Source organism: Balaenoptera borealis (genome assembly GCF_965194805.1).
Source record: "Balaenoptera borealis genome assembly, chromosome: 10".
NCBI lineage: Eukaryota > Metazoa > Chordata > Mammalia > Artiodactyla > Balaenopteridae > Balaenoptera > Balaenoptera borealis.
The window spans coordinates 71838711-71976771 of NC_138874.1; the positions used below are offsets into that span (position 1 = coordinate 71838711).

The 138061-nt window shown below is 49.7% G+C and overlaps 4 protein-coding genes across 7 annotated transcripts; 3 read left to right on the forward strand and 1 right to left on the reverse strand.

Annotated features, from left to right (window-relative positions):
• Window positions 1-2988: 2988 nt before the first annotated feature.
• Window positions 2989-4575, forward strand: SLC18A3 (solute carrier family 18 member A3; the record flags this gene model as incomplete). Its single annotated transcript, XM_082406664.1, has 1 exon — window positions 2989-4575. One exon carries the CDS (start codon window positions 2989-2991, stop codon window positions 4573-4575), a length of 1587 nt encoding a protein of 528 aa, XP_082262790.1.
• Window positions 4576-8932: 4357 nt separating this feature from the next.
• On the forward strand, window positions 8933-56059 carry CHAT (choline O-acetyltransferase). The gene is made up of 14 exons (XM_082407914.1): window positions 8933-9015; window positions 11936-12127; window positions 12904-13022; window positions 14555-14608; window positions 18175-18355; window positions 20253-20430; window positions 37183-37352; window positions 41546-41646; window positions 42524-42652; window positions 45548-45670; window positions 48635-48776; window positions 48932-48994; window positions 53901-54038; window positions 55774-56059. Exons 1-14 carry the CDS (start codon window positions 8950-8952, stop codon window positions 56041-56043), a joined length of 1926 nt encoding a protein of 641 aa, XP_082264040.1. The 5' UTR covers window positions 8933-8949; the 3' UTR covers window positions 56044-56059.
• A 9386-nt stretch (window positions 56060-65445) lies between these two features.
• On the forward strand, window positions 65446-91396 carry LOC309636033 (UPF0728 protein C10orf53 homolog; the record flags this gene model as incomplete). Its single annotated transcript, XM_082408036.1, is given in 4 exon segments — window positions 65446-65475; window positions 65479-65542; window positions 73898-74017; window positions 87407-91396. Coding segments are annotated over 4 exon segments (360 nt in total). The 3' UTR covers window positions 87553-91396.
• A 2976-nt stretch (window positions 91397-94372) lies between these two features.
• Window positions 94373-121586, reverse strand: OGDHL (oxoglutarate dehydrogenase L). 4 transcript variants are annotated; one of them, XM_082408033.1, is made up of 24 exons: window positions 121486-121586; window positions 119172-119244; window positions 117752-117956; window positions 115802-115972; window positions 112063-112165; window positions 111518-111633; window positions 111217-111371; window positions 110352-110498; window positions 108530-108620; window positions 105906-106085; window positions 105633-105761; window positions 104565-104744; window positions 104137-104289; window positions 103463-103565; window positions 102796-102924; window positions 101583-101733; window positions 100398-100525; window positions 99266-99444; window positions 97773-97844; window positions 97535-97660; window positions 97357-97429; window positions 95830-95993; window positions 95492-95646; window positions 94373-95052 (listed from the first exon to the last, which is right to left on the reverse strand). In XM_082408033.1, the coding sequence occupies exons 3-24, from the start codon at window positions 117953-117955 to the stop codon at window positions 94929-94931; spliced, it is 3033 nt and encodes a 1010-aa protein (XP_082264159.1). In that variant the 5' UTR covers window position 117956; window positions 119172-119244; window positions 121486-121586; the 3' UTR covers window positions 94373-94928. The 4 variants fall into 4 exon arrangements, with proteins under 4 accessions (XP_082264159.1, XP_082264158.1, XP_082264160.1 ...); XM_082408032.1 differs by having other exon boundaries at window positions 111217-111389; XM_082408034.1 differs by lacking the exon at window positions 105633-105761 and having other exon boundaries at window positions 111217-111389.
• Between the last annotated feature and the right edge of the window lie 16475 nt (window positions 121587-138061).

Below are 138061 nucleotides of genomic sequence, written 5' to 3' on the forward strand. Positions count from 1 at the left end.
GTGCTTAATAAATGAACCTGTTTCTTACCATAGGGGAACAGAGGACTGGAGAATTGGGCATGAGCCCAGAGATAACTTGCCTTCATGCTCAGGAACAGCCATGAATTCTGTGGACCAGAGAGCTGGAAGAAGGAATCTGCATCTTGAAGGCCCTGGGAAAGTTTCTCTTCTCTAAGATTCCACTGTTCTTTAGCCACGAGACAGAAAACTTCTGCCTTAAATTCCAACCCCCCTTTTTCAAATCAGATACGGCAAACAACATATGCATAAATAATAATTGCTCAGTAGGTTGGAAGACTGTCCCTTTAAAAGCCTCATAATGGGAGAGTCAGAAGGGACCAGAGGTCTCAAACTCAAAAGACCAGAGAGCGAGGCAGGTGATGTAAATTTGCGAAGCCAGCTGGAGAAAGACTGCAATGAGCTGGAGAGGGTGTGTACTGACTAACGGCCTTCAAATAAAATTTAAAATAATTTTCTCACCCAACAGAGCCCTTCTACAGCACCCATTTCCTATTGAGGGCTGCAGCGAGTTAGGAGTCCCCTAACCCCTTACTGAACAGAGACCAAGGTTGGAGCCCAGAGAGAGGCTGTGACTTGCCCAAGGTCATCCAGAGCCAGGCCTGTCCCCATACTGGAACTTCTTCCCTCCCTCAGACAGAGGACAGTTTGGCCACTTCAGAGCAGGTGTTGGCAACTCCTTAAGTGAAAGAGTTTCTTCTCCTTCCCTGAGGTGTCTGGGTGGGTGGAGAGACTGGGCAATGGGTGGCAAGTCTGCTACCTCTCACCCTGGCGTGCTGGTCTCCATCACCTCATCCGACAGCTATCTCAGGGACAGAAGCCAACTTTCCAATGCCTTCTGGGCCTCTCACCAGCCAAGACAGAGCCTGGAATCATAATGCCTGCTTAACCAGAGGGGCTAGCCAGGAAGCCAGGGTACCCCTGAAACTTTTATCTGCTCTTTACAAGACCCACAACTGTAAAATGAAGATAAAACAACACATCTTACAGATGATAAAAATAACCACAGCAGCCACTTACATTGCTCTTACTGTGTGCCAGGCACCCTAAGCAGTGGGTACTATTATATATTTTACAGATAAAGAAACTGAGGGATAGAGAGGCGAAGTGATTCCCCCCCTTCCTCCCAGGCGCCCTAACTAGTAGGTGGCAGAGCCAGGAGCCATCTCAGTCCTCTGCCTCTAAAGCCCAAGTTCTTTCCACTGTATCAGGATGCCTCCTTCGGGGTGGGGAGCACCGTAAGGGAAGAAGCCGTATCTAATGGTAGTTTGCTTTTGAGGCCAGAAGGATGGGAAGAATCCTCTCTGACTCCGGAAGAAAGAGACAAACTGTAATCTCAACAGCACGAATCTCCCAGCCTCCACTGCCTCAGAGCCTCTCTCCGGCCAGTCCGCAGACCAGAACATGGACTCGATGTGCCATCCATGGTCAACGCTGGGGACACATTAGGCCCAGCGCAAAGCCAGGGCGGCTCACCTTGTCTTCTGAGAACGGGGCGTCTCAGCGGGTGTGGCCCTCTTAAGGTGAGCCCCCCTTGAGCCTCTGCTGAGAGCAAAGCTGCTGGATCCCGCCCAGAAAATGGTTTCGGCACCCACGCGGGGTCTCTTACAGATCCAGGCGTAGACCCCTGCCACATCACTCCCTGAGCCCACCCGGGACTTGGAGGCAGCTCTGGAGATTGGAGGTGGGGGTGGGGGTGGGAAGGGGGCGGGACCTCTCGGAGCGGAGGGAGGGCTTGGTGTAGTGCGAAGACTGCCTGGGAGGAGTTAGAATGGGGAGGGAGTGAGGAGGCGGGAAGGGAGAAGAGGCGGAGCTGCCGGACCCGGACAGTTAAAACGGAAAGGGGGCGCACTGGTTAGGAGAAGGAGGTGGGGAAAGCGGTAGGGTGGCCGGGGCAGAGCTGATATTGGGGGCCCTGGGTGGGGACGAAGCGACTTCTCCCCTCAATCCCCAGATGCTCACAGTCAGGAGTTCTCTGCTGTGACATTCTCCCGAAGGGCCGGTCGGTCGGAACCCAGTCCAGCAGTCTGCGCCTCCCCTCCCCGGCGTGGAAGGGGCCAGGGGGCGGGGCCAGAGAAAGGGTTGAGGGATCTGTCGTCGGCGCCCCTCCAGTCACTGCTCCACATTCCAGCTGCGAGAACAGATGGACGTAGCCGCGGCTCACCTCGGGGACTCCTTACCCGCTGCGCGCTGAGATCCAGGCTAAGGCGGAGATCTGGAGCCCCTAGCGCCCCTCTCTCTCGCGGGGCCGGGGGAAAGCGGCCGCTGTGTGCCCCCTTCCGCGGGGAGAAGAGCGGGCGCGGACCCCACGAGTCCTAGAACTGCGGGGGCGGAGAACCCGCTTGTCGCGCGGCGCACCCATCCTCAGGGGCTTGGCCGGTACTCTTTCGCACCGAGACCCCTTTCTGGGGCTTCCAGCCTTGGCGCATCTGGGGAGAGGACCCCCTCCCGGCAGCGCCCCGCCCCCAGCCCCCGCCCCGCCGACGTCGCATTAGCATGAGCGACGCAAGTGGCCCGGGCACCACTCGGGGGCCGAGACTCGCCGCGTCACAGCCCCGAGTGTAAAAGAAAAAAAGAGTAGGCGGCGGCGGAGGAGGCAAGAGCCGACGCGAGGGGAGGGGAGAGCGGCGGGGCGAGCGAGCCGGCGGGCTGGCGGCAGCAGCATGCCCCTCGGCCTGCTCAGGCGGCCTCTCAGCGCTGCGGGGGTAGCTCCCGGCGCGCCCGAGCCTCAGAGCGCTCAGTCTCCGGCCCCGGCGCCTTGGCACGGCCGCCTTTCCTGACCGCCCCTGAGCCCAGCGGCGGCGGGTCCCGAGCTCTGTTCCGGACAGCGGCGGCGCCTCGCCGGACAGGGTCCTTGCCTTTCCCGGCGAGCAGGGTCCCCCGAAGTTCCGCGCCCTGGTCTCTACACTGCAGGGCGCGCGCGCCCGGCCCCGGCCGAAGCGTCCTCGGAAGAGCGGCGGGGTGCGGGTGATGGAACCCGAGGCGCCGGCGGGTCAGGCCCCGGCGGCAGCCAGCAAGCTGTCGGAGGCGGTGGGCGCGGCTCTGCAAGATCCCCGGCGGCAGCGGCGCCTGGTGCTGGTCATCGTGTGCGTGGCGCTGTTCCTGGACAACATGCTGTACATGGTCATCGTGCCCATCGTGCCCTACTACGTGCACTCGGCCAGCGAGAAGCCCACCCTGACTTCCAAAGTGTGTGTGACCACCCTGCCGCCGCCCACTCCGGCCAATGCCAGTGCCGACACGGTCAACACCTCGGAGTCCTCGACGGCCGCGATGCCGGCCAGGTCTACCGCGCAGCCCCAATACCCCACCGACAACGAGGACGTGAAGATCGGGGTGCTGTTTGCCTCCAAGGCCATCCTGCAGCTGCTGGTGAACCCCCTGAGCGGGACCTTCATCGACCGCATGAGCTATGACTTGCCGCTGCTTATGGGTCTGGGCGTACTGTTCGCCTCTACAGTGATGTTTGCCTTCGCGGAGGACTACGCGACGCTCTTCGCCGCGCGCAGCCTGCAGGGTCTCGGCTCGGCCTTCGCGGACACGTCTGGCATTGCCATGATCGCCGACAAGTATCCTGAGGAGCCGGAGCGCAGTCGTGCCCTGGGCTTGGCGCTGGCTTTCATCAGCTTCGGAAGCCTAGTGGCGCCGCCCTTCGGGGGGTTCCTCCACAAGTTCGTGGGCAAGACCGCGCCCTTTCTGGTGCTCGCCATGGTTTCGCTGCTCGACGCCCTGTTGCTGCTGGTGGTGGTCAAGCCCTTCTCCGCCGCGGCGCGGGCGCGGGCCAACCTGCCAGTGGGCACGCCTATCCACCGCCTCATGCTGGACCCCTACATCGCCGTGGTGGCAGGCGCGCTCACCACCTGCAACATCCCCCTCGCCTTTCTCGAGCCCACCATCGCCACGTGGATGGAGCACACGATGGCGGCGTCCGAGTGGGACGCAGGCATAGCCTGGCTGCCGGCCTTCGTGCCGCACGTGCTAGGCGTGTACCTCACAGTGCGACTGGCAGCGCGCTACCCCCACCTGCAGTGGCTGTACGGCGCCTTCGGGCTGGCAGTGATAGGCGCCAGCTCGTGCTTGGTGCCCGCCTGCCGCTCCTTCGCACCACTAGTGCTCTCGCTCTGCGGCCTCTGCTTCGGCATTGCGCTGGTGGACACGGCGCTGCTGCCCACGCTCGCCTTTCTTGTGGACGTGCGCCACGTCTCGGTCTATGGCAGCGTCTACGCCATTGCCGATATATCCTATTGCGTGGCCTATGCGCTCGGGCCCATAGTGGCGGGCCACATCGTGCACTCGCTTGGCTTTGAGCAGCTTAGCCTTGTTATGGGCCTGGCCAACCTGCTGTATGCGCCCGTCCTGCTGCTGCTGCGCAACGTGGGCCGCCTGAAGCGCTCCCGCTCCGAGCGCGATGTGCTGCTGGATGAGCCACCGCAGGGTCTATACGATGCTGTGCGCCTGCGGGAGCGCCCTCTGTCCGACCGGGAAGGCGCGCCTCGCAGCCCGTCAGGCCCCTTTGACGCATGCGAGGACGACTACGACTACTACACCCGCAGCTAGCAGCCCCGCTTCTCCTCCAGGTCACCCACCCACTCCCCACCCCACTCCCACCCCCGGGTCAAGGTGGCTGCTCTGTGAGCACACTGGCCAGCTCAGGCTCAGGTCCCGCCTTCTCCAGCGAGTACCCCAGCCCCTCCTCTGTCTTGATTTCCCCTGCCCGAGTCCCCTCTCTATGACCCTTTCTGTGTCCTCCTCCCTTTCCTCCAATGGGGCGTGGAGCACCGAGGCACGTGAACTGATGTGCTCCTGGCAAAGACGAAGAGGCGCGCGGGTCGCCACCTCGGGGCTCCCCTATGTAGAGCCGTGCCTCTGTTTGTCCTTCCTTCCGTTCCTCCCAGTGCCAACTTGGCCCGCTGCGCCGCGGTGCCTCCGGGCCGAATCAATAAACTATATCTGTACGAGACCGAGTCTCTTTACTGATGGGGTGGGCGGCCAGGCAAGGGGCCAGGGCAGAATGGGAGGGTGAGCTGGGTCTAACCCAAATCCAGGTCTCAGTCCAGCGGGCACGCAGGAAGCCTGTTGCTCTTTTGCTACCTGGAAAAGGAGATACGAAAGAAGCAAACTCAACAAGGATCTCACCCACGAACACCCTGGTGCCTAGGCCGGCCTCAGCCCGCGACAGCCCCTCCCTCACCCAGGCCTAGCGCAGAGCCCCAGGGCGCCGCCCGGGGGAGCCTGAGGACCCGCTCCCTCCGGGTGCGTTGGTCCCGCCCCTTGAGGACACACCCTGAGTCTAAGACAGAGCTCTTAGGCGCCCAAGCTTCCCTTTCCTTCGAGCCTGGCAACCTGTCCCGTCCAGTCTCCGAAAGGGAATAAGGGTGGAACTGTTATGGGCAGCTGAAAAAAAACCGGCCGCATCTTTAAGGGCTTGATTTCTCTAGACGCGTGTGTGTGATGTGTGTGTGTTCGTTAGACCGCTGGACTCTATCCTACGAGGAGTGGAGGAACAGTTGTCGATGTGTCCGCTGTGTCCCAGCTATGCGGGCTTGAGTCAGGGCTGGAGAGAATGATAGTGTGAGAGCTGATACCAACCCCACCCTACCCGGTCCTGAGTGCAAGCAAGTGCCCAGGGCTGTCAGAGAAGTCTCCCCACCTTGAGTGGGGGTCCCCAGAATCCCAGACCAGCGTGTGTGCACCACTCCCAGTCCTGCAACCTGCGGCCTCCTGAGGGCTGCAGAGTCCTCGGATTCCGGCATGGAGAGGTCGCCGTGTTGGGGTACGCCTGTGTATTAGACAACGTCTGTGGGGGTCTGTACTGCTGGTGTGTGCACATCTGTTCTGACTCTGTGTGTCCGGCTGTGTGTGTGTCTGTCTGAGCAGGGTCTCTCTTTGTGAGTGTCTGTGTGTGTTCGTGTGTAAGGATCTATATGGGGTGGGGGGGGAATGCATTGTCTGGGAGGAATGTCTGCCTCTGGCTGTGTGTCACTAAGCATCCCCAGGTCTGTATCCTGCATATTCCCCGTAGTGCCAGCCGGGATGAGTGGGAATAGAAAAGGACCTGCAGTGATCGACAAACAGGTTGTTTTTATTTATTATTATTATTATTATATTGTAAAAGGAGTTGTAATAAGGTTTGAGCCTGCCCTAGACAGTGGGGAGGGCACAGATTTATCCAGACCCAACCCTCCCCAGGGTTCTGCAGAGGCAGCCACGGCTAGGATAAAGGGGTTAGGGGAGCGCAGGGACTGGGGAAGGCTGAGCTGAGGGCGATGGGCACGGGCGGGGCCACGTTTTGCACCCCCCATCTCGGGCCTGGATTCCGCTGCCTTTTCGAGAGATCGTCCGGGAAGCCGTCAGAACACGGGATGGGGGCCGGGAGGTAGGATCCCGGAAGGCGGCGGAGTGGTGGGGCGGGGCAGGGGTGGGGGAGACAAAGGATGGAGTGGGTGAGAGGTAGGGGTGGGGCTGTGGGGAGGGAGGAAAAGGGAGAAAGGGGAGGGAGGAGGAACAGGAGGAAAGAGGGGAGGCGACTGGCGCGGCCGGCTCGCTCGCAGCCAGTCGCGAGGCCTGGGGACCCGGCGACGTCGGAGGCTCTGCCACCGACTGAGGCGGTGGCCCCCACCCCCGCACTGCTGACGCGCCCCCGAATCCCTTCCGGCTCACATTCTAGCCCCTAGTTCTGCTGGGTGCGGTGCAGCGGCGGCCGAGGCAGCAGAGACGAGGAGAGCAGGTGAGTAGGGCTGGTCTGGCGGAGCACAGCGCGGGGAGCCGGGAGCGGAGGGAGGCTCCGTCCAGGGACCGCGCCGGGGCCGGGAGGCCCCAGAGCCCGCGGAGTCCTCCGAGTCCCGAAGGGCAGCGGCCGTCGGGGGACGGCCAGGAGAGTGAGGGATTCTGTGGTTCTGGTGTTTCTCCACCCAGGGTGGGGGCAGGGGGACGGGGAGCTGGATGGTGCGAAGTTGGGGGAAAGGGCTTGGACAGCCTTGACTGTCAGCTTCGCGGCTTCACGTGTGTGTCCACACTTCTGAACCCCCATCTGCTAAGTGCCAAGGTCTGCACTTCCCGTGCCCAGTTGGAGGGTCTGCAGGTCTCACTCCAACCCCCTGAAGTGCTGGCATGCACCTGCCTCTCTCCGACTCTCTCACGGAGGCGGGAGATGTGGTGCAGGCATGGGCGCAAGTGGCAGATATAAGCCGGGTGGCAGGGAGCCCCTGGAGCACGCGGGCAGCCTGTGGTGCCCGGGCTGAGCTGGGCTTCGGCTTCCAGGGCAAAGCAGAGACCCCTCCAGGCAGGCTTCAGAAGCCAGGCTGGTGGGAGTGTGGAGTGGAGGGCACCAAACTGACGTAGAAAGATACCGACACAAATACACCCTTTAGGCGCCAGCCCACGGGCCAGTGAGGAAGAGCAGCTGGCCGGCAGGAACAAGGCCCTCCCATTTGGCACCCATGAAACCATCCTACTTCAATCTCCTGTGCCTCTGCAAGACATGGGGTCTCTGAGTCTTGACTAGTATCTTCCTGCTATGGTCTGGCTGGGGGCCAGAGCAAGAGGAGGCATTGTCTGCATTGTCTATAGGGCCCTTACCACCTTGCCCTTGCCCTACTCGCCCCCTCAAAACTCCCGTGGCGCTGGGATCGACTCTCATCTGGATGCCGTTGCTTCTGCTTTGCAGTGGGTAGTGGCAGCCCCTATGCTACAGGGTGCTCACCGGTCTGGGGATCACCTAGTCCCGAGTGCTGTGGCACAGTGTCCGCAAGGACTCTACATTCTCTGCCCAGTGCTACCAGGCAACCCCAGGCTCCTCCACCCCTGGGCCGGGATTATCTATCTTTCTGGATGCTGTGTCTTAGGGTCAACTGTGCCTTGCACCCAACCCCCCTCTCCCACTGTGTCTGCCTGGGGGTAAAATGGGCTAAGTCTTAGCTTTAGGCTCTTGGGAGAGAATAGGGGATGGATGAGTGGACACCAAGGGTGGGTGCTTATGCTTATGTAGGATTATGCTTAGGGATAGAGGTTGGGCCCTGAGGGTAGAGGTTGGGCCCCACTAGCCTTAAAAACTGGCTTTTGCCCCTCTTGGCCTGGCTCACTTCTACTGTACCTTCAGAATTAATCCACCTCCTTACAGGCCTATTCAGGGGGCCCCTAGGGGCCTGGGCTGCCTAACTTCCCTGTACCATCTCCCTCAGCATTCTCATGCCACCTACACTGGGAGCCAGCCGACCAGAGACTGCCTAAGTCACAGCCCATCCAGCAGGGTCCTCCCTGCCTTGGCCACGGGCCAGTCTCCAATAAGCCTAGAGTGTCTCCTGGAGCCCAGAGCCTTAGAGGACCTTGTATTCATTCATGTGCGCATGCATTCCTTGTACTCAGCTACCCAACACTGATTTTACTCCATGCCAGGCACAGGGCTAAGGCCCAGAGGTGAAGCACTGAACACGGCAGGTGTAGTCTTGCCCTGGAGAAGCTCACAGTCTAGTGGGAAAGAGAGATTTTAATCTGCAAAGCACATATCTATCGGGTCCCAGGCAGGAACAACGCAAGTGCTCTGCCAGTGACCCCTCATGGATCTGGAATGAGCAAGCCCAGCCCTGCTCTCTCCCACGCTGCTCTGGGGTGGCCAGTTGAGGCTGGATGACAGCAGTTTTGTGGAGCAGGTGCCAACTGGCGACTCATTTCAGGCCCCACCCTCTCCTATTTGGAGTCAGAGAGGACACTGTGGTCAGTGTGTGCACTGGTCTGGAGGTCAGGAGTTTGGGACCAGGCCCACAGGGAGGGCTGTGAACACTGCTGCCCAGCTCTGGCCTCCTCACAGGGCAGGGGCAGGGTGCCAGGCTGTGGGAAGTGAAGGGTCCGGTCTAGGTGGCTGTTGTATTGATGCCTCTCTGCTTCTTGGTCCCCAGGTCCACACCTCTGCTTCCCCAATCAGGAGTCACCAAGATGCCCATCCTCGAAAAAACGCCCCCTAAGACAGCAGCAAAAAGTCCCAGCAGTGACGAGGAGCCTGTAAGTGACGTTTGGATCCCTCTCTCCCCACTCACAAACTCTTGCTTCCAGAACAGTCCTGAGTGGGACTGACCCCCAACTCTTGCCTGACCCCTAGCTCTGTGCTCTCCTGGGCAGGAGACCCAGGCTGCAGCCCTGCCCTAAGTTTGCTGGGGAGCCCGGGGAGGCCTGGAGGGGTGGGAGTGGCATCAGAGAATACTGAGGGGATGCTGACAGCCACACTTCCTAACCTCCAAGGCCAGGGAGAGCCCTTGACCTGAGCCAGGCACTCTCTTTTCTCTCAGGGCCTCCCCTCTCTCCAAGTTCCACCTCCAGTGGCTGTGAGCCCAGTGGAACTGCCTTAGGATGAGGCTGAATTCCCTACTCTAAGCCTTGTCACATCCCAGCGCCAGCTGCTGTCAGCCCTGGAGCCTTAGGCGCCGTCTTCCCCACTGGTCTGAGACAATGCCACCCTTCCCTGGGCAGGCATCCTCCCTCCCCACCATACTCAACCCACAATCCAGAGTGATACAGTGACACATCTGATCTTCAGGCTGTTGCACACGGCGCTTCCTGTCTTCTTGACACCTCCTTACCCCAACCCTAACCCCAGGGCTTCATTTGAAAATCTGATCAGGATTTTCTGGCTTCTCCTCGTGAAGTTGCTCACCACATTGTCCAGAAAAACAACCTGACAAACACCTCTGTTGTTGCCTCTGGTCCGTGGCATGTCCCTCACTTTGGACTGTGGCTGCCTTGAGAGCAGGCTCTGTATCTCCATTGCCCCTGAGTCCAGCCCAGAAATGCGAGCCCCGGCTCACGTAAATTGCCCAGAAATGTTTATTGATCTAAGACCCCAGGGCCCAAAGACCCTCATTTGTACAAGTCCCTGCCTCTGTACCCAGGCAAGGCCAGAAGCCCACGAGAGTCTGGGAAGAGCCCCAGGGGGCTGAGACATCTGAGCAGAGATTTCCTGCTTCACTCCTCCTTACCCATCACTGATTCCCCATGACCCAGGCTGAGTCACTGTCAGAGCTCCGAAGAAGGGTAGCCTGTTTCTAGCAGGGGCTCCAGCCAGATCTGCTGGCACTCTTGGCCAAGCCACCAGCTGGACTGCGCTTTCTGTAGATGTTTCCCCACTCACCCACCACACAGACCCCCAAGACCCCAAGAGAAGGAAGAGGGAACTAGAGCAGCTTGGTGGGGAGGCTGGACCTGGCTCTCTGGGAGTGGGCTGAGCAACCTGGAATGCTGCCCGGACCCGTCCTCAAGGGTTCCCCAGGGCAGGAGCAGTCCATAGTTGGCACTGACACCCTCCTCCCTCCCCCTAGGGCAGTGAACTCTAGAGACAGGCTCAGACAGGCAGAGCCCCTTCCCTCATCAGCGCATGCGCTCCGGCTCACTCACGCTTGGGGTCCGCCTGTCCAGAGCTCCCGGGGGTGGGGATGGGGGCTCGCTTCAGTCCCTGCAGCAGCGGGAGCAGAGCACAGGTAAGCATTCAATGGACCCCCTTCATTCCACAGCCTGGCTGGGGTGGAAATTCACTGACCCCACCACCCCACAGAGGAGAAACCCCTGAAAAGAAGGCAGCCCACCATCTTCCAGCTTTGTAAAGTTTAAGCAGTAGTATGAAAAGTCCTGGTTTCCGATTGTGACCAGCTGAGTGAGGAAGAAGGAAAAGGATGGATGGAAAAGGGAGCAAGGGAGAGAACAACCAAGGAGGAAGGAGCAGAAGGGCTGTCGGTGGTGGGGAGCAGAGACTGATTTCAGGTCCTGGCTCTGCCATCGAATGGCTGGATGACTTTGGACTAGTCTCTTCACCTGCTGGTCCTCAGTTTCCTCATCTGAAAATGGGACAAAAATTCCTTCCCAGGCTAAGCCGTAACACTGGTGAACACACACAAGATCCCAGGGTGACAGAGCTCGTAAACTGAGAAGCCCAGATCAGGAGGACATGGGTGGGGAGTTCTACTTAGATTCTTGAGACACTTTAGGGGCCCCCAGGTATTATGGGTTTTCTCTTAGGAATCCATCTGGAGGGATAAGGATAGTAATATCATAACATTTTATGATGTGCCTATTTGGGGCCAGTTGTTTCTCTTATTTAATTCTCTCTGTGCCTCTCTCACATAGGAATTGTTATTTATGGCCTATGAAGGAGGAAGCTGAGGCTTGGAGAGATTAAGAGTGGAAAAACTTCCAATGCATTCCCCCCTACCTGCGCCCCATACCCACATGCAGCTAAATGCCCCTCCCTGTGTTTCATAACTGGGAGGGATTTAATAAGGAGCCCAGTGCATGAGTCACCTTCCCAGGAAATATCATGCAGAATTCTGGTCATTAGGGCAAGCAGTGAACTATACCTCACACCACCTTTCAACTGTCCAAATGTCTCCATTAGAGTCACACCCTTTGGATCCGGAGATCAATTGGATTGTGGAGCCCCAGCTGGGAACAAGTCCTAAATTAAGAGTGGCCAGCAGTCAATATCAATAACAGGACCATTTCATCTTACACTCATTCTTCATGGTTTATAAGCACTTTCATATTCGTGATCTCTTTGACCTTATGAGAGATAGAGGTTATTACTTCTGTTTTACAGGGTAGGAAACTGAGGCACAGAGGTAGGGGTGATTTGCTCAAGATCACACAGATGGTCAGCAGCAGGGTCGGGGCATGAACCCATGTCTGTCTGGTGTCAGCATCAAGGTCTTTTCCTCTGCACTTTGTCCCCTCCTAGAGGCCAGGCTGGGGTGTGGGAGAAAGCTAACAGGAGCTTCCTAAGTTCACAATTCTGCTGAGCTGAGCCCTGGCAACAGGTGAGTCCCAGGATAGGGAACAAAGATGGGGCAGATGGAAATAGACACAGGGGATCAATTTGGGGACAGGCATGGGCCACACATGAGAAGAGGAACCAAAGCCTGTGAACCTTCTCTTCCAGGGGCTTCCCAAACTCCCCGTGCCCCCGCTGCAGCAGACCCTGGCCACCTACCTGCGGTGCATGCAGCACCTGGTGCCTGAGGAGCAATTCAGGAGGAGCCAGGCCATCGTGCAGCGGTTTGGGGCTCCTGGTGGCCTCGGTGAGACCCTGCAGCAGAAGCTCCTGGAACGGCAGGAGAAGACAGCCAGCTGGGTAAGAGCTGCTGGGAGGGGGCAAGCAAGGAACCCATGGGGCAGGGGGCAGAAAGCAGTCATGGAGACAGAGGGATTTGGATAAGGGGCAGGTAGGTGACAAAGATGGGGCAGATGGAGGGACAGGCATGGGGGAGACAACAGAGGGATAGTAAGGAGCAAGGGTGAAGGACAGACAAGATTGGGATGGGAGATAGGGATGGGGACAGAGAGGGGACAGATGGGGATAGAGATGGGATGATGGAGAGAGACAGGGTACAGAGATGGAGGACAGATGGGGGTAAGGATGGAGGACAGACAGGGACAGAGATGGGGGCAGATGGGGATAAGGATGGAGGACAGACAGGGACAGAGATGGGGGCAGATGGGGGACAGAAATGGGGAGGCAGATGAGTAACAGGGATGGGAGCAGCAGAGGATAGCGTGAGGTCAGGGAAGCAGAGAGAGGTGAAAGGCAGGAATGAGACACTCATGAGAATGGGCAGGGGACATGGATGAAGCAGTAAACAACCAGGATGAACACTGGGATGGAAGAAAGGAGATAGTATGGGACAAAGCTGAAGGACAGGTGTGGTAGACGGGGAGCACACAGGCCCTAGCCCATAAGTGGGGCTCAGCGTATGCTTGTGGAATGAATGAATGAATGAAAAAAGTACATGATCTAGTGAAGGGTCCCCATTTTCCCTTGGGGCTGCCAGGATGGGACTGGTGCGCTCCACAGGCGAGATGCGTGTGGCCATTGCGGGTAATGGCACCCTTCCCCACCCTCCCTGGCAGGTGTCTGAGTACTGGCTGAATGACATGTATCTCAATAACCGACTGGCCCTGCCTGTCAACTCCAGCCCAGCTGTGATCTTTGCCCGGCAGCACTTCCAAGATACCAATGACCAGCTAAGGTGAGGCCACCGTGCTCCTGGGCTCACAGCTTGGGAGTCTGCCTGGAGGAGGGGGCCTGGCACCAGCACCAGGAAGGAGAGGTTGAAACTCGTGCCTCGGCTGAGCTTTCTGAGGCCGAATGGCCCTGAGACAGTGGCATCCAGGCCATGGTGTCAGAAGGAGGTTAGGCAAGCGGCACGTGGGTAACAAACACAGGGTCTTCCTCAGAATGTATCTATTTGGGGTGGGGTGGGGAGGTCACGGGCCCCCAGGTGTCCCCATGGCAGTCTGGGCCTGGTTGAGGCCCTGGGAGGAAGCCTGTAGCCTCTGATCCTGCCAGCGCTTGAGGCTGGGGCTTCTTACTGGGACCCACGGCCCCAGGCTATCTCAGAGGGCCCCTGCTGCCCTGCAGCCCCCAGCTCTGGACAGAGGCTCTGAGGGAGTGGAAGTGGTTTCTTCCCGCCAGCCACCGCCAGAGTCTCTGCCATCTGCTGCAATTTCAGAGCTCACTGAGCCCCTGGAACGGCCTCTGGGCCCACTGATGACAAGGGAGGGGCCGTTTACACAAGGGTCAGGTCGGGAGGAAGGGTCTCCCTGCCGGAGTCTCTCAGAGCCAAACCCAGGTCTCTGGCCTCAAGACCCAAATGTGGCACAGCATGGGGACAGTTCAGAGGGAGGAAAAAAAAAAACAAGAGGCAGGGCCCACCTCGGCCTCTGAGCAGGGCTCAACTATGCTGGAAGACCCCCGCCCCCCTCCTTCTTCACCAAGACCAGCCCGACCAACCTGCTGGCCGGGGGCAGTCTTCCCCCTTCCCCTGCAGCCAGGCCTTCCCTGGGCAGAAGGAAGTGTGTGGATGGATGAACAACTTCTGGAAACAGTTCTCAAAATTGCATCGAAGGGGACGTTTCCCTCCTGATGCAATTAAGCCAGGCTCATCATCCATGGGCTATTAAGATGACAGGGTCCCGTGGTAAGGTTGTCTGGTGCCTTTTTTCCCCACGCCAGCACCCACTTTCCTTTTCCTTAGCATTAAGGGGACCAAATGACTGACTTTTCCCAGGAGACTGGATTTCCCAGAACCCCGGGGTTTTGGCCCAGTCCAGCCCCAGCACAGGCCTTCACCTGGAAGAACCCCATCCCTGACTGTCCAACCTCCTCTTGCCTGCTCTGTGGCCTCTCTTGGCTTCCTCTCCCTCCTCCTCCTCTTCCTCTTCATTCACCTTCCAGTTTCCTCTCCTCCCCCCCTGTTCTCTCCTCAGGACCATTTTTAATCCAAAGTTTGTGAAGTACTGACAGCATGGGGGTAGGGGCAGGGCAGCAGTAACCCCACCTGATTAGTGTACCATCAAGGCCAGACATCTGGTGGGTGGTCCATGAGTCTGGGAGAGACAGAGAGGAGGTGGGAGGGAGGGGGAGAGGGAGGTGGAGAGAGAAGAAGTAAGAAGGAATGAAGGAAGAAGGGAGGGAGGGAGGAAGGGATTTGAAGGATGGAGGGAGGGAGGGAGCCCGGGCCCTGGAGAGGAGAAACTAAGGCCTCATCTCTCTCTGCAGGTTTGCAGCCAACCTCATCTCTGGTGTGCTCAGCTACAAGGCCCTGCTGGACAGGTAGGACGGAGCCCAGCCTGAGAAGGGTAGTACCCTGTTCTGGCACAGTCTGTTGACCCATCTGTCTCCCTACCACACTAGCCAAGGAGCTCCCAGAGGGCAGGGAACTTGCCTTTTTCCAGCTCTGTGTTCTGGGCTCCCATCACAGAGCAAACAACCCCCCTGAACTTCCTGAGCATCAGAATGACTTTTAACCCAGCTGGCCCAGCCATTAATGGTTACTTTGCCCGCGGTAAGCACGATCCCTCCATGATCTCTTTAAAATGCCCCCCTCCCTGCATACGTCTTATATACACACATGCCATGATTCAGTGTGTCAGGAATATAGAGAGCATATCAAAAGGTGGGGAAGGAAAAGTTGTTGGAGCGCGGTGATGGTGAGTTCAGCCTTGTTACTCACTACCTGAAAGGAATGGGCTCCCCACTCTGAGCCTGTTTCCTCAACCCCATCAAGCTTGAGAAATGGGTGAGCTGACTCAGTGGACCCAAAGGTGTCCTGACAGATGGAGAGAGCTGCATAAGCACAGTGGGTCATCACTGATTTTAGGAGGAAAGTCCCTTTTCCAGCCAAGCACCAGGTGCCCAGGAGCAGCAGGGAGAGTGAGAGGGCATGGGGGACCCCGTGAGAGGGCCTCAGAGTCCCCAGAGGCAGGTAATATAAGGGAATCAGATGCTGGAAAGAAAGAAGTGTCCAAAGCAGTGTCCATTGCACAGACGAGGAAGCTGAGGCTCAGAGAGGTTAAGGGCCTTGTCTGTGGTCACACAGCCAGGAGGTGGCAGGGTGAGGAAGGCACAGGGACAAACTTCACTTACTTTTTAACTTGATCCAACCCAGTCTTACCCAGACTTGGGGGGGAGGCTTAGACCTGCAGCCCCTCCAGGGTAGGGTTGTTTCCTCTGGAGAGGAGGGGGCAGGCTCCCAGACCCAAAGTGCAGCGTAGCTCAGGGCTTGGGCCCTGGGGTCAGCAGACCTGAGTCTGAATTCTGACACCCACACCACAGGACGTGTCGATCTTGAGTGAGTAATCACTCCTAGCTATAGACCCCTGTCTGTCAAATGGAAATAATAATAGTAGCCGCCTCTTGGGGCTTCTGTGACTGTCCTATAAGATGACGCCTTCAAAGCTTTCAGCACTAAGTTAGGCACACAGCAGGCTCTCCATGCATTTCTGAACCAAACACTCCTGGACTTCTGTCTGCTCACTCCTCACCGTACCATGCCCTCGCTGGGTCACCAGACCTTCCGGCTACTGTTACTTGTGGTGCTTTTTTGGTGTCTGTCTTCCTCGCTGGGAGAGCTCTGCTGTCCCCCAGAACTCAGTGCTGCTGACACTCCGACTCTCTGATTTCAGAGAGCTTCATCCCTTACCTTGTCCAGCTGGACAGCAGAGGAGGAAGGGCACCACCCACGACCTTGTACGCTTCCATCGCTGACAGCCTAGACACCAGACCCCCACGTGTGTGTGCACGCGCTTGTGTGCATGCATGTGGGCACACTCACACAGACATGCATACCCATACACATCCACGTGAAGGTTCCCATGTGTGATCACCGTAAACGTCACAAGGCTGGAAATTTATGCCATTGCCCAAGCGCCTGTTTTAGACGCTTCATTTACTCATTTATTCATTTGCTCACTTTGCAAATTGATGTTGGGAAGGCGAAGGGAAATAAGGCCGCATCCCTGTCTTCAGAAGGTTCTCAGACCGTTTGGCAAGACAGACACATCAACAGCACAAAATACAGCTGTGTCGGTCCCCATGAGCCCCACACTCCATTATCCGACCCCCTGACGTCCCCACCAGGGTGCCTCCCGGTCATTGCAAGCCGAGTCATCCCCAGTGGGCCTTTGGGGTCCCTCCCCACACCCCAGCTGGACCCTCACCTTGTCCTGCCGTCTCAGTAAACACACCACACACCCTCGGTGGCGAATCCAGGACCCTAGAAGTCACCTGAGGTGTCTTTCTCCCTTGCCTGCTCCTCTAGTCCAAGTGCAGGTGCATCACTCTCCCTCCAGAACCCATTCCCATGCCTCCCTTCCCCTCCTCCCACCACCCTCCCCAGGCCCATCACCTTCCCAGCAGCCCACAGCCTCCTTCCTGGTTCTTCCTTTGACCCACTTCCACCCATTCTCCACACAGAACCAGGGTCATTACAAAAGCAAAACAGATCAAATCCTGCCCCTGAAAGCTCTCGCCTTCTGGGGCTTTCACTGCCCCAAGAATGAAATGGTACCACCTTTCCACTGCCAAGGAGACTCACAAGTCTCCCCACCTCTCTGGCCATCTCTTTACTCAGTTTCAATGCACTGGCTTCCTTTCACCTTGGACGAGTGTTCCTCAAATGATCTATGGTGAAGGACCAATATATTCTTTTAATTTAGTAAAGGGTTTGTAAAACACCGCAGAAGTGAATTAGCAGAAAAATGGCCCAAAGGTACAAAATAAGACACCATTTGTTTTATCGTTAGATTCAACACACACAAACGTCCTCTGTCAACCTGTTACAAGTTTCTGAAAGCTCCTTCTGGAGGCCCACGCTCACCCTGTCGTGAGCTGGTCATTACAGTTCAGTCCGACACCCACACTTGGAGCAGGAGGGCCCTGGGACACCCCACCCAGCACACCTCCTGCCTGCTTCTTACCCTCAGGGCTCAGCTCACAGGTCTGGTCCACAGTGAGGCTCCCTGGCCTCCCTGAGGTCCCTGGTCGCTCCTTCTGCCCCACCAGTCACTGTCTCATCATCCTGTCTCACTACCTGCTTGCTGTCTTTGCCCCACTACATACCCCAGACCTGCGCCCCATTAGAACCGGAAACTCAGGTCTTGTTTGCAGCTATATGCCCAGATCCTGGTGCCTGGCCCCAGAGAGTGCTCAGTCACATTTGTTGGCTGAAAGGATGGAAGGAAGGTAGGAGGAAGGAGGGAAGGAAGAAAGGAAAGAAGGAAGGAAGGGAAGGAGGGAGGGGAGAAAGAGACAGAAAGAGAGAGAAGAAAAAGGAGGAAGAGGAAGAGGAGGGGAAGGCGGAAGGTGGGGAGAGGAGGAGACAGAAGGAGGAAAGACGGAAAGAGAGAAAGTGAGACAGAAGGAGGAGGAGGAGGAAGTGGAGGAGGAGAAAAAAGGAAGGAAGAAAGTACACAAGACACGCTGAGACCACAGGAGAAAGAGAACTTTCCACCCTGAACTCAGAGGAGGTTTCTAGAAGAGGTGATGAAGGAGTAGCCTCTAAAAAGAGTAGAGGGAGTTTTCTAAATACATTAGTTGAGAGCAGGAGTGAGGGTGAAAGCGTGCCAAGCAGAGCAGCAGAAGCAAAGGCCCAGAGGGCTGAAATGGCCAGATCCGCGCCTGCGCACACGTAGTGCATGAGGTCGGGGTGAGGGAGACTAACGGAGGCCGGAGCACACCCCGAGGGGCTCCACGGGGCGCTCCACTACTTTAGAAAGTGGCAAATCGAGCTCTTTGACAGCCATCGTCGTGCAGTTTGGTGTTTCTGCCCTGCTTTGCCTAATCAGGTTACAGTAGAATCAACTCTGATTCCCTGCCTCCCTTCCCTCCCGCCCCTCCAGCCACTCCATCCCCACTGACTGTGCCAAGGGCCAGCTGTCAGGGCAGCCGCTCTGTATGAAGCAATACTACGGGCTCTTCTCCTCCTACCGGCTCCCCGGCCACACCCAAGACACGCTGGTGGCCCAGAAGAGCAGCGTCATGCCGGAGCCTGAGCACGTCATCGTGGCCTGCTGCAACCAGGTAGGCGGCCCCTGGCTGCTGCAGCCTCTCAGGCTTGGGGAGGGGTGCACGTGTGCTCATGCATTCCTGCTTCTCCGAGGGTGTTCAACCCCCTCCCAGAGTCACGCGGTGAGCTGGGGCAGGGTGGCCCCAAAGTGGGGTCTCTTGATTCCTGGTCAGTCCCATTTCTCTCCGCTGGTTGGATTTTAAGAACGAGGAGAGTCATCAATTGAGAATGCCTTCAGTGGGTTCCCATTTCAGTCCTGACCACCCAGGTCAGGTTCAAAGAGCCGCCTGGATGGACTGAGAGTCGCTAATGAGACCCAGCCTGTCCTTAGCCCTTCCACATGCAGTCACCCAGGCCGTGGCCTTCCTGGAGACCACATACAGACAGACGGACAGCTTACAGACTGACTGTCAGGACCTCCATGTCCAGACTGTGGGCTTGGCACTTCCGTTCATCCCATCTGATCCTACGATGACCCTGCCAAGGGGGCCTTGGAATCTCCATTTGACAGATGAGGAAACGAGACTCAGGTTAAGTGGCTTGTCCAAGGGTGAGAAGTCCTCCTAGGTCTGCCAGTGTCACAAGCCCACAAGGTCCTCAAACTGGGTTCCAGGGAACAAAAAAGAGTCCATGGGGGCCCAGGGGACGGGCCAGGCGTGAGGACTTCTGACACCAGACAGTATAGTCTATATATTGAGGCTCCACATAAATATTCCATCTGACTAAAAGCTGTTTTGTTTTCTGTCAAAACCCAAGTTTGACACCCACCCTGGGGACTCCCCTGATATTTGTTCTACAGTGTTTTATTCTTGGGCTCATCTGACATTTTCAGTCTAAGCCGGGAGCCCTAAGTCTGCCATTGGAGGATGGCTGGTCCCAGGTTCGAAGCCCACCTGACACCTGGCCGGCCACAAAACAAGGACCTTTCTCCATCTTCCTTCAAAAGTCAAACCCAGAATTTCCCAGCCCCCATGCACCCTAGGGTCCATCCCTTCCAGAAGCGCTCTCAGGCTCCCACCCTGAGCCAGGCCACCTGTATGCCGTTCAGCGTGTGGGACCAGGCGCTCACATCAACCAGCTGACAAGCGTTCTTGACCTGGGGCTCGGAATAAAACCCTTTACAATGCCCGAGGCTCTAGCTTCAAAACTGCTGAACGACAGCTCACAAGCCTTACACACAGAGCACACGCAGGTGCACATGTATATGTGTACACGTACGCGTAGAGCATTTTGTGTGTTGTTTTTCCATTTTAATCTTCCTCTGCATATTATTTGCTGACTTGCTTTTTTTCTCCACTCACCAGTGTGTTTGAGATCTATCCCTGTAGCTGTACCTAGAGCTAGTTCATTCCTTTTAACTGCTGGATAGACATGCACTGGACGAGTACACCACAATTTACTTAACCATTCCCCTACTGGAGAACATTTGGGCTCTCTGTACCGCTTTGCTATTGCAAACAGGCTGATATGCACATTCCTTTATATGTCTTTCCGGGCACAAGAGTATACATTTCTCTAAGCCTTAGGCTAGAGTATGTATTTGTAAGAGCAACTGCTGAATCATAGGGTGTGCACATTTTCAGTTTTGATTGACACAGCCCTCCAACAGCAGTTGTATCCATTTCTACTCAATTCCCCACAAACATAATGGTTTTATGTAATCTAGGAACTACAGAAACAAGCTTTCTTTAGTAAGTTTAATCTGACCTTCTTTGATTTGGGGCAGTTTGGAGGCCAGCACAGTCGGCAGTGTTGGGCTGGTCCCTACATTATGACTCTTCAGAACCATCACATACCTTGGGAACCATGGGCCCGAGCATCCCCGCCCTGCTCCCGTGTGGAGGCTCAGGGAGGGCCTGACGCCTTGGGCTGGCCGCCCTGAGTGACATCTTTGACCTGTTTCCCCCACAGTTCTTTGTCTTGGATGTTGTGATTAATTTCCGCCGTCTCAGTGAGGGGGATCTGTTCACTCAGTTGAGAAAGATAGTCAGAATGGCTTCCAACGAGGATGAACGCTTACCTCCAATCGGCCTGCTGACGTCAGACGGGAGGAGCGAGTGGGCTGAGGCCAGGACGGTCCTCGTGAAAGGTTAGCAGCAGTGCCCAGCGCGTCTCCACGCTCATCTCATCCTCACGCCCATCGGCTCCCCTCCCTCCAGGGTTGGGCGCCATGCCTCATCCCCATTTGCCATAGCATGGGGAGCTCAGGCCTCCCTCCAACCCAGGACCGATGGCATGTCCTACTGTCAGCCGCGGTGCCTTGAAACTGAAGGCACCTTTTGTACCCTTGTAATTCATCTGACAATGTGCTAGCTTTCTGGGTGAGGCTGACTAGCCCTGGAATCTGAGGATGTCCAGGAATATGGAGGGAGGGAAGGTTATGAGCTGGATGAAGGCCAGCTGCAATGAAGCAGTTGTGTTTTACTGGTGGGCAGGGATGGTACTCATTTCAAGAGTCTGAGTCACTGGGAGAGCTGTCAGGTGGGGACTTGGGATGGAGCCCACCTCTGGGAGGGTGGTTGGCTACCTCCTTCCTGTGATTTCATGGTCCCGGAACTCTTCATCTTCAAGCTGACCTTATCCTTCAGGCTGCTGCTCTTATGAAAGTTTCTGAGCGTTCCCATAAGAAATCCAGGAAGAGCCTTAAAATTTTCAAATCATCCTTCTGGAAACTACTTTTCAAACCCAAAGCGAGCCCTATTCTCAGAAACTGGATGGAGAGCTTTCCTTTCTTGCTTACATTGGAGATTCCCAGATGAGGGGTGACACTTCTGTGAGCCTCTGTCTGCCCCTCAGGTTTTGATGCAGCCAGGTGACCATTCAGACCCCCTGAGTGTCTGTAAGCTGAGGACCTGGGATAGGCCTAGGGAGTGTAAGGGACAGAGAGGATGAACCCCTGGCCCTGAGCAGCCCCTTCGATAGGAATCGGGGAAGGGATGGCAGATGAGGGAGCAGATTTAAGTACATAGTAATGCAGTGTCTACCCATGTAAGGCAGTAGAGCCAGCAGGTGCCAAATAAATGCTCCAGGACTTCGGAGAGGGGAGGGAGCCCTTCTAATTGGGAGGCTTTTGAAAGGCTTTGTAGGAAGAGGTGGGAATTGAGCAAAGCCCTGTGACATGAGTGAGAGGGGCAGGAAGGAGGGACAGTGTCCAGGCAAGCAGACCAACTGCAGTACCATGAGGAGAGCAGTCTGGCCGGAAAAGGTGGCCATGCTAAATGTACTGAGAGAATGAGAAGGTGGTGGGGCTTGGATGTATGGCCACAGGCACTTCCCTCTCCCTAGAAAGTTCTTCCCCCAGGGCTGGCTGGCTCCTTGCACCATCCCAAACTCAGCTCAGGTGCCCCACCCTAGACCCTCCTTGAGCATCCCCCAGCTCTCCCCAGCACACTCTGTCCCCTTGTCCTGTTTTCTCATCTTGATTGCATTTCTCACCCTCTGAAGTCAGCTTTTTATTTGTTTGATTCATGCTGATTATCTGTCCTGCCCCACCCTCCAAGTCTATAAGGTCCAGGAGAACAGGGCCCTTACCTGGTTTAACTTCTGAATCTGCTGTCCCCAACACAGTTGGTCCCCAATTATATTTGTTAAATAAAAGAATGAAGGACTACTAAGGATACTGGGTCCCAGACATTTCCCACTTACCAATGAATTATTCTTTCATTCGATTCTTGGGCACCTACAAGTGCTTGGTCTTAAATCAGAGGCTGCATGGGTGACAGGGAGGTGTAAGAGTTGACCCTGTTCTCACCGACCTCACTGCCAAGTGGGGGAATTAATAACTTATGATTTGAAAGTGAGTTGATTCCCTCAGCAGACCATGGTGTAATCAAATCCCACTCTTCTCACCTCCAGGGAAAGAGACAGGCATCAAAAGAATCGCCTCTGCTTCCAGTACGGTTCCCACTTTATTAGCAGGCCAGGCCCAAGCCATCTCTCTGCAGTACTGACTGGGACTGCCTTGGGGTCTGAGTGCTTGGGTGCGCTAATCGGAATTAATTTGTTAATGGCACTTGATCTGGCTTTCTGAATGGAAGTGCTGTTTCTAAAGGAAGCACGGCAGAAAGGAGGGGGCACATACATGCCTTCCCTTTGGAAATCTAATTAATCCAGTTAGCACTGACTGTGTCATCTGCACAGCGGGAAGCCAATCTTTCACAGAACTCTCCTCTCTGGAGTGCCCCTTCCCACGGAAGGAGAACAGGGAAACCACTTAGGATACAATTTTGGTGTAAAAATGAAAGATTAAGGCAGCTTGGGCTAGAGTGGAGGGTGAAGATGGAAAGACATGGATGGGGTCTAGATAAGTTTCAAACTAGAAGTGACAATAAGGAAAAGAGGAATGAGCAAGAGTCCTAGGTTTTTGATGTGAGCAACTGAGTAGATGGTGGTACCATTCACTGAGATGAGAACCAGGTGAGGGAAGTGGCAACAGAATGGAGAAGTCCTTTCCAAGTATGTTAGGGTTGAGACGCCTTGAGTCAAGTTAGATCTATGTGTCTGGTGCTCAAGGGAGAGGTCGGTACAGAGATATAAATTTGAGAGCCATCAGCACAGAAGTGATATTTAAAGTCACGGACTTGGATGAGATCATCTGGAAACGGAAGAATGGGGCCTTGGAGGTCAGGTAGAGAAAGATGCAAAGGGGATTGCAAAAGAGCAGCCTGTGAAGTCAAGAGGAAACCAGGAGATGAGTCACGAAAATCCAAGAGGGAAGGAGAGAGCCGCTGACCACGTGGGATGTTGCTGAGAGTTCGCGGAAGAACAGGACAGAGAGGACACCTGGGCTTAGCAACCCTAAGTCATCCGTGACCTTCACCAAAGTCAGACTAGAGTACTAGGAAGGGTGAATGGTTGTATGCTGATGGAAGCCATCCAATAGCAAGAGGGAATTGTTGATGAGACGGTCACTGAGTAGAATCTCAAAGGGTAGATGGTTCTTTTCAGACACTTTGGTACTAGAAAGAGCAGAAAAATGGGAGTGGTGGGAAGAGGATGGGGCTCAAGGGCAGTGTTTTTAGTAGGAGAGGCAAGTGCATGGAAGTAATCCAGGAAGTGAAATTGTTAATGAGGAGAGAAGGGACAAATGGAGGGGTGGAATTCTTGCAAAAGCAAAAGGAAATGGAACCCAGAGAATCAGAGGCCTTTGACTGGTACAAGGAAAACAGAATCTGGGCCCGAGGTCCACAGGGATGTGGCTGTGGTGGCAGGAATAAGAGGAGGTTCCTGACTAGAGGCTTCTGGCCTCAGATCCGCAGAACCACGGCTATGCACCGAGAGAGGCGAGGGTGGGATGCTGGAGGCAGAAGAGAATACATGAAATAGCCTCTTGCAAAGTGGGGAAGACAGCCTACTCAGGAAACTTGCTAAGATTCATGGACTGTGTCGAGCTCGTATTTGAGGGCTTGGGGTCATACATTTCAGAAGAAATTAATTAGCATTGTTTTGCATTTCCCCCCTCCCCATAGCGTTCAGGTCCTGAGGTGCAGGCAAGGAGAAGGTGGGTTGCTGGATTCAGCCAAGGTTGGTGAGCATAACAGTGGGAGTGGGGGGCAGGTGTGGCAGGGGAATGACTATAATGTTGGAATCTGAACTGAGTAAGGAGATTCGTTAATCTGCTCAGGCTGCCATAACAACGTACGACACACTGGGGGGCTTAGACAACAGCCATTTATCTTCCCCTACTTTTGGAGGCTAGAAGTCCAAGATCAAGGTGTCAACAGAGTTGGTTTCTTCTGAGGCCTCTCTCCTTGGCTCATGGATGGCCGTCTTCTCCCTGTGTCTTCACATCGTCTTCCCTCTGTGTGTGTGGATGTCTGTGTTCTCATCTCCTCTTCTTATAAGGACACCAGTCATGTTGGATTAGGGCCCCACCCCAGTGACCTCATTTTAATTTAATTACCTCTGTAAAGATCCCCATCTCCAAATACGGTCCCATTCTGAGGTACAGGGACTTCAACTTGGGAATTCTGGGGGGACATAGTTCAGCCCATCACAGGAGGGAAGTGAAAGACAGGGGTGGGAGATAGAGAGTTGAAATAGGCAGTGGGACCCAAGGGTTTTGGGGGTGTCAGTGAGGTGAGACGTGTTGCAGTGGGAGGTGAGAGAGTGTGAAGCAGGAGTCAAGAGTGTGGTCAGGGTGCGGCACGATTGAACTAGGCTTCAGAGGGGGTTGGCTCCTGATAGAGGTACATCCCCAGATGTGATGGTGGGAGTGGGTACAGAGGTTAGACTGTCAAAAGTGAGAGGTCGAGGGGCTGAGAGAGGAGTATGCCAGCCAGGTCACACACACGGGGACGTCCAAGCTACTGGAAGGATGGCCAGAGTGGTGATGGGGAGGAAGAAGATGAGCCAGGAACCCAGGTCATGATGGTCTGACACTGTGAAGAAGTCAGTGGAGCCCAGCAGCAAGGAGGAGGATGTGATGGGAGGGATGAAAGCCGACAGCTGCAGCTCCAAAGGGAAAGGGAGGAGGAGGAGTCATTTAGGAGCAGGAACAGAGAAGGGGAAGCCCCCTACCAATCTGGCCCCCTGGTGAGTGTGAGGAGACACAACAGTCTCTTAGGAGGTGGTTCAGGGAAGCGGGCCTTCAGGGGATGCCACCCTCCAGTTGAGGCAGAAGGTGAATAGAACACTTTCAGAAGAGGTTAACAACACAAGGGAATAGCCAGTCAGTCACCGTGAAGAGTCCAGGAAGGAGGAGAGGGGGAGGGGGGAGGGCTGTGTCCACACAGGGGACACTGGAACAGCAGGGGATGAGAGTGCCAGGGAAAGACCCAGGGATGGTGGTCATTGTTGCAAATGATGCTCCCAAAGCCCTAACCTCGGGGAAGCCTCTCTCCTGGTTCCAGGAGCAGCTGCTGGCTGTGGTTGTGAAGCTTGGGGGTCTTTCTGGCTCACAGTAAAACCACAGTTAATTCTGTGAAATGGGTTGAGCTTTCCGGGGTATCTCAGCTGAAATCCCAAGGGCTCCACCTCCCTTCCTGGGACCCAGGCAGAGACCCAGTCCATGGGCACTGGGCCCAGGCTGGCACTGTCCAGCAGGAGGCTTTAGCCATGCTGAGCTCTGCTTGTCCTGATGGAGGCCTGGACCAAGGAGCCTGAACTCAGACAAAATCCACCCCTGAATTCTCACAGGATCAGCTGAGACCCAGAGGGGCAGTTGATTTCATCAATCCACTCTCTTTCCAGAGATGGTCCCTTGATCCCCCAACCAGGATGGCTACCTCTGTGAACCCACAGGCTGCCCAGCCCCTGACCCTCTGCCATGACATCAAGAGGGTGGAGCTCATGGAGGTCCAGTAACTGCCAGTGGGGCACAGCCCACATGGAGTGCCCTCCGGGGAGGCCAAGGGCTACAAGACCTGCTGGGACCATTACTGCCCCTGAGGCCTGCCATCTTGCTGGGGAGACCAGAATAAGCAGAATCGTTAGGGCAAGAGTGGACAGGATAAAACCAAAGGAGGGTCTCCATCAGGAGTCCTGCGGGAGTTTGGAGGCCTCACCCCTCTGCATGTCATAGCCCAGGAGGGTTTCCTGTGTCAAGTGGGACTAGAGGTAAACCCACGTGGGTTGAGGTCGGTGGGACTGGGTCTAGCTGACAATATCAGGATCATCTAGAGAGCTCCTAAAAAAACCCCAAAAAACCCAGATTCCTGGGTGCTGGTGATTTTCCAGTGGGACTGGAGAGAGGCCAAGGGATTTGTATTCTTAAAGCACCCACAGGTGTAGCCCAGGTTGGGACCCACTTATTCATATATCAGCGGCTACTGTGCATGGAGGTTCCCCTTGGTGCTGGGCCCTGTCCTGGGCGCTTTCTGTCCCTTGTTGCCATCAGTCTTCATAATAGCCTGTGAGGTGAGAAGTTCATCCCCACAGAGCAGAGGAGGCTGTGTCTCCCACAGTTCGAGGGAGTCCCCACCCTTACAGGTGGTGGGCGGTGGAGCCAGGACTGAATAGGGAACATCTGTCTCCCCAGCCTGAGATCTGCGGGGCCGGGTGGGCAGGGGTGGGATTCAGGCCTCAGGAGGGCCGTGCACATCCTCTCAGGACCTCCCTCCCCGCCCAACGCGAAGCTATGGCCTTCCCGAACCCAGGAGGAGCCAACACCGTTATCCTGGTCTGGAAATTTAATTAGACATCCCGCCCTGAGTCTGGAAGACTACAGCGCTTGTCAATTTGTAGGAAAAGGATAGCCAGCTCGGAGACACCTCCACCCCACTCACCCACCGCAGCCCGCTGGCTTGCATGGGTGCTGCCGTGGAGAACCTGCGAGCAGACTTCGGAGGCATATGCCTCCGTTTACACAGTCCCGTAAATATTTATCCCCAGCAGCCAATTAGAGCTGAGCCACTGCTTTCAAGGAGGGAACTGACAGAAGGTAGCTGTGTCTGCAGAAGGCCTCCTCGGTCATGGTTTACAAGAACCCCTCGGGATGGGGCATTTTGCTCTTTAAATATTGTCATCCAGAGATAGGCAAGTCTGCTGATTTGAAAAACAATTGCACGTTAGCAATAACAGCATGTCTGATTTAACTGGCCCAGAAATACCTCCTGGTCTCTTGAGGCCGAATGCTGTTTCTTGGGGCCAACCCCTCCCTCCCACAGTGGAAGCATGAAGGCTTTTATGGATGAGACCATCCAGGCAGGCAGAGGCATGTGGTCCAAGGCAAGAGGCCTGGGCTTGACCTGTGCCTCACTGCTGTCCCCTGGAGCCTGGCTTCCTAGGCCAGGATGTGGAAATAGCAGCCCCACCCGTGGATAGGACCAAGGGGATGCAAAGCTGGTGGCCTGGTGCCCGGCACACAGAGGGTGATCACTAAGGGATAACTCTTATTAGATTGGGGAAAACACTCTGGGGATGTTTTGCCCAAGCCCACAACCTCTCTGGAAAAATCCGGTGAACTGAAAATGGACACCTGTTGATGGGCACTGCCCTTGCAGTCAGTGACAGTGGCCCATGGCCTCAGACTGAATGGCCTATAGTCCTTGTGTGGAGCCCTAACCCTTATTGACTCTGGGGTGCTCTTTTGCCTCCTCCAGGCTCCCCACATACCACATGCTCTGTGTGCACACACTCCAGGCACCTGTGCTCTTTCATTTCTCACTGGGTGCCATCTCTCTGGCCCTCACTGTCCATTTCATGAGCAGCACTATGATATTTGGTTACAAGGCAGCTAAGGGGTTTTGGGGTTTTTTTGTATCTCCTGACCTTCTCCACTCACCACCCCTCCCCTATATTCTGGAAGTATGATAGCTCTTTAAATCTGCCTTTGTGGGAAAGGTGGCTAGAACCCAGAGGAAAGAAATTCTTGGTTCCTGACTTTTTTAAAAAAATTAAATTAAACTTATTTGGAAATAATTGCACGTGCATTTGTAAGAAATAAACTCGCCTGTACCATTTTCCCCCCGAATGGTAACATCTTGCAAATCTTACAATATCACAACCAGGACATTGACATTGATACAGTCAAGATACAGAACATTTCCATCCCCACAAGGATCCCTCTGTTCCCTTTATAGCCACACCCACCTCCCTTCCAGCCCCATCCCTCCTTAACCCCTAGCAACCACTAATCTATCCTTCATTTCTATGATGTTGTTTCAAGAATGTCATATAAATGGAGTCATGCAGTATGTAACCTTCTGATATTGGCTTTTTCACTCAGTATAATTCTCTGGAGATTCATCCAAGTTATTGCATGTGTGAATAGTTCATACTGCATTCCACAGTATGGATATATCACAATGAGTGATATAACCATTGAAGGATATTTGAGTTTTTTCTACTTTTTGGCTATTACAAATAAAGCTACTATGAACATATATGTATAGGTTTTTGTGTGATCATAAGTTTTCATTTCAGAAAAAAATGTTCAGGAATGAAATTGCTACATCATATGATATTTGCATGCTTAATTTTTCAAGAAACTGCTAAAATGTTTTTCAGAGTGACTGTACCATTTTACATTCCCATCAGCAACGTATAAGTGATCCAGTTTCTCTGCATCCTTACCAGCATTTGGGATTGTCACTATTTTTTTTTTTTTTTTACCCTTCTGATAGGTGTGTAGTGATCTTACTATAGTTGTAATTTACATTTCTCTTATGACTTATGATGTTGAATATCTTTTCATGGCTAATTTCCCTCTATAGCTCATCTTTTGGGAAATATCATTTCATGTCTTCTGCTCATTTTCTAATTGGATTGTTTGGGGTTCAGGTTTTGGGTTTTGGGGTTTTCTTTTTACTGTGAGTTCTGAGAATTGTTTCTATATTCTTTACTAGCCTTTTATTGGATATGTGGCTTTATATTTTCTCCCAATATGTAGCTTATCTTTTCATCTTCTTAACAGGGTGTTTCACTAAGGAAATGTTTTTAGTTTTGATGAAATCCAATTTATCAATTTTTCCTTTTATGGATCATACATTTGGCATCAACTCTAAGAATTCTTTGCCTAGCCCGAGATCCCAAAGATGAATTTCTCCTATTTTTTTCTAAAAGTTTTATAATATTGTACATTTAAGTTGACAATCCATTTTGTATTAATTTTTTTATAAGATATGAGATTAAAAAAATATTTTTTTATTTGGGTATAGTTGTTTTACAATTCTGTGTTAGTTTCTCCTATACAGCGAAGTAGAGCTCCCTGTGCTGTACAGCAGGTTCTTATTAGTTATCTATTTTATACATATTAGTGTATATATGTCAATCCCAATCTCCCAGTTTATCCCCCCCGCCCTGCTTTCCCCCCTTGGTGTCCACACGTTTGTTCGCTACATCTGTGTCTCTATTTCTGCCTTGCAAACCAGTTCATCTGTACCATTTTTCTAGATTCCACACATATGCATTAATATACGAGATTTTTATCCAAGCTTTTTAGAGGAGGGGTGCCTATGAGTGTCCAATTACTCCAGTAATATTTGTTGAAAAGGCCATTCTTCCTCCACTGAATTACTTTTGCACCTTGGTCAAAATCAATTGGACATATTTGTGTTAGTCTATTTTGGGGTTTTCTGTTCACTTCCATTGATCTATGTGTTCATCTCTCTGCCAATACCACACATTCTTGGCTATGTAACTATGTGATAAGTCTTTAAATTGGATACACTGACTCCTCCAACTTTATTGTTTTTTAAAATTGTTTTAGCTATTCTAGTTCCTTTGCCTTTTCACATAGATTTTAGAATAATCTTGTCTATATCTACAAAAAGTCTTGCTGGGATTTTGATGGGAGCTGTGTTAAGCTTGTATATCAATTTGGGGAGAATTGGCATCTTCACCCTGTTGAGTGTTCCAATGCGTGAACACGGTATGTCTCTCCATTTACTTAGATCTTTGATTTTTTGCGTTAGTGTTTTGTAGTTTCAGTATACAAGTCCTGTATGGTTTTGTTAGATTTACACTGGAGTACTTCATTTGTTTTGCATGATTTAAATCACATTGTATTTTTAATTTTGGTGTTCCTGCCTTGTCACTGGTATGCAGAAATACAATTGATTTTTGTATGTTTATCTTGTACCTTATGAACTTCTAACTCACTTATTAGTTCTACGTGGGTTTTTTTTTGTAGATTCCTTATAATTTTCTACATAGATAAATCATGTCATATGAAAATAGGCAGTTGTTTTTTCTTTCTTGTATGTTTCTTTTTTATTCCCTTTTCTTGCCTTTTTGTGCTGACCAGAACTTCCAGTACTATGTTGAATAGCAGTGGTAAGAATGGGTATTCTTTCTTGTTCCTCATCTTAGGGGCAAAGCATGCAGTCTTTTCACCCTTAAGTATGATGTTAGCTATAGGATTTTTTTGTAGATGCTGTTTATGAAGTTGAGGAAATTCCCTTCTATTCCTAGTTTTCTGAGATTTTATCATGACAAGATGTTGAATTTTGTCACTTACACTTCATCCATTGATATAATCATGTGATTTTTCTGTAGTCTGTTAATACAGTGGATTACATCAATTGATTTTCAAATATTGAACCAAGTTTGCATCCCTGGAATAAGCCCCACTTAGTCACAGTGTATAGTTCTTTTTATATGTTGCTTAATTCTATTTGCTGATATATCGTTAACTATCTTTGTCTCTATATTCATGAGGGTTATTTGTCTTGTAGTTGATTGTTTTTTTCGTGTGTTTAGGGGTGGTGGCGGTGGTGGTATACTGTTTTATCTGGTTTTGGTGTCAGGGTAACATTGGGAAGTGTTCCCACCTCTTATATTATCTGGAAGAAATTGTGTAGATTGGAGTTAATTCTTCCCTAACTGCTTGGTAGAATTCTCTAGAACCATCTGGGCTTGGAGATTTTGGTGGGAAGGGGAAAGTTTAAACTTACAAATTCAATTTCCTTAATAATTACAGGGTCTCCAAATTATCTGTTTCATATTTGGTGCATTGTGGTAGTTTATACTTTTTAAGGGATTGGTCCATTTCATCTAAGTTGTCAAATTTATGTCTGTAGAGTTGTTCATAGTATTTCTGAAAAGTTATCTTTTTGATATCTGCAAGATCCATAGTGATGTGCCTGTTTAATCCCTGATATTGTGTCTTTTATCTCTTTTGTTTTTCTTCATTAGTCTTGCTAGAGATTTGATTGATTTTTGAAAAGAAACAGCTTTCTTTTCATTGATTTTCTTTCTTTTTTTCCCCTGTTTTCAATATCATTGATTTCTGCTCTTTGTTATGTCTTTCCTCCTCCTTGTTTTCGGTTTATTTTGCTTTTTTTCCCTAAGTTTTTGAGGTGAGAACTTATATTATTCATTTGAGACTTTTCCTCTTTTCTGATGTCAGCATTTGTGCTATACATTTCCCTCTCAACAAAGCTTTAGCTGTGTCTCACAAATTTTGATATGGTGTATTTTTATTTTCATTTATTTCTATGCTTTTTTAAAAAATTTCCTTTAAGATTTCCTCTTTGACCCGTGGATTATTTGGAAGAGTGTTGTTTAGTTTCCAAATGTTTGGAACGTTTATTTTTCTACTGTTTTTAAAAATCTTGATTCCAGTGGTCAGAGAACACATTTTGTATGATTTCAATTATTTTCAATTAGTTGAGGGTGTTTTATGGCCTAGGATATGGTCTACTGTGGCATATATATTCCATGGGCACTTGAAGAGAATGTGCACTCTGCTGTTGTTGGGTGAAGTGTTCTATCAATAGATCCTGTTGATTGATGGTGTTGTTAAGTTCTTTTATATCCTTGCTGACTTTCTGTAGCTGTTCTGTCAAGTATCAAGAGAGGGGTGTTGAAGTCTCCAATACACTTGTGGATTTGTCAATTTTTCCTTCAGTTCTGTTAGTTTTTGCTTCACATATTTTGAGGTATGTTTGGTAGATACACATTTAGGATTGCTATGTCTTCTTGGTAGACTGACCCTTTTTTTTTATGTAATATCCCTCAACATCTCTTGTAATTTTCTTTGCTCCGAAGTTTACTTAATCTGATATTAATATAGCCACTCCTGCTTTCTTTTCATTAATATTTGCTGGATGTGTCCTTTTCCATTTCCTTTCACCCAACCTATATCATTATATTTGATGTGAGTTTCTTGTAGATAGAATATAGCTTGGACATACTTTTGTCGGCCTCCTCATAGCTTCTAGGGGCTGGGAGTATAAAGATCACCCCATAAGCCATAGAGTAGAGAAGAATTTGACAGGTGTGATGGCAGACTTCCCTCCCAAAAGGAGCTATGATTCCTTTATCTGGGGAGGAAAGATGCTCAGATGTGATTGACAGATATTTAGAAGCTCTAAGTGTCTGAGAAGGAACCCAGTGCCTCCATCTCCCAGACTATCTATTCCCAGGGAATAGATCCCAGAGGGCTGTGCGTCTGTCTGTGTATGTGCGTGTGCACAGGTGGGTGTGTTGGGGAGCAGCACCTGAGGGGTCTGCAGCCCTCTAGAGGCAGAGGTGCTGTGTTCATTTTATCTTTGCTCACCTTAGTCACAGTCTGGATGCTTTCAACCTCTAACAGAAGCTCCAGGGCCCTTCAAGGCCTCATGGCCTCTGGAATTTCTGCATCGCCAAAGCTGTCAACTCCCCAGGCATGGGTGGCAGCTCCTCCTATTACTCAACTCCGACTTCTGCCTATTAAGCAGGGGCTCCTTGAGGAAGATTGATTTACCACATTAAGCGAGCCTCCGTGTGCTCGATGAGGATGTCACAAGACAAATGGCTCCTGCCGTGTGCCTCCAGCCCACTGCCCCGTGTTTCCATTACGTTTGGGCCAGAGTCATAGTGGATGAGTTTGGGTGTAGTTCATTTTCTGCCTTACACGATAAACTTGTCAGCATTTGACCGATCAGCTGCTTGTATGCAGGGAGTTCATTTGCAAGGCGACCTGGCATCCCAGCTCTGCTGTCCTGCTCCCATTTCACTCTGTCTAATGAGCTAGGACCCAGTTCCTCTTGGCTGGTGCTGCGCTCCGGGGCCCTGCTCAACCTGCACGCAGTGGTGATAGTTCAGCCCCTCCTCAGGGGTCCCTCTCTCCTGCCTGGAGGTGGCTGCGGCACTGATGCCCAGGGAGCTGTCCTTTTTCGCTGCCAGCCTCCGGTCACCCGGCTGGGAAGGAGTGTGCCAGACTCCCACTCTTCTGCACAGAGGCTGCATCAGACCTGCTCCCCAGCCTCCGAGATGGACAGGCCTGCCGTGGGCTTCCTGGGGAGCTGCAGCCTGCCCACTCCACACTGGCCTTGGGGCTGTTTCATAGGCAAATACCAAGCCTGGGCTCTCAGAGCTCACTGAGACATGGGCCAACGTGTGTAACATCGGGGCTGCCCATGGTCCCCAGGCCCAGGCCCACCCCAAGCGGCTAGGCATCACTGACAAGCTCCACCCACAAACCTGGGTGTCTACTGCCTAGCCTCAGAGCCTTTTCCAGCACTGTTATCTCCCTTCCTCTCCACCTATTTGAATCAGACCCAGGCCTAGCCAAGGCCTCCCATGCTTTGAAGTCCCCAGCCACCCTGATCCCAAAGGACCCCCAGAATAGCACACAGTGCACGGCCAGGCACCATGGCCATCGGCAGGGACTCCTACAGGAGCAGAGGGGGGCAGGGTGGGAAGCTTTGCAGAGAGTGAGGAATCCCTTTCCTGTCTCCATCTCTCCCCCGTCCCTTCCATCCCATGATGCTCCATGCCCCAAAGGTAGTAATTTCCTGACTTTCAAGGGGCTGGCTGAGCTCCTCTGAGCTCCCTCTCTGAGCTGTGCCCACAGATCTCAGCCTCACCTATCCATGCACACTCAAGTCCATTGCCAGCCATGGACACTTTCCTGTGCCCACCTGGGCTGGGGACCCAGGCCCTGCTCTCTGTGAGCTCAAAGGCGTGGGAAGAGGGGGCCAGATCGGGGCTCCTGGAGCTGGACTGTCGGTGACAGGGGTTTGGGGCGCGACAGGGTCACGCACTGTAGGGTCATGCACAGTGCGGTAGGAGGTGGCAGTTATTGAGGTGGCTGGTCCAGCACTGGGCTCAGGTTCCGTGTGAGGCCGGCCTGGTGGAGAGAGCAGAGGGTCCTCATTGGCCCTGAGCAGGCAGCCGAGCTGGCTTCTTCCCGGTGTGAGGCGTCCTGGAGGGCAGGGGCTCTCTGGGCTGCTCCCACCCACACCGGGCGCAGGGTCAGTACCATGAGAGGGTTAGGGAGTTTGGGAGGATTTGACGAGTAGAGCTTTGATAGGCAGAGAAGGAGAAGGGCCCTCATCCAGGGGGCAGCCTGCGTGACGGTGAGGGGATGAATGTGCGCAGGTGACCGGGAGTGACAGGAGGCTCCTGTGAGGTCCATGCAGGGATTCAGGGAAGGCGACCCGGAGGGGCAGCAGATGCGAGCAGTGGAGCTCAGGAGCCATGTTGAGAAGTTTGGATCCTTCCCTGTGGGCCGTAGAAGTTGTTTCTGGTTGAAGAGGGTGACGTGGTGACTGTATCACACTTAAGGAAGGGGGGAGGGGAGTTCTTCACCCCCCAGCCCACCCCCACCACAATGGTGTCTCATTTGCCGTTCGGTCCCCAGGGCATGGCCCAAAACCTTGAAGTGGATCAGATGAGGCAGGAAAGTCCAAGAGGCCACGTGGAAGGTGATGAGTCATCCTGGACCCATAGGAGTCAGGAGGGATCCTGAGCTCCCAGTGCCCCCCAAATCCATATTCTAGACAGGAAGCGGGCAAGGAAGGGCCGAGGATGGGCTGGCTTGCTGGTTAGCCTCGTTCCCAGAGTAGAAGGTCTCCTCTGAGAGACATCTCCTTCCCCCAGGATTTGCAAGAGGAGGGAGGAAGGGGATAGTGGGGACTGCAGACTCCTGTCACTCGAGGACGTGTGTGGGCCCCTCTCATGAACCTGGAGAAATCACCCTGGCACTGCACAGGCGGGGACTGCACAGGTGGCCTTAGCATCTGTGTGCCCAGTAGGTGTTGAAGAGACCCAGGGGAGGGTCTCAGGGATTGCCTCACTCGAGGCTGCCTATGCCAGGAAGGGAAACAGCCCAGAGAGCCTGGGGTGAGGCCAAGAGGAGGGAGGAGCAGACAGGACTTTCTCAATGGCCGTTCCAGGCCCCTAACTGGACAGAGGAAAGGATGGGCAGAGTCCGGCTGTGGTCCTCACTGGCAGCGTCAGCTGTGTAATCAGCCTCCCACTGACCGGGGAAGGTGCTGCTGTGCCTAGCTCAACCCATGGGCAGGACCTGGCTGGTGAACAGCGCAGGGAGACCTGAGCCTGAGGGTGTGGAAGCCGTACCTGCTCCCACACATTCCTTGGACTTCAGGAAGGCAGAATCCAGACGACTATGACACACGATGGGTATATTTCTTGGCTTCAGGCTCTGGAAGGAAAGAAGGCTCCAGAGCTGGGGACTACGGTGGGGGTGAGGGCTCTGAAAAGAGAAGTTCTGATTCAGCAGTCCCTGGGGTTCCAGGGGGAGGGGCAGGAGGGGAGAGGAGCTTGTGGCTGCAGAAGCAGAGGGCTGCGTGTCCAGGCTCAGAATCGAGGGGCGCAGAGCTGACTGCAGGAAAGAGCAGGGCCAGCACCCAGGGCCAGGGCCGCCCAAGGGTCTGCGTCAATGCTGAGACAGGAGGGAGCTGGGAGGGGGCTCGACTGCCTTCTTGGAGGGATCTTCAGCCCCCAGAGTGTTTCTCTCTGACACAGAGAATAGCATTCTGGACAGGGATCTTGTACTTAAATACCTGCAGGGACAAGAGGGTTAAATAAATGAGAGAGGACTGGGGCAAACCAAGGGTGCAGCTTCTCAGCTCCAGGTAATTCCTGCAGTGTGAAGATGTGAATCCAGTGTAACCAGACTGTATAAGTTAGTATTAGATTTGGCCACATGTGACTGAAAACCCAAAATAATAGTGGCTTAAAAAAAATAGAGATTTCTCTCTCTCTTTCTCTCTCTCTCACGTATACCAGAACTGAGCCCTCCAGAGCTGATAGGTGGCTAGGATTCTTCCATCTCACCCCGAGGTTGTGGCCCACAGCCTTCTGGCCCAAAACGGAGGCTAGAGCTCTGGCCATCACACCTGTGTTCCAGGCAGCAGGATGGAGGAAGGTGGAAAGAAGGGCAAAGAGCATGTACTAGTTGTATTTAAGGAGGTTTCTTCGAAGCTGTCATAGAGTGTTTCTAGATTTTGTTGGCAGAATTGAACACATGATTTCCCCCAGCTGTAAGAGAAGCCAGGAAATGTAGCTGTAGTTCTGCTCGTCCCTGTGCCAAGTTAAAAACCAGGTGTTCGATGACTAAAGGGGGTATGGATATTGGAATATGCCACATAATGCCCCTTTGCTTCCAAATAACAGGCACTCCATCTTCTCATGCATAGAACACACTGGGGCTGGGGGAAGGGTGTAACCCTGCACCTCATCCAGCTCAGAGGTCAGGAGGTCTGGGTGATGTGCAGCCCTCGTCATCGGGTCCTGATGCCCACACACCCTGTGTGGGATGGTGGAGAAAGAATACTGTCACCACAGTAAAGACTCCTGATTGGGAGAAGGGATACACAGCAGCACACAGTCAGGTCCCACTGGGCAGGCTTTGTGAATCTTCCTGTGCCTATTGGAGGAAGCTGCCTGGGGCAGCCCATCTGGCCGGCCCAGCTCTATTCCGGGAGGAACACCATACCCAGTGTCCCCCATGGAGAAGTCAGACTCCCTTGGTGACGTGTCTCCTGCACAACTCAGTGACTTTTAGATGAGTTCTATGTGCCTGAGACTGCCCCAATGATCTCATCTGGATATAGGTTAAGGGGCAACCAGGCCCTTCCACTTACCCTCTGCGTGGAAACAACAGCTGGGGTGATGGTGGTGGGAGGGGGCTGGGAGAGCAACACCCTCACTCCCTTACTTCCGATTTTCATGTGAAATTGACTAATTAAAATTTTTTGGCAACTGATGTTTGAAAATCATAGTTCAGGACAAATGAACTTGCTTATGTGCCAGATGTGGCCCGCAGGTGTGAGTGGAGGGTGCCATTGGATGGGGGAATTGGAGCTCCTTCTCTGGCACAGGCTGGCCTGAGGGTCTAACGTTTACGGGGAAGGTCCCACACCACCCCTTTTCATCCCGGCAGGCAGGACCAGTGACCACACATCTGGGGGCAGACCTGGCTACAGCTGAAGGGCAGGACTCTTGCAGGGACCCTGAGGGTGAGCTGGTCCCTGGGGTTAGCACAGAAGCTCAGGACAGTCAGGCTGACTTCCCGGCCCACCCCCTGGGGTGGTGGGGGACTCAGGCCTGGCTCAAGATCTGGGTGTCCATACGTGTGTCCGCCTGTGGCATGTGGGGCTCTGCAGAGGGGACCCCAGGCCCGGGGCAGGGCAGGTGCTAAGTAAGGCCGTGCTTGCCTGCCCTGCAGACTCCACCAACAGGGACTCTCTGGATATGATCGAGCGCTGCATCTGCCTGGTGTGCCTGGATGCCCCGGGAGGCATGGAGCTCAGCGACACCAACAGGGCACTCCAGCTCCTCCACGGCGGAGGCTGCAGCAAGAATGGGGCCAACCGCTGGTACGACAAGTCCCTGCAGGTAAGCCTCCCCCTGGCAGGGCCAGTGGCCGGAGCCGCCTCACGCTCACATCCAGCAGGCTCTCTTGCTGGCCTCTGCTGCCCAGGAGGCTGCATCTGGGGCCGAGGGAGCGGAGGAGATGTGCCATTGGTGTCAGGCCCTGGACTGGCCAGAACTCTTCTCAGGAGCAAGTGGCCAAACCCAGCTCCAACCCCCTAACCTTCCTGCAACCCAGCCTAGGGGGCCTCTGGGTCAGACCTGGGGCTCATTCCCCATCTCCCATCACACACTGTAAGGTGGGGGCATACCAGGGGCTCCCATCAAACAAATCCTCAACACGTTCAGCAAGAAGGCACATGAAAAGATGCTCAACACCACCAATTATTAGAGAAATGCAAATCAATACTACAACAAGGTATCACCTCACACCAGTCAGAATGGCCATCAACAAAAAATCTACAAACAATAAATGCTAGAGAGGGTGTGGAGAAAAGGGAACCCTCTTGCACTGTTGGTGGGAATGCAAATTGATACAGTCACTATGAAGAACAGTATGGAGGCTCCTTAAAAAACTAAAAATAGAGCTGCCTTATGATCTAGCAATCCCACTACTGGGCATATACCCTGAGAAAACCACAATTCAAAAAGACACATGCACCCCAATGTTCATTGCAGCACTATTTACAATAGCCAGGACATGGAAGCAACCTAAATGCCCATCAACAGATGAATGGATAAAGAAGATGTGATACATATATACTAAGGTGTCAGGCCATGGACCAGTGTCGGGCTGCGGTCTGTTAAGAATCGGGCTGGGCTTCCCTGGTGGCGCAGCGGTTGAGAATCTGCCTGCCAATGCAGGGGACACGGGTTCGAGCCCTGGTCTGGGAAGATCCCACATGCCACGGAGCAACTGGGCCCGTGAGCCACAACTACTGAGCCTGCGTGTCTGGAGCCTGTGCTCCGCAACAAGAGAGGCCGCAATAGTGAGAGGCCCGCGCACCGCGATAAAGAGTGGCCCCCACTTGCCACAACTAGAGAAAGCTCTCGCACAGAAACGAAGACCCAACACAGCCAAAAATAAATAAATTAATTAATTAAAAAAAAAAAAAGAATCGGGCTGCACAGCAGGAGGCGAGCAGCAGGGGAGCGAGCAAAGCTTCATCTGCCGCTCCCCATCGCTCCCATTACTGCCTGAACCATCCCCCTCTCCCCCAGTCCATGGAAAAATTGTCTTCCACGAAACCAGTCCCAAAAAGGTTGGGGACCGCTGATATATACAATGGAATATTACTCAGCCATAAAAAGAAACGAAATTGGGTCATTTGTACAGACGTGGATAGACCTAGAGACTGTCGTACAAAGTGAAGTAAGTCAGAAAGAAAAAAACAAATATCGTGTATTAATGCATATATGTGGAATCTAGAAAAATGGTACAGATGGACCTATCTGCAAAGCAGAAATAGAGACACAGACGTAGAGAACAAACATATGGACACCAAGGGAGGGAAAGGGAGGGTGGGATGAATTGGGAGATTGGGACTGACATATATACACTACTATGTATAAAACAGATAACTAATGAGAACCTACTGTACAGCACAGGAAACTCTACTCCGTGCTCTGTGGTGACCTAAATGGGAAGGAAATTCAAAAAAAGAGGGGCTATAGGTATACACGTAGCTGATTCTCTTCTCTGTACAGCAGGAACTAACACAATATTGTAAAGCAACTATACTCCAATTTAAAAAAAAAAAGAATCATGTCTGATGCCTGAAGATGTCAGCTTTTCTGAATTTCCGTCACCCTGGCCTGGCCATTTCAATACACCTCCCTTCATCCTTGAGGAGTAGGGTAGCCCAGCATCTCCACAGAAGAAAAGTCATAAAATGAAACAAAACCATTCATATATATACTTTTTGAATTTATTTTTATTTTTGGCCATGTTGGGTCTTCGTTGCTGTGTGTGGGCTTTTCTCTAGTTGCAGCGAGCAGGGGCTACTCTTCGTTGCAGTGCGCGGGCTTCTCATTGCGGTGGCTTCACTTGTTGCGGAGCACGGGCTCTAGGCGCACAGGCTTCAGTAGCTGTGGCACATGGGATCAGTAGTTGTGGCTCATGGGCTCTAGAGCGCATGCTCAGTAGTTGTGACGCACGGGCTTAGTTGCTCTGCGGCATGTGGGATCTTCCCGGACCAGGGCTCGAACCTGTGTCCCCTGCATCGGCAGGCAGATTCTTAACCACTGCGCCACCAAGGAAGTCCCTGTTCATATATTTTTCATTCACATGACATCAGCCCAGAAACAAGACATTCACTTTGGCCTGGAGAAAAATACTCACACAGATGAGGATGAAGATTGGGCCATTCATTCCCGTCCCCCATTCTTTTACCCCAGCACGCCGATCCTGAATCTAATCTTATTTGTAAAGCCCCCGCACTTTCACAGTGACCATATTAAGTAGCACGCAACCATCTTTACGTTTTGATTTAGCATCACTCACACTGGTAAGCATTTCTAGGCCGCCTCTCGTTTTTCTCCCTCTCTGTCCCCTACATTCTGCAGGTTATCCTTTTTATTGGTTTGCATATTGATTCTATTTCTGCTGAGTTCTCTCCCTGCTGCGCTGGCTATTTAGCCTCCACCAGTGGTGCTAATGGCTTGTAATCTTTCATGGAGCAGCTGTGGGATTGAAATGATACAATGGATGTACAGGACCTGAAACATAGTAAGCCTTGGTAGTGGTTTTTAAAAGGTAACATTTTCCTCCCTTTCTTTTAGCGACAGGGACACAAAAGCACTAATGTGTGAGTGGGCACAGCCCTCCCCTCCTGCCTCACGTGGATGACCGTGCCCACCTCTGGGCTCTTTTGCAGGCAGGACAGATTATCAGGGGAGCTGGAAAAGCCAGACAGGCTCCATGAACGTGAACTGAAAAGTTCAAGAGCAAGTCTCAGAACAGAAAGGCAGGGGACACAAAGGGAGAGAGAAAAGAGCCTGCAAGGGATGAATCTTGAGAGAAACTCTGTGGGAAGTGTGTTTGCTTGAAGAATGGGAGAAAAAATTCGGGCAGCTATGAGATTGGAGGAGACAGGGAGACAGCTCAGAGGTGTGCTGTGCCACAGTTCCCTGGAAGGTCTCATAAAGATTTCAGCAGCTTGTTTATTTGTTTGCTTGTTGGTTTGTTTGCTTATGGATGACAGGCTAGTACCTCTTGAGTGTGATGCTGTGCTGAGGTGGACCTCAAGGCAGCCCCACTTTATTCGGGTTATGCTTTAAGAATCAGATTTCCTTCTTCTCACTATTTTCTCCTAGTCCTTTTGTACATACTGAGTATGTCCCTTTTCCAAGTCAACTAAATCCAGCCTTTGTATAGTCATAAAAATCATAAGTAATCTTCACAGTTCCCGTGGGCCTTTCATATGCCTTCTCTCTAAGCCTCACATCGATCCGGTGAACTGGGCCTTATTGGATCCATTTTAAATGAGAGCAAACTGAAGCCAGAGAGTTGAAGTGTCTTGTCAAAGCTCTCCCAGCTGGCAGGCGGCAACCGCAGAACTGGAATCAGGGTCCCTGACTTGAAGCCCAGGCAGCAGTTAATGGGGCATCTTTCGTACACCTTTCTTTCACTCCCATCAAGGGATATTTTATTTCTCCCTAGGAATCTGCACACCATCCAAAATGGATCATTATCTTTCATTACTCATGTAACAAAATTATTAAGCACCTACTATGGGGCGATCCTGGGAATAATATCAGTGGTGGCCAAACACACAGGGTCCATCAGACACATAATCACACAAAGCAGACCAGGATGGTGGCCCTGATGTGTACCGTGAAGGGGAAACAGGGCTAACAGGAGCCGAAGGAGCTTGCCCAGGACCTGAGGAGGGTGTGCACCGCCTCGGAGTGAGCTCTTAGGAATCGCTGGGCTACTTGAGCCGGGGAGCTTTGGGCTCCACCTTCACTGCCTGGGGCATTTCTGGGAAGGAGGTCACACAGTTTAGAGCTGTCTTGAGGCTCCCATACTGTCAGGCCATGGCAATTGCATGCCGCGTTCTTTTCAGGAAGTGATGTGCTTTGGTGTCCCTAGAGGAGAGTTTCCCCCTGAGAGGTGGGGGCAGAGGGAGAATGCAGGGTTCCTGACCTGGGGCCCAGGGGCTGGTTTGAAATATTGACTGTCCCAGAGGTCCACTCACTTCTCTTTCCTATTGCAGTTTGTGGTGGGACGAGACGGCACGTGTGGCGTGGTGTGCGAACACTCCCCATTCGACGGCATCGTCCTGGTGCAGTGCACGGAGCATCTGCTCAAGCACATGTGAGTCTGGGAGCAGAGCCCCTCCCGAGCAGCCAGAGGAGGCAAAGCCAGACTGCCAAGCAGCCGCCAAGCTAAATGTGGGCGGCCGCTGGGGGGCCACGCGAGTCTGGAAAGTGTCTTAGCAAAAGATGAATTTGAAAACCAACCTGAACAAGGCATCATATGCTTTATCGGTCATGGACAGAAGGGGCAGACTGAGCAACAGGTTAGGGGCAGTTAGGGCAAGGCTTGGCCAAGAATTCTCAGCTTTAAAGGAACATCTGCTTTGGTCCAGGGAAGTCCAGGTCGATGTCTTGCTTGTCCAGAGTCAGGGCTAAGCCTGCTGTTGACCCAGCACAGAGGGGAGGTCTCTGAGCTGCACCTCTTTCCTTTCCCTTGGCCTGGGTCTCTCTCTCCAACTCCCATCCTGGACAGACTGAGTACTTCTGTGTCCCTTAAACACACCAGGTTCCTTCCTCCATTCACAATTTTGTTCATTCTCTCCTTCTAGGATCTTCTCCCTGAATCTATAAGTTCTTCCATGATTTAGGAACTCTTCAGGATCACTGAAAACCCAAACCTGCCCTCGTAAACAGAACAACACAATTTGCTTGTTCCATTTGTCCCCGAGTGTTTTTTAAGAGTTAGTGGTGTAGCATGGTCAAATGGAAAACGTGGAAAGAAATACTGGGCTTTGGAGTCAGGTGGAACCGGATGGAATCCTAGCTCTGCCACTCACTAATTTAGGTGGCCTCTCTGAGCTTCAGTCTGTTCAGCTCTTTCATGGTTTGGGGGGCAAATCAAACTCCACCAGCTAAGATGACTGCAGCACAAAGAAACAAGCTGCCCGCAGCCCCCCAGCTTGCGGGCCACAGGAGGTCACCCCTTTGTCCTGCAGGGTGAAGACCAGCAAGAAGATGGTCCGAGCCGACTCGGTCAGCGAGCTCCCAGCACCCAGGAGACTGAGGTGGAAATGTTCCCCGGAAATTCAAGGCCTCTTAGCCTCCTCAGCAGAAAAACTTCAACAGTAAGGAGAATCCCAGGTCTTTGGGGGTGATGCTCCGGGGGTCATCCTACAACGCCCCCGCCCCACCAGCTGCCAAGGCACCCTGGAAGCTTCCAAAGACCCCAGCCCCTCTGCCTCCTCTCACCTGCCTCTGCCCACCCCCTCATGGAAATGTAAGCAAACTAAAGGGGAGTTATAACTCTTGGGGAAATAACCTTGCTGAAGAATCCATCATTTCCATAAAATGCAAACGTGGAGCTATTTTTTTCTGCAGGTTTCACCTGACTGAGCAGAGTCAAGGCGGGGAAATCATCCTCTGCTTTCAGGGGAGTCATAAACAACTGGTTTGAATAGGTCATTTGAATCCAAGCTATTTCAATTTGCTTGAATTTACACTGCAACTTGACAAGGGGCTTTTTTCCCAAGGGCCATGCTGGCCCTAACGGGACCTAGGCAGGAGGGCCAGGGATGGATGTGAACCCTCGCTGACAGTGGCAAGGTGTGCTGGGAGCCACGGGATGGCAACTAGATCTGGACTTTGGTCGTTCATTCCCTCATTCAATAAGTGAGCATGAGTACATTGATTCATTCTTTCATTCATTCATTCATCAAACATGTGTAGAGCTCTGGTGTGTACCAGGCCTCTGGTAGGGCTCTGGGGACACAGAGAGCAATGTGCCACGGGGCCTGCCCTCCATACTTTAGTGGAGGAAGTAGACCCCCAACACAAAAATATCAGATGCAATAAGCGCCAAAACCAGAGAGAGGCATTCGAACCTGAACACACAGAGGACACGGGAGCTGGGTTCTGCCAGGATGTTGAGCGAGGGCTTTACAGAGTTGGGCCTTGAAGGATGACTAGGAGTTCGTGGTACCAGCAGCTGGGGGAGAGATAGGTTCATAAGAGATCAGGCTGGTTTGGAGGCCGGCAAGTGAGAGAATGGCCAGAGTTGGGGCAATAAAGGGAAGTCAGGGTCACATTGTGAAGAGCTTCATGTCCTTATGGGGGCTGGAAGCCGTCCTGCAGCAGTGAGGAGCCCCTGGAGGATTTTTTTTTTTTTTTTTTTTGGCTGTGCTGGGTCTTCATTTCTGTGCGAGGGCTTTCTGTAGTTGCGGCAAGCGGGGGCCACTCTTCATCGCGGTGCGCGGGCCTCTCACTATCGCGGCTTCTCTTGTTGCGGAGCACAGGCTCCAGACGCGCATGCTCAGTAGTCGTGGCTCACGGGCCCAGCCGCTCCGCGGCATGTGTGATCTTCCCAGACCAGGGCTCGAACCCGTGTCCCCTGCATTGGCAGGAAGACTCTCAACCACTGCGCCACCAGGGAAGACCCCCCCCCCCGAAGGATTTTGTGTATGGGGTTTCGGGGAGCCAGCGAGGAGACTGTGGGAATAGCACAGGTGAGCAGGACAGAACGTGGCCAGGGTCAGAGGCCGAGGGCTGGGGAGGATGAGTCCACAGCGAGCTGCTGGGGAGGTTGAATGGCTTTCCACGGGGAGGAGGAGAGGCCTCAGGTGTTCATCTGTAAAGCGGTGCTCGTATCTCAACCCTACAGGGCTGTTCTTGGGACACACAGGCTGCTAGAAGAGTGAACTGGTGGGCTGGTGAGCCCTGGGCCGAGGAAGGAGCCCGTTTACTTTCAGGGATTCAAGCAGGTGTCACGCGGTCCCGAGACCCCCAGCTTCCCTTTCTGGAGGACCAGAAAAGCCAAGAGAGGCATGTGGGTGGGGAAGCAGGAGGAGCTGAGGGGGGTCTTGAGCTGCCGTGGAAGGCAGGTAAGATCTGATGGCCAGGGCTTGGACAAGAGGTTCCCAGGTGTCTGTGGTGACAGTAAGCTCAGCCTGTTGGGGGACGGTGGGTCAACAGGCCCGACTGAGCAGTGAGTTCCCGTGAGCACTGGGCCCTCTCCGAGTCCTGATGGGTCCCCGGAGCCTGGCATGGCCCACCGAGAGCTGAGCTCACATGGCTGGAGAAATAATTCAAGGCAAGGCAGGCAGGGAACAGCAAATCCTGAGGGAGTGTGGGAGGGGGGTCAGGGCTGCCCACCCAGGGCTCTGCGTGCGCACACACACACCCGCGGCTGGTGGACGGGTGGTGAGGACCTTGCTGGACGTCGCTTCAGGCAGCAGTCAGCCCGGACCCCAGACTCACTGTGAAGGAGGAGACTGGTCAATATGTGAGGGTGGGCGTGGGGGGAGACCAGCGCTGAAAGGTCTCACTGTGGACTCAGGGACTCTTCCTGCTGCTCTGACAACGATTCGTGAGCAGCAAAGACCTACGCATGTCCGGGGAGGCTCAGCAGCACCTTCTGGGTAAAATGGGTTTTCAGTCACCAGCAAAGCCCAGATGAGCAGCTCTTGCTGTGGTGACCATGACCGGCGGCCAGGCTCCAGACCTTTCTTCCATAGCACAACAGGGACGAGTCTCAGCGAGGAGATGCTGCTTGCAGCCATCAGAGAAACGGGCTTTTCCCTGGACATAGGGGATTTGCAGGTCTGGCAGGATGGCCGGGATGCCAAAAGAGTCCATAGGGATGCTGGACACACCTTCCCAAACAGATCAGATGCATGGCCTCTTTCAGGCCTTCTTCTGTGGGCAATGAATTTTTAGGACTTGTAGGCAGTGTTCTCCCTGCCCGTGCAAGTGTCCCTCGTGCTTCCGTGTCCTTCCTTGCAGCCAGGCCCACCTCCCCTACCCCCAGAGCAGGGCCACTGCCCAGCCAAGCCTCAGCTTTAGCTCAGAGTCACCCTGCTTGGCGTGCCTTCTGCCACTTCCAAACGTCAAGGCCTGTCTCTGACAGTGCACTGGATATCTAGCGTGCTGGGACGTAGACCAGGATGGAGAAACTTCATTAGACCCTGTGGTGAGTGCATTCTATTTTGCATGTGATGAATGCATCTTTTCTTTTTCTTCCACAGAATAGTAAAGAATCTCGACTTCATCGTTTATCAATTTGACGACTATGGGAAAACATTCATTAAGCAGCAGAAGTGCAGCCCCGATGCCTTTATTCAGGTGGCCCTCCAGCTGGCCTTCTATAGGTAAGCACAGCCTGCCAAGGTGGGCTGACTGACAAGCTACTCTAGAGCCTAGAAGCATCTTGGAGGGAGAGATGACTTTCTGTGGGCCTAGAGGATGGCGGTATGATCAGGGCAAGCTGCATGGAAGGAGGTGTCACCTAACTGGGTTTCAAAGCATGAGTCCAACCTCAGAAATGAAAAGAAGGATATTGCAGTCAAGAAGCTGGCGAGCGATGGCCCAGGGGCACAGAGCTCACAGGGAAGGAACGCAGAACTCACAAGGGCCAGGCAGGGGATGAGGACATCAGGTGGGGAGGCTGCTTCTCCTCCTGATCTCACCCAGCCCACCTGGGTCCCTGTATTATTGTGACCTGTTCCTCTCCACGTTTCCTGGCCTTGATAAGGAAACGGAACTAGCATCTCCACCCTGCCCGCCCCGGCAAGGGGGTCAAGTCAAAGATTTGGGGCTTGATTTGTCTCTGTCTCTCATTCCCCTCATCCCCATGTCAATTCTCCTCCAAATGTCTACCCTCCATCCTCTTCCCTTCACCTCCACTGCCATCGGCCCCTTCCAAGCCCCCATCATCTAGTGCTTGGTCAACTGTAGCATGCCCTGGTGGGGGGGGGGGTCTCTGCTTCCACTCTTGTCCCCTATAATCCTGTCTTCATGAAGCATGAACTTTGAAATATGCAAATCAGTCTTTATCACCTACCATGTTTCCCTTCACGCTTAGAACAAAGTCCAGCTCCCTGAAAGGCTCCCTGTGAACCAGCCTTCCCTGGGGCCCTGCCCCCAAGCTCTCTTCTGCCTCCAGATCTTTGCTCTGGCTCTGCCTCTGCCCACCCACCTGTCACCACTGCTCTTCACATATCAGCTCCTTCCCACCGCTCAGGTCTCAGCCCAGGTGTCAGCCCTCAGAGGCCACCTCGGGGCCCCTTGCCACCCAGTTCTCTGTCACAGCATATTGTGCTCTTTTTCCTTCATGGCAGTCGTTATTCATGTGGGCTCCCTTGTTCATTGATTTGCTGACTTTGTTTTCTAGACTGTCTCCCCCAGGCATGATGTTCTGGGTATCTTGCACGCCTGGGACAGAGTAGGCATCAGGGATTGTCACAGACATGAGAAGACACTGCAGGAGTTTTAGCCCAGGGTGGCACAGTGAGGTGTGTGGTTTAGACAGATCTCTATAATGGTAGCTGTGTGTTGGGGAAGGGATGCAGCGTAGGGAGGTAAGGGTTGAAGGCAGGGTTGGGAGCCTAACTGGTCTTTTATAGGAGGCGAAAAGTAAAATGCAAAATAGATCTTCCTCAAGACAGGGCTGGTCCCTGTTGGTTTCAGCATTCCAGAAGCAACAGCTCAGAAACTGGCACGGGCAGTAAATAGCACTATGCCCCCACCAGAACCTGCTTTCGGTTTGCAACCAGGGGAGGCATAAAGCGACCTTGGAGAAAGCCAGGGCAAGGAGGTGTCACTAATGAGCAGGCAGCATCCCAGAGCCCAGTGTCCCACGCAGGGGGCTGTGACCCATGAGGAAGGGAGTGCAGCCACTCTGTCATCTGTCAGGCTGACGTCACCCCACACGAGGATGGGCTCATCGCCAGGACATGGAGACCTCGCCGGCAGGACCCGGCCTCTGGAACTGCAATCAATGCCGTTCTGATACTCAGATGGCATCTGGCTAAAATGGGCCACGAGGTCAGTGTCCTGCTGGTGCCATAATTGGGGACACTGCTGCACTGGTACCCCCCTGGCAAGCACTTCAGAGCTTCAGATCCAAAGCCCAGAGGGGCTGGTGGACACTGCATAGAGCCTCCCAACTCCACCCTCCAGGGATCTTTGTTGTCACTGGACATGGCCAGGAATAGATGTGGCCAGAGGCTCCCGGGCTCATTGAATAGGCAAAATATGACCTGCTGCCCATGGAATGCATTCTTCAGAGTTTCAGCTATAACAAAAAAGATATTTTTTAATCTGCTCCTAGATTCAGCAGAAATCTGGAAGCTACCTAAATTGGGGTTGATCAGCGACCAGCCAGTGATGGCATCTACTTTTGTGCTCGGCATGGCATTTGCCCTCAGGGGCTAGAGAGATACAGGAAATGAGCTCCCTGCCAGAGTCTTGGAGAAATGAGACATAAGTGTACAGAAAATGCCATTTGCTTGGCAAGCCATATGGTGCCAAGCACTGTGCCAAATCAGACTCGGCCTTCCCTCCTCCTGGAGCTCACCCAGGGTGGGAGAGACATGCCCCGAGGAGGCCAAGATACAGGGCCCCAACTTGCTGTGTGACTTCGGGGTGTCACTGCCCGTCTCTGAGTTCTATGTCTTTCCCCTCCCTGACCCCAACACCAACAACTTTCCTGACTGGTGAGAAGGGCATGTGCCAGCCTGGTGTGCAAGGGGAAAAGACTTGCTCTGGCTGGTGGGGACAGCAGCCACTGCTCTTCTGGTCACAGACGTGAGGGAAGAGAGGCACAGCCCTTGTGCCCATGGGTCTGTTTGGAAGCCCTGCTGCCCCTGGACGGTGAGCCTCTGCAGTGGCTGACACCCACGGCCACTAAGGCCCCCTCCCTGCCTCGATCCATAGGTCATGCTTGAATTGTTTTTAAATAAAACAGGATTCCCTCAAGAGTGCGAATGATGAATTAGTCCATGCTGTGCTATTAATCAAACACTCATTGGATCTCACAGAAAACTCTAGGTTTCCCACCAGACTGGGACTTTTAAAAAACTACCAGTCACGTCTTCCTTATTTTATATCCACACAGTATCACCCACGCAGGAAAGTGTGCTCAGCATTTCATATCCGAGGCTCCCCGACATTCATCTTTGGGGAATCTCCTCCAGAATTCTATTAGCGTTAAAATGAAATACTGTGCAGAGCGAAGGCAGGATTGTAAAAGTAAGGGCAGCCGAGGCTATTTCAGCGTTTATGACTCCCTGAGAAGGCAGCACCGTCTGCCATTCCTCCTGCATCCCGTGCAGGCTCCACAGGAGACTCGTGCCCACCTACGAGAGCGCGTCCATCCGTCGGTTCCGCGAGGGACGGGTGGACAACATTCGATCAGCCACTCTGGAGGCGCTGCGTTTTGTGAAAACCATCACTGACCGCACGGCCACCGTGCCGGTAAGTTCTGCTGGCCCGAGGAGTCTCAGGGGGGACCAGTGAGGCGGCTGTGGACCGCCTGTCCTCTCGGCCCCGAGACAACCAGCTCCTTTAGCTTGTCTGCCACTGAGCAGCCTCTTAAAGCCCCATGCGCTGTGTCTCTGGTCCATTTACAGGATTCAGAGAAGCTACTGCTCCTGAAGGAGGCCATCCGAGCCCAGACCGAGTACACAGTCATGGTGAGTGACCTCGCCTCAGCTCAGGACTGTGGGCTGTGCCCAGACCTGGGGCCTCGGCATGGGCTCTGGGTGACAGCCGGGCCACCACCTGTGCAGCGACTTGGTGAGGGCACCTCACCTCTCAGGGCCTCCTCTTTCTTATTTTTAGAACCCGGGTAACACACCACTCCTGGTTTTTACACGGATTTTACAAGAATACAGTGAATGGGCTTTGAAACAACAACAACAACAATAATAATAGCACCAACATGTATAGCACTTTACAATTTATACAAGAGAGTCAGATGTGTGGTGGTTTGCACACTTGGCACAATCTCAGTTGAGGCGGTATTTATTCCCACTCAGGACTAGTTTTGTCTTCTTATTCTCCATGTATTTATTTATACTGCCTGTGAATAAAAAAAAAATATTTGCTGAAAGTTAATGGTGAAATCGAAATTGTAAGGGAAATGTTTCCCTAGTTTAGGGAAATAATATATTTTCTAGCACTGCAAAGCCATCATTTGCATACAAACAGAGAATAAGCTACTGCTTGGGCTGGTGATCAATGTATTAATTGCAAATCATTCTGATACAGTCTTTGAAGGATCATATAATCCATGAAAAGGAGTTGACTGATTTCACTCTATATACTTGAAAGCAAGCACAACACGTATCTGGGTTTTAGAAATAGCCAATATAGGCTTTTCTGTAATTCAGTTGCTAGGTCCCTGATTCATCGGAATAGCTAAGTGTTTGTTCTGTTTGGGGAAAATCAAGCTCGCTGTCATGTATTCAGTGGGTATCCTTTGTTTTCCTGCTTTATGCCAGGCAAGGCCCTGGGTACTAGGAAATAAAAAATGAAGCCCTGTGCTTGGGGAGTGTACCGTGTAGTTGGGAGAAGAGGCCTTACATGCTTCAGGAAGTAGCAGAGAACATGGAGGAGCAAGCTCCTTCTTCTGCTTGGGAGAGCCAGGAAGACTTTTCAGAGGAAGTGGTGCTTAATATGAGACTTGAAGCATGAAGAAGTGCTTGTCAGGTGGGTATAGAAGGGAAGGATGGCCCCAGAAGGGAACAGCATGTGCAAAGGCAAAGAGTCTTGAGAGAATAAGACATATTGGAGGAAAAGCAAGTAGTTCCATGTGTGCAGCTTGCAAAGGACAGAAAAGCAGGAAAGCTCATGATGCTGGATTTACCTGTCACAAAGCTTACCCTGGTGACAAGGTAGAAGGACTAGTTGGAGCGTGGGCTGGTCTGCCAAGAGACAGAATTAGGGACCTATATAATGTTTAGGGGGAGCTGGTAAAAGGACTGACGTAGAGCAGGGGCAGGGGGTGTTGAAGAGGAAGACACAAACTTCTGATCAAACATGGTGAACTGAACACAAGGGTTTACTGTCACTCCCTCTAAAACCCTCAAAAACATCAGCAAAGGGGTGTTTTTTTAAGCCATAAATACACTAGAGCAAAGAGAATGGGAAAGGAGATGACAACAAAGTTTCAGAGCTGGAAAGTAGAACAGATGGCATCTGACTTAGCAGACCAGAGAAAGCTGAAACCCAAGTGAACAGTGAGGGAGACCCAGGAGCCCAGTGAAGTGCACTGCAGAACCTCAGAACGGCTCAGGTGTTGGAGGCTCCACCAGAAGTAGGAGTGCATGTGGAGCTGAAAAGAAGAGGATTCGCTGATGATCTATATGAGAAGCAGTTAGCCCCTCAGTTCCTCCTTTGACCTTAGTGTTGTCCAATTTCCTTGGTATGAAAAAAAAAAAGAGTCTGAGAGGAAAAAAAATCAAATACAAAGATCAGGAATAAAAACGTAATTGGGCTTAACATCACTGGAAGGTGGAAGATAGTGAAACAATGCCTTCAAATTCTGAGGGAAAATGATTTTTAATGCATATTCTATACCCAGCTAAACTATCAAATTTGAAGCTAGAATAAAGACATTTTATACAGATAAGGTCTTAAAATTTTTACTTATTAAGCTCTCTTTCTTGTAAAACTATTGGAGGATATAGACCACTAATGTAAGAGAATAAAGCACAAAAAGGGAAGTCATAAGCTCAAACATCAGAAGATTCAACACAAGAAAGAAGTAGAGAAAGAGGATGAGAGTAAAGGGAGATCCCAAGTTGACAGCTGTTCAGCAGACCCAGAGAACAATCAGTCCACAGAGAAGCAAGAAGTGAAAGGAGAAATTAAATTGATAAATTATCTGATACATTTTAATGTATTAAGGGAAGTTTTACACTTCCAGCTAAGGGTTTAGGAATCAATTAGTTACAGATACATAGAAAGGTAAGCAAGTGGGAAAATCATAATTTAATTACTTACAAATTGTCATTTCTAGGGAAAACAAAAAACTGAATAAGAAAGGAAATCTAATCCTAATACACTACAGGACTCAACTGTGAATACCTGCATAATTATAACCATGTAAACACTGAATATTGATCAAGCAACAAGGAGTCCAAATGTAACTCTATTTGGGAGCATAGGCGAGTAGAAGTGTATTTGGGGAGTGGGGATATAAAAGAGCCAAAGTTTCATCTTCTATAATAAGAAAACTGAAAAATGCAGTAACGGCAGTCTCAGCATGTTGTTTAGAACTAAGAAAGTCAGTCACAAAAAGGGTTCCAAGTGATTGCTTCTGTGGAGTGGGACTCAGTGCTGGCAAAGCGACATAAGCCTTTGGCTTACTTGGGGTTTTTTTTTTAACTATAAATATACAACTTTGATAATGATTTAAATTTTTATGAAAAATTTAGAAAAATATCCTCCAAAGCATTGCCATAGGCTTCTGTTATTTTAACTATTTTAAGTTGGTGAAAACGACTAAGTAAAAGAGACAAGGGATGGAAAGAGGAGAGCTATAAAGATGCTTTGTGGGTAAATCTGGTACCTGGTTGGCCGTGCAGGGTAAGGGACAGAGGGAGGAAGCCAGGAAACCTCCAGATATCTGGCAAGTATATTTGGTAGTGGTAGTGGAGAAAGGAAATTCCAGGGAAAGGAGCAAATGTGATTCAGACTCGCTATCACATACTCTCACAGCACCTTATGCTTTTCCTTCCTAGCATTTACTCAGTTTTTGATCACAAGCTTATTTGTATGGTTGGTTAACATCTGTCTCCCATCACACCTAAGCCTCCGTGAGGCTGAGTCTGTGACTGCTTTGTTCTCTAGCAGCTGCTCAGGCACATAGTAGGTACTCAATTAAGATCCCTTGAATGAACGAAAGACTGAATGCTGAGTCATTTTACTCATTACTACTCATGGCTGTGATCCAAACAACCTGTTAAATCAACCCCAGTTGCTACAGTGACTTCAGAGATGGTGAAAACAGGGGTGGATTGGCTGCTGCACAGAGTAGCTGCTTTGATAGATCTACACAAATCAGTCATTAAACAGAGGCAACCAGAGAAATTTAAAGTGCATCTACTTCATAGCTGGTCTGTCTCACAGTTCTTCCCCTCTGTCCTAATGGGGCACGTCTAAAGTGAGCGGTGGTTGTAGAACAAGTCTTTTCAGCCCATAATTAGGTGCATTTGGAGAGACTGGGGCCTCTGAGTCATCTTTATGCATTCATTCTCAACTGAAAGAAAACAGCTGTCAAATTCCAAAACGTGACTTGTAAACCTAAACAAAGTTCATTGTGATGGGAGGTTTCCTCCTATGTGGGGCGTTAACAGCTAAGTGGCCATCTTACGTAACCGTGAAACCCCCGAGAGTTACTCACAATTACCCTGATGTTGATCCAGAGGTTAATACGAGAGGCCAGATGTGGCCCCCATGTCTCCATCAGCCCCCCAAATTGCCCCAAATAAGCATGTAATCCAAGCAAAACCCATGTGCATGCTACACATGCAGCCTCCAGTGGGGAATATGAAGAACGAGTGCCCTGGCCTCACTGCCTCACTTCCAGCCACACCACCACCACCCCTGGGCTCCTCCTACATAGAAATTCTCTTACCACTGCTTCCACTGCTATTCTCTTACCCCCCCCTTTTTTCAAAAGATTTTTTTGATATGGACCATTTTTAGTCTTTATTGAATTAGTTACAATATTGCTTCTGTTTTATGTTTTGGTTTTTTGGCCACGAGGCATGTGCGATCTTAGCTCCCCGACCAGGGATTGAACCCGCACCCCCTGCATTGGAAGGCAAAGTCTTAACCACTGGACCGCCAGGAAAGTCCCTCTCTTATCCTTTGATAAGAGTTCAAATACCTGTGACAAAAAGAAAAACCCTTTCTTCATCCAAAAACCCTTGAAAATATGAGCTGAGCCTCTGCTAAGCTGTCTAGTTCCTGTCTCAAAATTATTCTTAGATTACGAATCCAGTTTAGTTGAATTGATTCTGAGCCTACGAAACAGCAGCCAAGACTCAGGAACAGACCTCAGTGCTCTCTACCCCTCATTCCTTGGGCTCCTGCTGGAGTATGAAGTGTTGGTTGTGGTGAGAGTCTGTGGTGAGAGTCAGTGACAGCCCGGGGCACCCCTCCCCATGCTTGGATGGGGCCCAGCACCCGTGCTCCTGCCCAGATTCCTGCCCTACCTGAGAAGGTACTGGGGATGGCCCAGCCGGCCCCACTCTTTCCACTTAGAGCACGGAGTAGTTACACACAGTGAACGCCAGCAGGGACCATGCTGTTGGGAGGACTCAGACTCACTGACTTTTAACTCAGGCATCCTTGTGTTAGAACCCAACCTGCTCTGGCTCATCCTGTGTACGTAGAAATGCACAAGGGCCCAAGGAGCAGAGGCCGTGTAGTACAGTGGTCGGTCCTGGGCGGTCACCCACACACATGGTCTGCAGCAAGTACTGGGTAGGCGAGAGCAGTTAGTCCCCATTAGCATTTCGGACTAGAGAGGAGGGGAGGAGGGGGAGCCCATGTCTCATGTCCTGTTCTTTGTCCCCAACTACCCAGGCCATAACAGGGATGGCCATTGACAACCACCTGCTGGGGCTGCGGGAGCTGGCTCGGGAAGTGTGCAAGGAACTGCCCGAGATGTTCACGGATGAAACATACCTGATGAGCAACCGGTTTGTCCTCTCCACCAGCCAGGTACAGCCCTAGCATGGCCGTCACCCAAGAAGCCACTTAGTGGAAGCAGTGGGCTCTCTAAAGAGCTTGGTGTCTACAGCCCGCTGCTTTAGAGTCAGGCAAGCCCTGGCTCTGCTTCCAGTGAGCTGCGTGGCCTTCAGCAGAAGGACCTGAACGCTCAGAGTGCAGGTCTCCCCACCTTCTAAATGGGCATAATCACGAATGCCGCCTTAGCAGAGGTGGGCAGGATGGGAGAACACCCATTCCGGTGCCCTAACCATTAGGCTTACTCCTTCCAATGTTGCCTGAGACGTGGTGTTCCACCATGGTGACCACAGGCTCTGAAGCCCGACAGGCCCACAGCAAAGTCCTGGCTCAAGCAGATGCGACAATATCAGTGGAAAGCCCAGCCCAGCGCCTGGCATGGACAGGGTCCTCCAATCAGGTCACAGCCATCATTCTAAGGGGCCACTGCCGGCCCAGCATCTCCTAACCAGTGCTACAGGCTTGTTCTGTTGGAGGACCACTGACACAGAAACAGAATGCAATCCATTAGAGAAAGGCAGCCATTTAGGGGAGAAATTACCTATTCCCCCCACCCCCGCCCCCCGCGAATGTCAATTTACTAAAACTCCACCTCATCTGCGAAAAGCTGGACGTGGGCAATAAAAAGGGCTGATAAAGTTGTGTTTGAGGATAAAAGCCCACTCAGTAATTTCATTTTGGCATTATGGCAGTGAGCTTGCAGACGTGAATAAACGAGGGCAGAACACAACAACATAAATTCTTCAGGAAACCATCCATGGGCAAAAAGTGCTTCGGAACGGCTTTATGGCCTTCGGCTGTTACACGGCAAATTTATCTGACAATGAGGTGACTCTATTAGCAAGACTAATGGTTTGTTCTGCCCCATTAAAACGGCCAGTGTCATTTCTGAAGGCCCGAGCACACAGAGCCTGTGGGTTTAAAGCAAACCCCACCCTGCACCTGCTCAAGAATGTGCTCTATTTTCCCTCTAAAGCCAGCTAATAAAATTAATTTAGGGTGTGGTGACTCTTTTTTCCAACTGGAATGAACATTTATGGCTTGAATGCCTTCAGAAACACTTTCTTGGTTTGTGATCCAAATTACAAAAATCTCTGCCCTCTGAATTCAAAACATATCAGGTACATAACTAAAACTCCAGTTGATGGCAATCTTTGAAATGCCCAGTGCTGGGTAATTGTGCGTGGCCAGGCTGTGGGGAGAAAATCAGACCAGCCAGGCAATACTGACAGTAATTAAGGATGTGGGAAAAATCGACAGAGAAGACGAGCCAGATTTCCTGCAGTTCATAAATTACTCTCTCTGGGAAGCCATCTAACTGTTGGGTGCCACCAGGGTACCATTTAGTAAATTGCTCTGATTGCCTCGGTGATTCAAACAGCCCCCAGGTGAAGGAGAGACTCGGCTGAGACCCAGCACCGGGTCACTCTGGGAGCTTCTGACTTCACAAGTAGAGCAGATTTCACACCAGGGAAGGCCTTATGGCCCTTCCTCTTCTGATTTCATGCAGTTAGATGGGTTTGTTTTGACGACTCTGGCTGTGGCCATCCATGATGAAGCAATCAGTTGATGTGGTTAATTCAGTCAAACACCCAGGTGGAAAATAGTCAGAGAGAAGCAAATATCCCATCGAGGCCCCTGGGTTGTTGGAACGCCATGCTTTGTAGCAGACTTTCAGAACAAGCAGCTTCTGATCTGTCCTCTCCTCCAGGTGCCCACCACCATGGAGATGTTTTGCTGCTATGGTCCTGTGGTACCCAATGGCTATGGCACCTGCTACAACCCCCAGCCAGAGAGCATCCTTTTCTGCATCTCCAGCTTCCATGGCTCCAAAGAGACCTCTTCAACCAAGTTTGCAAAAGCTGTGGAAGAAAGCCTCATTGAAATGAGAGGCCTCTGCAGTCGGCCACCGTGTGCCACGGGCAAGCCACTGGTGAAAAAGGAAAAAGTAACAAGGCCCAGCCAGGGGCACCAACCTTGACTGCTGCCACTAGGTTTCACCTCCCCAAACCCAGCATTCTGCAGCTGCCAGACCCTGCTGAACCCCTGTCCCAACACTTACCCCAGCTTTCTGTAGCTCCCCTGTAACTCTGGACCCAACACACAGACCACACTGAGGCATCACACAAAGCTGGAGTGTTAGGAGGAAAGCGTCCCTCAAGATGCATGGGAATCATCATTATTGATCAAGGTGCCCTCAGGCCTGTGCACTGGGAAATAAAACCAGCCTGGCCCGGAGGTGGCCTGGGCGAGATGGGGAAGGCACCACTGCCTTCCCTCCATGGCCATGGAAGCTTAATATTGGTTTGCTTCCCAGCAGGACCTAGCGTGTCCAGGTGATGTTTCTGCCCAATGAAAGAGTCACCTTATTATGTGCAATGTACCCAAATGAACCACAAAGGAAGAGGCTAACTCCAGGTCATTACCTTGTGTCTTTTTGGGAGGAGTAGGGGGCTTTGTTTTCAGATTCAAAGCAGTCTGGTCATGGCATTCAGAGTGACCTGCCCCGAGACACACAGTCCTGTAAGCACTAACCCAGCCCCCGACATACACACACACACACACACACACACACACACACACACACAGAGCACAAGTTAATTTAAAATATAATGATCTGGGCCTGCAGACACATTTCTCCTTTTGCCTCCCGGAAGCAGCCTTCCATTGAGTTCAGAAAATCTGGTCGGGCTAGTCTAAAAGGGAAAAAAAAATGGTCTACCATTGCCCTGGAGTAGCAGCTGCTCCCTGCTTCCCCCGGGGACGTGGCGGGGACCACTTCCCCAGGGGTCCTGCCACTTGCATTTTTTCTGGTTGCGTTCCCACCCGCCTTCACAAGAAACATGCCCTGATAGGTGATCTGTCTTTTAGAGGAGAGAGGGATGCTTCGGGGGTTTTCTGCTGCTGTTGTTTATTTGTTTTGTTTTGTTCATTCTGAAGAGAGGCTTTTAAGAAAACCACTGTGACGTTAATTTCAGAATATGATCTTAGCGGCCTAAGCAGGACACCCTTGGACAGCTGGGCTCCTTTATGTGGAGGATGTTATCTAGGGATTCTGCCTAAAACTCGTGTGGAGGAGCCCAGAGCAGGGCTCTCCACTGGCCTGGGGGCTGAGGGCACAGCTGGCAGAGAGCGGGGTTGGGAGGAGGGAATGGCCACATGAAGAGCCAGCCCTGACAGAGGGGCAGACAGTCCACAGAGCCGAGGTGAGATTGTCTGGGGAGGCTGTGATCGTGGAGGAGATGTGAGAGGCACTTTCTGCTGGGGCATATTTTTATGGGAAAGCAACCAGAAAAATCAAAACTGCAAATAGCTGAGGCCTGCCTCTGTCCAGGGGAGGTGCAGAGCTGGGCTCCCGTCACGCTGAGTTCTGCCATGCTCCCTGCGGGGTTTTCTGGAAAAGCCTCCCTGCCCCTGCCCATCCTGCTCTGTATCACTCTGAGCCCTCCGCACTGGCCCAGGGACCCTGCACGTGTCCCTTCTTCAGACCACTGCGCCAACTCTCTGCACTTTGCCCTGTATGGAAGCGGGCAGGGCTGAGATGGGATGGGCCTTTTAACCTTTACTGGGCTCTTTGTAACACAAACAGCCCAATGTAGTGAATTCCTTCAACCCCTGGTTTTAGATTGAGGATTTCTATTGGATGATCTGGGAGATTCTGGCACTGCCCTTCAAAATTATTGGTCTATAGGTCCATGCTTCTTCCCTCACACGTCCACCTTCCTGCTCCCCCTGCAAAGGTGCAGCCCAAGAGTTCTGGGAATGTTTGGGGAACTGCTGTCCACCTGCTGTTAAGTTGACCCAAAGCCACTTATCTGTTCTCATCAAATGACCACAGTGAAGATCCAAGTTCTCTTCTGGTTTCTCTCCATGGATTTCTGGGCAGGCAGAGAACTCTGGTTTGGGGATCAGGCAGCCCCACTGACCTTGGCCAAGAAACTTAAAAGCCCAGAGACTCAATTGCCTCCATCATCAAATGGGAACAAGAGTGTCCCGGCCTTGTGAGGTTGTCAGGATTGTATATCACGTGTGTAAAGAACTTTCCACAAGCAGGTGGGCACCGGTGCCCGCTGTCAGGATGATGTTACCCCAGCAGGCATTGTTCAGGTGATGTTTGTTTCAAACTTTCTACACTGATTTGACAGAACCGAACTCATATCTGCCATTCTCTGAGCGTAGGGAAAGGAACCTGACTGTATATTCAGGTATCAACCATGTGTGGATGGCAGACGTTTGGCTGGAGGGAACACCTCCTCCCTCTGAGGAAGGGGCTGGAAGCTGGTCTTCCCCCTCCAAGAACAGGTGGATGCACTGAGCCTTTATGTAAAGGGAATGCTGAGCCATGGCCATGGGCGTCTCTGCGGGGACCCTGGTAAAGGAGACTGTTCCAAGTGTCCCCAAAGGGATGGAAAATGAAACTTGGAGACAAACATTTGGGGGACAGTGATGCATAATAAAAATGTATGTGGCCACCTTACAATATTGCTAAGTTTCCAAAATATATAAAGTTGATATTTGAGTTCTATTTTTATAAAATAGTTCTAGATTTATGGCAATATGTACATGTGTATTTATAGCCTTTCAATTTTAGGTTACAGTTTTGTGCTCTAAAGAAATATATGTATGACTAAAGAACTGTATATTGAAAGCACTATATTCAAGTTATTTAAAGACTGTAAGTCTGTATTCAATAAAAAGTAATGCCAAGAAAGATGGTATTGGCTATTGTTTCTACCCAGAAATGCTATGTAAATTCTGTGAGCTGGGTCAACAATTCATTCACCTCTGAGGTCTGACAGCAGCAGTGGCAGATGTCTAAAAGACAGGGGTTGGGAGAGAAAAGGGAGGAAGGAACTTAGTCTCTCCTAGTGTGTGGCATGCCACCACGGGGTGGGGGTGAGGGGCAGAGAGGCTTCACAGGATGTTTGTGATCAGGTTGGCAGAAACCTGGGTGTAGAGATGGGTGTTTCCACTTAAGCCTGCACGAACATGCATAAGCAGGATGAAGTGGAGGGAAAAGCATCAGGCTCAGAGGTGGGGTGCCTAAACTGGAGGTCAGCTCTATCTCTAGCTTGCTGTTAGAGACAGAGTGACTTTGGGGATGTCACTTTCACCTCTCTAGCCCTCAGTTCCCTCACGTGTAAAAGGGGGATGTTGATATCAGCACTACCCATTTCCAGGGTTGTAGCAAGATGACAGAAGGTGGTCACTGTTCGAAAACTTACAAGTGATGTAAAAACTTAACATCCTTACTGCAGGCTCACAAGTACATGTGCACACAGGTTCCTACACCCTGCACGGCCCTGCACCCTGCACAGGTATATTCCCAGCTGCAACATCCCCTCCACAGCCCCAAGGATCCACGGAACCAGAACTGAGATTCCTTCAAATAGAAGCCCAAATGGAACCTTAAAGTGTATGAATTTGTGTGACTGGGATGCAGAAAGGCATTATCCAAAAAGACAATGGCTAAGAATATTCCAGGAGCAATGGAGGGGATAGGAAGGAACAGGAGGAAAGTAATGTGGGTTTGTTCTTATTGATCACATTTATCACACGTGGCCCCAAAATAACAAGATATAGGTGACAGAGAAGAGTACCAACAGGCAAGCCAACCCCCAACATGCAAAATAATGCCACCCCCTCCTTGTTGTCTCTGAAGGTCCTGAGAGGTAGCCATTGGTACATTCAGGTAAAAATGTAAGGAGGAGTCCTTCCTAGGTTCACAAGAGCAACAAGTTTCCAAATTACTCCTAAGCAGTTCTTCTTGAGGGTAGAGAGAGAACCAGTACCTTGGTTTCCCTTTATAAATTCAGGCAGTCTCCCTGCTTTTATGTTTCTCTGAGTTTTCTTTCCAAAGAGGCCTCTTGAGTCTGCAGGATGAACAGTATGGCATCTGGGGGAAAAGCTGGCCTCACCTTTCTCAAAGCCCTGTTCTCCCTCGTTTCCTAAGGACCAGCTCTCTCCTTGTTCTTTTCTTACTGCTTCTTCCATCTCCTTGTTGGATTTCACTTCCTATTTCTGTTGCTTTTATATCGTTGGACCCAGGATTCTGTCCTTGGTCTCTATTTCTTATATTTAAGGAGCTGCAAAATGGCAGGCTGAGCTGATACAGAAGGGCCCCTTCTACCTATAAAAACATACACACAAAGAGGAAGGAAATTTTCAACATATAGTCAACTTCAAAAGAAAGAAAATAAATCCCCACATCCCAGAAAAAAAGGCTGTTCAAAACAGAGCAGTGAGTGGGAGCTAAAGGTATGTCAGACCAGACACAGACTCCAGTGATTGTTAGTGGGCTTTTCCACCCCTGCAAGTTGACAGGACATAACCTCAGCCCAGCCAAAGTGGGAGATACAGCTAAACACCCCTCACAAAACCAGAACCAGAGGGGTGTCCCAACACTTTTCTAAAAAGGACTAGAAACACTCTTCCCATCAGCCCAGGGGAGCATTAAGGAACCATGCCATTCACTCAGGGCTGCAGATGGTGGAAAAAAGACATCCATGAGAAATTTAATTATAAGCTTATGCCACATGTGGATGTAGAATCTGAATGTATACACCTTATCTGTAAAGCAGGAATTCCAAGCCAATAATGTATTTAAATTGCCTGGGTTAGTAAGATCCAAAGGGCCTCAGCAGAATCAAGTACAAAACCACTCTCCACAACCCTGGACACACCAAACCCGCAGGGGGAAAACACTCCATTAAAGATGAGCTCACAGTCAAAAAATACAAACAGCACAAGAAATGGCTCACAGGAGGGAAAGCAGCAGATAAAAGAAACAGGTGAATAATATCACAAAGGCTGGAGAAAAGAGATGACTCAAAGAGAAACCATGAAATAGGTGTGTTTAACATTATAAAAAAATAAAAATACAGGAGAGATACATATAGAAGTTCACAAAGGAGAGATTAGATACAGTGGGGGGAAAGCACTATTCAAAGAGAAAATGGTTAAGAATATTACAAAATCCAGAAAACACACCATTCTAAAACTCATGGTCAAAAAAGAGATAATAATGGAAATTTTAAAATACTTTGAGCATGATGATAATAAAGATACTTCATATCAAAACCTCCGGGATAGGGGCTTCCCTGGTGGCGCAGTGGTTGAGAATCTGCCTGCCAATGCAGGAGACACGGGTTCAAGCCCTGGGCTGGGAAGATCCCACATGCCGCGGAGCAACTAAGCCCATGTGCCACAACTACTGAGCCTGCGCATCTGGAGCCTGTGGTCTGCAACAAGAGAGGCTGCGATAATGAGTGGCCCGCGCACCACAATGAAGAGTGGCCCCCACTTGCCGCAACTAGAGAAAGCCCTTGCACAGAAACGAAGACCCAACACAGCCATAAATAAATAAATAAATAAATTAATTAATTAATTAAAAAAAAAAAAAAGAAACTACCACTTGTCAAGTTTAAAAAAAAAAAAAACCTCCAGGATACAGCAAAAGTGATGCTTTGAGGGAAATTTATACTTACATCAGAAAAGAGGAAAGACTCAAGATTGATGAGCTAAGTGTAACTTTAAAAGTAAGAAAAAAGGGGCTTCCCTGGTGGCGCAGTGGTTGAGAATCTGCCTGCCAATGCAGGGGACACGGGTTCGAGCCCTGGTCTGGGAGGATCCCACGTGCCGCGGAGCAACTGGGCCCGTGAGCCACAATTGCTGAGCCTGCGCGTCTGGAGCCTGTGCTCCGCAACAAGAGAGGCCGCGATAGTGAGAGGCCCGCGCACCGCGATGAAGAGTGGCCCCCACTTGCCGCAACTAGAGAAAGCCCTCGCACAGAAACGAAGACCCAACACAGCCATAAATAAATAAATAAATTAATTAATTAATTAAATTAAAAAAAAAAACAACAAGGTGCTATAGAAGCACTTTAAAAAAAAAAAAAAAAAAAAGTAAGAAAAAAGGACCAAAAAATAGACTCAAAGAAAGCAGAAGGAAGAGTAAACTCAAAGAAAGTAATAAAGATAAAAACAGCTCTCAGTGAAAGAGAAAGCAAAAAACAATAGAGAAGCTAAATAAAGGAAAAGTTGCTTCTTTGAAAAGACTAACAAAATAGACAAGTCTCTGGTAAAACCAATAAAATAAAAAGAGAAGGTCAGAAATAAATAATATTATGAATAAAAAGCTGACATAACTACAATAAAGTAGATGATAAAAGGATAACAAAAACACATCAACCACTTTACGGCAATAAATTTAAAAACAGATTAAAAGCAGAAAAATTCTTAGAAAAATATAATTGATTAAAACTGATGTAAGAAGAAATAAAATTTCTGGATAGTCTTATAAATCTTAAACCAAAATGATAATTTAAAGTCTTCCCACTCAGGGGAAAAAAGGGGGGTGTCAAGAACATTAAATTTTATAGACATGTTCTACCAAACATTCTAAGAAGTGCTCATTTCAGTTGTATACAAAATAAATAAAGGGATATTTCCTCTTCTTCTATACTCCCTTATTTATTCTCTGAAGCCAGTGAAACTTTAATATCCAAACCAGACTAGGACATATGATAAAGAAAAACTACAGGCCCATTTAACTCATGCATATATATCCAAAAATCCTAAATGAAATACTAGCAAACAAATTCTAACAGAATATAAAAGAAATAATACACCCATGATCAATTCAGGTTTATCTAAGAATGCAAAGTATTTTAATATTAGAAGATATCTAAATGTCATTTACTCATCAACAGCCTAAAGAATAAAAATAATAGGATCATTCTAATCATTAAAATCACTAAAATACATTCAAAAAATTCAACAGTCATTCATAATTTTTAAAAACTCATAGTAAAATGGAATTAGAAAAGAACTTAGCTTGACAAAGATCTACAAAAACATACAATATACATCATCCTAAATAGGGTAATATTGGAAATGTTTTCTATCCTTTAAAATCAGGGTAACAGGACTTCCCTGGCGGTCCAGTGGTTAAGAATCCGCCTTCCAATGCAGGGGACCCGGGTTCAATCCCTCGTCAGGGAACTAAGATCCCACATGCGCGGGGCAACTAAGCCCATGCACTCTAGAGCCCGCACGCCACAACTAGAGAGAAGCCCGCGTGCCGCAGCTAAGACCCGACGCAGCCAAAAATAAATACATAAATATTTAAAATATAAAACTAAAATAAAATCAGGGTAAGGAGACGATAGGCAGTATTATCACTTCTATTCATCATTTCACTAGAGGTTCTAGCCTGTCCAATAAGAAGGAAAAAAGGCTTACTCAAGTAAATAAAATTATCATTGTTTGTAGACAATGTGATTGTCTACATAGAAAACTCAAAAGAATCTACCGTTAATAGAAATCATAAGAAACGGTCAAGGTAGCTTATATAAAATCAATATATAAAAGTCAACTTCATTTTATACAGCAATAAAATCACAATGCAAAATACATGACTTACAATAGAAACTTGCAATAAATTTAACAAAAGACATGCAGAGCCATGCACAGATAATAATAAACTATACTTAAAGACATTGAAGAAGATCTAAATAAAGGAGAGGTATTTCAATATAATAAATAGGAAGGCGTCAGAAAGATTCAGTTTTCCCCAAATAGATTTCTAGATTCAATGCAACTCCGGCGAAATTCTCAATGGGTGAACTTCTGTTTCTGATAACGGTAGAGTTTAATTCAGACTATGCTTCCTACATAAGACATCTTTAAAAATCTGTCACATATGTTTTTTTATATCTTCTTGAAAATCAGAAAAGAGCTAACTGGATTAAGATCAGGAAGAGGATGAGAGTAAGCATAGCACTGGAGATACTTTTTCTCTGGAACTATCTAGTGATATTGAATAGGCAACCTAGAAGATGAGATGCAATTTGGAGTTTGCAGAGTTACGCTTACAAAAATTGGAGTCTAACACCACCAAGGGGGGGGAACCTTGGTACAATCCTCATTGGGCTAGGATCCAAAAAGACTGCACCACAGAAATGAGGAAAAAATATAAATAAACCAACCTCCACATGGACTGCAGCCCAGTTTCAGGCCATCTGGATGGCTCAGAAAATCTCAAGCCCTGAAATTGTATTAAGATGATTCTGGGTTGCTGGTGCCACCAGGACCTGGCAAGAAGTGAAAAATAAAGTCATCTATAGAGGAAAATAACATCTTTCTTGGCCTCAAATTATTTCTACAGATAATTTTTCTAGTACAATGTCCAGTACACAATTAAAGTAAACCAAGCACTCTAGGAGACAAGACAAAATGACAGAAACTAGCAGAAATAACAACAGAAACAGACACATGGGATCTCCAGAGAGTGGAATTCCCAAACACAGACTATAAAACAAGTATTTTTACTATGATCAAGAAGATAAAGCCAAACTGAAAAACTTGGCAAGAAAGTGAACTCTATAAAAAGTGGCACAGCAAATTTGAAAAGGGACCAAACTAAAATTCTTGAATTGAAAAATAAATAACTGAAATAACCAGATTAATGGCTTTGATAGTATTTAAGACACAACTGCAGAAAAATGAGTAAAATGGATTACAGGTAAAAATGAATGAATGAATCAATCAATCAATCAATCCATGAATACACACATACATACAATCCCAAAAGAAGCATGGAAGAAAGAAAGAGAGAAAAACACAGGAGAGAAGAGACTGTGCGAAGAATACAGCAGGAATACAGTGAGAATACGTTGAGAAAGTCTAACATACATTTAACTGGAGTCCCTGAAAAGTGAGAAAATGGGACAGAAGCAATATGTGAAGAGATAAATGGCTCAGAATTTTCCGAAAACAGGTGAAGGATTTAAATTCAACGTTTTAAGAGTCCCAACAAACCCCAGGCAAGATAAATAAAAAGACATCTATGCATACCTTACAAAGGTTTCCAATCCATGCCACACGCCTGACTTGCCTGGGAAGGTTACTTGGCACCTCTGACACTCAGTTTTGTAAATACAAATTACAACCTATATCATAGAAACGGTAAAATGATTAAACGAGATAACATGGAAGGTGCTTATCTTGTCGCCTGACACATAACTTTCTGTAACTAGCTGTAAACGCTGGCTATTGTTGTTATTTATCATTAACACTTGCCATACCAAGTTGAAATTCCATGTTTACCAGGCTGCGCCAGTTACGAGAGCAAGTGGCCTTTTTGCACACCAGCAGCGGGCACACAGTAGTTGGTGCAGGCATTCAAGAAGGGAGACTCCTCACCCCCAGTCCCTACGCCAGGCACTTGGCAGAGGACTTCGGGTGCAGGGGATCTTCGAGCTCCACGCCCACCCTCCGTGGCCCCTCCCACCCACACACGACCACGCCCATTCCCAAGGGCCTGAAAAGCAGTTGCCTAGCAGTGTGTATTGCCCCGTATTGCCCTGGCAGGAGGCCCAGCCATGCCCAGGAACGCGTCGGTCATCATGCCCTAGGGGCCGTACAGCTCAGTCGGCCTGTCAGTGGAGCACCGCACCTACCGCCTGGAGGGCCTGCTAGGTAGGCAGCTGAGCGCCAAAGGGTCACCCAGCTGAGTGCGCCCAGGTGCACCCCAGCCTCTGAGCATCTGTGCAGGCCGTGCCCTCTGCCTAGACCTCCTTCATTCCTCAGACCTAGACCGAGTGCTACTTCCTCTGGAAAGTCGGCCCTAAGCCCCACAGCTGCAGGATGTTTTAGCATCTTCCTCTGGCTTCTGCTGCCTCAATATTAGAGCGGGAAGAAACATACACTGTGAGCCCACTGGGTGCTGGGTAGTAAATGCAAATTACCTGGATAGAAAATATTACATACCCTGCTTTACACATTGGGAAACTGAGAAGCAGGAATATTAAGTGACTTTTCGAAGGTGCGTGGCTGAAAAATGGCAGAGAGTCTGTCCCTTGATCATCCATTCACGCAACAAACCTTCACTGAGCAAGTAATATGTGTTGGACACTCTTCCAGGTACTGGGGACACACTGGTGAACATGATATGTGTCCTTAAAGTGACTGTGTCATTGTTGACTGCTAACTGACAGCTGTGCCAAGGCTCTGACACAGGAGCGTAATCATAGTGGGACCTGCCACTGGCCATAATTGGAGGGGAGAGGACAGAGATCTGGAAAGGTTTACTTGCCTGAATTACATCTGAGTTGAGCTTTAAAGAATGAGGAGAAGCTAACCAAGTAAAGAAAGAAAGAGCATTCCGGATTGGGGGACTAATATCTGCAAAGTCTGGAAGCATGAACAAATGACCTATGTATTTGTTGAACTGATGCGAAGATGAGGCTAGAGAGGTGGACAGGGGCCAGATCCTGCAGGGCTGTGTAGTATTAGGCAGGGGAATGAAACTGTGGCTGCTGTGAGTTGAACAGATTAGAGGGGGCCAAGAATGGAAGCAGGGAGACAAGGGACTGTTGTGGTGGTCCAGGGGAGAGATGATAGTAGCTTGGACCAGGACAGCCTTAAAGGGGTGGTGGGTTAAAGTAAAAGTAACAGTACTCCCTAAGAGGATGGAGATGGGAGGCGAGGTTCCGGGGGCTGTGCTCCAGATCCAGTCAGTGTCTGGCTAGAAAACCCTAGAGTTCACAAAAACACTGTTTGAACTAATAAAAAAAAATCAGCACAGTTTAACTATACAGACTCAACACACAGGACTTCCCTGGTGGCACAGTGGTTAAGAATCTGCCTGCCAATGCAGGGGACACAGGTTCGAGCCCTGGTCCGGGAAGATCCCACATGCCACGGAGCAACTAAGCCCGTGCACGACAACTACTGAGCCTGCGTGCCTAGAGCCCGTGCTCCACAACAAGAGAAGCCACCACAACAAAGAATAGCCCCTGCTCGCCGCAACTAAAGCCCACGTGCAGCAACGAAGACCCAATGCAGCCAAAAAGTAATTAATTAATTTAAAAATATCAACACACAAAAATCAATTGTAATTCTGTAACTAGCAATGAACCGTCTCAAAAGGAAATTAACAATTCCATTTACAATAGCATCTAAAAGAACAAAACACATATGAACAGATCTAACCAAGGAGGTGCAAATCTTATACACTGAAAACTACAAAAATTGCTAAAAGAAATCAAAGAAAACCTAAGTAAATGGAAAAATATACCATGTGCATGGATTGAAAGACTTAATACTGTTAAGATGACAATACTTCCCAAAGCAGTATACAGATTCAATGCAATTCCTATCAAAATCTCAATGGTGGTGTTTTTGCAGAAATGGAAAAACTCATCCTAAAATTCATAGGTAATTTCAAGGGACTGAGACTAGCCCAAACCATCTTGAGAAAGAACAAAGTTGGAGGTATCACACTTACTGATTTCATAACTTACTCAAAGTTACAGTAATCAAAATAGTGTGGTACTGTCATAAGGATAAGTATATAGACCAATGGAATAGAATCGAGAGTCTAGAAGTAAACCATCACCTTTATAGTCAATTGACTTTTGTCGTGAGAGTCAGGACTATTCAATGCGTAAAGAACATTCTCTTTAACAATTTCTACTGGGGAAAGTGGATATCTACATGAATATATTTTGAATGAAGTTAGACCCTTATACCATATATAAAAATTAACTCAAAATTGATCAGAGGTCTAAGTTTAGAAACTAAAAAACTCTTAGAAGGAAACATAGGGGCAAATCTGAATGACCTTAGATTTGGCAAGTATGTCTTGAACACCAAAAGCATAGGCAACAAAACAAAAAACAGAACAATTGAAATTCATTACAGTTAAAAACTTTTGTGCATCGAAGGACACTACTAAGAAAGTGAAACGACAATCTATAGAATGGGAGAAAAGATTTGCAAATCATATATCTGCAGTCAGGACCTCTCACTGTCATTGGGATGCTTAATAGGCATCTCGGACCAATATGTCCAAAATATCTAAACCAGCCTCCTAATACTCACCAGTGCCTCCTGCATTTTTTCCATCTCGGTTCATAGCAGCGCCATTCTTTCACCTACTCAAACCAAAAACCTTGCAGGCATCATTCTCTCCTCTCTTTCCCTCACACTCCCCATCTAGTCTAGCAGCACATTCTGTTGGCTCTATCTTCAAAGTATCCCGACAGAATTCAACCACGCCTTAACCTCCCTGCCACCACCCTCGGCCTCTTTGTCCAAGCCACCGTCAGTCATCTCTTGCCTGGATCACCGCCCTGGCCTCCTCACTGAGCTCCCTGTGACCACCTTGTCCCCTGCAGTATGTTCTCAAAGCCAGGTGTTGCCATTAAACCTGAGTCAGAGCATGGCCCTTGCCTCCAAGAGCATTCTGGTTGCTCCTTCAGTGACCTGCCAGGCTCCTGATGACTTCCCTGACCTCATTTCCCCCTGTTGCTACTTACCCTCTCGGACCAGGGCTCGACCCCGTGTCCCCTGCATTGGCAGGCAGATTCTTAACCACTGCGCCACCAGGGAAATCCCTGGTCTTTTCTCTTTACTCTCTCAGCCTTCAGGTCTTTCTCAAAAGTCACCTTCACAGACAGGTCTTCCTTGAGCATCTCCATTGACAATGTCGACACTTCCCTCAGCCTCCCTCTTCCTTATCTCCCTTCCCTCCTCTTTTATTTCTTCCTAGCACTCATTAGTACCCAACGCAACATACATTTCACCTGTTTCTCTTGTTATCCTTCTCTCCTACCGGGATGAATGCTTCAGGGGCTCAGGGATTCTTGTTTGTTCTGTTCTCTGCTGTGTCCCAGAGTCTGGAACTGTGCCTGGCATATCTGAAGGACTGATAAATACTAGTTAAAATGAACCTGCATGGAGCGAATGCTGGAACCACAGAAGGTGAGACTGTGGAAGAAGCAAGGGAAGTCAGAACCAGGCAGACCACAGGACATGGGCAGTGGTCCCTCTGAGGGCTGCAACGGTAGGAGAGAACCTGGAGGTACAGAAGGCAAGTGAGATGAGGATTTCAAGAAGAAAATAGCTAATAGGCACCAAACTGTTAGCAGGAGTTATCTCTAGAAAAAGATAAATCCATGGTTGATGAAAGACATAGAAAGAGTGTTCCCAAAGACCTGTGATGGGAGGGGAAGTTGGCACAGTAACTTTGGGGGGCAACCTGGCAGTGTCTTAAAATTTAACTGTATACTGTAGAATCCAGCTACTCCATTTCTCAATTTCATAAATATATAAAAACTCGCACATGTACATGGAAACATGCCCATGAAGATTTTCTGCATTCCTTGGTCATCTTGAAAAATTGGAAACAACCGGAAAAAGGAATGACTGGATATATTGCTGTACATCTGTCACATGAAACGCAACACGGCAGATCTGTGTGCACTGATGGGGCTGGATTGCCACAACCATTGTGTTAAAGGAATAAAGCATATTCCTGAATTTTATGTACACTATGAGCTCACTTCCACTGAAAAAGACAAAAGGAGGGGGAGGGGAAGAATTATAGGCGATTTTTAAATCTATGTCCTTTACTTTTCTGTAATTTTTAAGGTTATTAAGAACTCATCAGTCTGCATTACATTTATAATCTGATAAAATTTTAGAGTTTAAAATATGTTTTTACCAGCACAAGTGTTTTAAGAAGCAAGAAAGGAGATAGGTCAGAGCATGAATCTGCTGGAAGGGTGGGGGAGAACTGGGTGAGCCATTGAATGTGCTAATGGGTCTTCGCCTCTGAGGATGCAAGTTCAGGAGAAGGTGGGCAGAGGCTCCGACTGCAGGAGGTAAAGGGATGGTAGAGATGAGGAAATAGAGAGCCCAGGCAGCTCTTCCCACAGTAGGGGAGGGGAAGGCGTATTTTAAGAGAATCAAGGGGAGAATTTTTATGGTTGAAGGAGACTTGAGTATTGCAAGGTATCAGCAGGTGGTTGATTTTTAAAGTTAGCTTTGTATATCCCTGAATGGTAGTTCATATAATACTGGCAGCCAACATTTACTGAGGGCTGGTGGCAAATGCCGGGGTGTTAACAGAAGCAAAGCAGGGAGCATCTGCTCCCCTTTCTCTGTTCAACACTCCCCCCATCACTTTAGACCCAACTAACATCACACCAAGCACAGAGTGGTGCATTTGCAGGCTCTCATTTGTAAAATCTGCCTCTGAGTTCTGTGCATTTCTTTAAAAATCATAGCCCTTTATCATTTCCCGAAACCCTGCTGGCTTTGGAAATATGCCTGATCTCTCCTGAACTTACCATGCCTTAAGCAATCTGAAAAGTTTCTTTCTTTCTTTATTACCCATGAATTATAATAGCTTAGCAAAAATGTCCTGACTATGGCCTCAATACTGATGAAATTAAACTAACTAATGCTTAACAAGAAGTGTTAATTTCCCTCGCCATGGTTGTGCCTTGCCTGCTGTACTTAAGTCTGCCAAATGACCTGCTAAAAAGGAAAAGACTCATAAGAATAGAATCCATCCTTATTTAGCTAAGTTGCTCTGTGTGCCATCCTCCTGTCCCTAGCTACGCATTAGCTACACACGTTAATAGTCATTGGCTTTGCATCTGTGCCGAGCAGAGGAGGGGGAGATGCCTGTCTGTTTGCCTTGACTTCCTAACCAGCAACATGTAAATCATTTGCAGGTGGCGCACAATTCCACCAGTACTGAGAAGAGGGAGACTTTTCCATATCCCTCCAGCTCACCCAGATCCCCCTTGAAGAATGAGATGCCACTTCAAAGAGTCAGGCTTTCTGCGGGTGGCCTTACAGATTCTGGTTGATTTATGCTGGAGTTAGCCACTGCCTTTGCAAAGACTTTGTTGCATGGAGTATATTTATCTGACCTTTCTTTGAATAGACAACCCATAGCAGCTCATAGGAAAAAAATGGGTCCTCCATGTAGAGAGGTGGCATTTGGATGAGCTGCAGGAATTCTGGTGCTTCTCCGAGTTTGATCCCTTAGGCCTGCACTGGCCGCCCTACAGCTGGGCTCAACACATCCTGGAGTGGTGAGAAGGAGACAGGTATCCTGAGGATGAGTAGATGAAGTAGACTCGGAGGTGGCTTATCGCTTTAATAAGACTCAGATTTACGTCACTCGGGGTCCAAAAGAGTCGTTGGAGGTGCCCAGCGCCATTAGGAGCTTGTTTATTCAACAAGCTGTATTAACACCAGGCCCGGGGTGGGGGGGGCGGGGAGGACGTACTGTGGTCAGTGAAGGAGACACGGGGCTTTGTAAGGCAAAGTGAGGACTGACATGCTCTGTTGAAGAGGATTTCTTCCTGTAGGGCTTCATTTGCTCAGATGTTGAGGCATATTCCCATTTTTGGCACTGCCGCCACCTCCATAGGGTGGGTTATTCGGTGGATTAAACCCTATTTCTTAGGTAAACCTTGCCACGAAAGAGTGCTGCTGTTCTCATAAAACAAACCCCAAACGCAGATGTTACATGAGGCTTGGTGAGATGTGCTCTGCAGGGAAAGGGCCATAGCAGGCTGTGGGGTACACACCTTCCCGGGTCTCCTTCTACAGAGCCCCTCCTCCCTTACACTGTGGTCACAGGGACCGGCCCCAGGTGGAACCTGCACCCTTCTCTGCAGAACCCCCAGGATTTAGAGAGCTGGTATTGTGTGTTATCAGAATAGAGGTAGCACTTTGCCCCCAGAGGTGGGGTGTAAAGTGGGCATGGAGAAGCTGTTTTGTTCCTGATTTCTCCCAGTCAAATTGAAGTACATGTCCCAGGAGCGTCTTCAGACAATGCAAAGCCAAGGTCATGGAGGCCAAATTGCCTCCTACCTACCAGCTTGCAGCTTTTCCCTCTCTGGCTATAACTCCCCTCTCCAGAGGGGGCGCTGCTGGGGGGAGTATCTGATCCCCAGAAATCTCTGCCCACAAACTGCCTTTATGCCTCCCTGGACGATTCACTGGCCATTCCAAACTGAGTGGACTGCTTCATTTAAACAAGTCTCTGGTCCAAACTGAGTGCCTTCCTCTAAAGATGTTTAAGAACAAGACACTTAAATAGGATACAATAACATAAATATGCCAGAGAAAAAGATGCCGGTGTTCTGTAGAGAGAGGTGTTAGCAGTCAGTCACAAGGACAGTTAGGGCCACCACTGGGTGCCCAAGGAGCACTATCTTGTTAATGGAGATCCTCGCTGAGTTGCTTTTTGAAGTTCCTTTCCAGAAGTGAAATTAAAATCACGCAATTAAAATGTTCACAGTTGGGGCTGGATGTTCTTGAACTGATTGAAAGATGAAGAAGTGGACATGGCAACATTTTGAAACAGCAATTGTCTCTGTAATTAAATGCAATTAACTGACATAGCTGTTTGCTTTTCTCCACATAGGACTGATTGAAATGCTAAGACTTTAAAAAACATGCCCACCATCTGATTTCTCTTTCCATTCTAACCACAATTCTCACCAACGAATGAAGACTGCCAAAGGTGGTGATTTAGTGAACCAGCTCTAACACTGAGGTTATAGGGTGAACATATCAGGAAACATGGGGAGAAATGTGCTGGAGAAAACAGAGCTCCAGGCTGTTCCATGCACATCATTTCTCCTAAACCCATATACCCTTGCATTTCCACAATAGAGAATAAATCTAACAATTTTCCCATAGCTGATCTCTAGAAAAGGAGCTGTTGAATGTAATAACCAAAATGCAGATTCCAAAGGGGAGAATAAAAATTTAGTCCATTAGCTTTAAAAAATTCTTTTCCCTGATTTTTATAGAAAATCTAGAATATGCTAAAAGAATTTTTTTTTAAGTTTCTCATAATCTCACCACAGAGAGATAATCACTGGATATTTTCTTTTTTCCTAATATATACACATTAATTGCACTGAATACATATTTTATTTATTTATTTATTTAGTTAGTTAGTTAGTTAGTTAGTTATTTAGGCTGCACTGGATCTTCATTGCTGTGGGCAGGCTTTCTCTAGCTGCAGTGAGCAGGGGCTACTCTTCATTGAGGTGCACGTGCTTCTAACTGCGGTGGCTTCTCTTGTGGCGGAGCACGGGCTCTAGGCGCACAAGCTCAGTAGTTGTGGCGCGTGGGCTCTAGAGAGCACTGGCTTTGATAGTTGTGGCGCACGGGCCTAGTTACTCCGCGGCATGTGGGATCTTCCCAGACCAGGGATCAAACCTGTGTCCCCTGCATTGGCAGGTGGATTCTTAACCACTGGACCGCCAGGGAAGTCCCTGAATACATATTTTAATATATATTCTACATGTACCCTGATTTTTTGCTTATATTATGATTATTTTTCTTGCTATTAAAAATTTATAAACATTTTTGAAATGTCCAAATAAAATCTCATCATATGCATTTGCCACCATTTACTTGACCATCTTCTTATTATTGGGCATGTAAGTTATTCACAGTATTTTGCTATTATAGTAGTACAGAAGGGAATATCTTGTTGCAAAAGTCTGTATTTCTGATTTTTTCCTTAGGGAGCTTTCTTATAAGTGCAATTTCCTGGGCCAGAGATTAGAATCATTTTTTAATTCTAATTTTTGTGAGGCATTTGAGGCTTTTGGTATGTACTTCCAAATTGCCCTCCAGAAAAGTGACCAATTTGTATTTCCATCATCAGGGTAAGACTTTACCTAATTCCGTATATCCCCTCCAACATTGAGCATCACCTCTATAAGAAAGGCTCAAAAACTTTTCCTAGAGAAAGCTCATATTTTCATTGATCATATGGCTCTGGGGTAAATCACAACCAAAACCAAAATTTTTCAGGTCTCTGGCTGTGCTTCCCAGCGAAGGGGAGGGCACATCGGGGCCAGTGCCAGGTGGGCACCCACCAGGGATGTTGAGTTACAGCCATGAACAACTGGAGAGCAGACCAGTCGCTGCCATCCATGAAGACACCTGCATATCAGGTTCATCTGTCCCCATGGCACCCACATCCTTCCCCATCTTTTCCAGCTGTGTTGGCTAAAGATGGACACCAGACCATCCTAGAGAAGATAGAAGACTGGAATGTGGTGGAACTCATGGTGAATGGAGAAGTTGTCTTCCACTGCAACATCAAAGACTTGGAGTTTGGTAAGCCCTTCCCACCAGCATTTTGCCTTCTCTGGGACACTTCCATTTCTAGTTGAAGTGGTCGATGTGTCCTGCCCATATTCAAATTGGGTTTCTTTCTGAGTTTTAAATTCTTACTCAAAGCCCCATGCTCTGTGGCACATGAATGAGCGCATCCTAAACCATACACAGTAAAGTGCTTGATGCTCTGGGCTTCTTCCCAGAACGCTGGAAACAGAAGAGGGATGGAAAGAAAATGAAGTTTTAGCTCTAGACGTCAAATGGGACTGTGCAAATTTAGGGAGAATAGGTTGTTTCGTTGTTTTTCATTTTAATAATGTGTGTTTTATTATTATTTACCTTGAAAATGGTTTTTGTTCTGTTTGATTATTCTATCTAGGCTAGCTAAGACAATCAGAGTTGATATGCCAGCAGTGTATGGCATCATCAGCTACATTCTATGGATTTCTTTGCCTCAGAGAGCTTCTGGCCCAGCAGGCTGGCATCAGGCATGCCTCACTCTGCTCAAAGTAAAAGCTTTCCCAATCCACTAATACTCTATAAAGGCTGGGACCTTTGGAAATGCTCTCCTAGTGGAAGCCGTATGTTTGTCTTATATGACATGACATTGTATATAAAGCTGGCTAAAAGAAAATTATATCTATTTCCCTAGGAGGCGATGGTAAACTAGACCCACTGTGCAAAGAGGCCAGGAGAGCCGTACTAAATACCTACTGATCTCTTCATTGGAACAGGCATCTGAAGTCAGCAGAAGAGCAGGTGCCTCCCGCCGTTCTGCAGTACAAGCAAAAGCGGCCAGTCCAGGCCGTGGATGCTGGGCTCAGGCAAGGCAACACCCCCTGTCCCTCAGCCTGCACAGCCAGGTTTCTCACCTGACTGCAAGGAAACGGGGCCCGCAAAAGTAATAAAACCACACCATTTGCAGCATCTCTCAATCTCAACCCATAGGGAGAGCCCTCCAATATCAGGTACACGTTGAGCTGAAGGAAATAATAAAAAGTAATCTAATAACAAAGCGCCATCCCTTGCTAATAACGCAAAGTTGCCAGAAGCATCAGAGATTCCACTCTATAGCAGTGAAGAGCTAGGAAGAGGTAGAATTAAGGATAAGGCAGGAGGGGGATGGTGGGAGGGAGAATAGTGGGCTTTGAAAATCTGAACCAGAAGTTAATGTCAGTATTTGGAAACCTGCCTATTCCTACAGGTTTACTTCTTGCTCTCAATAGAATAATATTTAACATTGTAATATATAATTACCTAATGACAAATCTTCATTTATTTTCCTTTAAAACAAGAAAATGATCTGCCTTCTTTTGCATTAGCCAATCCAACAGGCTGGTCTGAAGAGGGTCCGAAAGAGGCCGGGACAGAAGCGGAAAGTGGCTCCCTGTCTCTTTTCTTGGAGGAAAACACAGCCAGCGGAGTTAAAGAAGGGTTTTAGCTGTGGTCAGTGTCAACCTCAGCCGTGTCAAAATGACGTTCATTTTATTTTCAGGATCTTTGCACCAAACTGTAGCATGCATTCTTAGCTGTAGAGTAAAGGAGAAGGGAGAAATGCAGATATTGATCTAATGATGTTAACCGTGAGGTCATGGTAAGAAGGCATCACAGAAGAAAGCTGGATTCCTTCACAGAAGACTCCGGGCGCCGTGTTTGAAAGAGAAGGGCTTTCAGGGCCTGTGACGGGCAGCGGCTGGCTCTGGGTGCACAGCCCGCAGGGATGCGGGGCCACCCTGCTCCCTGCAGCCTCACTGCACCTGGGGAGCCATCCTTCCCATTGCTCCAGGGAACCTCAAACCCCCCTGCGCCCCAGAACTGCAAAGGCATCTGGTACTCCATGAAACCACTTGGCCAAGTTCTTTCTCGCACGTGATGAAATAGGAGATAGAATTTTCATTTTCAGCCCAAGTTTCACTTTATCAGATTTCATTCAGAGATTACGAATCACTTAGGATGCTGGAAATATTTAATCATCTTTGCTGAGAACCTGAGGCTAAAAACAAGTCTTCCTCCCGGTGTCTGGTGCCGGTTTTCACACGTCTTTAGTAACCCTGGATTTAGTCCCTTTTTCTCAAAGATCAGTTTAAGTTATTATTTGTTTTCATATAAACATTTCACTACAAAAGAAGTACATTTTCATTACAGTAAAATGAAAAACTACAGGTAAAGATAAAGTATAAATTTGATAACATTTTGGTTTATTTCAGTTGGGGTTTCTTCCATTTATATCTGAATGTTCATTAAGAGCTAGACTTACATAGAAATGGATTTCACCAATTTGGGATCATGCCGTATGTATCCAATTACGTACCTTAAGTTACGTACGTAACTTAACGTTTTATGTTGAACCTCTTCCCATGTGACCAAAACATTTGCTGACTGTCTAAGCATTCTATCTTGAACCAGGGAAATTTCTTCCTGCTTGAATGGTGCTTCCTACTTTCACTGCCAAAAGCTCTTCTGCTGGGATATAACATTGCAGGCTTTCCCATCTGCATTTGGTGTGGTAACTTCAGCTCCTCAGGCTCCAGGACCCCAAAGTTAACTGGTACAAGGGGTCTACCCTGCAGCCACCTTGCCCTCCTCTGACACACCCTCCACCCTGGCCTGTATTTTGTCTCAGAGCAGCGCCCCCATACACCCAACCTGCTCTCCTTTCCCCCACGGCCAGAGCAGAAGGGCTGGTAAGGGGAGGTTGCATACGGTTCTAAGAAAAAACCAAGTGCAGAAAGCTTCTGGGAGATCCTGTGCCCAGGGCGCTGTGTTCCAAGTTAGATCAGAATGAAATGATATATGAATCAGCACTACTGGAAAAAGCCCCAAGGTTACCTCTGGGCGGTAGGCTTGGAGAGATGGGTGGGGTGAGTGGAGGGAGGAGGCCTGCAGGACTATCATTTCTTCCTTTTTGTAAATGTTCTCAATGGTGGAATTGATTTTTACTTTGCATATGAGTGTGAGTGTGTGTGTGTGTGTGTGTGTGTCCAGGAGGGGGGTACTTTTCAAATAAACATTTAAAATAAAATCAAGAATTCGGCATAGAGGTCGCCTGTCTATATAACCTAGCTCTTCTCTGTCATTCATTTAGAAGAGCTTTGTCTTTGGAAATGTAATCATTTTTTGGTCTGCAGAAACGTGCCCTCATCCTTCTCCTCTGCCTCCCTCTTACGTCTTCTTAAAAAGATATCTCCCTGCAGAGACACAGGAAACATGGCTTGCTCCCAACTGAAGGTAAAAGCACTCCATGCTTCAACAAACTAGGCATTTGGACGCCTTTTAATGCTTTTAAAGTGCCACTTAATTAAATCACATCTAAGTTTTGTAAGACGTCAAATCAATTTCTTCCCTATTGGAATGTGTAAAGAAAGTGTCTTTTCAGAATAAAATTAGAAGCATAGCTGTATCTTAGTTTTTTGATGAAATTTGGAATCTCTAAGCTCTTTTCATCTAGTTTAAAAAATTTTTTAAAGAATGGAGATTTTTAGGGGTCACCTTGGGCTTGCTGCCTGGGGCCTTGCTGGCTGTACTTGCTCTCTTGGTGAGTTCACCCTTCAAAACCTTGACAAACAAAACTTGTGACAAGGCCATATGTAAGAGAACTGCGTCAAAAATCAGTTTCCAAGGTAAGCTCCTGGGACATTTGAGCAGTGAAAGGATGGGGAAGACCCCAAAGGACTCTGAACACCCTCAGAAGCCAATATACCGGGATTTGACACTCAAATCCCCCCCGCGTCAAACATTCACCCCCAGCTTGTGCGCTTTGTGGGCACCATGGGGGGGAACAACTCAAGGGACAACGTGTGTACACCCTGTGAGTGCCAAGTTTCTCGAAGAAACATGCAGTTGGCCAGATCCAGGTGAAAAACGAGAAAATGCTACCCCAGGTCGCTGGCATAAGGCACAGAGAAATTTTCTTCCCAAGCTGCTTGAACAGTTCATGCGAAAGTGTCTATTTGTGGTTACTTGTACAGTAGTGTGATCAGGGGCTCCAGTCCTGGCTGTGAGCTGACGCTCTGAGACTGGGGTGGAGACCCGAGCTCTCCTCCATGGGGGCCAGAGGTCACCCTCCGTGAGGCCACAGAGTTGGGACGGAGCAGGCTGAGTGGCACTAAGCTGGTAAAAGGAAACAGCAGGACAAAGAGCACAGTGACCGCCCCTGGACCTGGCCCCCGGGGGACACCACGGGGAGTGAGCTATGATGGCCTTGCGGAGCAGGCGCCCATGCGTCACGGGAGCTACCGCTCAGCTCCAGCAACGCCGCTGCTGGGCAGGAGGAGGCGGGCCTGGAGGTACCAATCTCCTCAGTTTTTGCAGAAGAGCCAGAAATCTGGATTTTTATTTGAAATTCTTGGTTTTAAAGTGTTGGCTCAATTTTTTGGAAAAACACAGTGCCAACCACAGAACAAAAACCACTGCGCCCGGCCCATTAGCAGGATGACCATCTGTTCCTGTTCACCTGGGGCCCCTTCAGTTTACTCCTTTGGTCTGGATGTAATTGTCCCTGTAAATCACAAGGTCACCCTTCCCATGAGGCCCATAGCCCTCCTGTCTACGATGGTGGTGTGTGTCCACTACTCTGTTCTAGTGAAACCATTTGGTTATGCAAATGAAAAGCAAACACTCTGTTTACTGATCTCTGAAATGAAGACATTTGAGAAGCTGGGCCCCTAAAAATCCTTACTGTTCCCTGTGATCAGGTACGAGGGGACCCAGTTGTAGGCAGAACTGCACCCCCCAAATCATGTCTCCTGATGGCAAATGTTCCTTCTCTAAGTGAGGTGTTGGACTACACTTGCCTGCATGGTTACAGAGCTTTTTGAAAGTGTGTGTTCCTGTTTGAGCAGCTGTTTAGAAGAGATCAAGAGCTGAGACCCAGAAGAATGGTAAGTGTCAACCCCCTCTTCATGCAGGAGTAACAGGTTGGGGGAAGCTCAGGCTAGCCTGCATTACTGACACCCTCAATATATAATATTTAAGACCAAAGACTTCTGACTCTAGGGATGCACTGATATTGTGATCTTTTGTCGGCAGTTTCTGGGCTCCATTCCCAAGTTCTGAGTCAGCAATGGAACCCAGGGATCTGCATTTTATCACGTGCTTCAGCGATTCCCATCCACGTAAGCCCTCAGCACTCTGAGAAGAGTGGTCTTACGGTGGAGTTAGGGCAAGAGCACATCCCTGTAGGAAGGGCGGGATTCCCCTGTGAATGGAATGGAGTTGCCCTCCCTACGTCATCCTGGGCAGGGCAGGAAGGCTATCCCCAGACAGGTGAGCTGGGATGCTCCTTCCCTCTGGGCCTCGTGTTCTTGGGCCTGGATTCCAAGGAACCTAAGAGGGCTTGGACATTGTCCTGGAGCATGAGAGAAGCCGGTCTCCGCAGCGTGGAGGTAGGTTGGAGGTTAGGCCAGAAAGTATCCTGTGGCTGGTACCCCATGAGTGTGACCAACTATCCCAGAGCCTCCAGCAAGCTCTGGACTTCTGAGCTGTGATGTGGGGACTTAAGGGAGGGATCTACCCTTCCCGGTCTGTGTCTACTCTTGGGCTGGAGAGAAGAGCAAGGGAGAAGGAAGCAGGCCCCCAAGATAGGCACAGCAGCAGCAGAGGCTTTGGAAGGCAGTGGGCCCGGAACCTGCTGGAGGTGACTCCAGGCAATATGGAGGAAAGCCACCCGGAGGGGAGGCCCGGAGAAGGTGGGAGACAATGGGGTTCCCCCCCACCCTCCTGTCCAGACAAAGAGAGTGTGGACTTGTCCTCAGCCACACGGGAGGACACTGCTGCACAGACTTGGACTTCTGTTGCTAATCTTTCACTTGTACTCATGAGCTAAGAAGAGCCAGGCAGCCTTTGGGTTAGGCATATAAAAATTATTTGCCTTTCTATATATATCTGTTTAATAAAAACACACACTTACATGATTAGCTTTTTTACTTTGGATAAAAAACAATGCAAGTGTTCTTACTTGGCAAAGTAAGTGCTGATTCTTGAGGAGGGAAAAGGGGGCTGGAGAGGGAGGCACATGTCCCTGAGAATGTGTCAGAGTTCGGCCATGTTTGACCTGCAGACACCTTCTGTGGATTCTTTTTTTGTTTTTTTTTAAAGTATTTATTTATTTATTTATTTATGGCTGTGTTGGGTCTTTGTTGCTGCACGCAGGCTTTCTGTAGCTGCGGTGAGCCGGGGTTACTCTTCGTTGTGGTGCACGTGCTTCTCATTGCGGTGGCTTCTCCTGTTGTGGAGCACGGGCTCTAGGTGTGCAGGCTTCAGTAGTTGTGGCTCGCAGGATCTAGAGTGAAGGCTCAGTAGTTGTGGCACATGGGCTTAGTTGCTCCGCGGCATTTGGGATCTTCCCGGACCAGGGCTCAAACCCGTGTCCCCTGCATTGGCAGGCGGATCCTTAACCTCTGAGCCACCAGGGAAGTCCCCTTCTGTGGATTCTGACACGATGTACTGCCCCTCTCCAGGGGAGTGAGCCCGCGCTTAAGTGAACTGCTGTTACTGACGTGAGTGTTTTGTTTGTTTGTTTGTTAATTTTATTTATTTATTGGCTGCATTGGGTCTTTGTTGCTGTACGTGGGCTTTCTCTAGTTGCAGCAAGTGGGGGCTACTCTTCGTCACAGTGCGTGGGCTTCTCATTTCAGTGGTTTCTCTTGTTGTGGAGCACGGGCTCTAGGCACGTGTGTTTCAGTAGTTGTGGCACAGGGGCTCAGTAGTTGTGGCTCACGGGCTCTATAGCACAGGCTCAGTAGTTGTGGCACACGGGCTTAGTTGCTCTGCGGCATGTGAGATCTTCCTGGACCAGGGCTCGAACCCGTGTGCCCTGTATTGGCAGGCGGATTCTTAACCACTGTGCCGCCAGGGAAGCCCCAAGTGTTTTTGAACAGGGAAACCTAGACTGAGAACCACGCCTATGATTTTTTATAAAGTGCTTCTTTTTCAACTTTTATTTTAAACTTAGAAGTATATTTCTGAACTACTATAACTGTTGTGCTACAAGTTGTTCCCCAAATTCATTATGTTTTTTCATGCCTTTTAAGTCCTACCACTGACCACAGGGCAATCTGGTGTAGGATACCCCAGATCGGAAACCCCAAACTTTTCAGAGTTCCTCAATGCAAAACGTCTCTCTTTTTGCTGGCTTTCTCCTCGTGCTGCTTCCACCTCCCGGAATGTCCCTGCTTTGTTCTCTGGTTGACAAGACCTTGCCCAGTTTTCAGGTTCCCACTCACCTATCAGGTGCTCCTCTAGGCCTTCCCTGCCCCCACCCCACTCCTGCCTACAGCACCAGGTACAGCCCCCAGCGCTTCCTACCGTGTGGTATTCCACACGGAGGATGCTGGCTTGCTTCTCTCCCCACTCTCCCTGTTCCTCTACATGCTGAGCTCATCCAGGAAGAGGCTCTCTGCTCTTTGCCCCTGTGCTCTGGATGAGTGGGGTCAAGTTCAGCAGCACATCGAAGGAAAACACAAACTAACAGTGGTTGAAACCAGTTAAAAGGGGGAAGTTGTGATGGTTAATTTCATGTGTCAGCTTGACACGGGATGCCCAGATATTGGCTGAAACATTACTCTGGGTGTGTCTATGAGAGTGTTTCTGGATGAAATTAATATTTGAATCATTAGATTGAGGGAACCAGATTGCCCTCCCCACTGTGGATGGGCCTCCTCCCATCGGCGTAGGACCTGAATGGAACAAAAAGGCAGGGGAAGGGAGAATTTGCTGTCTCTGCCCGACCTTCTGAGCCGGGACATCTTCTTCTCCTGCACTCAGACTGGAGTTACACCACTGGCTTTCCTGGGTCTCCAGCCTGCAGACAGTAGATCGTGGGACTTCTCAACCTCCATAATCATGTGATCCAATTCTTTATAATGAATCTCTCTCTCTCTCTCTCGCTATATACACACACACACACATATATATAAACAGATATAGATATAGATAAAGAAATAGATACAGATAGATATCTCCTATTGGTTGTGTGTCTCTGGAGACTCCTGACTAACACAGAAGTCCAGACTGTGGCTGCTCCTCAGTCACCAGAGATCCCGAATCCACCCACCTCACCGCTCCACCCATCTTAGCACGGAGCCTCCTAGTCCATGAGGGCTACTGATTTGCAGCCATCAGGCTTGTGTTGCAAGCAGCCAGAAAGAGGAAGGAGCAATAGAAAGGGTTTGCCCTTCTCTTTAAGAAGAATTCTCAGAAGCCCCATATGATCCTGCATTTACATGGCCAAAAGGGACCAGGAAATGAAGATGTTCAGCCAAGCAGCAACGTGCACTAAAACACCTTATTACTAGAGAAGATGAGGAGTACAGCTAATGTGGAGTGACTAGAAACCTCAGCCACATGCTGGCACAAAGTAGATGCTCACCAGACATCTCCTGTATCTATTAAAGGGGTCTCGGTCATCACTGAAGGATTACAGTGCCAGGTCTTGGGACAAGCTGAGTGTTGCAGGTCTGGGAACGTTTCTAGGTAGTTCAAAAGCCCCTCTCCTCGTATCTCCTTCCTCCTCCTAAATACTCAGGCAGACTCATCACAAAATATCTACTCTCAGGAATTCCCTGGTGGTCCAGTGGTTAGGACTTGGTGTTTTCACTGCCGGAGCCCCGGGTTTGATCCTCGGTTGGGGAACTAAGATCCCACAAGCCGAGCAGTGTGACCAAGAAAAAAAAAAAATCAACTCTCCCTAAGTTAATCTAGAAATGTAATGTTAGCCCAATTAAAATGCCAACAGGGTTTTTTAGAAACAAGAAAAACTGATTCTAAAGTTTATATTGAAATATAAACAAGCGATAGTAGTCAAAAATAGAATAGAAATCTGAAATCGACAAACAGAGGAATGTAGGGTATGATAAAGGGCTTTCCAAATTAGTAAAAAAGAGTGCTTCCTCTGAAAATGTTGTTAGACAATGGGATAGCCATCTGGAGGAAAGCTGGATTCCTCTAACCTTATCCCAGAATAAATTCCTGATGGATCAAACATTTAGATGTAGTAAATAAAGTCACATACTTGAAAATTTTTATAAACTTGAAGTGAAGAAGGCCTTTCTAAGTATGACTCAAAACCCAAAGATATAGACAAACAAATGGATAAATTTAACTCAACAAGAATAAAAACGATTTTGTGTTTTAAAAAATGCAAATGACATCAAAATGCAAATGACATTAAAATACAGATAAGGAAAGGCATTTTCAACTCATATCTTTAATCTATACAGAGCTTCCACAAATCAATAAGAAAAAGATTAACAACCCAACAGAAAAAAGGCAAAGGACATGAACAGACAATTCACAGAAAAGGAAATATACATGGTCCTTAACAAGGAAAAGATGTTTAACCTCACTCATAATAAGATCAACGCAAATCAAAAATGAGATATTAAATCAAAAAAATGAGACAGCATTCCATGTTGGCAAGGATGTGGGAAATAGACACTCATGCGTTGCTGGCAGCAGTGTAAATTGATAAAATGTCTGCAGAGATATCAGGCAATATTTGTCAAAAATTTAAAGCATATCTCTTTTGATTCAATAGATTCCTCTTATCCTGAATATATACATCTGCAAATACAAATTTCTACATGAACAAAAATTTTTTACAGCATGGCTTGTAATAAGAAAAGATTGGAAGCTGCCCCATATCCACTAACAAGGGATCGGTTAAATAAACCACAGTTCATTCAAGCAGCGGAAACCTGTGCATCCTGTAAAAAGACCGAGAGATATTTTTGGAGCACTGTTATGAAACAGTCACCAAGATATATTATTTAAGTCCAAAAAGGCATGAAAAATATGGCTCAGAAAAGTACATACTGTTACTATTTGTGAAAAAAAAAGAGAAAGAGGGCTTCCCTGGTGGCGCAGTGGTTGAGAATCTGCTTGCCAATGCAGGGGACACGGGTTCGACCCCTGGTCCGGGAAGATCCCACATGCCGCGGAGCAACTAGGCCCGTGAGCCACAATTACTGAGCCTGCGCATCTGGAGCCGGTACTCCGCAACAGGAGAGGCCGCGATAGTGAGAGGCCCGTGCACCGCGATGAAGAGTGGCCCCCGCTTGCCACGACTGGAAAAAGCCCTCGCACAGAAACAAAGACCCAACACAGCCATAAATAAAAATAAATAAATAAATATTTTTTTTTAAAAAAAGAGAAAGAATATATGTATATACATTGAATCTGCATAAAATATCAAGAAACACGCTTGGGGTAGCAGAGAGACAGCAGTGAGAGGGAGACTGCTTCACTAGACACCCTTTTTACCTTTTAAATTTGTATTTAAATTTAAATTTGTATATTTTATTATACAATAACATTAAATAAAAATTACATAAATAACGTTTAAAAAATAAAGCAGTTAGGTTTAGATTGACAGAGAAACCAGATCACAGCAGAGCAGAGGGCTGTTGACAACACAAGAAACAAGAATCAACTGAAAGACTCTCTGAACTAAAGAGAGAATTCAGTATATGGAGGAAGATCCAAAAATTAGTTACCTCAAGAGATGGTGCTGGGACAACAGGACAGCACATGCAAAAGAATGAAGTTTGATCCTGACTTCACACTGTATACAAAAATAACTCAAAATAGATGAAAGACACATATGTAAGAGCCAAAACTATAAAACTCTTAGAAGAAAACACAAGGGTAAATCCTCATGACCCTGGATAAGGCAATGGTTTCTTAGATATGACACCAAACACACAAGCAACAAAACCAAAAAATAAATTAGACTTCATCAAAATTAAAAACTTCTGTCTTTCAAAGGATAGCATCAAGAAAGTGAAAAGACAACCTACAGAAATGGGAGGAAAAAATTTTTAATCGTACATCTGTTAAAGGACTTGTATCTAGAATACATACAGAATTCTTACAATTCAATAATAAAAGAAACCAAATAACCCAGTTTTAAAATGGAGAAAGGATCTGAATAGACATTTCTTCAAAGAAGATATACAAATGGCTGACACAAGCATATGAAGAGATGCTCAACACCATTAGTCATCAGGGAAATGGAAATCAAAACTACAGTGAGGTATCACTCACACGCATTAGGGTGGCTATTATCAAAAAGTCAACAAGTTTCGGTAAGGATATAGAGAAATCAGAACCCTCATACACTGTTGGTGGGAAAGTAAAGTGGTGCAGCTACTTTGGAAAATAGTCTGACCGTTCCTAAAAAATTAAAACACAGAGTTACCCAGCAATTCCTCTCCCAAGAGCAATGAAAACATATGTTGACAAAAAAGTTGCGCATGAATATTCATAACATTTACTCATAATAGCCAAAAGTTGGAAACAACCCAAATGTCCATTAACTGATAAGTGGATAAACCAAATGTGATGTATCCATACAATGGAATATTGTTTGGTCATAAAAAGGAATGAAGTACTGGTACATGCTACAACTTGGAAGAAACTTCAAAACATTTATGCTAAGTGAAGTAAGCCAATTATAAAATACCACATATTATATGATTCAATTTGTATGAAATGTCCAAATAAGCCAATAGAGATAGAAAGCAGGTTAGTGGTTGCATCGGACTTGGGGGGCTAGCAGGGTGGAGAATTGAAGGGCTGATAGACTATGGGGTTTCTTTTTGACATGATGAAAATGTCCTGTAATTGATTGTGGTGATAGCTATACAAGTCCGTGAATATACCAAAAACAATTGAATTGTACACTTTAAAATGAGTGAATTGTATGACATGTGAATTATACACATATAAAACCGTTACCAAAAAAATCAGTTACCTCCTCTCTCCGAACTATTTGAACAACTTTAAAAAGAATGAGATACTATCTATATCTATCTATAGGTGCTGGTTTTGTAAAGATGTCCACATCATATACATGTGAACAATTGTGCAGTCTGTGTATAGCGTGTGTACACATTTGCACAAGTAAAAATATGTCAGGAATCTTGCCCAGGGTCACCTGCGATCAAGGCAAATAGATAGGAGGGGAACTTTCCTTTTTACTTTATATACTTCTATGTTATTTGATTTTTTAAAAATGAGTACTTGCTGTTTTATTAGTATACGATAAAAAATAAGAAAAAGGCAAAAACTGAGCTCCTTTACTGACATCTGTCAATTATTGAGCCCTTGCTAAGTGCCATACACTGTTCTGACCTCCTGATGCACCTGATCTCATCTCATCCTCAAAAGACTCTTATACAGCCCTTCACAGTATTTTCTCTTACTGGGTGGGAAGACTGAGTCTCAGAGGAGGTGAGGGACTCAACCAGGCTCTCTCACACAGCTGAGAGGTGGCTGAGTTTGGAAGCTGAGCCCTCCTCTACGGGCTAAACCCTCCTCTACGGGCTAAACCCTCATCCTAAGCCTAAGCGTTCCAGCTCCACCCCCTCCCATTGCTGGAATGAGACTCGAGCTATTTTTGTAATTTTCCCCAAACCGACCTCCTTTGAGTCTACTTCAACAACAATGGATGACAACAATAATCTAGTTAAAGTGTCATATAAAATAAGCCAGGCTTGTGCAACAAATTTCAAAGTTCACCAAAATTAAGTAAGAGCCTAAATAACACCAAAGAGGCTCAGAGCAGCCGGTGATCAGGCTCCAAGGCTTGACTGATTCTTGTCTTTAAAATGTTCCAGTCGTTTAAATATTCATTAGGAATTCAGCATCACTGGGGAAATGGGTTAAATGAACTAAAGACCACAATTCACAATGGGAAAATATCCCAAACTACTTGTTGATTACTGTCCTTTCTGAAGTGAGGAGGGGGCTGGCACTAATGCCAGGCAGCCCAATGGCATTTGAATAGCGTATGCCTTCCTGGGAACTGTCCTTAGAGAAACATCTATTTTCCCTGGTTTTGAAAAATGCTTCCAAAACATCTAATCGTGTCTCAGTAGTTTTCTGTAGAAATAAAAAACAAAAAAACAAAACCAGCGTGGTGTTTTTAACTGTCCTAAATAAAACTTTTCTCAATTTGCTACAAGCATTAGCACTTTATAACAAGGGTCCCAGTATTACTTGTTTGCTTATAACCACGAAGGTATTTACAAGTGTTTCTAAATGTATTTCTGTACCAGCGCCCACATATTGGCTCACCCCATGGTTCTGTCCATGGTCCTCTTCTCCCTTCTCTCTAAGGTCACATCCACAGCTTCAGCTATAATTGCCCAACACCTTTCCCAGTCCTGATTTCTTTGCTAAGTGCCAGATGCCAAATTCCAGTGGTCTAGTTAGGAAATTTTACCTTCAAATGTCTTAAGCCAAATACAGTTGGCTTAAGAAAATAGGAAGTACATTGGTTTGTCTAACTGAAAACTACATGTACAGCTTCAAGCTTGGTTGGATACAAGTGCTCAATCAGTGACAGCAGACTCTGTCTCCATCTCTTGGAATTGGCTTCATTCTCATGCAAGCTGACCCAAAGTAGTGACAAGATGACAAGCTGCTTCAGGCTGACCTTTCACTTGCGTAGCAGCCCTAGCAGGAAGAAAACTTTACCTTCCCAAATGTTCCAGCAAAAGCCCCAGGGCTTGACTCTCATTGGCTCAGGTTGAGTCCTGTGTCCATTTCTGAATTAATCACTGTGACTTGGGTTGGTCATGCTCACTTCTGGAACTGAGAGGAGGGGGACTCAATCCTATTGGAACCAAAAGGACTGTGTGGGAGAGAGGTTAGTTTCCCAAAAGGAAAATAGAGGATCTGTTTCCAGAATAGATAGAAGCTGAGTAACTAAAACGAAAACAAAAACAAATAGTTGTCCCACATCTCCTGAACATCTCCAATGAGATGTCCATAGACAACCTGCAGTAAACCTAACACATCTGCTCCCCAACTCGATCTCTCCAACTGTATTCCTCTCGATAATTAAAGTTATGATCAATAACCTACTTAATTTGGAAACTTGGAGACAGCCAATTACTCTTTTAACATCTTCGCTTGTTTCTGCCTCTGAGACACCGCTAATCTGTCCTTTCCTCGACAATGCCAGTGCTTCTGCCCTAGTTTGGGATTTCAACATCTCTTGCCTAGACTATTTCACTAGATTCTTAATCTTGTTATTCTGTCTCCATTATCTCCTCCTGAAAACCACTCTACATTGCTGCTGAAATAATCTTTCTAAAGTATAAATCAGACCCTGTTTCTTCCCTGTGTATATTTTATGGGTTTTTTTGGCTGTCCATCATCATGGTGTGCTTGGGGGTCTCTCCGCATATGGGCCCTGGTGGAAGTCGAGTGTTGCCATGGGCAAGGAACCCACACTTGGGCAGTTGGATGCACCTTCCCCAGACCTTGACTCTAGAGCTCTTGGCACAAGGATGAAGAGAGAATGGATAAGGTGTTCTGTGGCTCCAGCTGTGGCAGCTAGCCCAGTTTCTGGAGTTATCCAGGCAGTCATGCCAACCACAGCCCAATGAGGCATGTGGTGCAGGCTGCCATTTCAGCAGCCACAGCCATGGGGTCCTCTCAGGCCTGTTTTGTTGTGTGACTTGAGCTGTTCCTCTGGCTCCCCTTGTCCGTTTTCTTTTTTTTTTTTCTTTATAAATTTATTTATTTATTTATTTTTGGCTGTGTTGGGTCTTCGTTGCTGTGCGCAGGCTTTCTCTAGTTGTGGCGAGCGGGGGGTACTCTTCGTTGTGGTGCGCAGGCTTCTCATTGCGGTGGCTTCCCTTGTTGCAGAGCACAGGCTCTAGGTGCATGGGCTTCAGTAGCTGTGGAACGCGGGCTCCGCAGTTGTGGCTCACGGGCTCTAGAGTGCAGGCTCAGTAGTTGTGGCGCACTGGCTTAGTTGCTCCGTGGCATGTGGGATCTTCCCGGACAAGGGCTCGAACCCGTGCCCCCTGCATTGGCAGGTGGATTCTTAACTACTGCGCCACCAGGGAAGTCCCCTTGTCCCTGTTTTTAGTCCAGCCTGCGTTCCCAGACTTCCTGGCAATTCTTTGAGCTCCCTGGCTTCCCCTCTCACATTTTCTTTTGAATCTGTCTCAGCCAGAGTCAGCTCTGTGGCTCACAGCTTGAACCCGGACTGAAACATCCCTACATGGCTTCAGGATAAAGCTTAAACTCTTCAGCCGGGCATCAGAGTCCTTTATGATGATATAGGCCTCACTCACCTCTCCACTTGCCCACTGTCCGCTCCACAGCCCTAAGTGACCAGACCAGGCCCTCCCGGTCTATAAGCCTTTGCACTCCTGTCATGCCCTACTTCACCTGGTAAATGCTGCCCGACTCAAATGGCTCATCTTTCCTCATCCCTGTCTCTCCCAACAGCCTGGTGGGCTCCCTTCTCTAGTCTCCTGCAGCCCTCATCCTCCACTGGCTCTGAACATATGCCTGGCACCTTGTATCCGCGTGTGTCTGTCTCTTAAGAGGGTCACAGAGCTCCTCAAAGCAGCAGCCATGTCCTCTTTCAATTCTCTGTGCCTCTTGCCCCAGAGCCTGGCGCACAGCAAGTGTCACCCAGTGAGCTCTCAATGACACGTTGGTCGACAACAGGAGGCTCGGATACCAGCAATCAACCCTTACTGAAGGGGCAGTGTGGCATTCTCGCTTAACAAAGCATGTTGGAAATTGCTTAAATGCCTTGGAGAAACGTGCTTAGTACAAACTGTTGCTGACAATTTCTTAGCATCTCCCTCTGGGGATCAGCTGACCTGCTAGAGGAAACTGTCTCCCTGGGCTCTTGGTAGCTGGAAAAACTCTGGGTCCGTGGAGCACAGAAGACTTGGCTCTCTCCTTTGGCCACTGTGGTGGGCAGTGGCTGTTCACTTCTGCGGCTTCCCTTCCACCTTCTTCCAGGAACAGCCCTGTCGTTAGGGCTCCACCTCTCCCCTACTCTTGGTTCCACTGGGAAGCCAAACTCTGCTCTGCTGCAGCTGAAAACTCGTGTCCGGCTAATCAGAGCACGACACCACCCAGGCGAGTGTGATTGGCTTTTCTTAGGCCAGTGTGAGTTAGGTTTCCTGTCACCTGGAACCAAAACGTTTTTCACTAGATCAGCCACCAAACACAACGGGGGTGCTCACCAAGATTAAACCAGCCACGGCTCAGAGCAGCTGGAGGGCCTTTGGGACCTGAGGCAGCTCGCTGCAGCTCCGGGGACCCCCACTCCAGTCTGGGACCTGAATCACCACCCTCACCCCTGCAGGAGCTGTTAGCACTCACCTCATCCTCCTCTTAGGGCGCCCCCAAATAAATCCACCTGCCTAGAGGGAGCCACGCACAAAGTTGGATTTATGGAAGCTTCCCTCGGGAGAGGGGAGAGGGCTTCTATCACATACTCCCAGGAAGGGATTTCGGTCTTCCTCACGGCCCTCGCCATCACCCCACACCTCACCCTCCTGGCAGAAGCACACACTTTCCTGTTTTCTCCTCAGGCAGCAAACTCCTCTTCCTTGTCTCAATTCCAGACAAAAGATGGGCTGCAGGCTGCAGGGCTTCCCTGGGTCAGCTGTTCTGAGCTAGGAAGCTATGCCTCATTCTTCATGTATGTTAATGAGTTCTCAGCAGACTGCCCGGCTACCAAGCCTGCTATCTGGAGCCTTAAGAACAGATTCAGAGAGTGAAGCAACTTGCCCCTGGCCACGAGGCTGCTGGGCAGGCAGGACTCAAGCCCAGTCTGCCTTCGGGACCCAGATGAAGCTCAGAAAACAGCGTGGCCGAGCTGTGTGCTGGTGGGGAAGGGAGAGAGGCAGCACAGGTGGTCGGGAACACCGGGACTCACTTCATCAGACGTGGAGAAGGTGTCAGAACATGTTAGGGCTTTTGGCAAAGAAACAGGAGTATATGTTGTGGAGTCTTTCCTGAGAAAAACGATCGTTAACAGTGATATGTTTGGGAAAATCACTCCATCTCCCAACTTGTTCAGTTTGTCGTGGTGATTGTTGTTTTCCAGGCGGCTTGATTTGCTCGCAGCATGAGTGACGCCCGCCCTGGCGTGCAGAGACGCAGCCCGGATGGCGCCCTTGGTGGTCCAAGCACGTATTTCTACAGGCTGTAAGATCCCAGCCAAAAATGCCCCCACCCCCAATCCCTTTACTGAACACGACAACCCTGGGCACATGTATGTTTGAGAAAATGCTTTGAAGGTTGGCCAAAGTGAAGTATGTGTGTCAACTTATGGAATGGGGACACAGGAAAAAAAAAAAAAAAGATGGCTGTTTTCTTTGTCGCCAACACAATGTGCACAGTTCAGGGTGGAGATTCAGAGCCGGGGTGTAAATGCTAATCCCCCTCTTGGGATCTGTGTGGCTGAGAAATTACTCAACCCCACAATTCTCAGTTTTCTCCTCTATAAAATGGGGGTGGTAATAACATCTTCCTCATGTGACTATTATGAGGATAAAAATGAAAGAACAAAAGGAGCAGAGCCCAGATCCTGGCACACTGTGAAGCCATCAATAAATGTTAGGGATTATTATGCTTTATTATTATCTGGAATGTCTCTTTATTACTCAAAGGACATATATTACTTTTCCCATCAGGAAAAAGATGAAGTTTGGTTTTTAAGATCCTCTGCAGTAAAACAGCAGTGTCTGTTTTCTTTGACCTTTCTTTTGGGTCCAGCAGTTCTGAGAAGGAAATGACTGCAGAGTTATTTTCACTTTGCACTTCAGCTGGAAAGAGAGGTGACAAACAGAATGGGAGACAGATAATTTTTAACACAATTCAACTCTGGCCTCCAATTTTTGAGAATTCCATCTTATTATGAAAGTTTCCTTAGTTATTCAAAGGAAAAACAGCTCACATCGCCTCCTCTCACTCCCCACATATGGAGAAAACCCAACGAGCCCCAACTGGACCCACACTGACCAATGTGGTTAGACACTGAACAACCATCATGGACTGACCACTGTGTCTGGTGCTCTGCCCATACCGCCTCACTTAATTCTCAATCAACCTTATGAAGAAGCACCTGAGTCCAGAGGTAACTGCGGCTCAATGGCTCAGGATAAGGACACTAGACCCCAACCAACTGGATGTGAATCCCAACTATGCGACCTTAGGAAAATTACTCAACCTCTCTGAGCCTCAACATCTTAACGGGTAGCACGAAAGTAATACATGTCTCATGTGGCGCAGTGAGAATTTAGAGGTGTAATTAGGTGGAAGAGACCAAGAACAGCGACTGGCACATAGTAAGTACTTGATAAATATCAGCTGTTATTGTTCTCACACCTACTTCGTGGCAGAGTAAGTAGAGTGGGCATCTATAGTTTGTTCTGCCCAACATCCATATTCTCACCTCCTGGAATCCACACCCCAAGTGTATTTTCAAGTTCCTCTTCCATTCATTGCACACAGTCTTGGATAGGCTGTCAATCAAAATACTCCAAGAAAGATATGGATGGCCCAAGAAATGCCAATCAGACATTCTTTCCTAGAATTTAACTCTTAAGGATAGTAACAAAATGACTGAACACGATTAGAAATCTAAGAATTCATCTTCAGAACAGCATGGACCAGGCTTTCCATTAGTTTCTATTGTCTAGATCCCCAGATCTATTCGGGTCACGTCCCTCCACCCCATGAGCTGTCTCCCAGGCTTCCTACGTACAAATTCCAGGGGTCATTTCTGTGGCTTACAATGAAAGAACTCATTCAGCCCATCTATTGAGGTCTTTGTTTTGGCAATATTTGGTATTTTCTAAACATCTGATTTTTTTTTTTAATAGTCTGTTACTGTTCCTTAGAAGCAAGATCTTCCTTGCCCTCTGAAGTTATAACAGTTCATATAAAGCCTTTGTTCCATGAGCTCCATTTTACTTCCCAGTGTTAGTTATTATCTTTGTAGAGTTTGGAGCCCTCGTTTCATGTGTTTGGTTTTCTTCAGTTTGGCGACCCCAGCAATTGGTCCCCACCAGCCTGTCTGCAGTCTCCCTACACAGAGTGTGAGGAAGGTGCAGTGTGTAGTAGGGCAGGAAGCACCAACCATCCAACTCCAGAGCATGAGGGCTCCTTACGAGCCCAGGCACCTCATGCGGTGCATCCCCGCTCACTGCCACAGCCCAACTGCAGGGAGAGACCCCAGACCGCTAGATTTCCACAGGGCCAAGAATACATGCTATGGGAAGAGGTTATTTCCCAAGGGAAGCAGTGTAGCCTCACAGAGGCCAAGTCGACTTGGCGAGTGACCCTCAACTTCAAGGTTCACATGAAATTATTTGCAAATTCATGTGAACTCTGATTTCCTCATCTATAAAATGGGCATATTCCCAGCACGCAAAGCCATGGTGAAGGTTAAAGAATATTTAGTAATATATGCAAAACACCCAGCAGAGGGCCCAGGACACACATCCTGTAAGTGGCAGCTATAATTACTTTTACTTTATGTCACTTAGAACACTCCTGCAGTGTGATTCAGCATGTACCCCAATAAGCTGTACTTGAGCAGATGGAATTTTAACACCCTATCCTCCAACTTCAGGTTGATGTTTTTCTTTAGGGTGCCCCACCCTAACCCCATGATCAGTATTTCCGGGTCTGCTCTATAAGAGGCTCATCTCTCCCAGTTGTCCTGTAGAACTCTTTCTTCAAACACCATCATCTCTAGGGAGACTTCCCTGACTTCCACAGCCCTCTGCACTTACCTGCAACATAACCCACAATTCAGTGAATGACAGCAGTCCCTCAGTATCCATGGGGGATTGGTTCCAGGACCTCCCCGAAGATACCAAACTCCACGGATGCTCAAGTCTCTCGTATAAAATGGTATAGCATTTGCATGCAACCTACACACATCCTCCCATGTACTTTTAACTCATCTCTAGATTACTTACAATACCGAATACAGTATAAATGCCAGGAAAATAGTTGTAAATACAATGTAAATGCCATGTAACATAGTTTGCTTTTTGGAACTTTCTGGAATTTTTTTCCCCAAGTATTTTTGCATCTGTGGATGTGGAACCCCCCACAGGAGGGATATGGAGGGCCAACTGTAAACTGTTTACCCATCTCCCGTGCTGGGCTCCAAGACACACGTTTCTTTCACCCTGGGTCCCAGCGTCTAGCACAGAGGAAGTGCTCTGAGAAGGGGAGCAGGGAATAAATGATTTGCAGAAAGCAAAACATCCCTCCTGTGCTGCTGCTTCCCCAGCATCTTTGCAGGGAAGCAAAACCAACGAAAGGCTAAAGACTGGCAATGCCGACAGATCTGCAAACATCGCCTGGTGCTCAAAGGAAAATCTGGTCACAGGAGGCAGATATTTATCCCCTACATGTTTCGTTTTTCTTTCTCCCCATCCCTTACCGTCTCTAAACCATCTGTCTCTTCCCCCAACTTTACAACATGAAGTGACAACAGGAAGTCTCCCTTAAGCATTTTCTAATTTCTCTGTTATTTGGTTTTCTACTTTGGTACATGTGAGCCTTGGCTGTATTTCACACAGAAGCTGACATATTTTATTATGACACACCCCATAAAACAGAGCACGTATAAATCAGCTGGCATGGTTTTGCTTCACCTGGTTGTTATTGCTAAAATCTCTATTTCTAGGAGCACAAAAGAGAACAGTTCTTGAATCCACAGACGAACAAGGACAAGGTGAGCAGCAGTCAAATCTACCAGGCTGGGAGAAAGAGACCAGAGACACGGGCTCCTGGGTGGCTGGCTGTCTGCAGAGGCATGAACAACACAGACGGAGAAGCCACACAAACACTCCAGAGAGACCCGGGAGGCTGGGGAAACACTCTACAACTACAGCCCGTCTATCAGACCCCTCTGGCTTTCTCAGCCCTAAGAGATTCTGAAATAAACACAAAGGCCCAAGGTGGCATAATACCGAAGCCAGCGGTACCTACTCTTTGGCCTCAATCACTGCATGGGTTTTATCTTGGGGCCCCTGACAGTCCCTCTCCTGGGCAGAAGAGCCAGCCAGCCCCTAATGTCCCCGGTGTCCTCAACAACCCCACAGCAAGACCCAGGCAGGCTCTAAAATGTCTTGCCCTCAAAGGCCTGGAGATTGAAGGCAGTATCCAGAAACTTCTTCAGAGACACCAGGTGAGTGTTCCTGTTTCCTGTGGCTGGTGCAGCTGCTGGGTCTCGGCCAACATACCTGGGGGAGGAGAGTCAAGCTAAGGGGAGGGCTGAGCCTGGCCCTGCTGCTACCCCAGGACTGCACCGGGCCTAATCCAGCTGCGGAAACCAAGAGCCTGAGGTTTCAAGGGGCCAAGTCACTGGCCTAAGATCAAAGGTAGGAGATTTGAGGCACGCAGGAGGTTCTCTAGTTCAGTTCTGGCTGCAGAACAAACACAAAAAAAGAGAGGATCCCTGATGGGGAAGCTGATCTGTCATTGACAGTCACAGAGCCAGCAAGGACTATGGGGCCCAACTCCTCAGTTTCCAATGCAGCCCAGAGAAGGGCAGTGGCCAGTGCTGGGTCACACAGCAAATGGGGTAGGCAGAGCCAGGATGGGGCTTCAAGCCCCCAGAGCCTCAGGCCTGGCAGACGTGCGGGGTAAATGGCGGGCAACCCCTTGCACCCAGCCTTGTACCATATGGGCCGTGCTCGGCCCAGGATGGTCATGAAGCGCGGGCTGATGTAGTCGTAGTAGCCCATGTTCTTGTGCTCCTCCTGGCACCACACCAGCTCTGCGCCTGGGTACTTCTCTGCCTCTCGCTTGATCAGGTCAAAGGGGAATGGAGAGATCTGGGACAGACAGGGAGAAAGAAGGGAATAGCTAGGGGGAGGGGGGCACGCGCACGGCCAGGCCCCCAGGAGAGCAGCCACCGCTTCCCTCACTGGCCCCAGCCCTGGCACGCTGCCCAGAGCCAGGGGGCTGGCGATATGACCTTGCTCGTCACTCTGAGCAGTTGAGGGGCTCGGGCGCACCTGCTCCAGGCGTGTGATGGCCACGTGCTGGTCCAGGCCCTGGCTGCTCCGCTCCTTCACCAGGTCATAGTACACCTTTCCCGTGCAGAAGATGAGCCGCCGCACCTGCCCGGGGGCCTGCGCCGCAGCCCCGTCCTCAGGAATCACCCTCTGGAAGCTGGTCCCTGGGGACCAACAGGGCATGGCAGGAGCGTCTGCTCCCAGAGGGGCCAGGGCAGCTTGGGAATCAGGTCCACATCCCTGGCACCTCCAGGCTCTCCCTGGCCACTAAGACAAGCCCCAGATTTAGATCTGTGGCTGCAATAGGAACCTCTTGAGCCAAACAATGGAGCAGGGGACAGAGGACACTCTGAGACGTCATAGGGACAGGGGTGGAGACAGCGGCTGGAGCCAAGGGCAGAGCCTTGGGAGCATCAACAATAAGGTGATGGGGTGGGGGGGGGAGAGTTGGGGATGATGGGGAGAGCCCCTGAAGGGGACAGAGGTGATGCCACATCCCCGTCTGACAGCGTCACTGTCCCAAACCTGCTCCCCATCCAGCCATGCCTACCTCCCAGGCACACTCAATCCACCCAGTCACCAAGCTGGAAGGCGAACCTTGCACAGTCCTCCCTCTCTCAGCCCCAGAGCCCAGCCTCCATCCCCAAGTCCCATCCATTTTTCCTTCCTGAGCTCATGCCATGTGCCAGGCGCCAAACTAAAAGTACTACAAAAACCTCTGAGGAAGGTACTGTAGAGTCCCTGCAACCCAGATGAGGACACTGAGGCAGAGACGGTCACTGGCTGCCAGGGCCCACCAGTACTAGGCACTCAGCCCAGGCGGTCCAGCCCAATGCCAGAGCTCTGCCCTGCTGGCTCAGCCACCAGCCACATCTGAGGGGATGCCCACACACACACGTGAAGAACAAGCACCTGTCCACGCCACTGAGGTCCTCCTGGCCAGCCCCTGCCCCTCCGCCTACAACCCAGGACCATTTTCCCAGACAGCTCTGCTCTGCCAAGCCTCAGGGCCCCACACCTGCTCCTCCCTGATCCTCCACTGGGTCACGTCTCAATTCCAAAACCTGGTCCTTCGGGTGCTTTATCTGACCTCTGACTCCCAGCTAAATGAGGCTGAGAGCTCTTGGAGGGGGCGCTGGCTCACCAGGGCCAGAAATGTCTGTCTGGCTCATGAGAGAAAACAACGGGTGACTGATACTCAGTGTCCCATGAACTAGCAGACCTCTACCAGGCGTCCTTCCTCTAAGCTCTTCCGGCGCAGCCAGGCCGGCCCTGCTGGGAGGCTGCGGGGCCCCAGTGCACTCCTCTGGCCCTGGTGCTCTGCGTTAAGTGACACAAGTGGGTTCAGCCATCTGGCCGCTGCACCAACCTCCCAACCTAGCTGCTGGTGGGGATCGTGCCAGAAGCTGCTGCAGGGCCAACAGAGCCACAGACAGAGGCAAGAATGGAAGAGTCCCGGGAGCAGAGGCCACACATGGGCCACCAGGCCCCCCATCAGCCGCCTCCCCAACACGCCCAGGCACATACCAGATACCATTTGGTCAAAGCTGGACTTGGCCTCTGGGTGCCTCAGCAGAGATTTGGGTGTGAAGATGATCAGCTGGAAGGGAAACACGTGCCCGGCTGCCAGCCGCCCCTGCTTGGCCAGGGTGCCCTGCACTTGGCCCCTGTACGGTCACGGTGACAACCAGGGCGGGTGGCTCACCGGCTTGCGGAAGGGCAGCAGGATCTGGCGGCGCAGCACGTGGAAGTAGCTGGCCGGCGTGGAGCAGTTGACCACTATCCAGTTGCAGTCATAGAGCTGCCTCACCTCGAAGTCCTGGGTGAACGCCTGGAGGGGCAGGGCGCGGCTGGGAGGTGGCCTGCCTGTGGCATCCACACCCTGGCCTTGCTGGGCACAGCAGCGTGCAGTCCTGTCCTGGGGGAGGGCGGGCAACACTCACAGGGTAGGCGTCCGAGTCGTCATTGCTCATCTGCAGGAACCTCTCGGGCCTGGCTGAGGAGTGCTCCGGGCCCTGGAAGCAAATGCCAGATGGCCCAGGCTGGCCGGAGTTTGGGGGGGATTGGGGATCTGTCACACAGGACGGGGACCCTGGGCTTGGGGGAGAGTCTAAAGGGCTTCTTGGAGGAGATGCCCTCACTCTGGAGTCTCAACCACAGGAAAGCGCCAGGAATGTGGGACAAGAGTAGGGAGGTACCCTCAGATGAGGGTCCGGCCAGAGCCACCATGTGTGAACATGTGGGGCAGAAGGAAAAAGCAAAAAGGCCAAGATGCTCTTCTCTAGAACGTTCTGACCTACAGCAGTGACTGTTTACTATGTGCCCGTGGTGTGCCAGACATAGCTCTACGGACCCCACACAGATTATTCTCTCATCTTGTGAAAGCAGCCCTGTGATGGAGATGAAGAAGGCCAGGGACAAAGAGATTAAGAAACAACCTCAAGGTCACTCAGCCAGAAAGGGACAGATTCAAACCCAGGTCTGACTGCTACGCCTACCCTTGCCCACGTGGCTGCTCTGCTCCATAAGAGCAGCAAGAACCCCCGCACTGCCCTCCAAGCTGGCTCTTCGTGGGACGGGGTGACCTGCTCCTCCCGTAGTGGGGATGCCCCAAGGACCCATGGCCACAGGCACCAGCCAGGCCAGCCCAACCCTCCGCAACCAGCCTGACTCAAGCTCCACCCAGTGAGATGCCAGCCACCCTTACAGCTGGAAGACCATGGGCAGTCACAGGCCTTCTCCCTCGCACATGAAACGGGAACAGAACTGACTGCCTGGTCCAGCTGTGAGGATGCCACAGGATTATACATGGCGTGTAAAGTGCACGGCACAGGGAGACCTGACTCTGAGCAGTACTGATCAATCCCTGACCGCATGAGCAGTCCAAGCTGAGCGGGTCCTTGTGGCCATCCACTGCAGCCAGCACAGCCCTGCCCACGCTCCACCTGGTCAGGCTACACACCCACCAGGGTGGCATCTCCTGATGCTCTGCTCCTCCCTTCCCCGAGGGCCTGCACATCCTCCTTCTCCCCCACATGTGGTTCCCCCAACAACATAGGTTCAAATTCCAGCAACTAGCTGTGTGACCTTAGGCAAGCTACTCCACCTCTCTGTGCCCCAGTTTCCTCATCTGGAAAGTGGGAACAGGTCCCACCTCCTTAAGTTGTTGTAAGGACTGGAGGAGTTAACACGCAGAGAAGGTTTTAAACAGAGCCCGGCACAAAGCAGGCACTCAGGCATGTCCGTTCCGTCTACTGCTAGAACAGTAGTGTCGCCAACTTCAGCAGCGGTGACACAGACCCACGCAGGCCCCACCCTGCAGACCCATGTGGTTCCGGGGGACTGGGAGGCACATACCCGCCCTCAACTCTGCAAGTGGCCAAGGGTCTAGCCGCCCTCTCCCAGGCCGGCCAGGGCCCGCCCCCACGGCCCTCACCATGCCCTCCATGCCGTGGGGCAGCAGCAACACGACGCCATTGTGCCGAACCCACTTGGCCTGGCCCGTGCTGATGAACTGGTCGATGATGCACTGGGCCGTGTTGTGGAAGTCACCAAACTGCGCCTCCCAGAGGACCAGGGCGTTGGGGCTGGCCATGGCGTAGCCCAGCTCGAAGCCTAAATGGGAGACGCCGAGGCAGAGCCTACCACATGCGGTCCCCAAGTGGTGGTGGCTCCGGCCAGACCCAGCCCTTCCTCCCACGTGCCGCCTGCCCCGCCCGTCCCTCCCAGCAGGACAGAAGCGCACGGGGACTCCTTGGCGCCCAAAGGCCAGGATCTCCCTTCCTGGCCGCCGACAACACACCCAGAGATGCCACTCTCAGCCCTGACCTCAAGTACAGCCAGCTTCAGCCTTATGTAGGCCAGGAGTCAACTCCAAAGACACCCTGGGGAGGCGGCAGGGCCCATCTGCCAAGGGGCCCCCCAAATATGGCAGGTCTGCTGAGGGGAATGGGCAGGAACAGCCCCAGAGGCAGCTCCCCAGAAGCGGTGTCCAGTCTCGGGGGGTTCCCGCTTCTGGGAGGAAGCGGGGAGGGAGGAAGCAGGCCAGCTAAAGGTCAAGCCAAGGGAGAGTGCAGGGGGGCAGTCTGGGGAGACCAGAGTCTAGGGAGGGGCCTCGAGACGGGGCTGCTGGGTGTGGTGGCACAGAGGGCAAGACAGAGGTCAGGAACGTGGAGGTGGCCAGGCCAGGCTCAGGGCCGGTCAGTGGCAGCAGCACTCAGTGGACTCGATGGGGTTTTCTGTCTGGGCCCACTGTTGCCCAGGGACAGGCTCTGGTATCCAGAGCTCCCACCCAGGCCAGAGTGCCCCCCCACCATCTGGGCTCTCTGAGGGGCCAGATGGGACAGGACCTCATCTCTGATGTGGCCTCAGGTGGGGGCAGCCCAACCACTGTCCCTCAGGGCTGTCCGAGGACTCAGGTCCACCCAGGGGCCTCTGAGCCTCTTCGGCCCCTCCCAGCCCCAGACCACGGTCAAAACAACAAAAACAGACACCCTGAGGTGCAAGACCCTCTCTGGTCCCCAAGCATCTCAGGGCCCGCCCGTCCTGCAGGCAGAGTTCTGACCCACCCAGAACTCCGTACTCCGAGAGGGAGCTGTTGCACACAGTGTAGGGGGCCTGGTCAGGCCAGAGGTGGTTCATGGGGACGCACGTCCTCCGGTCAACTTCCTGGTCATGGAGAACGTGGTGCCGGTGACTGCAGAGACACAGACCAGGAAGGGATGGGAGGCGGGCGGACTGAGCAGGACACCAGGCAAAGTCCCACAGGATGGCGACACCAAGAAGGCCATGGAAAGCCAGAGCGATCTGGTCCCTCCTCCGGGCAGCCTCCCCTCCCACTGGTGCCCTCACACATGCCCTGGGGGTCTTGGAGCACAGGCATGAGAGTCTTAGCTTCTCACCTAAGGAGGGATCCGATGAGACCTGCCTTGCCAACCTCCCAAATGCTGGGTGGAGCCTGAGACCCTAGGAGGCCACACCCCAGGGGCACCATCTCCCTGCCCATCCTGCCAGCCCCTTTACCACCTTCACCTGCCCTGTCCAGGTTTACAGGAGGCAGGAATTCCTGTGCATAAGGGGGGCCCCCCTGGCCAAACCCCAAGCCTTGTGAGGACTGACATGCAACTCAGGGTGCAGTGGAGTGGCCCTCTGTACCCTGGTTGGAGCAGGGCCAGCAGTGATGAGGGAGTGGGATGTGGGAAAGATGGCCTGTCGAATACTGGAAGCCACACCTCCAGGACTCACTAACATAGCAGAGACAGAGTTGAGATCCCAAACATCTGGGGTCCCAAACAGAGGAAACATAATGAGGACAACCGGCAAGTGTAAAGTCCCTCATCTGGACTCAAAACCCAACTGCGAACAATCAAGATGGTGGCGGGGAGCTGGCTTGACAGTAGTTCACAGAAGAGAAACAAAGGATCTTGAGGACCATAGATAACCACAAGGCCTGACATCAACCAACAGCTTGGGCCAAGCAGTCAGCTCTGCACGCTGGCCCCGTGGGGACAGAGAGGAGGCCTAGCAGCCCTCAGACAGCTTGGCCCAAGGGTGGGGGCTAGCGTGCTGATGGAGTTACCTGAGAACACCTCCTTGGCTTCCCAGACAAGGTCTAGGAAGAGAAGGAAGGGCCACTCCACTCCAGAGGCCCTGGGCCGACTGTGAGAGATCCCCAGCACAGCTGAGCTCTCAGCTCCCCCCAGGCACAAGGCTAATGCCCATAGGGCCTAGGGCCCAGAGCCCCCCACCCTCACCTGAATGTGCCCCTCTCCACGTCCTGCCCACTGAGCCGCACATGGATGCCTTCCTTGAGCAGGGAGCCAAAGGCCATGTACTCTGCCAGCGCCCAGTCCACTGTCCTCTTCCTGGTCATGTCCGCACGGCCCCGCAGGATGCGAGAGAGGCCTGCGGGAGGGGAGGGCCAGCCTGAGGGCCACAGGGGCTTGGCCACCCCATCTGGGACAGCCGTAGTCCCTGGGACCTGGGCCGGGTGTGTATACACTCCGTGTACACCCCTCCCACCGAGCAGGGCCCCGGCAGGACGCAGGAGGCCCCTCCTCCAGCATCACCACTCCAGCCAACACACCGGGCCGGCCTGAGCCTGCATCCCCACCAGCCTCCCTCCCTGCAGGAAGGAGCAGGCACCATTAGGCGAGCATCCGCCACATGCATACGCTGCATTCGTTGATTCAGGGACATTTCTCACAAGCCCACGGGAGAGGTACCAACTTCCCCCACCCCTAGATGAGAAGACAGGCTCAGAAGAAGGAAGTCATTTACTCACGATCACATAGCTATGAAGGTGCTTGGATCTGAGCCCAGGCACCCGGCCCAGGCTGGGCTCCCATCAGCCCTACACCCACACAGACCCCGTGTGACTGCACAGAGCCGGTGCCCCAAGACACCTGGGCCTCCACGCACATGTGGAGGAATCCTCTTGAAACGCCCACAGGCTGCTCAGAGGGTGCACAGGGGCCCCACTACCATCGCGGGGGCCCTCCAGGCTGCCTGAGCAGAGGCCACGATGGCCACCATCGTGGCCAAGAGGCGCAGCCAGTGACCACCTACTAGCCCAGGGTCGCCCTCTGTCATCCACCCAGCCCAGCACTCTTGCCGCCCAACATTCTAGGCCCAACCGCCCCCTCCATGGGAAGCCCTTCTTTCCCTGCTCTCCTTCTGCCTGATGCAGGGATGCCCCCGGCAAAGGCACTGGGAAAACACAAGATGCCCCACAGAAGCCTGGTCACCAGCACCCAGCTGGGAGCGTGGTACCCACATCTGCTCACCCTGAGAGGAGCTGTCAACACAGGCACCTCATGGGGCACAAAGGAGGCACTGAGGGCTCCGCTGATCTACCCAAGACCAAGTCAAGATGAGGGCCAGGCCTCCCTGACTCCTGATGCCATCTCCCTTGGGGCACGACGTCTGGGACAGTGGCCCATGCTGGAGCCTGCAGAGCAACCTCACCCGTGTGGATCTTAAAGTCCTCCAGGGGCACAGAGCTGGCCACTTCACCAATGTGGGTCAGCATGTCCTCTGGAATACCCGTGGCTGGGCATGTCATGCTCTTGGGCTCCCCGTCCACAGTGAAGAAGCCTGAGAGGGCAGAGGCTCTGTGACTTGTGTGTGGCAGTGGGGCCTCAGCTCCCCTGGCCAGGCTGTCTCCCCAGGACTCAGGGGCCCACCTCTCCCTTAACCCCAGTGGCACTCAAACCCTGAGCCCATCCTGGGGAACTGGGACAGCTGACAGCACCCACCCAACATCCTCCCCTCCGGCGCCTGCGAGGCCCCTGCCTGGACCCAGGGTCACAGCCATCTAGCTCCGCCCCAGAGAGGCCCGCTGAGCACCCCTCCCCCAGGGCCCACTCCTCTTTGCCGTCCACCCTCCCTGACCCACAGCCCTTTCCCGGAAGCAGCTCATCACGTGTGTCCTGAGGGCGACGCTATCTCCCTCTACTCCCGCCTACCCCACCTGCAGGAATCAGCCCCACACAGCCTCAGGGGTCTCAGGGACAAAGCCCGCAGCCTCTGGGCTGGGCAGCAACTGCCCTCATTCAGGATGCTCCAGTCCTGGTCCCAGTGCCAGAGCCCAGGGCCCAGGCAAATCACTCTCAGCCACACGCTGCTCACTCACCAGGCCACGGGGAGTCCAGCCAGTGCTTTATATGCAGGATCTTTTTATCCTTGGACCTGCCAAACGCCTCCTCACAGATCCGGTCATATTTGGCGATTTCTTCCTGAAATCAGGGTGAAGGCCTGGATTGAGGCAGCGATGCCCTGGGCAGCCAGAGGCTGAGTCAACCCAGACTCAATAAACCCTGGTCCCTCTCACCACATTATAGAGGAACTGTCTGCCCACTGGCCCACAGGGACCTTAAGGCCAGAGATAAAAGTCCCAGAGTGCAGGGGAATCCTGGAAAGAGTTCAGGTGATTCCACTCAGCAAGGGACTTCGGGGAATGCAGGAAAGACTCATAGTCCTTGCCCTGAGAGCTCCCTGAAGGCGGGAGGACAAGCACATCCACAGATAACTACAGGGACAAACCCGGCTCAGGGCTACCTCCTACAGGAAGCCTTCCTGGACTCTGGCCGGAGGACGGGCTTCCATGCATTGCAGCGTTCACTGCATCCCACAGGCTGTACATGTCTTTGGTCCTCTGCCCCCTTGATACCTGGGGGCTACTGGGGACAAGGACCATACTGGCTACTTCTATAAATCGCCAGTGCCCAGCACTGGGCTGGTGACATCAGCAACTGCCTCAGGGTCTCAGCTCCAGCAAGGCTGATCCCAGGCACTGACGGGGCCCACCTCGAATTCCTGCAGGGTCACTGCACCCTCGGCGATGAGCTTGTCTGCATACTTCTTCAGCACAGGCACCTGCCTGTGGATCTGCTTGTACATGAGCGGCTGCGTGAACATGGGCTCGTCCATCTCGTTATGGCCACGCCGGCGGTAACAGACCTGCAGGGACAGAGGGTGGGTCCCCGCGCCCAGGCGGTGTGGCTGGCACAATCACTGCACAGCTGGGGCACACCTGGCAGGCCACATCCCGTGAGGCCTCACCAGCCCCCACTACGACCCATCACCAAACGCCCCACCCCCAGGCCGCCGCAGAGATGGTGCTCAGCAGTTCTAAACCTGCCGCTCAGCCCCGACTACCAAAGATGTTGCAGACCCGGCGCACGTGCCACGGCAGGGACAGTCCGAGCACCTCCACCTCAGTCCCCCAGACCTACCAGGTCCACCACGACGTCTTTATTGAAGGTGTTCCTCCATTCGGCCGCCACACTGCACACATATATCACGGCCTCTGGGTCGTCTGCATTCACATGGAAGATGGGCGCGTTGACCACACGGGCCACATCGGTGGGGTATGGTGAGGAGCGGGCCATCCTGGGGTCCGTGGTGAAGCCGATCTGCAGAAGTAGGAGGCACTGAGAGCTAGACAGCAGCCGCCGCCTGGGAGACCAGAGGGCCAGGGGGCCAGGGGAGGGGTGCCTTTGCCTCGAGGTCCATCGGGTGTGCTCAGGAGGTGCAGGGGACATGACGGGGTAACAGTGGATGACCTCGAAATCAGACATAGCTGCGGGTCCCACGGGGACGGCAGTAACACCAGGGGAATTGTGCCTGCTCTTTCTCCTGCAGTCATTTTTACACAGTGGGAGTGGGGAGAGCAAGTTGGGGTAAAACCCAGTCTCACCAGTTACTAACTGTACAATCTTGGGCCAGGTACTTAATTCCCAAAGCCTGTTTCCTCATCGATTAAAAGGGCTCATTAAATTCCTACCTCACAGGGTTATACTGTGAAGGTTAAATGACTTAATATGCGAATAAGGTAGTCAACCCAGGGCTTTACAGGCTCAGAAGAAGAGCTGTTATTAACCACAGCTACCTTTTTTAAAAGCAAAGGCTGTGAGAGTTGTGTTCTAAGACTGCCTGGGTCACATGGAGCTCAAGGCAGCATACAGTTACATGTCCAGCCTCGGTGCTAAGTGCTGGTTATACCCATCTTCTTCTGTCCTTACTGCTTTCTCACATATATAATATGGGGGGAGGGGGCTACAGAGGGAAGGACAGAGAGACACAGAGACAGAGACAGACACAGACAGATGTATACACCTCCCAGTTCCACAGACCAGGAAACCGAGGCTGAGAGATCAGGCATCTTGCCTGAAGTCACACTCTGGTAAGTAGCAGAGCAGGGGGGTTAAACCCAGAACCGCCTCACTCCTCCCCTCAAAGTGCTGTCTGGATTTAGGGATGGATGACACTGACAGGGCCCAGCACACAGCCCAGGCCCTCACCTGGTTGTTGACGACGACGTGCACGGTACCATTGGTGGTGTAAGAGGGCAGGTCACTCAGGTGGAAGGTCTCATAGACCACACCCTGGCCAGCGAAGGCGGCGTCCCCATGGACCAGGATGGACATGACCTGCAGGGCAGGATATAAGCAAGGAGGGGCCCCCATGCCCCAGCCCATGCAGCCCAGCCCTGCTCCTGGACTTCAGAGATTCAGAGCCTACCCCTCGGAGCTCACCCCTCAGAACCCAGGACCTCAGGGCCCAGGCAAGCTCACCTTCTTGCCCTGAGCATCCCCGCGGTAGAACTGCTCTGCCTTCGTCTTCCCCTGCACCACGGGGTCCACAGCTTCCAGGTGGGAGGGGTTGGCCACAAGCGACAGAGTGATGTTCCTGTTTGTGACTCGGTTGATCCTCTCGTGGTACATGCCGAGGTGATATTTGACATCTCCAGAGCCCTGAAGGTTGAGGTGGCCCGTGATGAACCTCCCCCCAACCCCATCCCAGACATGCAAGCTTACAGTGGCGCTGGGACACTCCCTGGATTCTGCTCCCTGGGAAGGCTGTTTTGTCCCTGACTCACACCTGCATCCTTCCCCCAAACCCAGCACAATGCCCTTCTTGCCCTCCAGGCTGGCCTAAGAAAGGGAGGCAGGTTCCCTGGGCCTTGGCTCCCTTATCGGAGCCCCTCCACATTATCAACAACCATGCTCTCCACATTAATGATGGCAGAGTGGGGAAGGGGTAAGGCACCCGTAGGAAGGGGCCAGCCAGCAGCAGTGAAGGCACAGAAATGAAGGGCGGCTCTTAATTGGCATTGAGACCACGGGCTAGGCCTCTGGGCACACACTGGAGCAGGACCCGTACCTAACTCCTTACACCAAAGTAACCAAAAATGTACACGCAACAGACAAAGCCATAGTATCAGGCGAAAACATGACATACTTTATGATCTTGGAGTAGGGAATGTCTTCCTAAACAATGTACAAACCTCAGAAGCCATAAAGGATAAGACAGCTAAAATCTAATATATTTGCCATGGGGGAAGAAGATCCATGCACAGTATTAGGGGAAAAAAATCAAGCTGGGAAAATATTTATCAGACAAATGCAGGCAAAGGGCTAACTCCTTCAATACATAAGGCACTTTTACAAATCAGTGAGATAAAGCCCAAAAAACCCATAGAAAAATGAGTAAAAGCCAGGAAAAGGAATTTACAGAAAAAGGCACCCATGACTTAAACATGTGAAAAGACGCTCAAATTCGAAACAGAGAAATATGTTCAAATGCAGTGACTTTTGGACCTATCACATTGGCAAAGATGGAAAGGTTGGACAGAGTAAGGCCTGGGACCCTCGCATACAGCGTGTGGGCTCGCTGCTGTCTGCAAGCTCTTTGGAGGGCAATTCAGTCCTACCTCCTCAGCTCCAGCCACTGCATTTCTCGGACACCATCTAAAACTGCACGCACACATGTGTGCAAAGACACTCATTCCACCACCTAATGCTCATCAACGGGAGACAGCAGAAACCGGAGGGGCACTCGAAGCTCGGGGAGCTCTGTGTGCAGCTCTGAAACAGTGACAGCTCGTTAAGTGAAAACAGCAAGGTGGCCAGCGGCATCATGAGCTGCTCCCCTGGCTTTTTACAAATAAAGCTGTACTGGACACATACGTGTGCTTGCACTGCATGGAACATTTCTGGAAGTACACACTTTAACACAAAAACTGACCACAGCAGAGCCTATGGGGAGCAGGAAAGGGGTCTCAGAAGGGAAACACTCTCATTGTGTAATCTTTTCTTCAAACGATGCTCACATTTCTTTTTCTATTAAAAAAAAGTAAATTTGTTTAAAGTGTCCTTTGGCCAGGTTTTACAGTTTACTCACATGTCGTCTCTGATTCCTCACAACCATTCTGGGGGCAGGAACTTTTATCCCCATTTTACAGAAGAGCAAACTGAGGCTCAGAGAGATGAAGGTGCTTGAACAAAATGAACATGATGGCGGGAAGATTCTGGATTGGGAGCCAGCAGATGTGGATTCTAGTCCTGCTCTGGCCTAATGTGCTAGATGATTTTGGAGCAGTCATTTAATGTGGTTCATTTTAACAAACCATGCACCTGTGCTGAGTCCTGGGGCTTCGGGAATGAGGTCCCTGCCATCACCCTGCTACCAGCCTGGAAGGGAAAACAGACACACACACACACACACACGCACGTGCGCGCGATGGAGAAGGCCAGAGTAGAGACGGATCTGCTGGGAAAGGAGGCACAGAGGAGGGAGAGACAGGATTGCTGCCTGGAGGACCAGGAAAGTCACTAGAAGGGAAGACGGGCAGGGCTGGGAAACAGGCAGAGAGCAGAAGAGAGGAAGGCCATCTGGCTGAGGGCCCAGCATGGGCAGAGGCGTGGGGTGTGAGGCATACATGACACGTATACGTGCCAGGAAGGGGGTGAGGGCAGAAGAATGTTCTCTCTGCTCATCGGTGGGCACAGGAAACCGTCCTGACCTCCCAACGCTGTGCTGGTCAAACAAGTGAGTGAGGCAGCCCTTCAGGGCAGGTAGACAGGACCCTGGGCACAGAGGTATGGCCACATGAGCTGAACTGAATAACTTCAGGCACTTCCCTGCACACCTCTCTGGGCCTCAGTCCCCCTAGCTGGAAAGAGGGAGGTTAGCCCAGATTACCTGAGGGCTCTCCCAGCTGTTGGAGATCATAGCACTTGGCTCCAAAACACCTTAGGGGCCTCACACAGACACCCCCAGCCTCTCTCCCACTCTTCTGCATGTCCGTCCACCTCAAGGTCTGTCTGAGCCTGCAAGCTCCTGGCCCAGGCCCTCTCCAGTCCACCTCCCAAATACCCAGATCTCCAGAGGCTCTGGGGCCTGGCCTGGCACCCACCTCATCCGCCGCCTCCAGCTTGGGGTCAAACTGGCAGAAGATCTGCTCCAGGTCCTTGCGGATGACGTTGGCCAGCACATTCAGCCTGCCCCTGGAGCCAGAGGGGGCAGGGCTCTTACCATGCTCCCTGCCCACCTGGGACCTATCAGAATTAGCATGGGGGCTGGAAGGCCCCGCCCTCTCAACCGGCCTCAATCTACAAGATGTGTGAGTGGATCCAGCTGGACGGCCCCCCTGGGCAGGCAGGCATCCCCCCCTACAACTCAGACTCAGGAGGCCCTCGCGAGCAGGGAGCCACCCAGCCTCATGGCAGGGTGTCTACTCACCCCTCTCCCCAGCCAAAAGCTGAGCCCAACCCAGCACCTTGACCCCAAGCTGCTAACGAATCACAGCTGCTCACACATGGCTCCCCACCCCAGCCCAGTGATACGGAAGTGATAAGCATAGGGAAGAGGGGACTGGACTGCCCCTAAGATCAGGAGTCACCAGAGGACCTGTCCAGAGGAGCTGAGTGAGGACTGAGGGGTGGGGGGAGGAAAGCAGCCAGGCCCAGGGATTCTGCAGTCCAGCCTGAACTTCCCATCGGGGGCAATCTATTCAGGGGTGGGCACCAGCCTGATGGGGGCACAGGACATGACTCCAAACCCGCTCCCCATACACTACCAGTGGACGCCAGCCCCAGGCCTGCTCACACCCTGACCTCCAGCCCCACACGGCCCAGTGACAGAAGGGCAGCGCTCTTCCAGCGGGCCCCTCTCCTGCTCTGCGGCGGCAGGGCTGTGGGACCACAGGAGCCCTATGAACAATCCTCAGCCCCTCTGGGCAAAGACTCCGGCCTCAAAGGCCCCTCCCCAAATACGGAGGCCTGGCCGAGGGCAGCCCTTGCTCCGGAGCCCTCCTCAGGCCAGGAGCCTGCCCAGCACCACCACCCAGTCCCAGAGCTGCCTGACGGCCCAGCACCATCCTCTCCCACGGTTCTACTGAAGCCTCGTGTGCCCATGCCTCCTCAGACCACGGGGCCAGCTCTGCACGACCCTCTGACCAGACACCAGGCATTTCTGGGACCCCCAGAGCGCGGAGCCTGTGTGGCAAAGTTCGGGCTCCCAGGAGGCCAGCCCACAGGGTGGGGACCCTCCTCACACTGCATCCTGATGCCCCTGGTGCTGATGCAGTCCGGGGCTGGCCCACCTGTGAGCAGCTGGAAACAGGCACAGGAAATGCAGGGGCTTTGCCCCCCAGACTGCTCAGCACGTCCTCTTCCAGCCCATTCAGCAGGACCCGTGGCCACCTTGGCTGTACTCCTCATTAGCCCACAGGCTCCACCTCAGAGGTAACTGCCCAGTGGCCAGACCAGCCTTCCAAGTCTTTATCAAAGTCACAGGGAAATGTGTGGCCAGCTCGCAGCCGGGGAAAGAGACCCTCGGCTCACCTCCAGAGACCTCCCACCAGGGGATGCGAACCTGAGGCCACCTGCCCAGGCTCTGCCCTCACTTCCCTGGGATGTGCCCCTCCGCATCTCCTTGTCCACAGGAACCTCAAGTAGCATGATATACCCCTCTTCTGTAACCTCAATACTCCTGGGGACAACAGCAACATGGTGAGAGAGAAACTGAGTTTACGAGAGCCTGGTTCCATGTGGCTTTGGCCACGTGCTTTCTGTGATGGCCCAGGGCCCAGGGCCTCTGATAACTTTCTAGACCACTTTGCCTCTATCCCCAGGTCCCACCAACACCCCTGCTCTGATTTTCAAAGCCTATCCACCTCAGCTTGCTGGGCCTGAAGGAGAATGCACAAAGCTGAGGCAGGGAGGAGAAGGGCCCACCTGTGTGGCATCCCCAGGATGACATTCTCGATCCCCATCTCGCTGGATTTGTCGATGATGGTCTTGAGGGCAGGAATCATGACCTCACAGCCCTCCAGGCCAAACCGCTTCTCCGAGGACCACTTCCGGGCCAGGAAGTCTTCAAACCTGCTTGGGGAGAGATGGGGAAGGATGGAGAGGCTGGGCTCCTGGGGGCTGTTCATGAGGGCTCGGAGCAGGATGCCAGGACACAGGAAGCTGCCAAGTCACCTCCCTCTGCACAGTCCAGGACCTGGCACAGACACCATGATGCTCCTACCAGCAAGGCGCATAGGTCGGGGCGGGGAGGCTGAGGGTCCTCCCACCATAAACAGACCTCTGGCTCCATCCATTCCCAGTTACCACCCTCTCCTCCCCTTCCAGTCACACTGCTCCAACTAGCCATTCCCCTGCTCCCAGCCCACTGCCCTCCGGCACACACATGCCCTGGGGCTCTCTCATCATGCCCCAAAGATGCCTCACGGCTCAACTCAAATTCCAGCCCACACGTCACTGCTCAGGGAGCCACTTTACTCCTAGCAGCTGGGCCAGGGGCTCCCCCAGGCCCCCGCAGCCCTGGGCAGACCCAGCTTCAGAGAAGTTCAGGGGCAGAGCCAGGCAGTGCCCCACCTGCAGGAAGGCGCTGCTACACTCACTCCACACAGGGACATCTTTCTGCCACTTCCACCCTCGTTCGGTGTCATGTTCTCCTGGAGCACCATCCAGCCCTGCCTTCCCTTACCAGGCACCCTCCTAGTTTCTTAGCCAGGGCCTGGGACGTTTCATACAGCCCTGGAGCAGGCCCCCCAGCCACTCAGGCTGCCCGGGGTGGTGCTGGGAGCCTGACCTCATAGAGCGCACCAGCCGGGCCAGCAGGGTCCGCTTCTCCTCGCTGGAGAACTGCATCACGCCAGGCGTCTCGAACTTCTGCCGGATCCACTGACACTGCTCCACGTCATTGATGAACATGAACTCCAGACCGATGTGCTGGCAGTATGTGTTCTGGGGGAAAGGGGAGCACTCCACGAGGAACCAAGAAGAAGACCGACCGCCTTGGGATCTGGAACAGAAAAGGCAGCGCCCTCCCTCCCTCTATCGCACGCCACAGAGCTTCATCAGCTGTGCCCGACACACCTGCCTGTGCTCACCTCCAGGCGCCGAATGATCTCCCGCAGAGAAAGGGTGTTTTCAGAGCCTCCAATAAAGGTAGTTGTGGGCAGCTGGAACTCCTTATCCAGGTCAGCCTCCCGCAGGTCGTAGAAGGCTAGGAGGCACACACGGCAGAGCCCCGGCAGCAGAGAGGAGAGAGGGAGGTCAGGCCCAGGTGGGGCCCAGCTGTATCCCCAGACCTCCCAACAGTGTCCCCAGGACCCTCCCGCCATGTCCAGCCTAAAGCTCAAAGGCCCTCTGTCTGCAGGGCACAGGGCATGAGTCAGAGCCTAGCTTGCCGCCATAAGGGTGGGCCTGGACAGGTGTCTCAAGCTTGCTGAGCGTGGCACACCAGCTAGGGAAGATGGGGAGACCTCCCTTGCAGGGACACCATGCATAGCTGGGCAAGGGTCAGAAGAAAGCCTCCCAGGCTGCTTGCTGAAACCCAAGACCCAGAGGCACTGTAGGCTCAGAGCCCATCACTGGGCACAGGCACCGGCTGGCTCTGGCGTCGCCAGGGCAACAGGAAAGGGTACCGACTCACCCAATTTATCAATGGTGGTGATTAAGTCTGAGGGCACAAAGGAGTCCAGGTCTGCATCCAGAATGCCCAGGGGGTCCAGTTGGGCCACATGGTGGCCACGGATCTGGAGAAGGAGAAAGGGTCGGGGCGGAGCTGGAACGCAGCTGGACAGACCCTCACCAAGACTGAGATTCTGGGCCCTGGCCCCTCAAATCTCCCTTCAGAATTTCAAGTTTCCACATATCTCCAGCACCCAGCCACTGAATAGTTGCCTAGGAGGCCCCACCATAGCCACTAAGGTGGCAGGAGCTCAACTCTGTTTAAAAGCACAATATGCAGCTTTCAAAAACAGGAAAGAATGCATACACAAAAGTGGTTACTACGGTACTATTAGTAATTGCAAAATTCTAAAAACTTCCCAAATGTCCATCAACAGGAGACTGGCAAATGGATATGGGAAATCCACACAGGGGATACTACAGAGCTGCTAAAAGGAATGAGGAAAATTCCTAACTGCTACTATGAGGTCGTCTCCACAAACTATTATTAAGCAAAAAAGCAAATTACAGAAAAGTGTGTGTGGTAAACTACCCATTATCTAAGAAAGGGAAGAGAAAAGTAAACACATGCATTTGCATATATTTGTATATATTTGCATGTCTACAAATAAATATATGCATTAGAACAATATACAGTAAAATAAGAAAACTATAAAATAAGGAAAATTATTACCTACGGGGAAAGGACAAAATAGGGCAGAGCAGCAGGGCTAGAAGCTAGACTTTTAAGAATATATCTTGCATTGACCATTTGCCTTTGGAATCTTATAAATATTTTATACCACTATAAAACAAAATTAAGTTTTAAAAATTGAAAGTAAGACAAAACAAATGAATTAGTGCATCCATTTGGTGGCATAACTACATAGAGAGGAACTATTCCAACTGACTAACAGAATATTCCCCAAAGACAAACAGAACTGCAGGAATAAAAAGATCATAAATTCATTTATAGTACCAATCAGCAGTGGTAGTACTAGAATTGTATTCTCAGACTGTCATGTGTGGATTGTGGGAAAATCAAGTAAGTCATTGTATTGCTGTCTTTGAGAATCTCTATTTTTGGTATCTTTAAAAGGAGATGGTGACATAAGACTGATGAGGTCAAGGACAAACACTAAGTCCTACATTTGATGTATATAGAAGCATCAGTATAAACCCATAAAGTATGGTATCTCTAAAAAAATACATATTTCCTGGCTCTAACCATCAAAAGAACCCAGAAGTCATGACCAAACCAATAGCAGTAAATACTCCCTCACTCCCTGGAGAACTGGCTGGACAGAAATGTGCGAGATGAGCTCAAAGCATCTTGTCCTACCAGATAGCAAAGGGGTGCTCAAACACTACTGGGGCTGGGAATAAGGACATATTTTGAGCAACAAAAAGGATAATATCTATAGCAGACTGAAACTCATTAAATATGTTTAAATTCATGCATTCATATCACACTATGAAAAAGAAGAAAAACCTTTATTGGCTGTCTTTGGAGGATGCTAGGAAACCATGTCATAATTTTGAAAATCCATCAACAAAAGGAAAAATCAAGCACTGATCCTGCCCTCCCTATACAATTTGTACCTCAGGATAAACAGAGCTGACAAAGGGAAGGTTCTCACGATAGAAGTATTTCAGGTAATAAACAAAGAAAGAAAGAATTAGAATATCACCACTTTTACCACTCCCAATGACTTAATGTGTCCAGGAAATAATTATCCTTAGCTGCTAACTGATGAAGTGCCCATCACCACCAGGAAGCTGATTTTGCAACAACAGAAAAAATCAAATCTATGTTGGATCAAGCATTTAGATCTAACTACCAATTTACAGAAATTACATGGGACAAAGGGACAGATGAAGTGACACCATGAGGATGCAATCAGCAAAATCCAGACTCGAGAAAACGCTATAGGACAAACAACCTGGTTTCTTAACACACACACACACACACACACACACACACACACAAAGCAAGAAACACAAAAAGAAATCGAGAGGAACCCGCAGAGTACAAGAGACTGAAAAGCCATGTCAACATATCACAACCTGTGGCTTTATTTGGATCCTGATTCAAACAAGCAGTAAAAAGAAATCCTAGGACAAACAGGCAAACATGAATACCAACTGGGTATTTGATGACATTAAGGATTATTACTATTTTTAGGTGTGATAATACTATCATGGTATATTTGAATATTTTTAAAGGAGGCTTTACCTCTGGAAATACATGCTGAAACGTTCAATGAATGAAATGATATGAAGTCTGGGATTTGCTTCAAAATAATCAGTGGCCTATGGGTGGAGCCAGAGGTGGGTAAGATGAATCAAGACTGGCCCTGTATTGATGGGGGTTCACTACATAATTCTTCTACCTAGTATATGCTTGAAAACATGCATAAGAAGCAGTCTGGGGTTTTTTTCAGTACTATGTGCAGATGAGTCAAACCAGAGCTCAGCCTCCAAGTGACCTGTGAGGGGCTACAGCCCACCCAGTAGGTGCTCACTACCAGGCAGATTTTTATCATGCAAGTACGGAGTAACATTCCTGAATCCAGAGACCATCCTGCTGGAAGGACCCTAGTGCTTTGGTCTTGGCCAGTGAAAGAACAAAGAGCTGCTGCAGAGCTGGGATTGTATATAGAAGATAAGGCCCAGGCCGTACTGTGAATGCTACCCTGTATTTCATACAGAGTTTTATATTCCTTGTCCTTTTTCAAAGTCAACGGTCAGATCACTTTCTGCCTCTTTCAGCCAGCCAAGAAAAACATAATTACAATCACTGCTGTTTACTCACAGGTGGCCCACGATCCGTGGGTCCTGAGGCCAGTGAGGGAGCCCAGTCCTGTGCACCTTTCCTCTTCCGCCCCAGCACAGCTGGGCGGGCAGCTGCCATCCCACACAGAGTGCATCATTCAGAGGCAAGGTGCCATTTCCATTTGCTAAGGCCTCCCTCTCCCCAGAGTTCCTGCAGCGGCTTGCTGCACCCTCCCACGGAGTCTCTGCCAAGGATCCCAGGATGCCCCTACCCTTCCTTCTGCATGTCTTCAAGACAAGTTTCTCTTATGAAATACCTCCTGCCACGGATTCCCAGACAGATCCCAAATGATTACATTTTTATGGAGTGAACACCCAGAACAGCCCTCCAATTAGTCCTGTTCGGTCAAGACCAAGAATAGGAAACGTCATCAGGACTCTTTGACATAGCAAGGGCCCAGCCTGGGAACCCAGCAGAGGGGAGCCTAAGTCTCCAGGACAGAGCAGCTGATGGGGGAGAGCTGCTTAATGAACTATTCATTCATTCCACAAACACTAATTAAGCACCTGCTGGACATCAGCCCCTGTCCTCTTGGAATGCTCAGTCAAGAGGAGAAAACAGACATTAACAAGGGGCAATCTACTCACCTTTCATTCAACACTCACTGAAACTGATCACTAAGTACTTCTCCAGGTTCTGGGGCAGAGTGGTGTGGGAGACAGATAACACTCCATGAGAAAGACCACAAAGAAACCACTTCACACAAAAAATACAGGGGGTGGTAAGTGATGTGAATGGTAATGTGACAAAGAGCAGGAGGAGGGGCCAGAGCCACCAAGAGAGGACTTGGAGAAGAGCTCTCTGAACTGACGCTGGAGCTGAGCTAGTCTTCTTGCCGTCAGCACCTGGCCACACCCCAGGAGCCTGTACCCTCCCAGCCGCTCACCTGGTAGGCCCGGATCAGGGACTGCACAGCCAGGTGGTCCTCCACCAGCTTACTGGTCTTGGTCCGGCTCAACACTGCCGGCCTGCTCTCAGGGACAACAGAAAGGGGCCGGGGCTGAGCCGGGCCATAAGAGGCTTCCTCACTGGCTTTCCGGAAGAAGCTGTCCCAGGACTGGGCAGGGGCAGAAGCAAGAAAACAGCCAGGTTAGGGCCTGGGATTAGTGGGGGGTGGCCCAGGCTGGGGCCCTAGGGCACACCAGTCTTCCTTCATCACCAGAGCTCTCAGGGCCCTCCCAGGACCCTGCCGACAATACCCTTCTCAATCAGCCCAGAGCCCCCACCCAAATTCTGGATCTCTCCAGCACCCAGCTTGGTAGTGGGTGGGGGAGGTTATAAGCTGTGATCAAGGGGCTTTAGGTATGAAACGGGCTTCTATCCATAGGCGAAACATGCCCTCACACACTGTGGGTTGGAGGCAGCCCTGTGGAGGGTAAGGGCAGGCAGGCCCTCAACATTTCCAATGCATGTATCTTTTGAACCAGCAATTCCACTGCCAGGAATTTATTCTATAGATGTACTTGGACAGGTGTGCCTACATGTACAAGGATGTTCCCTGCAGGACAGTTTATAAAAATGACAACGTAAAAACAATCTAAGCAGTGATCAATAGGAAACTGGTTAAATAAATGATGGTAAATTTAGATTCTGGAAAATTATGTAGTCTTTTTTTAAAAAGATGCATTTATTATTGTGGATGTGGAATATTGCCAAGATATGTTGTAAAGTGAACACAGCAGAAGAGGATGTATGCTTTGCTACTATTCGTGCAGAAACAAAAAGCAGATGGGCACATGCACCAGCACCTCCATGTTCTAGCAGAACACATACAAAAGTGCTTTCCTCTATGCCCCTCATACAGTACTGGTGGGAGAATAAGGTGGTAAAAGCCCTGTGGAAAGCAATTTGGCAACACCCATCAAAATTATGTACACAGATGCCCTCTAACCCAACAATTCCACTTTGGGGAATTTATCCCACAGTTAGCTGCACACGTGCAAGAGGATGAATGCACAAGATGATGCAGTACAGCACCGGTCATGACAGCCAGAGACTGGAAATGAGCCAGATGCCTGTCCCTGGGGATGGATGTGGAACATCCATCCAAACAGTGGAATACTATACAGCTGGGAAAAAGAAAAATGAGGCTCTTGAGGTACTGACATGGAAAATCTTGGAGATGTATGCTGAGTGAAAAAAGCCTGGGGCAAAACAGTGGATGTTACATGTTACTTTTTCTGTAAAGGGGGAGAATCCAGAGTTATGTTTGCAATAAGTTTATCTGAATGGATACAGAAGAAATTAAAAATAGACTGGGGAACAGACAGGTAGGAGCTGAGCAGATAGAGGATGGAATGGGAGGAAGGCTTTTCACTGTAGAACTTAATACTTTTTGTTTTTGGATCATGTGAACATATTACTTTCCTCTGAGGCATGTGAGTGAAGGAGAGAGAGCAGCTATGCTTTTCACTTTTGCCCTGGCATCTGATTTTGATTTTTTTTTTTTTTACCATCAGTAGGTACTTATTTTATCAGCTTAGTATATATGTAAACACTTATGCTCCTAACTATATAACAAGAGGCCATCTGGAGACGGCACTGCATGACAAAGGGGGCAGGGACAGGTCTCAGACCAGGTGTGACTGAGCAGGGCATTATCAGGGCTTCTCAAGCCAGACCACTACCCACTGGCTGGTCCAGCAACAGGACAGCAATGGACTCTCCTCACCCAATATGAGAACCAAGCTCTTTCACAAAGATGATGGAAGACCTGAGAGACAAAGAAACCTGCCCGGGGTCACACAGCAGGCAAGTTGCTTCTCCCCAAGCCCCTCTCCACGGCCCAGCCCCAGGACCTTCTCTCCTACACAGAGGGCAGGGTTGGGGTGCCAACCTTGTGGACACTCTGGGGGTTTTCCAACCAGGCGAAGTACATCTCCTCCATGTAACTGGAGCCGCCTCCAACTTTGCTGCTTGGGAAGGTGGCCGGTGGCCCAGATGACCTGCTGTACCAGCTGAACCTTTGGACGCCATGCGTGGCCAGGAGCCTCGAGGCCTGTGCCCCAAGCCGGGATGGCAGCAGCCTCAGCTGACTCATTCTGGACACAGGCAACGAGGGAGAGACATAAACCACAGGACTGGGATGGACGGAGGCTCTGGCAGCCACTCATCCACTCATATGGCATTTGCTGGGCCTACTGGGCAGGTGGCCCTGGGCTAGGCAGTGACGAGACAGAGGTGAGAGGGACAGTCTGCCAGGCCACCTGAACACCCCGGAACTCAGGCAGCGGAGTCCTCCAGGGACTGGGTGCTCCATGCCCGGTCAGGAAAAGGCCGGAAGGGGTCTGGCTGAGCTGCACTATCTCGAGGCCCATGGCACTGCTGGGTCTCTAGTCATTGTGACCAAAAGGGACCAGTGACTTTCCCTGACTGCAGTATAGGCCCAGCATGTCCTCCCAGGCCAGAAGGCCAATGACACGGGCCTCAATGGCCCCACTTCACATCGGGGACGACTGAGGCTCAGAGAAGGGAAGGGCACTGGGGGACAGTGGAGGGCAGACCAGAGGCAGGCGCCTTGCCCAGCCAAGCTCCCAGCTGCAGCTGCCCTCTTTGGCTCCCATACCCTGCCAAGAGCTTACACTCAGGACAGCTAACAGCTCAGGGGGTACATACAGGCTAGAAGCCCACTCAGGATGGAGAGGAAAAAGAACCTGAAGCTCATCTCACCCCCGCAATCTCACCTGCTCTTTCCCAAGGAAAATACCCGAACAGTGGGCTTTCAGGAGTCCGTGTGTACATATGGGGAGGTGGCGGGGGGGGGGAAGGGGCTTCCTCCTCCCCCCAGAAGACAGAGGTTCTCGGATAAGAGGCTCCTCTTAGAACCTCTGTTCCTCTACATCACCCCCCAACACAGCTGTAAGCAGAGCCCCCTCCTCTTCCCCAGCATTGCCTGGACACAGACAGCTCCCCCTGAATACTTGCTAACGCCCTTCTGCCCAGAGAATCCCAGCCTGTGAGTAGGGTGCAGCACCAGGCCCACCCCACCAGGGGCCATGCAGGCAGGAGGGCCTGCTTCCCCCCGCATAACTCAGTCCCAGAAAGTGTGCCTTTCTGCCTGGGCCTGGGCCTGGCCCTGAGTCAATGCTCCTGGGGCCAGATATGCCCAGCTCACAGGGCACATGCCCCGCCCCAGCTCAAACACGTCACCGGAACCAGCTGGCTGGACCTTCTATTCTACAAGGGGTCAAGGCCCCAAGGCAGGGCAAGGCACAGCCCTCCTAGCCCACCTGCTCCCTCTTTCCCTCCAGACTTACATGAGGCAAAGAGCAGGGAGGCGGTCTCCTTGAGCGAGGGACAGTGGGCTCCTCAGGGCAACCAGCAGGAAGTCTGAACAGAGGAAAATTAAAAAGCAAAAATATATTACACTGCAGGGAGGAAGGAGGTGGGTTCAGCTGGAACCTGAGCTTCAAGTGCCCCAAGCTTCCTTTCCACGTGCTCAGCTGCATGTCCCGCCAGCCAGTGACACCAGGCCCTACTGAGGGCTGCTAGGGGCTGGCTCTTCCTGGAGTGGCACCTCTCCAGGTGCTGGGTGGGGACTCAAGGTCTGAGTTCTGGGGTCAGAGGGCCTGGATCCCAACCCCTGCTCTCCCTCTGATGGTCCCTGAGACCTGGGCAAATACAGGGTTGCTGCCCCCCCCCACCCCAGATGGCCATAGGGCCCAGGAGATACTGGCCTGGAATGTCAGAAGAATCTAAACAACCCAATGGAGAGACTCTAACATCCCCATCCTAAGGCAAAGAAAACCAGACACCAAGATCATCCATTGAGGGAATAAAAATAAGAGCACAATTAGTCAGCACTGATTCAGGGGCAGGCACTGTGCTCATCTAACCCTCTCAACAATCTCAAGAGGTGGGCACTTGGATTAGCACCATTTTACAAATAGGGAAACTGAGGCACAGAGAGGCTAAGCTGGTGAGTGGTAGGGCTCTGTGGTTCCAGAGCCTGTGCCCTCCTCACTGCAGAGTCATGATGTAAACACAGATTTCTCTTAATGCCAATGCTCCTTCCAACGGCTGCAGCCAGAGCTGCTCTCTCTGCTGGCACCCACCCCTGCAGAGGAATGGAATGGCTCGGGGGGTAGTGACAAGCCTGGCTGTGTCCAGCCTGGCCTGGTGCAGGAACACTGTGTTTCAGAAACACTGAATAATCTGGGCAGCCGCTGGACACTGCTGTGGCCTTCACCCAGCCTGACAGAAGGACAGCCAGCCAGCCCCCCCTGCCCCAATCCCAGCAGGGCCTGAGGACTCAGGAGCCCTAGAGGGCTGGGGACAGAGTCAACCTTAGTATCTGGAGCCAAAGCCCAAGCCTGCCCTGCCAGGTCCTGCCTACACAGGTGAAAGGGAAGAGTTAGGGCCAGGCACCGTGCACACCCCCTGATCAGCCCAGCCCCCAGTGGACTAACAGGCAGGTTGCTCTGGGCAGCTCTTAGTGGTCTCCTCTCTGGAGATAAAGTCAGTACCATCCCCACCGCCACCCTCAGAAGCATAACAACGACAGACATCCCTGGCCACTAAGTCTCCCACACGCAAGGCCCTATCTGGGCTGCTCTGCAATACGCCCACTGTAGAGATCCCAAGACCTTGAAGCTGGGCAGCAGCAGAGCCTGGACTCGTGCTCCTGCAGGCCTACCATGGCCCCAAGTTCTGGGAACTGGGTGGGCTTTTCTCAGGAATAAACCCCACCTCTAGTTTACTGAACCCAAGAGGCGGCCACGGAAGCAGACTCCGAGGTAGGAAGCAGGGTAGGGAGGGGGTGTGCTTATTTCCTTGGCAGAGATGGAGGGCCTGAGCTAAAGGCCAGAGGTGGGAAAAGCACAAAGGTAAAAGGGGCCTGTTCCAGTATGCTACAGGATATATGGGCAGGGGACGCAGGGATGGGTTAGGGCCCATGGTGGAGGGGCATCATGGCACCCTGCTGGGACCTCAGGGTCACCCCATCCCCCCACATTTCCCTGAGGGAAGGAGAAGCACTTCCCAGGCTGGCTGCCACCTCAGGTCAGTCTTGCCTCCCTCAGGGCCTCAGTCTCCCCATCTGTGAGCGGAAACCGCGGTTAAAACCGTCTATAAAGGCCCTGCCCCCTGCCTCCACTACGAGGTCCTGAGACTTCGAAGCTGCCTGCCTGTCCCACCAAGCACATAACGCTAGACCATCCCCATCCCCAGCGCTGCTCTCCGCAGCCAGGGCTCCTTGAGAAGGCGAAGAGCAGCAGGCCCCTCCCCAGGCCACGAAAGGCGTGGACAGTCTGTAGTCTTTGGGTTGGAGAACCCAAGCTGATGCCTGAAACCCCACCGTTAAAAGCTTCGGTCCCTTACGCAAAACACTTCACAAGAACTGCATTCGCAGGGTCGGATGCGCGCGAAGGGCTGGGGGTCCTTGGGGACGCCTCGGCCAAACAAAGGCGGAGCCAAGGTCACGCTCACTTCCCCTCCCACCTCCCGGGCCCGGCTTAGGGCTGCGGGCTGCGGCGCCCCGGGACCCAGGAGACTGGAGCAGAAGGGCCTCCCGCGACACAGCGGGAGAGGAGGAGGCGCAGGGACCCGGAAGGGAGGAGCCGCCGCGCTCACCAGGCCAGTGGGGGTCGGCGCGGCAGCGAGGTCCAGAGGCTGCAGGTCAGAGGAGGCGAGCAGTCGGTGCGCGACTAGCTGTACCAATTACTTGGGTCACGTGATGTGGCGGCGCCGGCAGCCAGCGAGCGCGCGCCGGGGAGACTCCGCGCGCCGTGACGTCTCTGAGGACGCCCCGCCCAGCCCTGTCCCGTTGGCGCTGTCCGCGGTGCTGAAGGCCCAGGGAGGAGGGCTCCCGGGCCTGGAAGAGCGAAGATCCTGTAGACCGCAAGGCGAGATGACCCCGTCTGTCTGGGAAACCTCGCACGCTGCTGAGCCCCTGAACCCCGGGGTCCTCGTCCAAACACTAAGGAGAGTGAACCAGAAAAAAGCGGCCGTTTGTGTGTATGGAAGGATAGTTTCCGTTTTACAGACGGTAAACAGTATTTACAGATACTATTAAAAGTTCCAGTCTTAGGGCTATTTTGAAGATAAGATGAGATAATGCATATTAAGTGCTTATCACAAAACCTGATACACATTTTACCCATTCATTGTCCAAACTATGGAGACCTAGGCTGCCTTTACCTCCTTGTTGCTGCAATGAACACCTTCCTATACATTCCCTTAAGAACCTATGTGGAAACTTTTCTGGAATATATAACAGGGTGCTGAATTGCTGGGTCATGGGTTTGTGTATACTTAACTTGACTCAGTGGTGTTACATTGCTTCTTGATTCTGCATTCCTATAAACAGTGCAAGAGAATTTTTAAATCTTCATATCCCAGCCAACTCTTGGCAGTGTCTGGTCATATAATTTTTGCCAGAATAACAGATGCAATGTCATATCATTGTTTTAATCCACATTTCTCTGCTTATCAATGATTTGTATCTCATGTTGTTTGTTAGTTTGGGGGGCTTCCTGCTGTACTTGTCTTGCATTTTTCTCTTGTTTATATACAAGAGTTCCTGGAAGAGGAACATATACATCCGAGGTTCAAACCGCCATCTACTTTCCCATGGATTACTGCAACAGCCCCTAACCGGCCTTCTTGCTTCCACACTCGCACCCCTGAATTTTAATCTCAACACACTAGAGTTTTCCTTGTAGAACACCAATTCAAATCGTGTTGCCCCTCTGCTCAAAACCCTCAAATGACTTCACTCAAAGGAAAAGGTAAAATCCTAACGTTTGCTTCTAAGGCTCATTATCTCACTTCAAATATTTCGTGCATGCTACCACGCTTCATGAAGAAAATCAGAAAACTAAAAGAAATATGTAACGTAATACTCTTGGTGTTAATTAAAAGCACCGGCCCATAAAACTACAACATACATTTCACAAGAACACATTCAAATACATATTGAACACATTCAAATACATATCAAACACATTAATATGGTTGCCTGGGGGAGGGGATTGAGGGATGCAGATATGGGGTAATTAAATGATTGTCCCTACCAATACTGATAGGGTGCCAGAATGGACTAATATAATTAACTTTATCCTGCACCTAAAGCCCTCCCTCCAAAAGAATTGTTTATTTGGAGATATTTTAAAGTCCATATGGCCAAGGACCATATCTGTTTTCTATTGTAATCCCAGCACTTAGCATAGTGCCCAACTCATAGCATGTTTTCAGTAAATATTTGTTGAATGAATAAATGAAGGAGTAAGTGGACACTTAACTTGGACCCTGAAGGATAAGTAAGAGTTTCTCTGATGCAGAAGGGCTGGGTTCATTGGGAGTTCTTTGATTAAAAGCACCAGAAAATTATCTGTCTGGCTTAAGAAAAAGGAATTGATGGGAAAGTTGTCTAAAGGACAACTCAGAATCACAGGAAAACTGGAAAATTAGTCTCAGGGAGCAGGGCTGAGCCAGAAATGGACTGACTCTTCAAGGCTCTTATGATGTTCAAGATTCAAATTCCAAGAAGAGAGATGCTAAATGATCTGGCTTGGCCTGAAGGGGGGAAGACGGGACCTGGAGCCACCCATATGAAACACACATGGATTGAGAAGAAAGGCAGATGGTTCATGGGATGCAGGTAGCACAAGAAATAGGAGTGGATGCTGGGAAAGAAAAAATCAACACACGTGCACAGAAGACCTCCAGCAGGAAAGCACCATATGCAAAAGCGGAGTTGTATGAGGGGCCAGGGGAATGGTAACTGCCTGGATGCACACAGGGAACTGGTGGCCTAGGCCAGGTGACACTGGGCTTTGTCTACCATGTCAAGGGGTTTGGACTCTATTCAGTAGGGTATTGGATACCAGCAAGATTTTAAGCTGTGAGGGACGTGGTCAGATTTGCTTTTTAGAAAGATTTCTGTGGCAACTGGAGGGAAGATGGAGTAGTAAAAGGTGAGAGCAAAAATATATCCAGGTGAGAGGCAATGCACTGGCTGGCAGTAGAGGTAGAGAGAGAGGGACAGATTTAAGAGACATTTAGGAGTCAGCTCCATAGGGTTTAATGGTTGACCAGGCATGAGTGGTGGGCGCAACGATAACTCACAGATTTCTGGCTTTAGTGACTGTGGGGACAGTGGAACCTCTCAGTGAGCTGCAAAACAGGAGATGCAGGTTGGGGAGAACAACAGAAAAAGTATACAAGTTGGAGCCACCAATGAGCCACTTAAGAAAGATGAAGAGTATGACATGGAACAGCAGGCAGGAACAAAACCCTAGCAAATCAATAGGCTTCAGAACCTTCCATTTGCCCACAGTGGTCTTCAGAGTCACGAGAGGAAACACAGAGCCATGGAGAGAGACTCACACCATGGAGGGAAGCTGAGTCACTGAAGGGGCTGGGCGGGGCAGTGAAGGGAAGCAGCTGCTGTAGGAGCCTTTTAGCCTAATTGTTGCTCTGCTAATTACATTGATTAAAGCAAACATTTTGGGCAATTAAGACTCCCATGAGGATGTCTGCCATTCTCAGAAGACTGAGAAGCCCAGAGGCATGGCTATGGGTTCTGCAAAGATCTTCAGAAGCAGAAACCTTCCTTTTCTTCTCTCTCTCTCTGACAGAACATGCATGCAAGTTTGTATTTATTCTGGTTGTATAGACTTTAGAATTTAAATAATACAGAAGGATACAGAGCAAAATGTGAAAATCTCCCTTCCACCTGCCTCAGCTTCACCTTTCTCCCCCTCCAGAAATTACTGGCCACAGCTGGGTGAACATCTTTACGAAACTGTCTGTGTATTTATCTAAGTCTACTTGTACAAATACACATTTATAAAAACATAAAATGCATCCACTAGACTGTAGTTCTGCAATTTGCTTCCTATTTTCAATTGTCTTGAAGATCTTTATTTTAACTTCAGTACATGTAGGATCACCTCCTATTTCTTAATGGGTATATTGTATTCATTGTAGGGGTGTGTAATGATTATATTTAACTTCTTTTGCACTGAACAGACATTTACAGCAAAAAAAAAAAAAAGTCCTTCCACGTATATCCTTTAGCACATGTGCAACTATTTTGGCAATACTGATTCCTAGAAGTGTAACACTGGGTTAAGGGATATGGATGTTTTAATTTTTAATAGCTACTGTCTTCAGTAAGACCATTCCAATATGTGTCCCCGTTAACATTTGAGAATTCCCACTTTCTTACATCCTTGCCAAGACTTGTTATTATCAGTCTTTTTAATTTGTGCCACTATGATAGATGAAAAAAAACTGTCTTAGTTTGTATAAAACTGGTAAGTGCAGTTGAGAACCTTTTTATGTTTATTTTGTATTCCTCTTCTGTGAATTGCCTAATCATTTTCTTTGCGCATTTTTCTATTGGGTTGTTTTCATCTTTCTTATTGATTCATCTAAACTCTGTATATATTCTGGATAAGAATACTTTGGTATGTCATAAATACTGAAAATATTTATTTCCCCCAGTCTGTCACTTGTCTTTTAACTTTGTTTATAGATGTTTTAGCCATATGGTAATTAACACTTGTCATGGGCTGAATTGTGTCTCCCACCACCAAATTCATATGCTGAAGTTCTAATGCCCAGTACTCAGAATCATAATAATCATATTTGGAGATAAGATCTTTAAAGATCTTAATTAAGTTAAAATGAGGTTATTAAGTTAAAATGAGGTAGTTAGGGTGGGCATTATAAGTACTTATAAGAAAAGAAATTTGGACACAGACATCTTTACACACAGAGGTAAGACCATGTGAAAACAGAGGGAGAAGGTGGCCATCTGCAAGCCAAGGAGAGAGGCCTCAGAAAAAACCAACCCTGATGACACCTCGATCTTAGACTTCTGGCCTCCAGAACTGTGAGAAAATTAATTTCTGTTGTTTAAGCCCCCTTGTCTGTGGTACTTTGTTACGGTGGCCTTAGAAATGAATACAGTGCTCTTGTTGGAGGCTCCATTCCTTAATTTGAGAACCACTCAGGACTCCAGGGTTTTCCCTCAATTCCAGCTTCTCCTGGGTCAGGGCTCCTTCTATCCCCAGGTGGGGTAGGGATGGCCCCATTTTACCCTCTCATACAGCGCCTCGTTAAAGTCTGCTTACAGTTGACAAGTACATTTCTTTTGTTCTTTCCTCTCCCATCTCATTATATTATTATTTTGAAGAGAGATTCTCAAAGGACAGATCATCACTCAGAGGCAAATACTGTTAGCTTTGGGGTAGATTTTATCTTCACTTTTAAAAATACATCTTTTACAAACACAGTTGAGATAACATGTTATTTACTTAACAGGACAACTTAAGCATTTCCCACCTTTTAAAATATTTATAAACCTGGTTTTAATGACTGCAAGTATATAATGATATATTTTCTTGGGTGTTTCCTCTAGCACGATTTTTTTTCCAACACAAGCCATGCTCTGTCTGTGGCCTCTGACCAGACTTCACACTGCTCGCTTTGTTCCCACCATGATTATTGCTCCCACCACAGTGCCAGGTTATGTGCTAAGCACTTAACAGGTGTCATCCCATATATTCTTATTTTTAAAATTTATTTAATTTATTTATCTTTGGCTGCATTGGGTCTTTGTTGCTGCGCACGGGCTTTCTCTAGTTGCGGCGAGCGGAGGCTACTCTTCGTTGTGGTGCGTGGGCTTCTCATTGCAGTGGCTTCTCTTGTTGCAGAGCATGGGCTCTAGGCGCGCGGGCTTCAGTAGTTGTGGCACGTGGGCTCAGTAGCTGTGGTTCATGGGCTTAGTTGCTCCGCGGCATGTGGGATCTTCCTGGACCAGGGCTCAAACCTGTGTCCCCTGCATTGGCAGGTGGATTCTTAACCACTGTGCCACCAGGGAAGCCCCATCCCATATATTCTTTACAACAACTGAGAGATGAGGAAACTGCCACTTGCAGAGGTCACATATAGATGTAGATGGAGGCAGAGTAACACTCTGTGTATCAATAAAGAAATATCAGTGTAGAACTCTGAGACTTCCAGCTCCAGTCCCAACACTCATTCAGTGGAACTAAAAGCTGAACACTGATTGAGGTGCTGATATTTGCACAGGGTCACAGAACACAGCCAGATGAAGAAGTCTTGTTACCCAAAAACTGGGTTTGCCTCTTGGTGGATGTGGAGCCAAAAGACACAGCCAATCCAAAGAGCAGGGGAAGGAAGGATTTTATTACTTGTAGTGAGTAAGGAGAACACCAGGGATATTTGCCAAAGCTATGTCTCCCAGACAGCAAAATTGGGGAAGATTTAAGCTAAGGGGGCATACATATTCATGAAGGGGATTGAGCAGAGGAGAATTCAGCATAGAATTGAGGCAAAGTTTAACAGAGTCTGGGCTCTAGTTGATTGACATCACGAGGGTAAGCAAAAGTCAGCATGGTCATTCCTTAGGGTCTAGTTAGTCTGGTGGTTGAGTGCTTGAGGGGGTTTGGATCCTTGGATCCTGCAAAATAGCTCAAGAATGTGCTTCAGGCTAATCTTTACCTTTGAAACAGAACTGGGAACCTTTACAACTGATTTATTGTCTCCAATATGGTTAAGTCATTTCCCTGGTCTGGTAATAGCTGCTTATTCTTACATTCTTTGTTCCTTTAAAATCATTAAATACCGAGGCCTATTCTTTTGCAAGGGCAAGCTTGGGGCCAGGCTTAGATCACAAAATGGCTTGGGCCTAAAACAGCTACTCTTATGTCAAGAAAGCCGTACCTGGTTCTCTTCCTCCAGGGACCCCCCCTACCCTATCGGGCTACAGCCTGGCCTCCTGTCTCTTCACCCTGGCTCTTTCCATGCCCCAGGCTGCCCTCTCACATGCTTCACACCCTCTCCTAGAGAGGGCACAACCCAGGAGGCCCCAGCACCCAAGGACTTCTCCAGACAAGCCTCTACCCCAGGGAAGTTCAACTTCCCACCTTCTCCAAACTCTCTCCTTTTGGCGCTTGGTGGGTGGTGATCTATAGATGAAAGCTTCATTAATTCAGGTTCCAATAGCTCAGAATCAGTGTAGGATCATTCATTCTCAAGGTACATTCATATTAACCTTAACAATCTATGTACATGGTTTTTTTTTTTTGTACATGGTTGTTTTATAGCAAACTTATTAAAATCAGTGATATGGAAAAGGAACACTTTAAATTAAACTTCTTATTTTGAGATAATTCTATATTCATTTGCAGTTGTAAGAAATAACACAGAGAGATACTGTGTACTCCACCCAGTTTCCCCCAGTGGTAACATCTTGCAAACCAATATCATAACCAGGGTATCGACATCTTCTATCAATACAGCCAATATATAGATCATTTCTATCACCAGGAGAATCCCTTATGTTACCCTTTTACAGCCACATTTGGTGGTGTCACTTTTTTTTTTTTTGGAAATTTTACTTTCTGATAGGTTTCTAGTGATATCTCATTATGGTTTTATTTTGCATTTCTCTGACAGCTAATGAACATCTATCTTTTCATGTGCTTGTTTACCATCTGTGTATCTTCTTCAGTGAAATGTTCATGTCTTAAAGCCCCTTTCTAATTGGATTGCTTTTTTTTTTTTTAACTGTTGAGTTTTTGAGAGTCCTTTATATATTCTAGATACTAGTCCTTGAGCATATGTGGTATGCAAATATTTTCTCCCAGTCTGTAGTTTCTCTTCATCCTCAAAACAGGGTCTTACATTGAACTAAAGTTTTCAATTCTGATAAGTCCAATTTATTAATTTTTCATTTTACGGCTTGTGCTTTGGTTTTCAGTCTAAGAACTTTTTGCCTAGCCCTAGATCCTGAAGATTTTCTCCTCTATATTTTTTTCAGAGTTTTTGGGTTTTACATTTTATATTTAAGCCCATCATCCATTTTGAGTTAATTTTTGTTTAAGGGGTAAAACTTAGGTTGAGCTTCTTTTTTTTTTTTTTTTTGCCTACAGATGCCCAATTGCTCCTGCAGTATTTGTTGAAAAGGCTATCCTCCCTCCATTGAATTGATTCTATACCTTTGTCCAAACTCAGTCAGGCATGTTTGTGTGGCTCTATCCCTGGGCTGTGCTTTATTGAGATATAATTCCCATTCCATACAAGTCACCCATTTAAAATGTACCATTCAATGGTTTTTAGTAAATTCCCAGAGTTGTGCAAACCACAATCAAGTTAGAACATTTCCTCACCCCCAAAAGAAACCAAAAGGGGAACTTTTACCACCTTAAGAAAAACAAGTGGTTCCAAGACCTACGGCTTTTTAAAAATTGTCTGTGGGTTCCCTAAAGTGGAGAACAGGCCTCCTCTGATAAGCCGGTGATGTGTCAGTAGTCTGATCATAGGCCTGGAGGGGTCAGCTTCACCAGAAGCACTTCAACAAGCTCCCCACAGTCAGTCACAGCTGCCTCCCACAGACCTTACTTGCTCCCAGCATTGGGACTTGGCTGCCGACTTCCAGAGGACAGGCCAGAGTTTTCATCCTGGGAAGATGGACCCGCTGCTGCCAAGCCTCTGCATTACCACCAGTTCCTCCTCCAGCTGGCCCTTTACACTCTGACCCAGGCCAGGTGGAGCCGGCACAAAGACTGGGGTGATTTGGGCTTTTGTTTGGAGCAGCTGGATGCAGATGCAAGTTCAGTCCCCAAACCCATGCAGCCTCCTCCCAGAGCAAGCCCCCGGGAGATCACAGCCTGCTTATTGGAAGGACGGAAACATCCGTTCCAGGCACTGCTGTCCCTCCAGGCTCTGACACCTGCCGCTGTGCCTGGCTCAGGCATACCTGTCCGGTCACCTCACAGGCAGCATCTGCACCTCAGGTCCCTCTGTCCCAGCTCTCCGGGTCTGATGAGCTTCTGCTCCTCAGGGTCCTTTTCGGCAAGGTCCTGCGACAGTCCCCTCCTGGGGGGGTCCAGAGGGCGTGGGGAGCCTGTGCCGACAGCTGGGCTCCCAGCCCACCCACTCATCATCACCACCGCACCTGCCATACTGGGTGTAGACTCCGCCTGGTAGGCCTCTGGCGGGCAAACCACTGTCTTTCCGGGTGACCTCAGGGACGCCGCTTTCGTGCTGGCCTTCGGTGGGCCAGCCGATATCAGTCGGTGGAAGTGGGAGCTTGGGGAGTCCCTCGTAGGATGGGGTGGGGAGGTAAGAGGGCCTTTGAGCTGGGGCCCTGAGCCAGGAGTAACAGTTTTACAGACCGTGGACTTGGTGAGCACGAAGAAGCAGCAAGAGGGAAAGCGCTGGGGCGGCGACCTTGCCTGGCTGTTTAAGGGATGCAGGGTCGCTTTCTGGAGCGCGGGTTCTGGAGAAGGTAGAGAAGGGTGGGGAGGCTTCAAAGGAAGCTTGGGGCCGGATATCCCTTCCCCACGCGTGTGGAGGGACGCGATCCCAGGACATAGCTGCACGAGGACCCAGCAGCGGGGACCTGGGACAGAGCCCCGCACGACCGCTGGGGCGCTGCGTGGGGCCGGCCTCGGGCTCCCCCTGGCGGTGAGGCCCCGCGGTGCGCCTCAGGGAGGATCCAACGTCTGGGCTAAAAAAGACCCTTTCCGCACTTCCGTGTCCGCCTCTTCCCCCTCCTCACTCCGCCCCCAGCAAGCGCGCCCGGCCGAGAACTCCCGTCTAAGGAGGTTCTGAGCCCGGGCACAGCGCTGCTGTAGACGCTCGGCTAAGCAGCCTCACGTCTCTCCCGCCAGAGCCGGCCCCCGCGCCACGCTTGTTCTGAACTGTAGGGCGCCGAGCTCTTTGGAGGTGGGGGCAGGAAGGCGCCAATCCTTTGCTGAAATGGGCGCCTGGGGGGCGGGCGTGCGCCCACTCCAGATGAACTTCATCAAGGAGTATCCCGGGGAATCCAGTCCAGGCCCCTGATGTGGGGAGACACGGCCAGCGCCGAGGGAAAGCCGCGACTCTCTCAAGAGGGGCCACAGTTTCCTGTAAGATGGAGACAGGCAGCTTGAAATCCCACACACCAGGTGAGCACTTGGGTATGGGGGTCCCTCCCAGGCAGAGAAAAAAACAGCCTGACCGTCAAGCTCGCCCTCTTGGGGACTCGGGTGGAGGACGGATGTATCAGGGAGCGCTTCCTGGACAAGAAGGAAAGAATGTTGGAGTGAAGGGGAGTGTTGTGGGCAAAGGCTTGGAGGGCAAGTAAGAGTCGGGCAGGTCTGGGGAGACGGTTGGGGGGTGGTGCTCCGCGGTGGGGCATCTAGTGCTCCAGAGCAGGAGTCAGAAGGGAGACCTCAGACGGACCCGAGGGAACAGCCTCTGAGGTTCTAGCTGATATCTGAGTCCTCAGAGCTCTGTGGGGCCTCTTCAGGGTTCAAGTAGGGGACATGGTCAGATTTGTTTTTAGAAAAAAATCATTCCGGAAGGTGGTGGAGGACTGGTAGGAAACAAGGCAGAGGCAAGAAGAAAGCCCCCCAATCAAGGAGAGAACCAGTAAGGCCTCTGTGAACTGCAATTGTACCAGTGAGGCCTCGGGAAGAGCAACCCGTGGCAGAGTATTATGGGAGTGGGATCAGCTGGGCTGCGGGCGTGGGTCGTGATGGAGGAAGAGTCAGGTGTGCATTCCAGGCCCCTGGAGGTGTCCCCAAGTCCCCTCATGCCTCCCTGAGAGATGGTTACTACCTCTTAGGAAGCCCTGCCTCATGCCCCTCTGGGCCATAATATTCTTTGAGGCCAAGAGAATTGTGTTTTCTCATTACCCTTGGAGAACTACGATGAGCTCAGTGGGGGGAGAGACCCAAGCAGTCCCTGCCTTCATGGTGGTTTCAGAATGTATAGGTCACTCTCAGCAGGTTCATAGAGCCCTCAGCCCTGACTATGCAGAGAAGGCAAAACAGAGAAACCAAAAGAATAAAACAGAAAGAAATAACATTGAAGTGGTTAACAAATTAGAAGGCAGGCACTCTTAACTGAGTTGCTTTTTAGAGTCGAGATTTTTTTTTTTTAATTGCGATGTCAATAAATACTCATTATAGAAAAGTTTGAAAGCACAAAAGATTATAAGAGGAAGAATATTCATATCCTTTCACTCAAACTTAACCACTTAGTTGAGTTTATCATTTAGAGTTTTCCTTTCTATCTTTCTTCCTTATATAGTTTTCAAACTTCTAACACAGTTGTGGTTAGATTGTCTTCACAACTTGCAGAGTGTCTTCTCACTTAAGAATATCTCTAAGGAATCTTTGTTTTGTTGCTTCCTTAATCCCCATCTACAGATTTCTTAAGGCTTTTAAATGGTAACATCTTATTCTATGTAGGATCTGAATATTAAAATGTTCTCACTTCCTTAAACCTCTAGTAACCAACGGGAATTGTGCTACTGAACACACAGAAGAGACTCTCCTGATACAATGCAAAAGTGATTAGAAAAAAAGAATGATGACAATTTGGCCATGACAACATCACTCAAGTTCTGCTTCCAGATGTCAGATAGACACTGATCTACTCCATGCAATTGATCTGAATGAATCTTCAATGTACATTATGATCAACTAATTGTTTCTAATGCTACCTTGCCATTTAATCTTGTTTTTAGCTGAAAATTCATCTTCAAAAGGACACATTATTTGCTATTCATAAGCTGCTTATAACAGCAAAAGGAGATACAGCACTCTTAGCTAATTTCTGGGTGAAATGTGTGAGATCCTTAAGTAAGGGATTCTTCCCAAATGCTGAAGTATTTAGGCTTCTTCTTGGAAAGAAAAAAAGCAAAAAGAAACAATATGCTCCTAAAGAACTTAGGTTTAGTGTGTGTGTGTGTGTGTGTGTGTGTGTGTGTGTGTGTGTGTGTGTGTGTGTGTGTGTGTGTTTTCCCTAATGTGGATCATAAATGGTTATCTATTTTCTTTATTTGGACCTCAGGTGTACAGAACTGGATTAATCACAATCCTTGGTTCATAACACAGTCTCATTTTGGCAAACTCTTTGTTTGGATATTTAATTTAGTTATTTTTATTTTACTTTTTGGCCATACCACACGCCATGCAGGATCTTAGTTCCCCAACCAGGGATTGAACCTGTGCCCCCGGTAGTGGAAGCGTGGAGTATTAACCACTGGACCACAACAGAAGTACCAATTTAGTTATTTTTAACATTGTGAAAAACAAACTAAAAGCTAAGACCTTGACAAAAACTTATTTCTAACCATAGAGTCTCTGCCTCCTTCACCCTATCTCCCTGTTTCTGTAACTCCCAAAATTATTATGCTCAACCATGTTTCATTATTCCCTTGTTTTTCTTTTTATAGTTTTTTCCTGCATTTATATGTAATCCTTATATTTTTATTTTTTATTTTAATTTTTGAAGGGTGTTTTATGAAAAGGCTATCATGCAGAATGAGACCTTTTGGGACTTATTTTTTCACTTAGTCTCATCCACAATGTTATATATCTTTGTGGTTTATTCTGTTGTATATAACACTTCGTTGTTTTGCTTTTCAAAAATCTGTTCTGTTGAAGGGTTAAAAAAAAAACAAAAAGAATATCTCTAAGGCATTCCCCATTATATAACAAACTTTCCCAGGTCACCTTAAATATCGCAGGGTTGAACAGGTCACCCCAATCCTGGCCTGCCAGGTTCAGCCTAATCCCAGACCCCTAAACTCCAGTAAATCTACAGATTATGAATGCAATGCCACTTGGTTTACTTGTGTTTTGCATTATAACAGAAGTTAAGAAACCTGGCTTCCAAATGCTCATTAACCCTTGTTTTTTTTCCTGGAAAAGATTTGGGCAACTCTAAGCACAGTGACTTAGAAACTACAGCAGTAAAAATAACTTCCAGTGGAAGCAAGGATGAAGTATGGGCTGAGGTTAGTTAATAAGATTGGGTTGGTGTCCTGTATTATATGAAGTGTGTGGTTTAGAGATGGTGACCCTAGGGAATAATCAGTGCCATTCTAGGTTGTGTTCAAGTTGATCTCATAAGGAAGAACTGAGCTATTGAGACATGGTTGGATGGAGACATTGTCTCATTATTTAAACTCCACCAAAAAAAAGAGTTTGCAGCATACTCTCAGTGGTTGACCCAGGAGAGGGAAGGAGGTATTTGTCATTATTCACACTGTGAATCACAGCTAGAAAGAGGGGCTCTGCTGACCTTTAAGGAAACCTTAGGAACAGGCCTTATGTTTTGAGCTCAGAGACCCAGGAGCACAAGTGTTCAACATCTTCCAGGAATTGGGCTCCATCATTGCCTGTGTCCTTGCTCTGCAGGGTGGGGTCTACAAACCAGAAGCATTGGCATCACCTGGGAGCTTATTGGCATCACCTGGGAGCTTATTAGCAGCCCCTACCCAGATCTACTGAATCAGAATCTGTATTTAAAGAATCCCCAGGTGATATGCACATTCAATTTGAGAAGCACTGCTCTCTGGAACATTTAGAATCCTTCAGCTTTTTTCCTTCAGAAAAATTAGACCCTGGGTAAGGCTGTTAATAAAAAGGATGTTTAAAGGGGACCAACTTTGTGGCTTAACTTTTTTTTTTAATTGAAGTATAGTTGATATACAGTGTTGTGCTAGTTTTGGGTGTACAGCAAAGTGATTGAGTTATACGTACATATACATATATCTTTTTTTTTTCAAATCCTTTTCCCTTATAGATTATTACAAAATGTTGAATATACTTCCCTGTGCTATACAGGAGGTCCGTGTTGGTTATCTATTTTATATATAGTAGTGTGTATCTGTTAATCCCAGACTCCTAATTTATCCCTCCGCACCCCCTTCCCCCATTCTCCTTTGGTAACCATAAGTGTGTTTTCTATGTCTGTGGGTCTATTTCTGTTTTGTCTGTAAGTTCATTTGTATATATGTTTTTAGATTCCACATATAAGCGATGTCATATGATATTTGTCTTTCCCTGTCTAGCTTACTTCACTTAGTATGATAATCTCTAGGTCCATCCATGTTGCTGCAGATGGCATTATTTCATTCATATATACGATGGAATATTGGATAAAGAGGTATTCTTTATACATTCATCTGTTGATGGACATTTAGGTTGCTTCCATGTCTTGGCTATTGTAAATAGTGCTGCAGTGAACACTGGGGTGCAAGTATCTTTTCAAATTATGGTTTTCTCTGGGTATATGCCCAGGAGTGGGATTGCAGAATCATATGGTAGCTCTATTTTTTAGTTTTTTAAGGGACCTCCACTGTTCTCCATAGTGGCTGCACCAGTTTACATTCCCACCAACAGTGTAGGAGGGTTCCTTTTTCTATACACCCTCTCCAACATTTATTAGTTGTAGACTTTTTATGATGGCCTTTCAGACCAGTGTGAGGTGATACCTCATTGTGATTTTGATTTGCATTTCTCTAATAATTTGTGATGTGGAGCATCTTTTCATGTACCTCTTGGCCATCTGTATGTCTTCTCTGGAGACATGTCTATTTAGATCTTCTGACAATTTTTTGATTGGGTTTTTTTTTTTTATATTGAGCTGTAAGAGCTGTTTGTATATTTTGGAGATTAATCCCTTGTCGGTCTCATCATTCACAAATATTTTCTCCGATTCTGTAGGTTATCTTTTTCCATTTTTTTTTAAATTAATAGACTTTTACTTTTTCTTTTTAAGTATTTGTTTTTTTATTTACTTATGGCTGTGTTGGGTCTTCGTTTCTGTGCGAGGGCTTTCTCTAGTTGTGGCAAGCGGGGACCACTCTTCATCACGGTGCGCGGTCCTCTCACTATCGCGGCCTCTCCTTGCGGAGCACAGGCTCCAGACGCGCAGGCTCAGTAATTGTGGCTCACGGGCGCAGCTGCTCCGCGGCACGTGGGATCTTCCCAGACCAGGGCTCGAACCCGTGTCCTCTGCATTGGCAGGCAGACTCTCAACCACTGCGCCACCAGGGAAGCCCTATCTTTTTCCATTTTGTTTATGGTTTCCTTTGCTGTGCAAAAGCTTTTAAGTTTAATTAGGTCTCATTTATTTTTGTTTTTATTTCCATTACTCTAGGAGACAGATCCAAAAAGATATTGCTGCGATTTATGTCAGAGTATTCTGCCAATGTTTTCCTCTAGGAGTTTTATAGTATTTGGTCTTACATTTAGGTCTTTAATCCATTTTGGGTATATTTTTTTGTATGGTGTTAGAGAGTGTTCTAATTTCATTCTTTTATGTGTAGCTGTCCCGTTTTCCCAGCACCACTTATTGAAGAGACTGTCTTTTCTCCACTGTATATTCTTGCCTCCTTTGTCACAGATTAATTGACCATAGGTGCATGGGTTTATTTCTGGGCTTTCTATCCTGTTCCATTGATCTATATGTCTGTTTTTGTGCCAGTACCAGGGTGTTTTTATGACTGTAGTTGTTTATAGTATAGTCTGAAGTCAGGGAGCCTGATTCCTCCAGCTCCGTTTATCTTTCTCAAGATTGCTTTGGCTATTCGGGATCTTCTGTGTTTCCATATAAATTATAATATTCTGTGTTCTAGTTCTGTGAAAAATGCCGTTGATAATTTGATAGGGATTACACTGAGTCTGTGGATTGCCTTGGGTAGTATAGTCATTTTGACAAAATTAATTCTTCTAATCCAAGAACATGGTGTGTCTTTCCCTCTGTGTCATTTTTTATTTTTTTCATCAGTGTCTCATAGTTTTCAGAGTACAGGTCTTTTGTCTCCTTACGTAGGTTTATTCTTAGGTATTTTATTCTTTTTAAAGCGAAAGTAAGTGGGATTGTTTCCTTAATTTCTCTTTCTGATCTTTTGTTGTTAATGTATAGAAATGCAACAGATTTCGGTGTATTAATTTTGTATCCTGTACCTTTACTGAATTCATTGATGAGGCCTAGTAGTTTTCTGGTAGCGTCTTTAGGATTTTCTATGTATTTTCTATAGTATCATGTCGTCTGCAAACAGTGACAGTTTTACTTCTTCTTTTCCAATTTGGATTCCTCTTGTTTCTTTTTCTTCTCTGATTGGTATGGCTAGAACTTCCAAAACTATGTTGAATAAAAGTGGCGAGAGTGGACATCCTTGTCTTGCTCCTGATCTTAGAGGAAATGCTTTCAGCTTTTCACAGTTGAGAATGATGTTAGCTGTGGGTTTGTCATATGTGGTCTTTATTATGTTGAGATATGTTCCCTCTGTGCTGACTTTCTGGAGAGTTTTTATCATAAATGGAGGTTGGATTTTTTCAAAAGCTTTTTCTGCATCTATTGAGATGAGCATATGGTTTTTATTCTTCAGTTTGTTAATGTGGTGTATCACGCTGATTGATTGGTGGGTATTGAAAAATCCTTGTATCCCTGGGATAAATCCCACTTGATCATGGTGTATGATCCTTCTAATGTATTGTTGGATTCGGTTTGCTAGTATTTTGTTGAAGATTTTTGGATCTATGTTTATCAGTGATATTGGCCTGTAATTTTCCTTTTCTGTGGTACCTTTGTCTGGTTTTTGTATCAGGGTGATGGTGGCGTCATAGAGTGAGTTTGGAAGTGTTCCTTCCTCTGCAATTTTTTGGAATAGTTTCAGAAGGATAGGTGTTTACTCTTCTCTAAACATTTGATAGAATTTGCCTGTGAATGCATCTGGTCCTGGACTTTTGTTTGTTGGGAGTTTTGTAATGACAGATTCAATTTCAGTACCTATAATTGATCGGTTCATATTTTCTATTTCTTCCTAGTTCAGTTTTGGGAGATTGTACCTTTCTAAGAATTTGTCCATTTCTTCTAGATTGTCCATTTTATTGGCATATAGTTGGTTGTAGTAGTCTCTTATGGTCCTTTGTATTTCTGTGGTGTCCGTTGTAACTTCTTTTTCATCTCTACTTTTATTGATTTGGGCTTTTTAAAAAAATTAAATTAAAAGCTGCACACAGGCTTTCTCTAGTTGCGGCAAGTGGGAGCTACTCTTCATTGCGGTGCACAGGCTTTTCATTGTGGTGGCTTCTCTTGTTGCGGAGCATGGACTCTAGGCACACGGGCTTCAGTAGTTGTGGCTTTGAGCTCTAGAGCACAGTCTCAGTAGTTGTGGCACATGGGCTTAGTTGCTCTGCAGCATGTGGGATCTTCCCGGACCAAGGATCGAACCCGTGTCCCCTGCACTGGCAGGCAGATTGTTATCCACTGCACCACCAGGGAAGTCCTCCCTTTCTTTTTCTTGATGAGTCTGCCTAAAGGTTTATCAGTTTTGCTTATCTTTTCAAAGTACCAACTTTTAGTTTCATTGATCTTTTCT

Bases quoted from the DNA above. Each gene is read 5' to 3' on its own strand.
- CHAT (XM_082407914.1), top strand. From the start codon at position 8,950: ATGCCCATCCTCGAAAAAACGCCCCCTAAGACAGCAGCAAAAAGTCCC. The intron at 41,647-42,523 runs GTGAGTCTGGGA...TTTGTCCTGCAG, and splicing joins GAGCATCTGCTCAAGCACAT to GGTGAAGACCAGCAAGAAGA. The intron at 48,995-53,900 runs GTGAGTGACCTC...CCAACTACCCAG, and splicing joins AGACCGAGTACACAGTCATG to GCCATAACAGGGATGGCCAT.
- OGDHL (XM_082408032.1), bottom strand. From the start codon at position 117,955: ATGAGTCAGCTGAGGCTGCTGCCATCCCGGCTTGGGGCACAGGCCTCG. The intron at 105,762-105,905 runs GTGAGCTTGCCT...CCTGCCCTGCAG, and splicing joins GGGATGCTCAGGGCAAGAAG to GTCATGTCCATCCTGGTCCA. The intron at 97,430-97,534 runs GTGAGCCACCCG...TTTCCCTTCCAG, and splicing joins TGCTGCCCTTCCGCAAGCCG to CTGATCATCTTCACACCCAA.